The sequence below is a fragment of the Delphinapterus leucas genome, chromosome 2, assembly GCF_059928025.1.
Source record: "Delphinapterus leucas isolate spDelLeu-1000000601 "Yukka" chromosome 2, BTC_Dleu_Yukka2, whole genome shotgun sequence".
NCBI lineage: Eukaryota > Metazoa > Chordata > Mammalia > Artiodactyla > Monodontidae > Delphinapterus > Delphinapterus leucas.
Window position 1 is genome coordinate 93,092,269 of NC_143130.1, and position 114,898 is coordinate 93,207,166.

The 114,898-nt window shown below is 39.9% G+C and overlaps 2 protein-coding genes and 1 pseudogene across 3 annotated transcripts; 2 read left to right on the top strand and 1 right to left on the bottom strand.

Moving 5' to 3' along the window:
- Positions 1-15,071: 15,071 nt before the first annotated feature.
- BLOC1S6 (biogenesis of lysosomal organelles complex 1 subunit 6) lies at positions 15,072-68,291 on the bottom strand. The gene is made up of 9 exons (XM_022587187.2): positions 68,092-68,291; positions 66,136-66,403; positions 64,429-64,587; positions 56,038-56,236; positions 31,021-31,658; positions 25,255-25,396; positions 20,877-20,964; positions 18,547-18,633; positions 15,072-17,848 (listed from the first exon to the last, which is right to left on the bottom strand). Exons 5-9 carry the CDS (start codon positions 31,283-31,285, stop codon positions 17,729-17,731), a joined length of 702 nt encoding a protein of 233 aa, XP_022442895.2. The 5' UTR covers positions 31,286-31,658; positions 56,038-56,236; positions 64,429-64,587; positions 66,136-66,403; positions 68,092-68,291; the 3' UTR covers positions 15,072-17,728.
- LOC111181633 (large ribosomal subunit protein uL3m pseudogene) lies at positions 50,169-51,351 on the top strand (annotated as a pseudogene).
- Positions 68,146-103,268, top strand: SLC30A4 (solute carrier family 30 member 4). Of its 2 annotated transcripts, XM_022587186.3 has the most exons (8): positions 68,146-68,526; positions 68,637-69,141; positions 77,083-77,229; positions 89,763-89,916; positions 91,385-91,586; positions 92,302-92,407; positions 93,190-93,324; positions 93,941-103,268. In XM_022587186.3, the coding sequence occupies exons 2-8, from the start codon at positions 68,751-68,753 to the stop codon at positions 94,093-94,095; spliced, it is 1,290 nt and encodes a 429-aa protein (XP_022442894.1). In that variant the 5' UTR covers positions 68,146-68,526; positions 68,637-68,750; the 3' UTR covers positions 94,096-103,268. The 2 variants fall into 2 exon arrangements, with proteins under 2 accessions (XP_022442894.1, XP_089763395.1); XM_089907269.1 differs by having other exon boundaries at positions 68,146-69,141.
- Positions 103,269-114,898: the final 11,630 nt, after the last annotated feature.

The following is a 114,898-nucleotide window of genomic DNA, read 5'->3' on the forward strand; positions in this document are numbered from 1 at the left end:
AAATAAATTCTCTGCTCCCTTCTCACTTTCTTCCTTCTGGGATACCCATTACCCTAATGTCACCCTTCCTAAAAGAGATAACTCTCATAGAATTTCCTCATTTTTTTAATATCTCATTTCTCTTTCCTCTTCTAGTTGCATCATTTCTAGATTTCTATCTTCAAGCTCACTAATTATCTCTTCCATATGGTCTGCTCCATTTTCAATGCTTTCTAATGCATTCTTCATCTCATTTACTGACTTATTCAGCTCCAGAATTTGTTTGGCTCTTTTTTAGAGTTTCAACATCTTTGGTAAAGTATTCCTTCTGTTCACTAATTTTATTCCTGAGCTCACTGAACTGCCTTTTTGAGTTTTCTTGTAGCTCATTGAGTTTCTTCATGAGAGCTATTTTGAATTCTCTTACCAGTGAGATCGCAATATTCTGTGACTTTAAGTTGGTTCCTGGATAATTGTCATCTTCTTTTTGTGGTATGGTGTTACTGTGGTTCTTCATGGTGTTTGATGAATTGTTCCTCTGCCGGTGCATTTGAAGTAGCCAACAACTTTCTGCGTGATTCTAACAATTCAACAGCTTAGAAATTAGAGGCTTTTCTTTTGTTTTTCCAGTAGGTGGCACTATCGGACAAGTTTTGAGTTTCTCTTACCTGCGCTGCCTCTGATAAATTATGTTTGAGAATCAGTACTTTCCACCCTCTACCACCTCTGTCACAGGGGTGACCCCTTGCCCTCCTTATCATTTCTGTTCCTCTGGGGGTCAGTGTTGCTGATGTGGCTGCTTTGTGCACCAGGATGGTGGGCTCTTCTGTTGCGTCCAAGATCCCCTGAGTCACAGGCTCCATTACCACTGGGAGGGAGGGTGGAGGCCGGCTGGGGTCATGCAGGTGCCTGTGCCGTGTCCAGTGTTGTCAGGTTTGCAAGGTCCACCACTGCAGGTGGTAGACCACGGGGCACCTCAGCAGCTGGTGGGCCGGTATCCTAGGTACCACTGCCACTGCTGCCCAGCTACTTGTGGCTGCAGGCACTGCTGTGGCCAGGAAGCCAGAGTCATGTGTACTGCCTCCCCTGCTACTCCTGGGTTCTCTGGGGCTGCAGGCTCAGCTGCCATGGTGGGGAAGGCCGGGATTACAGGCACCACCTCCACTGTTCCCTTGGTTCTGCCTCTTCTCTGTGTTCCAATCAACCCACGTGTTTTTCTTTCTTTTTTTATACTTAAATGTTGGGGCAAGAGGGGGCACCAGAAATCATGCAGGACTCAGGACAATTAATTGTGTATGGCACTATCCACAGAGTACAGGATGTTGGTATTCCCTGTTCCCACCTTCTAAGTGCCAATAGATCGTGTCCTAATCACCTTGACAAATAAAAATGCCCCTGTGTATTTCCAAAATGCCCCACCTCACCTCCCAGTTCCACCACCTGAATGAAATTAGAACATTTTCTAACACCATACACAAAAATAAAATGTATTAAAGACCTAAATGTAAGGCCAGACACTATAAAACTCTTAGAGGAAAACAGAGGCAGAACACTCTCTGACATAAATCGCAGCAATATCTTTTTGGATCCACCTCCTAGAGTAATGAAAAATAACAAACAAATTGACCTAATTAAACGTAAAAGCTTTTGCATAGCAAAGGAAACCATAAACAAAACAAAAATACAACCCACAAAATGGGAGAAAATATTTGCAAACGAAGTGACCAAGGGATTAATCTCCAAAATATACAAACAGCTCATGGCGCTCGATATAAAAAAAACAAACAACCCAATTAAAAAAATGGGCAGAAGAGCTAAATAGACATTTCTCCAAAGAAGACATACAGATGGCCAAAAAGCACATGAAAAGATGTTCAACATCACTAATTATTAGAGAAATACAAATCAACACTACAATGAGGTATCACCTCACACTGGTCAGAATGGCCATCATCAAAAAAGTCTACAAACAATAAATGCTGGAGAGGGTGTGGAGAAAACAGAACCCTCCTACACTGTTGGTGGGAATGTAAATTGGTACAACCACTATGCATAAGAGTATGGAGGTTCCTTAAAAAACTAAAAACAGAACTACCAAATGATCCAGCAATCCCACTCGTGGACATATATCCAGAGAAAATCCTAATTCAAAAAGATACGTGCACCCCAATGTTCAATGCAGCACTATTTACAATAGCCAAGGCATGGAAGTAACCTAAATGTCCACTGACAGAGGAATGGATAAAGAAGATGTGGTACATACATACAATGGAATAGTACTCAGCCATAAGAAAGAATGGCTTATGTTCTTTGCAGCAACGTGGATAGACCTAGAGATTATTATACTAAGTGAAGTAAGTCAGAGAAAGACAAATATCATATGATATCACTTATATGTAGAATCTAAAAAAATTATACAGATGAACTTATTTATAAAACAGAAACAGACTCACAGACTTTGAAAACAAACTTATGGTTACCAAAGGGGAAACGTGGTGGGGAGGGATAAATTAGGAGTTTGGGATTGGTATATACACTACTATATATAAGATACATAGTCAACAAGGACCTACTGTATAGCACAGGGAACTCTACTCGATATTCTGTAATGAGCTATATGGGAAGGGAATCTGAGAAAAAAATGGATATATGTATATGTAAGACTGAATCACTTAGCTGTACACCTGAAACTAACACAACATTGTAAATCAACTGTACTCCAATAATAAAAATAATACTCCAATAATAAAAATAAAAATTTTAAAAAAAAGCATCAGCAGTCCTGGTTTTAACAACAACAAAAAAAAAAGCAGCAGCAGCAGCCCTGGTTTAGATGGGAAGGGTGCAGGCAGGAAAGAATCACAAGAGATGTGCTGCTTGCTGGGTGGTTTGAGGTTGGTGGTGTGAAATCAGATTCAGAGTTAAGAAAGGTGTCCTGAGCAGATCCCACATGCTGGGGGCTTCTACCTGTATTCATCCTACTATCTCACCTAAGCCCTCTCTTAAGCCCTTGAAGAAGAGCTGGGACTGTAACATGAGACAGCCAGGAAGAGGGGGAGCTGAGAGTTCACTCATTCGCTCGCTCACTTACACAGTCGTTCTTCCATATGATGCATGATCCCTGGGTCCCTGCCTGCTATGCATCAAGCAAGCCCTGTTCCCACTGCCTGGCCATACACTGTTGAAAAACTCAGACTCCGTTCCTACCCATGTGGGACCTGCCAAGTAGGGCAAGTGCACCTGGGGAGAGGGGAAACTAGGAGACGCACTGTTAGAGTGGGAAGAGGAAGTGATAGGCGGGGCGGACACGAAGAGGAACAGACCCCAATTCAAGAAGATCCAGGAGACAGAGTAGTAAACTGGCAGGGCTCTGGGAAGACACGCAGGCTAGTGAGCAGGAAGGGCTGGCAACAGGAATGGGTGGGCACGGGGAACGGAACACAGGAAAGTGCTCTCTGGAGAACAGGAAAAGGAAGGCGCAGGAGGAAGCATTGTGAAGAGGCTGTTCCTGCAGGCATGCAGCTTTAAATAGTACCCCCTGCTTTAGCCGGATCAGCACGCCCCACCCTTGTCCCTTCCCCGTAGCAAATCCTCCCCTCCCTGAGTAGCTAGAGAAGCAGCCTCAGCCCCTGGCCCCAGCTAACCCTCCCTAGCTGAGAGAGCAGCGCAGCTGACAAAAAGCTTCTGAGGAGCTGCAGCGAGATGTGTGTGAGCTAGGGTGAGTTCCTAGTGCAGGGACCCGCCAGCACACAGTGTTCATCCTGCCCGACCACCAGGCACTCTCAGAAGCGGAAGGGGGTGGGCAGACAGAGCATGATTGTGTGTATTATGCCAGGTGTTTTTTGAAGGCAGCCCCAGCACCTCCTGAATGTACTGTTTTCATCACAGTCATTCTGCATGTCAAATAAAAACTAGAATTGCTATCAGGCTACAGGGTGGCTGGAGTTTTCTCATCTGTTACATAGAAGATGAAGCTGTTTTTCAGACCGGAAGCACTAATGCATATGGAGGTGCTTCACAAACTACAAAGAGCTCTAACTCAATCAGCACTCTTAGTTGAAGGCAAGAAAGCAGCTCTGGATAACTTATACAGAAAAGGAATGTATTAAGGCTTTCAGGGGTTCACACTACCCTCAAAATGACAAAGTAATGATGGCAGGAAAAGTGCACAGGAATCAGCAGCTCTGCAAAATCAAAAAGCAGAAAACACAACACCATCTTTCAGTAGGAACAGCCTGACAGCCCTCAGAATACTCCCCCTGCCTTGGCAAATGACTCCAGAGTAAGTGACACAAATATAAAGGGAACGAGAATTCAAGTCCTCATGGAAGTGTCCACTGACCAAACTGATGACAAAGGCCAGCGCCACAGCTGTCAGAGGAAGGAGAGAGTGTACATGGCCCCTCTGACTTCCACCAGGATTCTTATGATGAGTATTTCCCCCAAATTGGGAAAGGGACTGAATACTAGGCGGCCAAGAGAAAAAAAGGAAGATGGCAACTATAGGCTCCGTACATATTAGATCTTATTATATATTTTTTTCTACTTATATAAGCAAGGTGGTATGACAGTGAAAACCCTCAGCCCTAGAACAACAAAGACTTCTGCTAAATGCACGTGCAGTAGAGGGACTCCCCTGGTGGTCCAGTGGTTAAGAATCTGCCTTCCAATGCAGGGGATGCAGGTTCGATCCCTGGTCAGGGAACTAAGATCACACATGCTGCAAGGCAACTAAGCCCGTGCGCCGCAACTACTGAGCACTCGAGCCACAACTAGAGAGCCCGTGTGCCACAACTACGGAGCCCACATGCTCTGGAGCCCATGCACCACAACTAGAGAGAAGCCCGTGCGCCTAAAGGAAGAGGCTGCGTGCCGCAACTAAGACCCGATGCAGTCAAAAATTTAAGGAAAAAAAATGTACATTAGGGTGCTGGAGAATGACGGTGTGGCTCAGGCAGACTCAGACTCTCCATCCAAACGGGTCTCTGAGGACATGAGTGGAATCAAGTCTTTCTCAGAAACTTAGCTTCATAAACTCAGTTTTGGGAAATTCCTTTTGCCTAAATTTCCTCATCTACATGATAGGAATAAATATGTCCTCCTACCTCAAGGATATGCTGGAGGAAAAAACACTACGACTTTTGGGCCACAAATACCTCAGAGTATGTGGGACTGTGAAGACCAAAGGTTACCTTTGTGTTCATACACCACCACTCTCAGAAAGAATGAACTGACGTGCCTCGGTTAACTGTATCGGTAAAATGGGTATTTTTATCAGTACCTACCTCATAGTATCCTTATGAAAATTAAATGAGTTAATATATACAAAGTGATTGGTACCATACCTGGCATAGAATAAGTATTCAGTAAATTGTAGTTACTAAAGTAACTATAGTATTATAGGAATTATTGTTATCCAGTGTTCAGGCAGGCGTTATACAAGGTACTGAAGAGAAAGTTCTACAGGTCTGCCCTAAGGCAAATGAAACAGTATAGTATTGAGTCTAATATAAGAATATTAGACCTCATTTCTCAAAGATGGGAGTAATCGGAAATGTACAAAACTATTTTCAGTACAGATATACTGCACTGCAAAGTGCCCCTTAGACATAAAATTGAACCTGAGAGTGGAACTGATATTCCCAAGAGATGAAGCAAAAAGTGGGGGAGGTCTCAATGTATCCTCCAGGGCAAATAAATGCTTGTGGGTGTTCCTTCTGCCTCAAGATCAAGAGCTGGTGTGTAGGAAGGGCTCCATTGTAGCGAGGGCTGGCTCCCTGTCAGCATCAGTTCCTTCAAGATGCTTCTTCCCAAACCTGCCTTCGTGCCAGCAGTGAGTCCCATCATTACCAGTTTCTGTTCCTTTGGTACTTCGTGTCATGGTTACTTATTACCCCTTTTAATAAAGTTATGCATAATGTGACAAACTGCGTCTCTCCATGAAAGACATAAAGCCACTGAGGGCAGGAACTGCGTCTTTTACATCTTCTTGTCCCCAGGACTTAGAAATGTCTTTTTCCCAACAAAAGTGTGTTGGGTTCCATGCAATGGTTCCTAGGTAGAAGTGTCAAAAGAAGCTAAAACAGGCTGCCCCAAAGGGCTGTTAAAGGCCCAGCAAACTTGTGACTCGCATTTGATAAGCACCTGGAGAATAGTAGTCAATGAAAAACTCAGGAGTTGTGGAGAGTATGAGGACCTAAGGCCTTCCTGACCCCTGGAGCAGGTAGCAAATCTTCTACTAGTTCATCTATCTCTTTTCTATGCACGTTTGAACAACGCAGGAGAAGTCCACCTATAAGGGAGCACTGGGAGGCTCTGAAGTTGTGCAGCTGAGGTTCTGGGCAGCAAGCATTTCCCTGGAGGGGCTGGGAACCATGTCTCCTGTCCCCGCAGTCACCCCTTGTGTCCTACAGATCTACTTCTCCACGCAGGTGCAGGGAGCAGCTCCTCATGGGCCCGTGGGCCTTCCCTCCTGAGGGGCAACTCAGAAGAGGGAGAAACTGGGTAAGTTACTGTCCCCTGAGATCACTAGAGTTGATCCCAAGGCCACATTTTTACTCACCGTCTCCCCTTTCCCCCCTCCCCTATCCATTCTACATCCCCTTTACCCTCAGCTCTCACGTAGGCAGGTCCTGGTGGCTTACCTGGTGGTGTGACCCAAACCTTTATTCCTGAGGGGTCTGAACACTTGCTGATCAAACCCTCCTCAGACTGGGTTGCTGCATGTGTCTATTCACAGTTGTAACGGAGCAAAGGAGTCCAGCAGATGCCCACCTGAAGCACCTGAGTCTCACACATATTCCTCCTTGCTCCCCTTGTGTAAAAGCAGCCTTCGTCCTCCCGATGACCAGGGTCAGTTACGCCTGCTACCATGGCAACTCCTCTCTTGCCTGCTGGTCCCTGGACACAAAAAGTTCAAAGTACCCTTTGAACTTTTTACCCCATAGCAGCAGCTTTACCATATAGTTCAATGGGACCTTTATTGTGCCCCTGTCAATAGTGCGTTCTCTTTGGGGGCCAGAAACTCCAACCATGCAGAGCCCAGAGTTGCAGGGAAAGGAAGCACAAAATCCCGCAGTGGGTCATTAGGAATGACAGTAAACAAGGCCATCCCTGCTTCCACCGCTTGGTTTCCAGACCCTTATATCCTTCCTACTGAGGACACAGCACCCTATAGAGGTCTCCGATTTAATAAAGACACCTTGTTCTGAATGACGGCACTCCATCCTTTCAGAGTGCTTTCTCAGAGCTGGCGCTTCAGTTGTGAGTAGAGAAGGCCCTCCCAATCCATTGGGCCAGTTACCTCTGAGTGGAGCAGTACACAACACAACCACAGGACCCCTGGTCATGACCCTCTCCAACACCCCCTCCATTTGAAAGTATATCCCCTGGTTGGATGCTCTGCTATATGAGATTCCATACCTGTGGATCAGACATTCCTTAAGCCTCCAGAGAGAAATGCTGGTTGAGGCTCTGTAGGCAGCAAAACCAGACAATATTCATTTACAGTTTGCCTCGGGGTTATGTTAACTCTCCCACCTCCTATCATATTATAGTCTGAGAACTCTGGACCTCTTAAATATCCAAGAGAACATCACACTGATCCATTACACTGATGACTTCCCTGATTGGACAGGACAAGCAAGAAGAGGCTAGAATGCTACAGTCAGTAAGATGCTTGTGCTTCAGAGGATGGGAAATAAACCCTATGGAGAGTCAGAAACAGGCCATTTCAATGACGTTTTTAGAAGTCTACTGGTCAAGGGTATTCTGGGATAGCCCTTTCTAAAGCAGAAGACAAATTGCTGCATCTTACAACCATGTCACAAAGAAGGAAGCACACTGTCTTACAGACCTCTTTGTGTTCCCCAGGGATATTTCTCTGGCCCACATACTGAGCGACACAGTGTTGAGTGGGGCCGGAGCAGGTAAGGGTGTTGCAACAGGTCCAAGCGCAGTGCAGGTAGCCCTGCCAGCTGACCCCCACTGTGTTGGAGGGGTCAGTGGTGGGAAAAGATACAGTGTGACCACTACATGGATCTGTGGATCCAGTGGGCCCGCTGTAAGCTGGACTTTATCCAGGACCTCACTCTTCATAGGCCCCCAATCCAACAGGAGAGCCAGGATGCTCCTTTGGGTCTCTAGGTATCAGTGTCAGCTCAGAACCTTTGTCCAATAGTCCTAATGTATAGTCACCCAAGTAAATGGCCATAGGTAGATTCTTTTGAGGAAAGACTGGAGGAATCGCCACAGTATATACTTGCCACAGTGTTGCAGGGTCCGTCCTCCAGCCACTTCTTCAGTCAATGGGTTCCAGATCTGAAAACTGACTCAAGTCTGAGAGCTGAGCAAGAGATCATGACTTTTTCTTAAAGTGACTGCTCTCAGCCTCTTGCTCCAATTTTGTTGTGCTTTTTTGTTTTTGTTTTTGGGGGGCACGGCTTGTGGAATCTCAGTTCCCCAACCAGGGATTGAACCTAGGCCACAGCAGTGAAAGCACCAAATCCTAATCGGTAGAACACCAGGAAACTCCCGTGTTTTGGGTTTTTTTTTAAATAGATGAAAGATCAGCAAACATGGCCCCATGGGCCAAATCGAGACAACCACCTGTTCTTGTAAACAAAGTTTTATTGAAAGACAGCTACATACATTTGTTTACATATTATTTATGGCTGCTTTTGTGCTATAACAGCTGAGTGGAGCAGCTGTGACACAGACCATGCGACCTTCAAAGCCTAAAATATTTACTCTCTGGCCGTTTACCTATAAAGTTTGCTGACCCTGTTACAGATGCTAAGCATCTTGTCAACTGTCTGCCTATTTTGCCCCTAGGTGCAAAATCGACACGGTGTCCCATTAGCCATCTCCACAACCCCCTGCTGGCAAAGCCCACTGATTGCCCTCCAGCCTTGCCTTTTGGTGAGGGAGGTAATTATGGCCTCCTGGCTTCTGGCAGCTAAGTGCCACCTCTTGGCCTCTATGAACCCCGTAGATGCTAACAAGCTCAGTTTGTAACCGTCTGTCCTTCCATCATCCCCAGCCTCCAGAACTTCTTAGTGATGTTGGTGCCCCTCTCATCAGTACACTTTGATAGCTTGGTGACTGGTGTGTCCTCTCATGGGATGCATCCTCTGGTGGGTCTTTTGGCTTACATAATAGAGCCCTTCCAGCATGTCCACTTTCCTCAGCCTCTTTATTCCTTCCTGGACTGTCTGCTGGAGTGAAGGAGAGAAGCAGAGGTTGGGGAGAAGCATCCTAAACTGCTAAGCAGAATTTCATCAAAGCCAATGGGGAGTCCCTGAGCCAAAGCTGACATCACAGAAGTCCCATGTCTCCCAGGGAGCGGACCATTGGCTGGAGGCAGCCTAGAGAAAGCGTGCCTCAGTACAAATGCAGGGGGGGCCTCAGAGCACTGTGGCCAGAGCCCTTGGTCAGCTATGGTCCACTAGTTAGAGGTGTGTGAGACATAGTCTCACGGTGACGACAGGAGCACAGAATGAAGATTAGGGTGGGTGTGTCAAAGCCTGATTTACATGCCAGTCTGCATCCTTAATAACAGGTCTAACTTCTAAGGGGGCATGAGCTGCTGCTCAGAACGACACCTCTCTTAGGAAAGGAGGGTGAATCAGGAGAATAAGAGGCTCCGGGATGGACTGCAGAGAGGCAAGGTGTCTCATGTGTGCCTCTCCTCCTCTCTCCTCGCCATTATTCTTTCAATCCAGACAGGAAAGGTACATCTGCCCTCATTCAGAAGCGATCTCTTCCCAGCTCCCTCATTGTGCGAGGGTAAATTCACGGACCTTAGGATTCTTCTGAGGCCCAGGCTGTGAGGTAGTTAAAGGCTAAAAAAATCGCATCTGAGATGAGTGCTTTTGCCTGGATGCTGCCACTGCACCAAGCAGATGGACTGGTGAAGCAACAGCCCATAAGCCAACATTCCTTGAGAGCCATGAGATACAAGGTATCTCATAATGTTAATACCGGAAGAGTCTTAGGGATCACCTCCTGTCTGCATGTTTACCCCTGAGGGAAACTGAACTGCTCAGGGGCCTCCAGTGAGGAAATCTGGCTTCTCGTCCTGTGTTCTTCCCCCAAAGCCATAAAAGTGCAAAAAGAGATGGAGCTGAGTGGTCAGCTGAAGACCCAGAAATGCAGGCCAAGCAAGGCAACATCCATGCTTTCTTGAGGCGCTGGTGGTGGTGAATGTCTCAAAACAGCTGTAATGGGAATGTCCTGGCCCTTCTGGAGTAACTCACTTCTCCCAGCAGCTCTGCCCTTCTTCCGTCTACTCCAGCAGCAGCAGCATCTCAAGGGAAGGCTCCTGAGCCGCATCTCACCCAGGTGCAGTCTCACCGTTGCTTGTTTCTATTGCAGAAATGTCGAGCTTCAGAGTCAGTCTAAAATTAAAACAGCCTTGCAGGAAAATCAAAGAAGAGTTCTGTGCATTCTTCCTACCAGGCTCTCTCCTAACAGGGAAACCCATGCTTCCTCCACTTCTTCCAATATTATCAGACTGGATTAGACAAATTAGCAGATGGTTTGTCCACATAATTCCCTATCACTGGTATAGCTGTAGAGAAAGATTTAAAGTAAAACTCCCAAGCCTATTTCTATCTCTGGTCCTAGGGTCTCTAGCCCAAGAAAATTCCCCAGCAACATGGTAGTTTTGGGTTTCTCCCAGAATCAAATTCAGCTCCACCACTTGCAGCTGTGTGATCTGGGCAGTTATCAGACTCAATGTGTCTCAGCTGTCCTCATCTGTAAAATGTCCTCATCTATAAAATGCGGATAAGGATATGGTGTTAGGGTGGTAACTGCTAAAGTTGTTGTTATGAGACGTTGTGTATAAAGCACCTGGCATATAACAGATGCTCAACAGAGCTAGGGCTCTGAACTTTAGGCTTGGGAATGAGCTGGAAGTAGATGTGGGATTAGAAATCCAGCCAGAGATGAGAACACTCTAAGAAACTGGATAATACAAGAGAAAAACCCCAGCAAGCAATGAGAGTAGGTGTGTGGCTGGCAGCAGCACTGCTCCTACCTGGGTGCTGGTCAGTGTGCTGGTCAGTGTTATCTTCTTCCTTGAACTCCTGGATTAGCAGGCATGGAAACACATAATCTCCTAAATAGCATCCTTATTATTAAATTAGATAGTGCACACTAAAACACTTTGAAAGATATAACATGCTAGGGAAACTAAAAGACAATGACAACGCTAGATGCTTAAAGTTGCAATAAATAAAGAATTGTTAAGGTTATCTCATAAATAAGGGAAGTAGGGGATGGGAGGGTGGTACTGTGGAAAACAGGAATCTTAGCCCAGTAATTAAATCCCATAGGGACCTAAGAAAAGCCCAGCACCCAGGTCACACAGAGCCTTATACAGGAAAACAGCTCGGGATCCAAGATATTTTGAGGGGTCTATGACCTTGCCCCCTTTCAGAAGTAGAAGTTCATGGATCCCTACTCCTCCCCACATAACACTCAGCTGTTCTGTCTGCTTCCGCGTGTCTTCTCATTTCTCCTTCAATTACTAGAGGGCTGATTCTCTCCAAGTATTCTAATACATATTCCCAAGACAGTAACCGACTAGGCCAATGAGATACTCTATGTCCCCATCTAGGCAGAGTTTTTCCTGCCAGGCTAATTATTCCACCACTGAGCCCATGGGTTGGCTGCCCTTGGGCCAGGTGTTAACCCCGGATCCTATCAGCAAAGGCCCAATGGGGACAGTCAGGTGAATAAAAGCACAGAACTCGAGACCTTTGCCCACAGCAAGATCTTTGGCCTGGAATGTTTTTCTTAGAACAGTATTCTGAGCATGGTGGATGATGATAGAAGATTGGAGAAGGGTGGGGGGGTGGGGGGTGCCGTCAAGCCTAACATCAAACTAAAAGACTCAAAAAGTTAGAAAAATGTAGTTTTAAACCTGATGTTTCACAGATCACTTTCAAACACCTCACTGTTTAAACAAAAGTTCAGACCATACAGAAAACCCTGACTTACCAAAAACACTATAGTTGAAAACTTAGTGGCTTAGGCCAAACTTCATCAAACTAGTTGAGACAATACAGAATTTGTTGACTAGGGGAGCAGAGTACCACAAGATGGCAGCATTGTCCCTTCTGTGCTTCATCAGGTTCTAATTTTAAGATGTGCTCATCTGTTGAGCCTGCTCTAAAACTGCCCACTTCTTCCTAGAAGCCATTTTTAAGAAAACTGAACAGCCCCTAATTAATATAGAAGGTATAAAGCTACAATTGATGTAGCATCTATTTTTCTACAGTCCCGTACACATATTATCTCTGAACTCATTTTATTCCCAAGATCTTGGGACTGGCTATCATTTTTTTTTTTTTTTAGTCTAATTGAGTATGTAATCAGGGATGGAAGCAGTGGCTCAGATTATCCAAGGATTACAGACTCCCAAGCCATGTTTCAATTTCAGGAACTTAATCTTTTTATTTTAATAGTCCCTATTTGGCATTTATGTAATCCAGATTTTTATTATAGCTATTTTTAATATCTGTTTATTTCTCTTACTAGATTCAATTCAGTGTCAATCATGATGGCTAATTTTATGTGACAACTTGGCTAGACCATGGTACCTAGATATTTGGGCAAATATCAGTCTAGATGTTGCTGTGAAGGCATTTTTTAGATGAGACTAACATTTAAATCAGCAGACTTTAAGATTACCCTCCATAATGTGAGTGGACCTCAACCAATGAATTGAAAGTCTTAAGAAAAAGACTAAGAAAATTCCCCCTGAGAAAGAGGGAATTCTGCCTCCATACTGCCTTTGAGCTCAAGCTGCAACATCAACTCTTCCCTGCGTCCCCAGCCTGCTGGCCTGCCCTGCAGATTTTGCAATTGCCAGCTCCCACGATCATATAAGCCAATTCCTTAAAATAAATATCTCTGTCTCTACTTCTACCTCTCTACCTCTCTACCTCTCTCTCTCTCTCTCTCTCTCTCTCTCTCCACACACAGACACAGACACAGACACACACACACACACACACACACACACACACACACAGATTCATTCTGTTTCTCTGGAGAGCCCTGATTAATAACTATAGGCCAGGCACTACTGCACCATGGAACAGAAATGACTAAGAAATATCCTCGAGCTTGAGAGACATGTGAACACATAACAATACTGTAAATGCTAAGGCAAATGTATTAAGTACTATAGAACACAAGAAAAAAATTCTTTGGGAAGTGGTTTGAAAAACCATAAGGAAAAGACATTTGAGTTTCAAAGAACAAATAGGTGTCTAACAGGAAGACATTAAAGAACCAAGGATCCTAGTGGAAATCCTGTGAACAAAAACAGGCATGCACAAAGGGGCAAAATAAGCACCATCCCCACATGTGAATATGTGACTTCAATATACCATGATATAACACCCAACATTTCTTGAGCTCTTCCTATTTTGTTACGGGCTTTTATATGGATATCATAAAACCTCATAACCTTATGAAGCCAGAAACACTTATCCCACCTTTACAGTTTAGGAAACTGAAAGGTACACAGGGTTTAAGCAAGTCCAAGGCCCTAAAAATCAAGCAGGAATATAAACCACAGCAGTCTGACTTCAGGTCCACAATCCCAACCACTATATTACGAAGGTTCTATATCCTTTAAAATTTAAAGGTTTATGATCAAAGCAGAGGCCAGGAAACTTCAGGTCTATATACATGTATGTTTTTATTTCTTAGTAGTTATTCTCTTGTACTAAGTGTTCAATATACTTTTTGACTCTCCTAATAAAAGTCAAACCTGGAATAGGAGTGAGCAGCACCCACACACGCTTATCCAAATTTGAGCACTGCAGGCCTCCTGAAGCACTTTAGGAATATACATTATCTAAACCAGAATGAACAGCAGGCTACCACCTTTTCTTCAGTTTATGATGAAGTGACAGTAGGGGGCAACCTTATCTTAAAACAGGTGGATATTATTAATTTATTATTCTTCACAAGCCTATAAGCCTCCTTTATTAAAGGTACGTAAAAGACACATCACCTTTCCCTTCTACCTCAGACTTGGCCTTTCCTTTTCCCTTTCTCTATTACCATCCCCAACCCACCCCAAATTTCACCGATCTTCTCTTTGACTGCCCTTCCTTCACATTGTATTTCTTTGGAATTTCTGCTTTAAGTGCTTTTTAAACTAGTCATTAGAACCATCTCCCTTGACTACTCCCCTTCACTCTCTTAATGGCTATGAAAATAAACCTAGTTTCACCCAAATGTTAACCTGAAGACTAGATGGCACCTGGCCTCATACATGCAAGCAGAGCTAAAACAGTGTGAATAAGCTATCAATAGAACAAATCTTAAATATCTGATTCATCTGTACAAGCATAATATCTGAACAAATATGTAAAATAGGAACTATCTTGATCCCAAAGGAAAGCCTAGAAACTAAGTAACTTTTAAAAATATGTGCACAGTGAGGTCTGAAGGTTTAATGATTAAGAATCATTGCTTTGGGGGCTTCCCTGGTGGCGCAGTGGGTAAGAATCCGTCTGCCTATGCAGGGGACATGAGTTCGAGCCCTGGTCCAGGAAGATTCCACATGCTGCAGAGCATCTGGGCCCATGCGCCACAGCTACTGAGCCTGCACTCTAGAGCCCGGGAACCACAACTACTGAAGCCCGCGTGCCTAGAGTCCGTGCTCCGCAACATGAGAAGCCCAAGCACCGCAACAAAGAGTAGCCCCTGCTCGCCACAACTAGAGAAAAGCCCGTGTGTAGTAACAAAGACCTAACGCAGCCAAAAATAAATAAAATAAAAATAAATTAAAAAAACAAAAGTAGTAGCTATTATTCTTATTCTCAAATAGTGAAGAACTTTATGAAGTTGGGTTATTGGTAGAATCTTTTCGTAACACTTTCAATCACCTTTCCGAAAAGGATTTCATGAGCCGACCAGTCATTTTGTGACACAACCTACAGAGAACATTAAGAGGAAGATGACAGGAGAGGAAAGCAAAGGAAAGGAATGTCTGAAATAAAGTACATAAAGGGAAGTGTACAGTGCTGTGTGCACACCAGTGCTTGATAAATGATACTGGATAATTCATAGGCCTTTCTTTTCTTTATTAAATGTGTAAAAAGGAGTCCTCATTTTACAAGCTCAAAATCAGACAAGTATATGAGGGTATATAATTGGCATATTTATAAACTGTATCCACCCAAAAATTCACTGCGGACACAATCCATACTACATTCAACGTCTGCATATTTACATGATACCTCCTACAAAGTAAATACAAAATTAACTCCCATCACTTTAGTTCAGTACATATATGATATAGTTTTAAAACAAAGGCAATCTTTTTCAACCAAAACACCATAGGCAACTTTTTTCAACTCAAGTACCAATTCATAATTTTGTGCAAAAATACAGCAAGACTAATTATAAGGGTTCTGTTCAGTTTTAGTCAGTAAGATATGTTTGTACGCTACTGAGATACAGCTAAAGTTTTAGATTTTAATTACCAAAGTAACAGTACTTCTGATTTACAAGTGACCTAAAAATAGTGGATCCTAATATATATTCTTGACATTTTAAAAAATCTTCAAAATGTAAGAAATACATTTCTAAAAGTACATGTGCCTTGCCATTCATTCAATAAACATGATTTATTTAAATACAGGTCACAAAAGTTCAATTAACCAGAATTCTATACCTATTTCCGGCCTGCTATTTATTTCAGTCTTAAATCTGACTTTATATCAAAAGCAGCAGTTTAAGAATTTATTTAATAAGATTAATCCCAAGAGTTACTGGGTAGCTTTCAAACTATTTTACTCCTTATAAATATAAATCACTAGAAAGTCTAGACCAGTGGTTCCTTGCATTGGACTTATCTGGGGGGCTCTTTAAAATGTGCATGGGCCCTACCTAAGAACTAATGAGTAAAAATCTTCAAGAGTATATTTTTTTAAAGTTTCCAGGTGCTAATATGCAGCCCAGTGTGGAAACCTCTGACTAGACCAGGGGTTCTCAACTTATAAGGTACATCAGAATCACTTGAGGAAACTTTTTAAAAAGGAAAAAAAAGAGAAAAACAAACATTTGCTTCAATAGATTGAGAGTGGTGTCCAGGAACCAGCATTTTAAACAATCATTGCAGTTGGCCACCACAAAACACTCTAAGAAACAATGCACAGCCTTTGTCAGGTTATCAATGAGTACATTCAGCAGTTTAGGTGACACTGTCCTGCCAGTGCTAATGATCCTGCCCTAGGAGTTTTAGCCAGTGTTTGAGGGCAACACATAGCCTTTAAAAATAAAATATATTTATACTCTTAAACATAAGGTCAAAACCAAGAGAATTGTGAGATAATAATTCACTCACTAAAGAAGGGAAAGGTTTTCAAACAATTTTTTTAAACCTTTAAACAGACCAGTTCTTAGCACTCGACGTATATCTAATGCCTTCTCCATCATTGGTTAGCCTGATATGTGATCAGAGGTAGTGAGTGATTCCAGCTTACCAAATGTAACGTAGATTATAAAAGATACACATTCTAATCATAAGCTGTAATCTAATCTGTACAGTCTCTATGTAAGAGACTGGACATCATGGATATTAAATAATACTAAAACAGTGAATAATACACTCTCAATTTAAAACAATGAAACTTCACAATATTTCCCTCACATAATAAATTTCTACATGTAATATTGGGGGAGGGGGATCTAGAAAACACTAACGGTATCATGCTGCCTCTTTTGTGAAGAAGCTATTTACTAATTTTCCACCATTCTTGTCATTATCTATAAAATGGGTAGTTGGTATGTATCATTCTACCTTAAGAATTTTTTTTAAAAGCACAGAAAAAGTAACCACATGTTAAGACCACACAGCAAATCAGAGGATAGCTAGAACTAGCAGTAAGACTTTCCACTTGGAAAGCTGGGTTCATTATCTTATCAGCTTGACAACTGTATCACATAGTGTGTGATGACTGTTACTAAGAATTATAAATATTTAAACACATGTGAGTGTGTGAAAGCTACATCACCCCCGCCAAACTTTAGGAATAGATATAATCTACTTTGAACCCAGAAGCAGCATAAGGAAAAAACAGCAACAACAAAGCTAGGAAGCAGATATAGTATATGGTTAGTGGAATCTACATGGCATCTTGCTCACCTATCCTATGTCTAAGATGCTACTATTTCCTGTGTACACACTTTTCTATCATGTTCTTCACAAAGGCTTATACCACCTCTTTTCCAGTGGCATATGAGATTAAACAGCTGGCAATTCTTCTCAACCAAACAATGAAAAGGCAACTGCCAAAACCCAGCGCTGTATTGCCAGAAAGGCAATTCATTTCATAAAATGAGAAACTGAAACTTTCAAATCCACACTTATTAAGAAGCTAAACAATTCATACTAATTTTTAACCACTTATAGTCTAGACTATTAAACCATTTTCCAGTTTATAAGTGACTTAAGGCCAAAATAATGAATTTTAAAAAGCAAAACAAAGTTGAAAAATTACATATAAAATATCCAAACCAAGTGATATTATGTCTTCTACTTAGGAAAAAAAGCTTCTTGAATGGCTGAAATGAAGATAGAGAGACAGCAGTCATGGGAAAAGGATTCCAAAACATAACACAATGGTATAAGGCACTACCTTAACTTCAGTCTACACTGGGTCATCTTAAATCCAGAACATGAAGAGGGGAAGGAAGGACACAAACATCCAACTTCTCACATCCTTTTAGCTGGTTTGGCAGTTAACTGCTTTTCTCTTTCAAATTCCTTCTCCCGTTGCTGCTCCCTTTCCAACTCTTCTTTTTGCCTCTTCTGCTGCAGTTTAAGTGCTCTTTTCTAAGTCAAAAAAATTTAAAAACCAAGAGAGCAAAAGGCTTATAGGTTATGGCCTAATTTAAAAGTAGTAGTGGTTTTAGAGAACTAGTGGTTTATGGGGGAGTGCAATATAGGGGTGGGGGAGTGGGAGGTTCAAACTACTGGGTGTAAGACAAACTCAAGGATGTATTGTACAACATGGGGAATATAGCCAATATTTTGTAATAACTGTAACTGAAAAGTAACCTTTAAATATTAAATAAAAAATTAAAAAATTTTAAGTAATAGTGCTTTGATTTAAGGTAATCAATAAATAATAATAAATTTCATGTTTAACTTTTAAATTCATTCAGAGTAACTTTTTTTTATTGAAGTATAGTTGCTGTATAGTATGTTACAGGTGTACAATATAGTGATTCACAATTTTTAAATGTTCTGGGAAATTTAAGGTCTCCTTGATAAAAAAATTCTGTTACTCAAAACTCTTATTATTAAATGAGAAATACAGTAACATATTCAGAGAATGTGAGCTCACCAGCCCAGCTATTAGTAGAAAAGCCCAGAGTGGGGTTAATAAGAATGTGTTTTAAAAGAAAACAATGTACCATGAATTAAGTATCCTATTGTATATGAATATATAAGAAGTCAGAAAATGAATACTGAAGAAAAACAATTAAACCTCTACTTCTATAAAGACTGTGAAAGAATTTTCAACTCACCTTTAACTTTGATGTCTTTTCATGAAGCATCAGCATCTCCTTTCTTATATTCACCAACTTGGCATGATAGTGTTTAGCTTCAGTGAACTTAAGATGGAAAAGTAAATTTAAAAGTCAATTTAAAACAGACTGAAATACCAAAATGGATAAATAAATCAATACCTAAATTACAGTTCATTCTGCCTAAATTTGTCAAAATTTTTGAAGATCTAATTATCCCCATATTTTAATTCCAAGATTCAAATTTAATTTAAACCACTAGTAGGCTTTTGAGAATACTTGATTCAGTTCAGATTGATTAAAAGTTACTAAACATAAAATAGACATTTATATTCTGTACAGATAACATTTTGCCTTAAAAACATGCAATATAATTGGGAGATTGGGACTGACATATATACACTGATATGTATAAAACAGATAACTAATAAGAACCTGCTGTATAAAAAAATAAATAAAATAAAATTCAAAAAAAAAACCCAAGCAATATAATTCTAAAATTTTAGTAAGACTATCCAACAATGCTATCAGTTTCATTTAAGAAAAGTAAAACACTCTCTACTGCCTTTACAAGGGAGAGACTGAGCCAGGGTACACAGGACAGTTTAAGTGAAGTGTCTGCCCATCAGGAAAAACCAAGCTGTGGCCAGAGAGACCTGAGAAGGCTGTGGACAAGTCTGATCATATTCTTTGGGCTTCTGAAGTCAGACCAAGGAGAACAACCTCTGTAAGGACACTTTTCTTCCCAAGGAGTGATAAGTATAGACTTTCCATCTCAGCCAGAGGTGGGAGAGAAGGAAAAAGAAACACCTCATTCTTAGGACGGAAGGTAACAGAAAGAGAAGATCAGGTAAAAAAAAAAGGGAAGAAGTGTCAGTAGAGAGATTAGCAGCCTTAATGTAGGCACAAGTAAAGTCAGAGTCTGATGAGCTCTAGAGCTTACAGACCCTCTTTCTCTCTCTCTGGGCTTCTATTTTTCAGTTCCTGAATGACAATCAAAACCACTCTTGGGTGACTTCCCTGGTGGCACAGTGGTTAAGAATCCGCCTGACAATGCAGGGGACAGGGGTTCGAGCCCTGGTCCAGGAAGATCCCACATGCCGTGGAGCAACTAAGCCCATGCGCCACAACTATTGAGCTTGTGCTCTAGAGCCCGCAAGCCAAAACTACTGAGCCTGAGTGCTGCAACTAGTGAAGCCCGTGCGCCTAGAGCCCATGCTCTGCAACAAGAGGAGCCACTGCAATGAGAAGCCTGCACACCGCAATGAAGTGTAGCCCCGGCTTGCCGCAACTAGAGAAAGCCCACACACAGGAACAAAGACCCAACACAGCCAAAAATAAAATTAAAAAAACAAAAAACAACAATAAAAAAAACACCACTCATGGGCTGAGAGAAGGAAAAAGAGCAAGACTTAGTTTCTGCCCTTTCAGATGGAAGCGACAGTATTACATATGCTTGGTTCATTCATTCAACAAATATGTAGCTCTGCTGCAACATGAACTCAATGGAGAAGACAAAGACCACCTCCTTCACAAATCAAGAACTACTGAGTAGAAGACTTTGTATTTACTACCACAGGCCTCTGCCTAATACTAGAGAAGGTGGACTTGGTTTCTGATTGTTATAAAAGGAAAACATTAATAAGCCACATTTTTCCAATGAAAAGTCCATTCTTTGACGTATATAGGAAAGTCCACAAAATCATGCAAACTAAGCTATTTCTAATGTTCCGGGTAAAGAGAAAGGTAGCCACAAGTTCCTTATTTCTGTTAATTCTCCATTTCCTAAAATAAAGAGTATTAGTTCCTCTCATCAAAAAGCTATAAAGTTTCTGATGAAATTCAACTACTGTCACTTAAATTGAAAGATATAAAGGGGACGTAAAGGACCCTCAAACAGTGTATTTCAGTGTTAATTTGTTATGACATTATGAAAATGCCATACAATTAAATAAATGCTAATTTTAAAAACCATGTACTTGATAAAGAGAGAGGTGCTTTCCTTAAGGGGAAAAATAGTACCTCCAAAGTTCCTTACTTTTACTTCTCTTTTATTAGTCTTTAATTATGAGCAGATCTATTCCAGACTTTCATATATAAGTTCAATTTCCTATCACAAGTTCAACATTTGAAAGCTAATAATTCAAGACAATAGAAGGTCTAATAAAGTAAATCAAGGTTTCCTGTTAAACAACAAATTCTAAACTTTAAAAATTAGAGGAAAACATACGTAAGTATCTCAAACATACATAAGTACAAAGTTGGGAGGATAAACCTAGCTATTTCTAAAATAAGATGTCATTAAGCTATGTCAACTAAATCATACTTACCAAAGCATTAATATCCAACATAGAATGACATTCTTTAAATTTTGAAATCTCTTGTTCCAGTGTATCTAATAATACAACTTGGTTCTGTCTGAAACAAAAGCATACAGCCAAAATAAACTTTACATACTTTAAGTGATGGTTCATTAAAAGCAACCACATTCATCTTGGTTAATGTTAAAAGTAGAAATTAAGTTGGAAATTTATTGACTCTCCAAGGCTTATTTAGCTTATCATAACCTTTTTCAAAATAATATTCCAAAGCCAAAATAATATTCCAATATTCTGATAATTAAATACGTCTTTTATTCTTGCCTCAATTTCAGATGTGAATAACATCAAACCATTTAAAATTATTTTATTACTTATTCCTAACAACTCTCTGTATTATCCCCAAAAAAGTTTTTTTTATACTATCTTGCCCAAGAAACTTGATGTTTTATATATATTAAAATTGTAACATCATCATAAAGGAAGAGGAGCAGTGACTTTTTAGATTAGAGTTGGAAAAAAATGCAGTATCAAGGGATAATAATCAGTTGGTGTGATCTTGGAAATTTAGTTTCTCTGGACCTAAATTTCATTTACAAAGTAAGAAGGTCAGACCAAGTAATTTCTAAGACTCCTCAATAAAATCTGATTCAAAACTTGCTATTGAGGAAGAGAAGCCAACTTCTCTGATATTCTTCTCCAGATCAACCAATGCTAGGATCACAGGAATAAGTGACACTGTGGGGGGGGGGGGTCACTTAATTAAATATTTTAAAGAATACTACAGACAAAGAAAAATATGACATGATGTGCTTGCAGAAGTATGCTAAACAGAGAACAACAATGAAAAAAAGAAATAGCAATGAAGAGACTGAAGGGCAGTTAAAACATCTCCACCATCTAGCACTGAGTATGGCATATCCTACAGGTCATAAGTGTCCCTTCAGCTCTGACTGGAGACCACAGAAGGTGAAACCAGAATGGATGAGAGGGGAACCCAGCAAGCCAATGATCCAAGACAAGCAGGACAGCAAAAACAAACTGTTACAACTGGAAAACAATAAAAAATAAACAAAACCAAAAGTTGGTTCTTCCAAAATACTGATAAAACTCATAAACTTCTAGCTAGACTAACAAAGAAAAAGAGAGAGGAGATACAAACTACTAACATAATTTATGGAAGAGGGGTCATCACTACTTATCCCATGGACATTAAAAGGATAATAAAGGAATACTACAGGTAGCTCTATGCTCACCAATTTGATAACTTAGATGGAAATGACTAACTCCTTGAAAGACACAAAATACCAAAACTCACACAAGGAGAAACAGATAATCTAAGTAGGCCTATATCTATAAGTAGTAACCTTCCAGAAATCAAAGTACCAGGAACAGATGGCTTCATGACGATTTCTACCAAACATTTAAGGAAGAAATTATACCAATTCTCCACAATCTCTTTCAGAAAACAGAAGTAAAGGGAGCACTTCCTAACTCATTCTATGAGGCCAACATTATCCTGAAATCAAAACCAGATAAAGACATTATAAGAGGGACTTCCCTGGTGGCGCAGCGGTTAAGAATCCACCTGCCAATGCATGGGACACGGGTTTGAGCTCTTGTCCGGGAAGATCCCACATGCCACGGAGCAACTGGGCCCATGCACCACAACTACTAAGCCTGCACTCTAGAGCCCACGAGCCACAACTACTGAAGCCTGCACACCTAGAACCCATGCTCCACAACAAAGAAAAGCCACCACAAGGAGAAGCCCACACACCACAACAAAGAGCAGCCCCTGCTCACTGCAAGGAGAGAAAGCCCGTGAGCATCAACGAAGACCCAATGCAGCCAAAAATAAATAAATAAATGTATTTATTTATTTTTAAAAAGACATTACAAGAAGGAAAACTATAGATCATTATCTTTCAAGAACATAGATGCAAAACTCCTCAACAAAATATCAACAAATCAAATCCAACAATGTATAAAAAGAATTATACACCACAACCAAGCGGGATTTACTCCAAGTATGCAAAGCTGGTTCAACCTTTGAAAATCAATCAATGTAACCCACATCAACTGGTTAAAGAAGAAAAATCATACGGTCTTATCAGTGGATGAAGAAAAAGCATTTGACGAAGTCCAACACCATTCATGATTAAAAACACTCTAATCAAACTAGGAGGAGAGAGGAACTTCCCCAACTTGATAAAGAATATCTTTAAAAAAAACCATACAGCTAATATTGCACTTGTGGTAAGAAACTAGATGCTTTCCTCCTAAAGATCTGGAGCAAGGAAAGGATGTCCACTCTTACTACTCCTATTCAACATTTTACTGGAAGTCCTAGCTAATGCAATAAGACAAGAAAAGGAAATAAAAGGTATACAGATTAGAAAGGAAGAAATAAAACTGTCTTTGTTCACAGATAACATGATTGCCTATGTGGAAAATCCCAAAGAATCAACAACAAAAACCCAGGAACGAATATGTGAATATAACAAAGTTTCAGGATACAAGGTTAATATACAAAAGTCAGTTGCTTTCCTATATACCAGCAATGAACAATCAGAATTTTTAAAAATACCATTTACAATAACCCCTGTCAGATGAAATAATCTGGTATAAACCTAACAAAATATGTATAGGATCTATATGCAAAAACTATTAAACTCTAATGAAAGAAATAAGAGATATCTAAGTAATGAAGAGATATTCTGAGTACATGGAATAAAAAACTCAATAGTGCTAAGATATCAATTCTTCCCAACTTGATCTATAGGTTCAATACAATCTCAATTTAAATCCCAGAAAGTTATTTTGTAGATATCAACAAACTGACTCTAAAATTCACATGGAAAGGCAAAGACCTATAATAACTAAGACACACTGAAGAAGAACAAAGTTGGAAGACGTACATTACCAAATTTCAAGACTTACAGAAACTACAGAAATCAAGACAGCAGGATATTGGTGAAAGAACAAATACACTGATCAATGAGACAGTGTAGAAAGCTCTTAACTAGACCCATATATTTCTCTTTGTTCTTTCTCTGAAGTTTGCTCATCTTTCCTTAACCCTCAAGAAGTTTAGTAACTGCTTATTCATCATATTCAACTGTTATAAACAGTAGCTGATTTTACTATCATCATCATCATCACTGTCTAGATGCCTAGGAAGATAAATGGGGTTATTGAAACACTAAATTTTAGCCAATGTCCTCATCAATTAAACTTTCCAATTAAACCTTGATTCCTAACTTCCTATAAATAAAGTGTTACCAGATATGTTTTGTTTGCAGAGTTTCTTACCTTCCTTCAGTCTATCATATATCATCCAAACTCACCCACAAAATCTTTGACTTTTCTGCCACAAGGATTGGCTGGTGTTAAAATACAAGATATACCACACACTGGGGAATAAAAATAATCTTACTTGGAACTAGCAGAAAACTAAGAATGTTACCAGCTCCCATAACTACAGTAGGGTACTACATGTAGTAGAACACAGTACCACTTTTATATTCATTTATCATCTTCAAACCCAAGGATCATAACATTAGTTACTAATATTTAAAAAATGGACATAGTTGTTGATTATTCCTCTCCTTTTGCCCTAATAAAGGCCTCTGAGATCAGTTTTCAAAGAGTAAGTCTTAGAGCAGCAGTGGTTCATAGCCAGTTTAAAGGTAACCACCACAAAAAAGAAATAATAGGCCAGCTTGGGCAATCCAGAGAGGTCCTGACCCAAGAGGAAGAAGCAGCTCAGGCTGCTGTTTCTGGGTGACAGCTGATAAAATCCGAGTGTATATTTTTGCATATTGATTACACTTTATGGATTCCATTCTTCCTTATCCTGTTCCTCTCTTATTCTCCAATCCTTTATTTAGCTAGTAGAGTTATAAACTAAGAATGAAATGGGTCATCTCCAAAAAAGATAATTAGGGATTTCTGGCAACTCATGTGAACCAGCAATTGAAAACAAATGTGACTCTTACAGAGGCAATTTTGCAGCTCTACTCAGAAACAGGTGTATACCCATTTGCAACATCCCCAAGAGGCGAGTCTTTCCTAAAATAGTGGAGAGACACCAAAACTAATCAAAGAGTCTAGATAAGATTTAGCGGTACTTCTCAGAAGAGACCAAACACTCTAGGAGCATTCACTTCACTTTTTACATTTAGATTACTGTGTAATCTAAATTACATGTATACTATGTAATTTAGATTACTCCACTCCCATTTGCTAACACAAAAGACACAGAAATACTCCATTGTATTAAATGTTACAAAATATTATCCCTAATACAGTATATACTTTACTTATACAGTAAATTATGACTATGCCAGAGAAGAAATGAGTGCATCTATGTTTTTTTTCAGCTCACGTGAGTTCCTGGAGAGCTTGTTTTGATCTCTGCAGATCTGGCAAGTAGTGAGAAAGCAAGCCTTCTGCCAGTTGCTCCACAGCTTTGTCTTCTATGGTCAAGTCCTCTATTAACCCTTCATCTGGAGAAGTGTCACTTAAACCTGTCCCCAAGCAAAAAATCAAATTTAGGAAGCTTTTAAACTGACATAGGGGTAAGAAAGTAGCAGGGAGGGAGGAAAGGAGGCTGGCAGTGGAGTTCAGAGCACACACACAGGATACTATAGGTATCCTTTTTTTTTTTTTAACTTTTACTTCCTGAGCATCCTCTAAAAATCAAGTTATGAGCACTCAAAAAATATTTTAAAGCTACTAGTACAAGGTAAAGTCTAGCTGAAAAGAACATTAACACACGCAAAATTCCATATGTGTATGTATTTTTCAGGGAAGGGGATTTAGAGTTTTCAATGAATTATTAAAGGAGTCTGAGGCCTAAATGGAAGGAACAGTTACTGAATGGAAGCAAGAAATTCTTCTTTCCAAAAGCTTGCAGAATTTTTTTTAATTAATTATTTTGGGGTATGTTAAGTCTTTGTTGCTGTGCGTGGGCTTTATTTAGTTGCGGCAAGCGGGGGCTACTCTTCATTGTGTTGCACAGGCCTCTCACTGCGGTGGCCTCTCCCGCTGCAGAGCACGGGATCCAGGCTCACGGGCTTCAGTCATTGTGGCTCGTAGGCTCCAGAGCGCAGGCTCAGTAGCTGTGGCGCAGGGGCCTAGTTGCTCCGCAGCATGTGGGATCTTCCCAGACCAGGGCTCAAACCCGTGTCCCCTGCATTGTCAGGCAGACTTGTAACCACTGCACCACCAGGGAAGCCCCTAGAGATTATATATTTTTTAAATGCAGGGACTTCCCTGGCGGTCCAGTGGTTAAGACTTCGCCTTCCAGTGCAGGAGGTGCAGGTTTGATCCCTGGTCAAGGAGCTAAGATCCCACATGCCTCCTGGCCAAAAAAACCAGAAGGTAAAACAGAAGCAATATTGTAATAAATTCAATACAGACTTTAAAAAAATGGTCCACATTAAAAAAAAAAACTTAAAAATTTTTTAAATAAGTGCAATACCTAAAAATGTTTTTTTTCAATTCTATGGAAGTAATATGGGTCAACATTTATTTTGCATAGAGCTTGATATTTATATGTAAAGGGAGGGTTGTTTTGTCATTTGTTAGCAGGAAAGAAATTTTCTAAGAATTTCTCCTCTCTTGAAATTCAGAACCTTAATTTACCATAGAAAATAGTGTATAATAATTGTCTTCTGTGTAAATTTAGATTTGATGCCAGGAACTATTTTATTCCTACCTTTCCTTTGAATAATAACAGTGTAAGCATTGTACCAGGCATTCAAAAATGTCTAACATGAATACCCATCTATCACTACTCCTACCGAGAAAAGTACAAAACAATTTCTAAACAGGGTTCAATGAATGATTTGTAAGATTTTAGAATCACTGGTTTAGAATTAAAAACAAAAAAAGTGAAATGGCCACATTACTAAAATGGTACTCCAAAAGCATTTTTAAACTAATATTAAACTCTGAAACACCTCTTTAATCATAATCTGGTAATAATCCATAACATCAAATTAGATCATTACACAAAATACGTTCATCACAATACATTGCTTATAGTTCATTTCCAAGTATAGTTTTTACCACAGATTTAAATTTTGGCAAGATTGAGGAAAACAACATGCTGTCATATTCAAAATTAGCTTTTAGAGATCAAAATAAATTAGCATGGTTTTTATTTGGATCCTGAGAAACATATGAACAAACTTTGGAATTCTCTAAATTGCAAGGCAATATTCAAACAAGTAAGAGCTAACTAGAAACTGAAGCACTCCACAAGTGAAATAAAAATATAGTGGGAAAAGTGAAGCATTTACAGATATTGCCATTGATGTTTCATCAGATGGGAAGTGAATAAAATATATCATTAATGTTATATATATTATATTATTATGATTAATGTCATTGCTAAAGGCTTGATTACAATAACAGTGCAAACAGCAGCAACTCTCTTTAAAAAATATAGAAGGGGGCTTCCTTGGTGGCGCAGTGGTTGAGAGTCCGCCTGCCGATGCAGGGGACACGGGTTCGTGCCCCAGTCCAGGAAGATCCCACATGCCGCGGAGCGGCTGGACCCGTGAGCCATGGCCGCTGAGCCTGCGCGTCCGGAGCCTGTGCTCCGCAACAGGAAAGGCCACAGCAGTGAGAGGCCCGCATACCGCAAAAAAATAAAAATTAAAAAAAATATATATATATATAGAAGGGCTTCCCTGGCGGCGCAGTGGTTAAGAATCCACCAATGTAGGGGACACGGGTTCGAGCCCTGGTCTGAGAAGATCCCACATGCTGCGGAGCAACTAAGCCCAGGCACCACAACTACTGAACCTGCGCTCTGGAGCCCGCAAGCCACAACTACTGAGCCCACACGCCTAGGGCCCATGCTCCGCAAGAAAAAAAAGCCACCGCAATGAGAAGCCCACGCCCTGCAACAAACAGTAGGCCCCGCTCACCGCAACTAGAGAAAGCCCACACAGCAACGAAGACCTGACACAGCCAAAAATAAATTTTAAAAATAAATAAATTTAAATATATATATACTTTAAAAATATATATTTAAATATATATATACATAGATATGTATACATATATATACATATGTATATACATATATATACATAGAAAACATAAGTATTACAGACAAACAGAAACAACCAAATAAGGATATTTCAGCTTTAAGGAATAACAACCAATACACCTTCCTTAAACTATATATACATTTTAACTCACACCAACCCCCTTACCCTACCCCAGTCTTCTGGTTAAATTATTGGAAGAGTCGAAGTTTCTCATGTTTTTACACACATTTATTCACTAAGTTCAAGGTACTTTATTGTGGGAGACAAGAAACATTTGCTGCACATGCATTTTATGTACTAGTTTTTGAGGTTACAACAATAAATTAGGCAAGTCCCCATCCCTGAAAAAGCTCAATACAGGGGAATCAGAGAATGTGAGAAGTGCCATAGATTAGAGAAAGATCACTTTCATCAGGGATATCAGGGAATAATTCCTAAAGGAGGTGTGGTGGGCATCTGAGCTGAAGCTTGAAGAATGGATAGAATATTCATTCCTTTCTTTTTTCTTTTTAACTGTTACTCATTGTAAAAACTTAAAATACAAAAGAAGGGGGTATAACCTGAAAAGTAAAAATACTCCTCACTACCTTACTCCACAGAGAGTCACTCTGGAGTTTCTTACATAGCCTTCAAGAAATTGTCTTTGCATACACATGGTTAAACCCTGTTTTTATCACAAATGAAATCTTGTTTATACTGTTCTACAAGTTTTCTCATAAATATATATCTCACATATGGTCAACATGTATGAATCTACTCCATTCTTTTTAACAGAATTCTACCACATTTTGTTTAACCAGTTCCCTATCGTTATGAACTAAATGTGTCCTTCCCCCAAAATTCACATGTTGAAGCCCTAACCTCCAATGTAATGGTATCTGGAGGTGGGGGTCTTTGGGAAATAATTAAGTTTAGATGAGGTCTGAGTGTACGGTCCCCATGATGGGATTATTGACCTTAAAAGAAGAGGAAGAGAGACCAGAACTCTCTCCTTCCACCATGTGAGGACACAGTGGAAGGCAGCCATCTGCAAGATCAGAAGAGGGTCCTAACCAGGAACATATTTTGCCCACACCTAGACCTTGGGCTTCACAGCCTCCAGAACTTCAAGGAATAAATGTCTGTTGTTTAAGCCACCAGCCTATGTTATTTTATTACAGCAGCCCGAGTAGACTAAGACAAAGAAAATACTCCACTTTTTGCTTTTTCAAACAATGTTGCAGTGAGCTTCCTTGCTTGTCTTTGCATATTCATATCACTGTTTCTATAGAATAAATTCTTATAAATAGATTAATGGAACAAGGTGTTTATGCATTTTTTAATAGACATTGCAGGGACTTCCCTGGTGGCGAAGTGGTTAAGAATCTGCCTGCCAATGCAGGGGACACGGGTTCCACCCCTGGTCCGGGAGGATCCCACATGCCATGGAGCAACTAAGCCTGTGCGCCACAGCTACTGAGCCTGCACTCTAGAGCCCGTGAGCCACAACTACTGAGCCCACGTGCCACAACCAGCCCGTGTGCCTAGAGCCCGTGCTCTGCAACAAGAGAAGCCACTGCAATGAAGAAGCCCGCGCGCAGCAACGAAGACCCAACGCAGCCAAAAGTAAATAAAATAAATTTATAAAAAAAAAAATAGACATTGCAAAACTGCTTTCCTAAGAGATGTCACCAATTTACACTTCCATCAGCAACCTATGAGGGCTACTATTTCCAAATGGGTAAGAATTCTAAGGCAGGAGAGGAAGGGATGCAATATGGGTAAAGGAAGCAGCATGAGGAAAGGTGGGAATATAGGATGGCTCTGGAAAGAGAGGTTAGTTTGGGGTGTCTGGAGCATGAGACATATGCAGTAGTGAGCTCTAAGACCATGTGGCCAGCCTATGAGGACCCTTGAATGCGAAGATAATGTGTTTGGCCCTTAATTTAGTAAGGAACCATTTAAGGTTTCCAAGCAAGGAAATGGCATCATGGGAGCTTTATCTTGGGGCAGTGACGTGACAGTGGGATAGATGGAATGAATAAGAGACTGGAGGTGGACTAGCCTTACAACTGTTGTTGTAAAGGTGAAAATGCAAAGAGGAGATGGAAATTGTACAGTAGAATCCCCTGGACTAAACAGAGGTAGGAGGCAATCTGGAAGGAAAGAGACAAGAGTAATGTCAAAGTTTCAAATGATAGTGACTTGGCACCATTAATAGGATCAGACATCTACTTTTATTTATGTACATGCTGTGTGTGAGATTAGTGCAAAATAACCATGTCAGAGTACCCAGCAAGCAGATGGAAGAGGAAGCAGAGAGAGACCCAACCTGCACTTACATACAAGGAAGTGATATTTACAGAAGCAACTTAGGAAGGTGTGAAGAGAGGGAGGTCACTGAGGAAAAGCACCACCAAGAAAGGGCTGAGAGCGCTATTTTGGGGTAACTGCTATATTTCTGGAACAGAAAGTACAAGTAAAGGTACATCCGAAGTCCTGAAGCCTTTCTCACCTAGGGTTCCTCATCTGAATCGCAGAACACAGAAACTGCTTTGAGTGACTACCTTCTCAATTCTCCCTAGGATAGTACAAATATAGTATCATTATGGATGCAGAGCAAGTCATTCATTACATTCAATAGATGCCCTAGGCCATTAGGGTTTAAATCTCTCCTCGAACTCGGGCTGAGAAACTCAGACTGCTGGAAGAAGGACGCAGTAAGGTCAAAACGCAAGATAATCATTTCATGAGTGAGTGTGCAATATTACTGGATACATCAATTCTCTGAATTACAAACCAATCATCCTTCTGGTAAATTCATCCTCAACCACTAACGTGTAACAAATAGCCAACAGTGTGCTGGAGTCAATACACAAACTCAGAATGCCTTCACCATCAACCCCCACCAACAGCACCCCAAACACCGCTTCCCCCCAGATCTCGTTTCCTGCCTCCTCCTCTGGCCAGGAGAGCCGGCAAGGTTCCCTAGTTCAGCGCTGGGCACAGAGCCTCGGGGCGGCAGCTGCCGAAAGCACCTTATTCCCGCGGGGCGGCCCGGAGACCCACCCACTCGGGTCCCGCCCGCCCCGCCCCACAGCACGTACCCGGCGTCGGGCCCCCGGCCTCCAGGCCGTCGGGTGGCCCTGCCAGGACCCCATCCAGGGAAGGCGGCCCAGGGACACTCATGTCCCTCCCGCTGGGAACAGGGATGGGGCAGTAGTACAGACTGTCAGGTACAGTGAGGAAGCACCGAACGCGTACAGAGCCCAACGGGACAGAAGCGACGGTCGCACCCGGAAGTGACGGAAGCGGAAAACAGCTCGGGGCACGTGACCGAGGGTCCGCCCTCCCGCTTTTTGCCTCCTCCATCCACTCACCCGCCGCGCTTCGGGGGTTCCGGGCGGACGTCCTAGTCTGGTCGGTCGGTGTCAGTAGAGTCAGCTGGGCGGGGCTCACATCCCTGCCTCCGATGGTGGTGGGGGGATGGAAGGGGCGGTGACAGGAAGGCGCAGCTTTTCAGCTTTGTGTCCTTGTTAAGGAAACACCTTAGGAAGCACTGCGTGCTTTCCCTGAGATTTGGACCCATAAAAAATTCAGTGTTTAGCTCTCTTCAGCTTTGCTAATTGGGGGTCTGCCAGGATTCGTCTCTCCTCTTGTAGGTGAACGGTTTAAGGCCTGGGTTGCAGCATCAATCTACTGAACAAATTCAGCCAAATAACTGGAAACTGCACTTGCTGAAATCCTGTGGGATGATGTCATGAATTGTGATGAAAAACACTTAGAAATGGGCAGAAGCAACCTCAGACCAAATAAAGTGATCAGCTATGCCCTCCTTACCTTAGACCCTCTTAGACTGTAATAGTGGCCTCCTAATGTTGCACCCCAAAATTGCCTGTCCAAACGATTTTTTCTATGTTGCAGGCAAAGCTGTTTTCAAAAAAAATGAGAATTTATCTCTAACCTCAAAAACTTGCACCTGCTCCCCACTGCCCTTATCAGTGCACTTGTACCCCTTCCTCTTTTGGCCTTCTTTCCTCTCAAGATTAGCTGCTCCTCACTACCTGTGGTAAGCAAAATAATGCCCCCACCAAAGATGTCCACAGACTTCACCCCCAGACACTGTGAATAGGCTGTTTCACTGCAAAAGCGTAATTAAGGTTGCTAGGCCCATGACTGTAAAATAGATTACCCGGAGTTACTGATTGGGACTAACATAATCACAAGGGCCTTCAAACTGGGAAAGGGCGGCACAAGAAGAGTCAGGAGGGAGATGTGACTATGAAGAATGACTAGAGCAATGCAACATTGCTGGCTTCGAAAATAGAGGAAGAGGGTTACCAGTGACCTCTAGAAGCTGGAAAACACAAGGAAATGGATTCACCACTAGAGCCTCTAGAATGGAACTCAGCCCTGCCAACACCTCAATTTTATCCCAGTGAGAGCTGTATTGCACTTCTGACCTACTGAACTCGAAGATAACATACAAATTTGTATTGCTTTAAGTCTGTGGTTATTTGTTACTACTTAAATAGGAAAATAATGTACTACCCTTCAAACATCCTTTGAAAACTATGCCCTTTCATGCCTGGAATATTTTATTCTTTTCAAAGTCCTACTCATCTTTCAAGGCTCGGCCTAAATAATACCTTTACTTTGAAATCATTCACAGTCCTGCATCCCCTTTCAACTCTCAGAAAGTAATAACCTTTTCCCAACTACAAAGCATCCTCCTGCTATTTAGCACTTAATCCATTCTTGTATTCGTTACTTCTCTTCCTCTATCAAATTGCAAACTCCAAACAGAAATTCTTATTCACAGAAAACCATAATAGGTTCTCAATGAGTATTTGCTGAATGAGGTATTGATTTTCGAGCCCCAAATTCCAAATATCTATAATCTCCAAAGTCTGAATCACAGAAGATGGCACCTGGTAAACGCCTGGTAACCTTAGCTGATTGTTAGTATTATCTCCTAACTAGATACTAAGACCTTCTGGAATAGACCCTTGTTCTACAGGTGGTCTGTAACCTCTTTATCTCTTAGCACAGTATTAAGCATATAACTTGGACTTTTAAATACTGGTTATTTAAATTTAATGGATGAAATTAATTGAACATTAAAATGTTAAGCAAAAAAGAACACTTAAAAGAATGAATGTTCTTGTAAAGCATTTTAACTTTACTTAATGTGACAAAAATGAATCGGCCAAATAGACGAGGAAGACTTTCTGCCAGACCCACATTGCTTTTCTCTTTCTCCTTTTCCTTCTTTACCCCCACAGATTTCAGCTCAGTGCATCAAGTGCTTGTTGAGGGCACTCTGTATTCCAGCCTCCATTAATCAAATACTGTGCACCTAGCACTGCATGTGACACAAAGTTCAAAATCAAAAGGTTGGAATTTGATGCCAAGGAAGTAAACACAGTTTGTTGAGTTATATATTTCTTTTGAAATGCCTTTCATTTCCCCATTGGTAGTCGCCATTCTCTTTTATGCACCAAAGTTATAACCCACTTCAAATAGCTGAGTACCTAAGACGGGACTAGGCACTGTAGGGTGTTTAAAAAAAAAAAGGGGGTAAAAATGCTTGTTCCTGTCCACCAGGAATTTATATTCTACCAATTACACATAGTAGAATTAGAGAGTTTGACAGTAAAGTACTAAATTATGTGGAACAGACCTAGAAGAATATAAAATACGTAATGATGTCATATTGTTTTCCTATTGCTGCTGTAACACATGACCAAAGACTTGCTTAACACTACACAAATTTCTTACCTTACAGTTCTGGAGGTCAAATGTCCAAAATCAGTCTCTGTGGGCTAAAATCAAGGTGTCGGCAGGGCTAGTTACTTCTGGAGGCTCTGAGGAAGAATCCTCTGCCTTGCCTTGTTTAGCTTCTAGAGAGCAGCCGCATTACTTGGCTCACGGCCTCACATCACATTGCCTTTTCTCCCTCTACTACCATTGTTGCATCATCTCCTCTCCTATCCTGGCCTCTTTCTCATAGGACCCTTGTGATTACACTGAGCTCACCAGCATAACCCAGGATAATAGCCCCATCTCATAGTCCTTAATTTAACCACATCAGCAAAGTTCCTTTTGCCGTGTAAGGTAACATTCACAGATTCTGGGGAATTGAAAGTGGACACCTTTGCAGGGGGCATTATTCAACCAGCCACAGATGTGCAGTTGTGTAGTGCATGATTGGGAAGTAACTAGAGAAATTTTAAAAACCTAATAGAGGAAATTAGCTGTACCTTGAAGGACAGGTCAATGTAATATGCAGACAAAAACTAGTAAAGGCTTCCAACAGGAAAAACAAAGACACCATAAGTAGCAAAAGTATACTTCAGACTCAAGGACCTCGAGGTGCTGTCTTTTGGGGAAGACAAGAATAACACAGATTAAATGGTTAGTAAGAGAACCTAATGGAGAAAATTGTTGTATAATCTTTTAGAGCAAGAGAACTTACAATGACAAATGATAACACAAAATGTAGTCATATAGCTCTGGAGAAGTTAGTCCAAAGAAATGATAGTCAGAAAGAGCTAAATGCTGTATATATTCATAGCAAAAGGAAACTAAGTCCATTGGATTTCAAGAAACTTAAAATCCAAAAGAGGGAGAGCAAATCTTATGCAATAAATACACAAACCCTTTTATCCATTTTTCAGTTTTTTCTGTTTTCCTTAAATTTTCCTACATTATTTTTGCTAACAAAAAGGGAGTCGGTAGGTAGCAGATTCAAGTAAAGAAATAAACATGTTAATACATGAATATTTTCTATTCCTTCTGTTGATCAGGTGTCCTATATTTAGAATGTGCTAAGATTTGATTTAAAAAATCTATCCCAGTTTGACCTAATTCTCTCACAGGATTTGCTTGTCCCTTCCCTTCATCTCTCTCCATCCTTTTCCAAAAATAAAAGAAAGAATGGTGGTAGGGAGAGAAAAAGATTTGAGCAAGAAAGATGCAGGGACCAGGGGCTGCAGAGAAAAGGGATGGAAAAGGGGAAAATATACAGGAGAAAGATGTTACAGCCCATGACCTTATCCTTCTAGTGGATTAAAGTGTTGAAAATTTGAAAACATTCATATAGGGTGATGTGCTTGCAAAATAATAAAAAGGAAAGAAGGGAACTGAAGGTAGAAAACGAAAGAAGTTGGGGTATTAAAAAAAAACAGTTTACCATTTGTCTGTGGTTAACCAACCCAAAAAGGTGTCTCAGCAGTTTTAACCACTTTTCTTACATTTACATGAGAAATATTCTTTCACATTAGCAAAGTACTAAAATTCTTCCACCCTATGCAACTCTACTACATTTCCATCATTCCTTTCTTGCATTATCTAAAAAACATATCCTTCCATGGATTGTTTCACCAACACATTCTCCTACCCTTACCACCAAAAAGTTTGTAAAATATACGCAGTGGTCAAAAGCAACAGCTTTTGACATTTTAAAATAGACTTTTTTTTTCTTTTTTAGGTGTATTAGTTTCTGATTTATAACAAAGTGAATCAGCTATACATACACATATATAGAGAGAGACTTTTTATAAGAGCAGTTTTAGGTTCACAGCAAAATTAAGAGGAAGGTACAAAGACACCTTGCACTGCCATGCATTATCAGGTCGTCCCCCACCAGAGTGCTACATTTGTTACAACTGATAAACCTACATTAATACATCATTATCCCCCAAAATTGATAGTTTACATTAGGGTTCACTCTTCATGTTGTATATTCTATGAAACTGGACGAGTATAATGACATGTATCCACCACCATAGTATCATGCAGAGTAGACTCACTGCCCTAAAAATCCTCTGTGCACTGCCCATTCATCTCTCCCTCTGCTCTAATCCCAGGCAATCACTGATCTTTTTACTCTATAGTTTTGCCTTTTCCAGAATGTCATGTATTTGGAATCATATAGTATGTAGCCTTTTCAGATTGCTTTCACTTAGCAACATGCATTTAAGGTTCCTCCATGTCTTTTCGTGGATGGATGGCTCATTTTGTTTTTGGCATAGAGTAATAATCCATTGTCTGGATGTACCACAGTTTATTTATTTTTTCACTACTGAAGGACATCATAGCTGCTTCCAAGTTTTGGCAATTATGACTAAAGCTGCTGTACACATCCAGGTGCAGGTTTTTGTGCATACATAACTTTTCAATGCCTTCAGGTAAATACCAAGGAGCAGTCTCTGCATCCAGGGGGATATAGAGAGATCTGATGGGCTAGTGTGGGTCATATGTAACAGAAAGAGGCAAAGCCCCTTGATTGACAGTCCTGCTAGGAGTTACAGAAAGGCACAGGTGTAGTTCCTTAAAGGAAAATCAGAGTCATGTTACCAAAATGAGAAAGGAATTTGGCCCAACCAAAGCAATAGTTATCAACTATATCAGTTATGAGATTTTAGTCAAGTCACTTAATCTCTCTGTTTTTTTTCCCATAAGTAAAAGAGACAGGGAGATAATACCAGACCCATTACTTGACATATTTCTTGTGAGAATTAAACACTCAGTAAGACATATGAAAAGGATCTGTAAGCTGTGAAGCACTATTACAAATAATAGCGGTCCCTAAGTACGTATTACATGCCAGAAGAAACAGTATTATTTCTGTTATTAGTGCCTCGTTTATGTCAAATGACAAAACTAGAACAATTCAGTAATGAGTCTGATGTCCTTTATTTAAAGGAAAACAATCCATGGATTGGGGGAGTAAAAGCCTTTTGTACAGAGGGATTTAGAGCAAGAGTGAGTTTTATAGAACATTAGAAGAGGCAATGTTGCACAGCAAAGGAAACCATAAACAAAACGACAACCCACAAAATGGGAGGAAATATTTGCAAACGATGTGACCAACGAGGGCTTAATTTGCAATTGCAATTGACATAAACACACTACTATATATAAAATAGATAACTAATAAGGACCTACTGTATAGCACAGGGAAATCTACTCAATACTCTGTAATAGCCTATATGGGAAAAGAATCTAAAAAAGAGTGGATATATGTATATGTATAATTGATTCACTTTGCTGCACACCTGAAACTAATACAACATTGTAAATCAACTATACTCCAATAAAATTTTTTTTAAAAAAGATACATGCACCCCAATGTTCATAGTGGCCCTACTTACGTTAGACAAGACATGGAGGCAACCTAAGTGTCCATCTACAGAGGAATGGATAAAGAAGATGTGGTACATATATACAATGGAATATTACTCAACCATAAAAAAGAATGAAATAATGCCATCTGCAGCAACATGGATGGACCTAGAGACTGTCATACTCAGTGAAGTAAGTCAGAGAAAGACAAATATTATACGATATCACTTATACGTGAAATCTAAAAAACAGTACAAATGAAATTATTTACAAAACAGAAATAGACTCACAGACATAGGAAACAAACTTATGGTTACCCAAGGGGAAGGGGGAGGAGGGATAAACTGGGAGTATGGGATTAACAGATGTACAATACCATCTATAAAACAGATAAACAAGGATTTACTGTATAGTACAGGGAACTATATTTAATATCTTGTAATAAACTATAATAGAAAAGAATCAAAAAAAGAATATAGATATATATATATAAAACCAAATCACTTTGCTGTACACCTGAAACTAATACAATGTTGTAAATCAACTATACTTCAAAACAAAAAAATTTACAAATAAAAAAAATAAAGAGGCAATGTGGAAACAGGGCATGATTGGCTAGAAAGTTGGGACTTCCTTGTAAGGCCAGCAGGTCCTATTTTCTAGGGTAAGGTAAGCTACCTAAGGCTGAGTTGGAGGATCGCGAGCAGTATACGTTAGGATTCCTCGACAGGTGTTTCTGTAAGAGTAGGCTGACTTAGGTTTTGTTATGTGACATGGGCCAGGCCACTGCGGTGGCTTCTATTTTGTGGGTCCCCATATACAAATTAACTTTATCAGTTACATATATTCACCAACCTTAATTTGGTTTCTTAAATAGGTTTTAGGTTTCTGAAGTAACCCTTCAACTGTTATTTAGCTTCTTAAGTAGACTTCCATGGTGAGATAAGAGAGACTAAATGAATTAAGTGAGTATCAGAGGGTTCGGCAATTACGTTTTATTACAAACTCACTTCTTTTGTACAAGTCGATATTATACAATAAGGTAGCTTTTTAGGGGTAAATCTCCACTGGCTAAGCTGGCAACTGAAGTTCCAGACTTGCAGAGTGAGATGATTGAGTCTTGAAGTATAGAGATCACTACCAACACCCACGGCTTTCTTTACCATCAATACCACTGTCAATATTCTGCTTCTATGGGGGCGGGGCGGGGAACGAGGTGTCTTATTTTCTTCTTCTTTTTAGCATTATGATGTCTGACTCATGATGTTATTCATGAGTAAAGGAATATTCATAATATTGAGTGGTAATCATTTTAAATATCATCATTGCTTCTGGACTATTAGTAAAACTATTGGTGAAAATTTTATTCATTGAAGAACTTTACATCTTAAAATTCTCTTTTAATATGCTTATATTGGTTCAAAACACAATGATTCTTCCACTTTGGGGTTTTCACAAAATTCATTTATTATCTTAGTGTGTAGATATCAAAGTGGCCACCAACCATTACTGCTTTATTCTCTTTCTGTGTGATGCAGAAAGTGGGATTATCAGCGACTATAGGCAGCATAAATTATTCCAGTGCTCAGCTTTCTTTTTAGGGTAGATTTATTTAAATTAGCTAGGATATATTAATCTTGCTTAATTCAAAATTGCTAAAAGTAGTACATACATTAGCTTTCCAAAATAATCCTTATTTGTTACTATAAATGTTCAAGATCTTCAAAGTATTTCTGTTGCTAAACAAGAATAATTTCCAAAGATCCTTCAGACCAGATGGTGAAATGATATATAAAAATTCAATTTCTTGTAATATGAGGTCAATAATACAGAAAGTTCAGAGTCTCCAATTCCTTTTTCAATTTAAAAATTCCAGTGGATCAACTTATTTTTTAAATTATTGCTCTAGTCTTTGGGCTTCCTGTAAATTTCTTGTCAACATCTTTTGAATTACTTTATGAAAGTGCCGTCTTTACAATTAATTATTTACTTATCTTCATCCAAAGTAATTTTTCTAAACTGCTCACTTAATTTACTAATGAAAGAGCACATTTAAAAGCATTAATTTTTATTAACAGCTAAAGATTTCAAAATGTCATTTTTCCTTTTAAGATTTCATAAAAGTCTTTATTATGTGTTTCTAGGAGAAAAATACACTCATTTAATTTACTTAGAGATAAATATAATCCCTCTATATTTCATCATTAACCTAGTACAACTAATCCCTTAATGTCAGTGACTATGCAGGATTTTTCCAGCCCTGGTGGCCCTCAGACCCACTCCTCACCTTTCCCTGTTCTGCTCTGTATTGCAGGTGCCCATGTTCTCTGGCCCCTGTGTCAGCTGGCTTCCAGATGGGTTTGGCGAATGGGGGGTACTGATGGAGACTGGAGGCTGGGATACTGAGAGATTGGAAGGAGAGAGGAAAGAAGAAATCAGGGTCTTTGTCCCTCCTTCCTCTCTGCCTCAGGAGGCAACTGAAGCAGCAACTGGCTCTCCTGTCTGGTCCTAACTCCCCACTGGGGAGTCCTACCAGGATTCCAGCTTTGTCGGGTGTGCCAGTCACAGTTCAATCAGGAGAGAAAACACCAAGTAATGTGAATGGAGAAGGTTTAATATAAAGAATTATTCACTATAATAGACACTGGAGTAATGCAGGACTGGCCAGTAGGAAATGAAGAGAAATCTAAAGAACACAATAATAGCAAATATAAGGAGCAGTTACAACTCTGGGGCTCAGAGAGAGCAAGTATGATCCACGCCCGGCTCACCAAGACTAAGATCCAGATCTTGCTGGAGACAGAATAGCTATGGCTCACTGGATGGTGGAGAAGCTTGCTATGGTACCACACCAGCAGAACTTGCTGAGATACTGAGGGATGCCAGCTACAGGGAGATGCCCCACCTCGTAACTGCAAAGCCATTCTAGGGGATGCTAGAAGAAACTACCCACAGGGAGGTACTGTGTGCTACTGGCACACAGTAGCAGACAGTGCAGAAACTGCGTGCACTGCAGGAGCCGGGAGCTGTAGAAGCAGCATATACTTCAGGAGCACCAGTGAGAGAAGCACATGGGAATCAAGAAGAGAGAGGAAAAAACCCTCCTCCTGCAATGTCTCTCCAGCACCTCCTACTGACAAAGCTTAATATCATGCCAATTGACAAAGGAGAAACACTCGGAGGGAGAAATATTTACAAGGCCTGTATTACTTTGCTACAGCTGCGTAACGTATTACCACAAACTCAGTAATTTAAACAGCACAGATGTATTAGCTCACAGCTTCTGTGGGCTAGGGGTCTGGCACATTTTGTCTAGGTTCTCTGCTCAGGGTCTCATAAGGCTGAAATCAAAGTGTCAGCTGGCTGCATCCTCATCTCGAGGCTCAAGGAGGAAGTGATCACTTAGGTTGTTTCAATAATTCAGTCCCTTGCAGGTGTAGGACTTGAAGTCCTTATTTTTTTTGTTGGCTGTCGACTGAGGACCACTCTCAACAAATAGAGGCTGCTCTTGCCATGTCACCCCCTCAACAGGCTCTCTTAAACAATGGTTTTTTTCTTCCAGTTTTACTGAGATATAATTGACATACAACACTGTATAAATTTAAGATGTACGGCATGAGTTGACTTACGTGCATCATGAAGTGATTATCACAATAAGTTTAGTGAACACCATCATCTCACATAGATACAACATTAAATAAATAGAAAAAAATTTTTTCCTTCTGAGGAGAACCCCTAGGATTTGCTCTCTTAACAACTTTCATATATAACATACAGCAGTTAATTATATTCATCACATTGTAACTTACATCCCTAGTACTTACTTATCTTATAACTGGAAGTCTGTACCTTTTGACTCCCTTCCTCCAATTTCTCCCACCCCCACCTCTGGTAACCCCAAATCTGATCTCTTTTGCTATGAGTTTGCTTTTTGTTTTTGAAGTATAATTGACCAACAATACTGTATTAGTTCCTGTTACACAACATAGTGATTTGATATTACTATACATTTCAAAATTATCATGGTAAGTCTAGTTACCATGTGTCATCATACAAAGATATTACATAGTTATTGACTATATTCCACACACTATACATCTCATACCGTGACTCATTTATTTTGATCTAAAAGTCTGTACCTCTTAGTTCCCCTCACCTATTTCTATCCTGCACCCACCCCCTCCCCTCTGGCAACCACCCTTTTGTTCTCAGTGTCTATAACTCTGTTGCTGTTTTTCATTTCCAATACAGAAATCCTTAATTACTGTCAACCTCTTTTGAATAGTTTTTAGGGATGAAAAACTCATTACTTCACTAAGTGGCCTGTTACTTTTGAGGATTTGTAATTGTTAAGAGATTCTTCACTGTGATGAACTAAAATCTGTTTTGTAATTAATTGAGGTATAGTTGATTTAAAATATTATATCAGTTTCAGGTGTGCAGCATAGTGACTCAAACTTTTTATAGATTATACTCCATTTAAAATTATTATGGGGAGGGGGAAGGGTAAGCTGTGACAAAGTGAGAGAGAGGCATGGACATATATACACTACCAAACCTAAGGTAGATAGCTAGTGGGAAGCAGCCGCATAGCACAGGGAGATCAGCTCGGTGCTTTGTGACCACCTGGAGGGGTGGGATAGGGAGGGTGGGAGGGAGGGAGACGCAAGAGGGAAGAGATATGGGAACATATGTATATATATAACTGATTCATTTTGTTGTAAAACAGAAACTAACACACCATTGTAAAGCAATTATACTCCAATAAAGATGTTAAAAAATTATTATAAAATATTGGCTGTATTCTCTGTGCTGTACAATATATCCTTGTAGCTTTTTTTTAGTATTTATTTTATTTATTGATTTTATTTTTGGCTGTGTTGGGTCTTAGTTGCATCATGCGGGATCTTTGTTGTGGCATGTGGTCTTCTCTCTAGTTGTGGTGTGCGGGATTTCTCTCTCTAGTTGTGGCACGCGGGCTCCAGAGCGCGTGGGCTCTGTAGTTTGAGGCACACGGGCTCTATAGTTGAGGCGCACGGGCTTAGATGCCCTGCAGCATGTGGGATCTTAGTTCCCCGACCAGGGATCGAACCCATGTCCCCTGCATTAGAAGGCAGATTGTTTACCACTGGACCACCAGGGAAGTCCCAGCTTATTTATTTTATACATAGTAGGTTGTACCTCTTAATCCCCTATCCCAATCTTGTCCCTCTCCCCTTCCCTCTCCCCATTTGTAACCACTAGTTTGTTCCCATGTGATATCTTGCATCTCCAGGTGATCCAGGCCCCTTTGTACTATATTATATCAGAGGATGGAAGGTTAACATAGCCCTAGGACAGGAACATAAATGTATATTGCTGTGTCCATCTGTGTGCAAACTGCTTCTTATTCTCCTTACCAGGACAGAAAAAAATGAATTCATCACATCAACAGTCTGTACCTGAGATCATATTAATCTTCTCTGGCAAGGATACAGCTAATAAAGCAGACTATACCCTTTGGGCTTTGGATCTGAAAACTGACTCACATACAGAAACTCGGCACGGAATCACGACTTTTTATTTGCGTGGCGGCCCTCTGCCTCCTGATCATCCATTCTTGATTTCTTTCTATTTTACAGATTGAGCAATACTCAAAACTCTTTATTGGTTGTCCATTCATCTTGACCCTAGACACACGATCTCTTAACCTCTATAGCTCTCTGTGTCAGACTCCTCTAGGGGCCACTCTACCCTTTCTGCTTATCATTATAATTGCATCCACTTTGCTTCTGATGGGTTTGGTGCTACTACTCGGCCTATGTTACTTTAGGATCCTACCATCCCCATCACTTCTGGGCTATCACTTCTGAAGCCCTGACCTAGTTAACACTGAGATAGTTACCATTAAGTTTCTCAGTGATTCTTGTGCCCCGTTTACCAGCACATTCCTTACCACTTTAGTCAATGGAATATCATCTGGATTCTTTTTCAGAACATAGGCAGCAGCAAGGTTTTTCAGATTCATATATCTACTCTAGAATGCACATATCTCTGAGCCTTTTAATCTCTGTCTTCCAAAGCAGTGTGAATTTTCCATTTCACTTTTTCAAATCTTCCTCAAAAACCATCCTTGCAGCAAGTGGACACTATTTTCCAAGGTGTTAAAGCCTGTGTTATAGAAGGATGCTCCCATATTCATAAATTCTTCTTTATCCAATGTTATACCTTATCTCACCCCCATTAAACCAGCATCCTTAGAATCCAGTCTCATATATACTCACTCAGCTCCTGCCAATACATGTTGGCTACATCTGGTAGCTCCTTTAGCATATGGTCCATTTCCTCCCTTAGAAGCTAAGGGAAGTGCTAGGTTATATTGTTACTTGACCCTACTAATTAGTCTGGTAGCCAGGATGGGAGATGGGGGTTGACTATGGGGAGTGGGTGCATATTACCTTACAAGGGAAGGGCTTCTACACCATCTTCAAGTACAGGAGGATCACTGGCCTTTAAAAGGAAGAAAAGGCCTACTTGTTCAGGCCCAGAGGGTCCAGGTAAATCTGAGGATTAAAGATTTTTAACTTCATCAACCCAGGTGAGATATCCCCATCTCAAGTTTCAGGGTTCCACTCCTACTCATTCAAGACCATTATTTGTCGTGGCTCAGAATTCATTCTTTGATGGAGTTTTGCTGCTATTAAAAAGTCCTGGGCTTCCCTGGTGGCGCAGTGGTTGAGAGTCCGCCTGCCAATGCGGGGGACGCGGGTTCGTGCCCCGGTCCTCTGGCGCTGAGCCTGCACATCCGGAGCCTGTGCTCTGCAACGGGAGAGGCCACAGCAGTGAGAGGCCCGCGTACAGCAAAAAAAAAAAAAAAAAAAAAGTCCAGGTCCTGATCTTAAACTTTTGCTGATGTCTGGCTGCAGGATTTGAGAGTTTGCTTGTATGCTGCCAAGGAGGCTTCTGGCTTTCACATTTCATCATGAATTGGAGGTTAATTGCCCTCAATATTTCACTATTTTTTCTCCAATGTTTCAATAGCATACAGCAAGAGCCATTTAATTCTGTAGCCCTTATATTTACTACTTCTTCCAAACATCTCAGAGACCTAAGTTATTATACCTTGCAGTACATCCCTTCCACTAGAGTTCTATCCCAGCTCACCACCAGTGAAAGTTTTAACAACTGCACAGATGCAGCATGCCACGCACCATCAACATTCCATCTACTACCACTGATGGAATCCACATTGCTAGCCAGCCAATGGGTTGTCATTGCTAAGACAGCATGGGCACCAACTTTCCTAGATGGAATTCCCTCAGAAACAGATTCTGAAGCATAGATTTCCATGCAGGAGGCTTACTGGAGGGTACTTTCAGGAACAATACCTGTAAGACAGTGAAGGAAGTAGGATGGGGTGGAAGGAGATGAGTTGAACTGCTTAAGAGTTGCATCAGAGGCTTCAGGTGATCTTATGGGGAGCTCTGGAGCTACAAATGACGCTATGAGTTGCCTCAAATAGAGGCAAGGGGCTGAGCCTTTGTACCCCAGCATCAACTAATCACTGGATGCAGGCATACCCTGACAACAGGTGTGAATTCGGGCAAATTAGCACCCTTCAGCAAGGAACTCAGATGTGTGAGCCATCAGCAGTCAACGTGCCCAACAGCTAGGAGAATTAGCACCTCTGTCCTGAAGGAGGGATCCGGGCAGCACACCATAGCATCCACTATGGTTAGTTTCTGCTCATACCCTACAGATTCACAAGCCAAGAGAAAAGCAGGATGTATTGAAGCAGTCCAAAAGAATTTAGGTAACTACTGTATTCTTAAAGAGATCTGCTTCTAAGACGGGAATGCTGAGGAAACGATGGGTTAATAATGAAAGTATGATTTTGACACTACAAGGGAGTAAACTGAGGTCATTTACGACTTCCTTGATGTCCATGACCATACCTTTCCTTGAGTCTCTTCCTTCCTATCTGATCACGCTCTGGTTTCCTTCACTGACTCCTTTTCTGCCATCTTCCCCTTTCCCACACCTCAAAAGATGTGGCCTGGGGCTTCCCTCGTGGTGCAGTGCTTGACAGTCCACCTGCCGATGCAGGGGGCACGGGTTTGTGCCCCGGTCTGGGAAGATGCCACATGCCGCGGGGTGGCTGGGCCCATGAGCCATGGCCGCTGAGCCTGCGCATCTGGAGCCTGTGCTCCACAACGGGAGAGGCCACAACAGTGAGGCCCACGTACCGCAAAAAAAAAAAAAAAAGATGTGGCCTATGTTTCCTCCTCACCCTCTCCTCACTCTGCACTTTCTTCCTTGTCTATTTCACTTTGTCCCTTAGATATGGATGACACCGAGATCTACATCTCCAGTTCTCACCTCACTTCTGAGCTCCTCACTTCTGAGTTTCAGAATCTAATTTCCTGCTACCTACTGGACATTCCTTCCATTCCCACCTCCAATTCAACACATCCAAAACTAAATTCCTTAATATAACATTCACGGGCCATCACAATCTGGTCCCTATCTAATTGGGCTATTCCTCCTCTGCATTCACTGACATTCTGCCTTTTCTGCGGGTTATTTTCTATATACGTGTGCATTTTTTGTCTTTTTGCCTTTACACATACTATTCCTTCTGCCTGAGATGCCCTATTTATCCTTTTCCATTTATCAGAATTCAACTCACTGTCCAAATCCCAGGTTGCATGTCACATTATTTAAGAAGTCCTTCCTAATACCGCAACCAGAATTAATCTCTTCTACCAGGTTTTATTTATATCTCCAATCAGACAGTTACCATAGTCTACCCTTTATTATAGTTATTGAGATTTTATTTGTCTCTCTCACTAGGTTGTTAACTTTCTCAAGACTTGCACTGTCGGGCTTCCCTGGTGGCACGGTGGTTAAGAATCCGCCTGCCAATGCAGGGGACACAGGTTCGAGCCCTGGTCCGGGAAGATCCCACATGCCGTGGAGCAACTAAGCCCGTGTGCCACAACTACTGAGCCTGCGAGCCAAAACTACTGAGCCCGCGTGCCACAACTACTGAAGCCTGCATGCCTAGAGCCCATGCTCCACAACAAGAGAAGCCACCATGATAAGAAGCCCGCGCACCGCAATAAGAGTAGCCCCCGCTCGCCGCAACTAGAGAAAGCCCGCGTGCGGCAACAAAGACCCAACGCAGCCAAAAATAAATAAATTAAATAAATAAAGATTTGCACTGTCAAGTTGTTTTACTCATCTTTAGACATTCATTGCCTAGCTCAGTATTTTGCCTATGGTAGGATTTATATTAGTTAGGGTACATACATATTCAGCTGCTATAACAAAGACTAAGGTAACAGTGGCTCAAACAAGATAGAAGTCTATCTCTCACACACAGGGACACAGACTCCTCGCAGCTTGTTAACTCAGTCATCACTTGAGTGTTGGCCTCATCTGTATGACCCAGGGAACCGTTCCCACCATGTCCACATGTCAGGCAGCAGGATGGAAAGGAAGGGTTGGAGAGAGAGGACACACCCCCCTCCATGCCATGACCTGAAATTAGGTATATACTTCCACACAAATCCCATTGAATGAACTTTGCCACATGCCACACTTAGTTGTTGAGAGGCCGCAAGTGGTAGTCTTTCACAGAACAACCATGTACACAGGTAAACATTGGGAAGAAGGGGAAAGTGGATGTTGGAAAGCAACTAGCAGTCTTGCCACAGAATCAATGGATGCCTGCTTTAAAAATAACATTAAAAAGCTTTCGGGGACTTCCCTGGTGGCACAGTGGTTAAGAACTCACCTGCCAATGCAGGGGACACAGGTTCGATCCCTGGTCTGGGAAGATCCCACATGCCAGAGAGCAACTAAGCCCATGAACCACAACTACTGAGCCTGCGCTCTAGAGCCTGCAAGCCACAGCTACTGAGCCCGTGCACTGCAACTACTGAAGCCCACGCACCTAGAGCCCATGCTCCGCAACAAGAGAAGCCACTGCAATGAGAAGCCCATGCACCACAATGAAGAGTAGCTCCCACTGGCCGCAACTAGAGAAAGCCTGCGCACAGCAACAAAGACCCAATACAGCCAAAAATAAATAAAAAATTTAAAAATAAAAAAAGCTTTTGTTTCACTCACAGGAGTATGCTAGCAGACTGGGAAAAAGGGAAAAGAAAAAAGTAGGCATGACTGCAACAAGAGAGCTGCTGAGTGAGAAAGAAGAGAGAATCAGTGTACCCTCCTCCTCAGCCAGCATTAATACTAGATACCTTCTGCTGGCTGGGGTCCAGTTCTCTCTCAGTAAGATGGCCTTTCCCCCTTCAGCAAGGACTCCTTTAAAGTCACTTGGGCCTTGCAATGGGATTCACACGGACATAAGAAACAACTCAGGATTGTCACAGTCAATAATGATTCCAAGTAACTAGATATTTCATCTACTAAGAGTTATCTCTCTTTAAATACTATTTGCCCCAAATCTTCTAGAGTAGCAGTGTTTTTCCTTCTACCTGTGGGCAGTCCTGGTCTTTTGAATAGGCAGTGGTTTTCATTCCCATCCCTACTCCACCCCAAATCACACATACCTTAGCTTTTTTTATTATTATTATTGTTTCATTCCTTTGGTTCATCAAGATTTCTTCATAAAATGAAAATATCCCCAAGAGGTATTCAGGTTCCATCAATTAACATTTTAGTTACCCATTAAGCCAGTATGTGAAAGCCAAATCTTAAAGGAAATGAGGTGTGGTGGTCAGTTCTATATGCCAACTTGGCTAGACATAGTCCCCAGTTATTTAATCAAACACTAATTTAGGTGTTACAGTGAAGGTGTTTTGTAGATGTGAATTAAATCCGTAATCAGTTGACTTTAAGGAAGATTCTTTATGTAAGATAATCTGGTGGGCCTGATTCAATCAGTTGAAAGGTTTTAAGAGCAGAACTGAGGTTTCTCTGAAGAAGAAATTCCTCTGTGGATAACAGCTTCAGCTGATGCCCAAGAGTCCCAGTCTGCCCTTCCTGATGGCCTACCCTACCAGTGTGCCTTGCCAGCCACCACAATCATGTAAGCCAATTCCAGGCAGTAAATTTCTAAATATATCTCCTACTGGTTGTTTCTCTGGTTGAACCCTGACTGAGGATTGGGGGCTGGGCAAGAAGAGGGGAGAGGCCTTCACAGAGGAGTAAAGGAGGAGGAGCAGGCAGCAAAGGGAATGCTGACAGGGGAGTTCATTCGACAATTCTGCCCAAGGAAGGATTTGTTTGAGAAAATAAAAAAAAGGACAGAACACTCTCAGAGGACGCTGAGAGTTCAAAGTAAAGAAAGGTAGAAAAGGTGGGGAGACACACCCCAAACTCACTCTTCTTCAGCAGCTTTAGTTATTGGCAGCAGTGGGGTAGAGAGGGAATACTGACTTTCTAATGGAACCTAGTATCTGCAGATTGCATGAAAGCTCTTCCTCAGAACAGCACAAGCTTACTTTAGCTTCTTTGTACATTTCTATACTTTCATGTAACAGAGAGGCAAAGGCATACCTTTGCAACTAATGCTTCCAGGCTCATCTGCAAAATCAAATGCACCTGAAAAAAAAAAAAAAGAGCAGAGAGGGAATTGGTTTCCTTCTATATCTAGAGCGTTTCCCCAAATATCATGAATAATTCTGGCAAATTTTCCAGAAACTAGTACGTATTCTAAACTAAGTATGTATTTAAATAACTCAAGAACAAGAATATAATCTAAGTTGGAAAAAATAAAATGCTTGGATAAATACACACTTAAATAAGCGTGTCAGTCAGTCAGTCAGTAAAAAGATGCCAATATACACGAGCATTGAAAGGAAGAAAAAAATGGTGCAGCCTTCAAGGGACTCTAAGAAGAAAACTACATGGGCATGATAAAAAACCAGGAATAAGAGAAAAGTTAGAGATCCAAAACTAGACAGAGTTAAAACTGTACCAAAAATTAAAGGAATCGGCAATTGGATGTTGCTACCAAGAATGGTTAGTAAACCTTTTAGAAAAGACAAACAGATATTTATTGAGCACTTAGTATACGACAGGCACTGTGTTACATGGTTAATCTCATTTAGGCTCCACCAGAACCCTAATCTCATTTAGGCTCCACCAGAACCCTAAACCTAGAAGGAATATAACAGTAATATTGCCTTTATTTTACAAATGGAGTAACTAAAGCTCACAGAGGTTAGCAGCATGGTCACCCAGGTAAATACGTGATTGTACATGCCATGGTTAAAAGAAGTAAGTCTGTCTCTTTTATCTTTGGGTTTCCAATGTCTAAGCACATATTGATTATATAAATTATTACAATGATCATATAAATTGTAGTGAATGGTGGAAGACTTGACTGTCTGACCTTAGAGAACACACTATCTCTATTCTACACTAACACTAACAGCCCTATTTTCTTAATTATCACTTTTTTTTTTTTTTTTTTTGGCTGCTTTGGGTCTTTGTTGCTGTGTGTGGGCTTTCTATAGTTGCGGTGAGCGGGGCCTACTCTTCGTTGCAGTGCACGGGCTTCTTCACCTTACTTAGTTAGACTGAGTAAGGTAAAAAGAAAAGATTCGAATAAATGAAATCATAAATGGAAGAAAAGACATACAACTGATGCCGTGGAAATTAAAAGGATCATAAAAGACTACTATGAACAATTATACACCAACTGGATAAACTAGAAGAAATTAGAACTCTGGCACACTGTTGGTAGGAATGCACAATTGTACAACTGCTATAGAAAACGGTATGAAGGTTCCTCAAAAAATTCGAAACAGAACTACCATATGATCCAGCAATCCCATTTCTGGGTATTTATCTAAGAGAATTGAAATCAGGATCTCAAAGATATTAGCACTTCTATGTTCATTGCAGCACTATTCACAGTAGCAAAGATGTGGAAACAAATGTCCAATGACAGATAAATGGATAAATAAAATGTGATATACACATTCAACAGAATACTGTTCCACCTGTAAAAAAGAAAGAAATTCTACAATATGCAATAAGATACATGAATCTTGAGGACGTTATGCTAAGTGAAATAAGCGAGTCATAGAAAGGCAAATACTGCATGATTCCACTGATATCAGGTATCTAAAATAGTCAAATTCATATAATCAAAGAGTGGAGTGGTGAGGGGTTGGGGGTGAGGGAAATGGGGAGTTACAACAGGCAGAAAGTTTCCGTTAAGCAAGAGGAGTAAGTTCTAATTCACAGATGGTTGGATGAATGGCTCCCAGATATCTGACTCACAGCAGGGAAGCCCTGAAAACAGAGTGGTAGGGCGCCCAGAAGTGTCTCAGGAGGACCCCTTCCCAGCCACAGAATGCCTGGTTGGAGGCTGCTGACACAAACCAATGCCCAGGTACTGGCCTGAGGCACAGGCAGCCTGGCTGCTGCTCGGGGCTTGGGGAAGAGAAGAAACATCTGGCTTCTGCTTAGAAGTCTCCACAGCAAGAGCTGTACTTGCTAGGACAAGCACCTTTGCAAAGAAAATGTCCCATTTGTTAAGCAGTTGATCTCTGATAAAAATAAAGCCCAATTAGTAAGTAAACTGCGTCCTCTGAAAGATGAACCATGGCCTTTATATCCTTGGGAACCAGGTTTCTCTAAAGTTGGCCTTATCAAACTGAAGCTGGGCATGATGCCTTTATGGACCAAAAACGGTCAAAAGCATATGGTCACATTACTTAAGATACAAGACTATCACATCCTAAAATATACTCCAAAGGAAAACCATAATGGGAAAATGGCAGCCCTAACTGTAGGAGGAAAAACTGTAACACATGTCTATAACTCTGCATCTCTATTGGAAATTTACTGAGAACTTGGATTGCTGCCAGTATGGAAAGTTAAAACCTTTCATGTAACAGACAACGCTGTCATTAAACCAGGCACTCCTCCTTACGCTGCTCATTTTCTCCCAGACAGTATATGAATGTCACAACAAAAACGATATTGGTAAAGGTTTTCAAGGCATCATGACAACATGGGGATTTAAAGGCCAGCCTCCTACTCATGGTCAAACAAAAATCCACAGGAGACTTAGAACAATTTCAACCTGTGTTGTTGCCAGAGTCTGGCCTGGAACTAAAATGCCTGTACAAATGGGAAGCACAGATAGCACAGCATATGGACTGCAAGTATGGATACAAAGCCCAAATAAGCTATGTAAATGGCTCTGTACTTGGACATAAAAATTGCTCAGAGATTCTAAACTGCCTGCATATAAGGATTCCTATTAAAATTTATTATTTCCTATATATTTTCCTAATGGAGAAGAAGAGGAACAACCAGACCATTTATATGATAAAAACATGTAACAACACAGTATGTAACCCTATTACATTTGCCTAACCTCACTGGACATGACAGAACCTCACATGTTGAGTTTTGATGAGCCAGAACAATAAGATAGCCAGGATTTATATTCTCTTTTCTCAACCACAGCAATACCATACTTGTTATCTTTGTCAAAGGCATAAATATATCACTGGTTCTCCAACTGAATTTTGTTAGAAAAATTACTACTTAAACAAATTACTACTTAAAAAATTACTGCTTATACAAAACTTACTACTTAAGTAGACAGGATATGCCAAATTTAGATGGATTGGCAGTTTGCATATTAGCAAAATCTTTGTAATTTGAAGGATTTATTCTCTTTTACTGCATAATTCCCAAGTTGTCTTAAAGTGTTCATAAATATAACCTCTTTTAATTAAAAGAAAAATGAGGGAGTAGCCAGGATGGTAGAGTAGGAAAACCCTGAGCCAGCCCCCTCTCATGGGCACACTGCAATTACAACTACTTACAGAGAAACTATTGATGAGAAAGACCTGAAGACTAGCAGAAATAATCTCCTACAACTAAAGATATAAAGAAGGAACCACAATGAGAGGGTAGGAGGGGCAGAGACGTGGTGTAGCCAGGACTCATACCCCGGGGGTGGGTGACCCACAAATAATTACAATTGCAGAGGCTCTCCCCAAGGAAAATGAGGTCTGAGTCCCACATCAGGCTCCCCAGCCCAGGGGTTCTACACCAGGAAGATGAGTCGCCAAAACGTTTTGACTTTGAAGGGCAGTGGGGCTTACTTTCTGGAGACCCAGAGGGCTGTGGGAAACAGAGTCCACTCTTAACAGGCAGAGACAGAATCTCACACACACTGGGTCTCAGGACAGAAGCAGTAATTTAAAAGGAGCCTGGGTCAGACCCACCTACTGATCTGGGAGAGCCTCCTGGAGAAGCAGGAGGCAACTGGAGCTCACCCTGGGGACACAGACACTGGCAGCATCCATTTTGGAGAATCATCTACCAAAAGGACATTGGTGCTAGCAAGTGCCACTTTGGAGTCCTCCCTCTAGCTTGTTAGCACCAGGACTGGACCCACCCACCAGCCTGTTGGCACCAGTACTGGGATGCCTCAGGCCAAGCAGCTAGCCAGGCAGGGATTCAGCCCCAACCATGCAGTGGAATACTACTCAGCCATAAAAAGAATGAAATCTTGCCATTTGCAACAATGGGGATGGACCTAGAGGGTATTATGCTAAGTGAAATAAGTCAGACAGGAGAAAGACAAATACTGTATGATTTCACTTATATGTGGAATCTAAAAAATAAAGCAAATGAATAAACATGGTAAAACAGAAACAGAGTTATAGATACAGAGAACAAAAGGGTGGTTGCCAGAGGGGAGGGGGTGGGTGGAGGATAGAAATAGGTGAGGAAGATTAAGAGGTACAAACTCCTAGATGCAAAATAAATGAATCACGGTATGAAATGTACAGTGTGGGGAATACATTCAATAACTATGTAATATCTTTGTATGGTGACAGATGGTAACTAGACTTATTGTAGGGATAATTTTGAAATGTACAGCAATATACAATCACTACATTGTGTAACAGGACCTAACATAATGCTGTAGGTCAATTATACTTCAAAAACAAACTCATGAAAAAAGAGATCAGATTTGTGGTTCCCAGAGGTGGAGGTGGGAGGAGGGGGAACTGGATGAAGGCAGTCAAAAGGTACAAACTTCCAGTTACAAGATAAATAAGTACTAGGGATGAAATGTACAACATGATAAATAAAATTAACACTGCTATATGTTATATATGAAAGTTGTTAAGACAGTAAATCCTAAGAGTTCTCATCACAAGGAAGAACTTACTTTTCTATTTCTTTAAACTATATGAGATAATGAATGTTCACTAAACTTATTGTGGTAATCATTTCATGATGTGAGTCAAATCATTATGCTGTATACCTTAAATTTATACAATGTTGTATGTCAATTTTATCTCAATAAAACTGGAAGGAAAAATAAAATTTAAAAGATGAATAAGTTCTAGAGATAGGCTATACAACTATCATACCTATAGTCAACAATAATATATTGAATACTTAAAAATTTGTTAAGAGGGTAAATCTCATGTTAAGTGCTCTTTCCACAATAAAATAAAATACAAAAATAACTGAATTGCCAAAGGATTCTAACAAGTATTGGGGTTACTCAAGACCCCCAAGTCCAGAACTCCAAAGTGTGAGACAGATACCTTGCCACGATCATCAGATACTAGACTTGGAGATTTAAATCCCACACACTCTTGGTGACATTTGCTCAAAACCGAGCAGAGGAAGGAAATAGAACTATATAAAAAGAAACACGAATCAGACTTTTGGTCACCTCTGTGGTGACAGTAAGGCATGACAGTGGAGTGATTCAATTCACAAACTTCCCTTTGGGAACAATACTAAGGAGCAGAGAACCCGTGAATTTCCTCTCTACAGGTCAGTGTAATATCCTCACCCTCATACCTAACACAGTACCGTGACGCTTGGCTCTTCCATAGCAAAAAAGAAAAGGGACACACTCAGAATCACTTTAGCTTTGAACCTGCAGAACGTTCCATACATTCATATTCAATGCATGCTCCTTGAAAAAACAAACAGCATAACAATCTTGTAAATCAACTATACTCCAATATAAAGTAAAAAAATTTTTAAAACAGTATATAAAAGTGTAGAATATTTAAAAAGTCTTTTCTCTCCTCCCCACTTTGCCATGTATCCCCATACTTTGCTATCACTTTGATATATATCCTCCCAGCTTGGTGTGCAGGTACACTCACATGCATATGCACACACACAATATTCGAAATAAATGATATTATCCTAACCACACCACTCTGCAGTTTGTTTTTCTTACTTAAAATTTGTATAGATGGACCTTGGCTTTTCTACTGGCTGCCTAGTATTACGTATGACTAAACAACCCCTCACTGATGGGATACTTTTTATTTTATTTCATTTCTTTTTCCTATTTTTAAAATTTTTATTTAAAAGTAATACTCACCTTTAAGTCTTTAATCCATTTGGAGTTTATTTTTGTGTATGGTGTTAGGGAGTGTTCTAATTTCATTCTTTTACATGTAGCTGTCCAGTTTTCCCAGCACCACTTATTGAAGAGGCTGTCTTTTCTCCATTGTATGTTCTTGCCTCCTTTGTCGTAAATTAGGCGCCCATATGTGCGTGGGTTTACCTCTGGGCATTCTATCCTGTACCATTGATCTATATTTCTGTTTTTGTGCCAGTACCATACTGTATTGATTACTGTAGCTTTGTGGTATAGTTTGAAGTTGGGGAGCCTGATTCCTCCAGCTCTATTTTTCTTTCTCAAGGTTGCTTTGGGTATTCAGGGTCTTTTGTGTTTTCATACGAATTGTAAAATTTTTTGTTCTAATTCTGTGAAGAATGCCATTGGTTGTTTGATAGGGATTGCATTGAATCTGTAGATTGCTTTGGGTAGTATAGTCACTTTCACAACATTGATTCTTCCAATCCAAAAGGGAGGGGATATGGGGACATATGTATGCATATGACTGATTCACTTTGTTGTACAACAGAAACTACACACAGTATTGTGAAGCAATTATACTCCAATAAAGATCTATTAAAAAAAAAAGTAATACTCGCACATGTTCTAAAAACTCAGACTGTACAGATGTGCCTAAAATGCGAAACAAAAACCTCCCACCACCCATCCCCACCAACCCCACCGCTCCCACACCCATTACTCAAAGGTTTTACTAGTAGTTTCTGTCTTAAGTTCTACTGTTGATTACCACTGAAACTGTATGTAGTATATTTATACCTCTTTTTCTTGATTTATCAACTATATATATTATCTATTGACTCCTCCTGATGAAAAATTAGGAAAAAATAGTACATTCACCACATGGATGAAAATGAAATATGGCATTTGGCTACTGGAACAATCTCAGCCTGCTACTGATAATGAGTCATCTTCTATGGTAATATAACTTGGTTGCTACAAATAATATTTTAATTATAGAAATATAGTGGTTTAGTAATAAATTGGATTTAGATACAGAAAAGCTCCCCCAGGAGACAGAATACTTCACTTCACATCATGGTCCTGCTGCCAATTAACTCTGTGACTGTAAACACATTACTTAACCTCATGGTGCCCTAACTTCTTATCTCTTTAAATAGGAATAACTATCTCACAGATCTGAAAGAGGATCAAATTAAATCATGCCTGTGAAAATGCACTGTAAACCATGGGGGTAGCATTAGCGCCTCTTTAGCCACCTCTGTCACTCCTGGAGCTGGTGAAGGGCAAACAAGGCAGAGAGTTGGGCAGACAGGTCAGGCTGCAAGGCCAGGAATCCTCACCTTGCCCTTCGCTTCTCAGGTTTCAGCCCCTAAGACATCTGATGGAATGGAGCTGCCAGCAGGAACAGAAGCTGAACCAGCAGTTGAGTTAGCAGGGTCTGTCACGTATCCCAAGAATATGAGGTCTTAAAGCAAAACCAGAAGCTGGAAGCAGGAGAAACAGATCCCTGCTGCCACTGGTGGCAGCAATAGAGGCACCCACCCCCTCAGCCTGGAACAGGATTTAAGTGCCTGACATGGGGATGGGGAGTGGGATGGATGTAGACATCAGATGTCTAAGTCTTGAGACAGTCCCTGGAACTTACCTTGGGACAGAAGAGCAGAAGGGGAGACAGGAGCTCCTGGCCACAGATGGGTCAATGTCATTGCCTGAGTGACCATCACAGTCCCAGGGTACAGGGGTCAAACAGGAGAGCTCAGACCCAGAGGCCTCTGGAGCCCTCACTCTGTGCTCTTGAAGCGAGCTGTCATTCTGTAAAAATGATCTCTCTGGTGCTAATTCATCTGTAGACATGTGAGGAAAGTTCATTCTGTAATTAGTCTAAACGTCCCATAAGAATACAGCTGCTAACTCACAGATATAGAGAACAAACTAGTGGTTACCAATGGGAAGAGGGAAGGGGGGGGAGGGACAACATAAGGGTAGGGGATAGGAAAAAGAGATTATTATGGGATTCTATGAAATCACATGTGAAACTTTTGAAAATTGTAAAGCACTATAGAATTTAAAGAATCTTACATTCAATTAAAAAAGAAAAGAAAAAGAATGTTTCAGTGAAAAAAAAACAGAATACACCTGCTAGAGGTCCTTTGTGGAGGGCAGCACATCACAGCTCTGTAGTGCACCCCCTTGCCGTGAGGCTGATTTTGTCAGACTACAGGCTTGTTCCTGCTGGTCTTGAGCTGATTAGGCTTTAACTGTGATGGATAATGGACAGCTCCATCGGAGACATGGCTGGGATGGGAGGGAACAACCGTGAGGTGCCCCTCAAGACTTGAAATGAGAGACTAAGCCATCCTCACACAAAGGAGAGGATCAGTTGTCTGTTGGAGTAAAGTAGGAAGCTGTGAATGAGTAAGCAGAGAGTTCGGGGGCACTCAAAGATGCTCTGGTTGTATTCTTAGGGAGATGGGACCATACTGGAGTTGTAATTTAGTAAACAGAATTGTCTTTGGAGGAAGATGTGGAAAACAGAAAGGATGGTTCAGTCATCTCATATGGTTAACAGGGCAATCGTCTTTTGTGGTACACATTGTCATGTTACAAAAATAACAGAAATTATAGCAATATAGTAGTGAGGTGATGTTCTGGATTTAGACACAGATAGAATCCTACAAGCCAGCCAGAAGACTGAGCTTCTATCTGGCCTAGGGCAGCTCAGAGAAAGCCAGTAACTTTTCAAGCAAGTCTGAGGGATGGGAGTCCTGCCAGGGCCCCCCAGTGGGTGACTCTCCTTGGTGGAAATGACCCCAGAGCATGGAGCCGTTAGCTTGGATCCTCCAGCTAACGCCCCTTGCTAGGACTGCAGGTGTACCCAGCAGTCTTAAATCAAATTAGCTTTCCATGTTGTATTCTTGGTGAAGGTAACTTGAACATCCAGGTAGCTTATTTTACTTCTCTCTGTAAATTATTGTCATTTTCTTTATATTTTTAAATTTTATATTAAGAAAATTTCCAACACAAAGAAGCAGAAAAAATAGTATAATGAATATGTATAACATTATATAATGTATAATGAATAATGTAGAATACTCATTAACCAAGTTAAATCATTATCGAATCCTATACTTGCTTCACTTTTCTGTACTTTCTAAAACTAAAATATTTTTTAAAAAGAGAAAAAAAAAAAAAAGGGACTTCCCTGGCGGTCCAGTGGTTAAGACTTCACCTTCCAATGCAGGGGGTGTGGGTTCGAACCCTCGTCAGGGAGCTAAGATCCCACATGACTTGTGGCCAAAAAAACCAAAACATAATACAGAAGCAATATTGTAACAAATTCAATAAAGACTTTAAAAATGGTCCACTTCAAAAAAAAATCTTAAAAAAATAAAAGAAAATATTTTAAAGCAAATGCTAGACCAAAGTCATTTCATCCCCACTTACTTCAGTAAGGATCTCATAAAGGATTAGTGTTCTTATAAAGGAGAGCCCACTGAGCTCCCTAGCCCCTTCTACTATGTGAGGACACAGCCAAGAAGGGTCAGCCATGAACCAGGAAGAGGGTCCTCACCAGAACACAACCCATGCTGGTACCTTGATCTTGGACTTCTAAGCCTCCAGGAATGTGAGAAATAAAATTCTGTTGTTTATATGCCATTTGACTTGTGGTATTTTGTTATAATAGTCCAAACAGACTAAGCTAACCTGTTAAGAAATATAGGCTGGACAGATGGATGATGAGCGGTTTAAATCAAAGGGTAATACTTCAAGACCTACATGAGCTTTGATGGAACTCTAATGTGACACTGAAGGACCATTCGCCAAAATGGGTAACCAGTCGTGACAAGTGGCTGCTCCCCCAAAAGATTATATAAGTGAGAATGTTACAAACACACCTTCCCACCACCATCACCAACCACCAAGCATAAAAAGGGAGGAAAATGTCAGACTGGAAAGATGATGGACACTTGGCTGGGACAAATCTTGACTCCACCATTTCCTAGTTGTGAAGCTAATAAATTTCATTTATTCCATTATTTCATTTTTTACGTGGAATAAATTTCATTCCACGTACAAAAATGGGGATAATAGTGTCTACTATGTACAGTTGTTATAAGGATTAAATTAAATGATGTATGTAAGGTCCCTAGCACAGTGGTTGTCATGTACTGGGCTCAAAATATTGTAATTTAGATTTTGAATTTTATTTTTTTAATATTTTTATACAGCAGGTAAGATATTATAATTTTTATTACATGGTAATATTCATTATCATTGGGACTTCCCTGGTGGTCCAGTGGTTAAGACTCCATGATTCCAGTGCAGGGGGAGTGAATTTGATCTCTGGTCGGGGGAACTAAGATCCCGCATGCCACGCAGCACGACCAAAAAAAAAAAAAATTCATTATCATTAAGAAATCTTGGAGGGAACCTGGGAAGTTATGGTTTCCTTGTGAAATAGGCAGCCTAGACACTTAAAATTAACTTCAGAGAAGAATGGCAAGAAGGGTAAAACTTGACAAATTTAGTTAATTTTTAAGGAGTAAATAGCATGTGATAAAAGGGAATTGCATAATATCATCCACTTTGAGACCTTAAGAAAACCTTTGACAGGTTTCCAAAGGAGAGGCTGAAATAAAAGTCGCATGAGATTGGAATGTTTTGTGAGGCAATAAAGAACTAGCTCAGCAGCAAAAACAATGGGGGGGGGCGCTGTTGATTCCAGTAGGGGGAGGGAACTTGAGGGTCCAAGTGGCAGCTCCTGGAAAGGCAGCAGATGTGTGAAGGGTGTGGTAGTCACATTTCTAATTCTGGACTTCTCAGAGGAAACGCCTCTTCAGGAAGGTGGAGTCCTGTGCGCTTGAGGAATCTGGGCAAGAGGTAGTTAGGCGCCAGGCAACCATGGAGTTGACATCCATGAGAGGAAGTGGGGAAGGGGACTAACATTAATCTCACCATAACTGGGGCAGGCCATATGCCAGGCACATTATCTCTTTAAGTCACCACAACCTGATGATAATAGTTATTACCTCCATTTTACAGAGGAGGAAACTGAGGCTCAAAGAGATCTTGTAATTCATGCCAGTTCGCTCTGCTGGTGAGGGGGGGCGGGGGCTGTCATAGACAACAACACCCCAGCCAATAGGCTGAGGTCTACTGGGGTTCTGGCGCCTCTGTTCAACAAATGCTTGTTGAACACCTACTATGTGCCAGGCAGAGGGCCAGATGCAGGAGATACAGTAGTGAGCAAAAACAGACAGCCCCCCTCTCATAGAGCAGAGTCTAACAAGGGAGTCGGAGGCAGCTCTTAGTCAAGTAATGCCACTAATGAAAATAAAAGTACAAAGTGAGGCATTAGCTCATGTAACAGATGGACTCCTCTAGACCTGGGGTGCCATGGGGGAGAGTGGCCCCAGAGTCTACCTAGAATTGATTAGGAAAAGGAGCGGTGAAGAAAAGCATTCCAAATAAGGCAGCTGCACTTACAAGGGCTGTGGTCAAAGCCTCAAACAACACAAGTTCAGTGCAGATTCCATTTACAGAGTGACTCAACTGGGGGTGAGACAACGGTGGAGACACAGTCAGATTTCCATTCTGAAAAGTTCAATGCATTTTCACAAGAGTCACTGGGAGGCTTGGGCAGCCACAAGCAGAGCACTCTGGTGGGTTCTGGGACCCCAGCTGCACCCCACCTATATGAGGACTGTTAGGCTGCCTTAATAGAATGTTGGGAAGCAGGGATTGATGGACCCAAGTAAACAGCCTGAATCCTCCAGCACATGTGTTAGGAAGGGGCTCACTGATAACGTGTATGTGATCAAGTGGAGGGAGTATGCAGTAAAATCCCTAACAACACTTCTAACTAGCGATTGGTCTAGATCAGGGTCAGCAAACTACAGTCCAAGAGCCAAATCGAGCCAGCATCTATTTCTGTGCAGCCCACAAGCTAAGAATGGTTTTTAAATGGTTGGGAAAAATCAAAAGAAGACTAATACTTTGTGACGCATGAAAATTATACGAAATTCACATTTCAGTGTCCATAAATAAAGTTTTATGGGAACACAGCCCTGCTCATTCGTTTACTATCCTCCATGGCTGCTTTCACGACACAGCGGCAGAGCTGTGCCACCAACACTGGGGTATTGCTGCAAAGCTAAACTTATTTATTATCTGGCCCTTTACAGAATAAGTTTTCCAGTCCTTGGGCTAGTCAGAAGCGCCTATAAATATGAGCATGTGTTCAGACAAATGACAAATGAGCTTTAGTAGGAACAAGTGCAAAGTAATGTACTTTGGGATAAAAATACCCAAACTATTTATAAAATGAAGACAGGGCTCTGAGCTGTGAGGTCACAACTCAGAACTAAGCACAATGGCAAGGACTGAAGGCAGCTAGGGTAATATTGTGTGAATTTCCTGCCCCAGACTATAAGAATCAGTACACAATGGATGGAGTTGGTTATCTGACGACTTCCTGGATGGGGGCCCGGGGAATGATCTCAGTAAAACTAAACTAAAATTCAACTGAGAAGAAAGCCTATATTATTTTGCACTTTCACTTAACTGTTACATTTAGATATAGATATCAACAGTCTGCACGTAATCTCGGGAAAAATTAGTGATAAAGATTTACAATGTGTGGTGTGTATACAGGACTACTGCGGGATGGGTTATCAGCTAGACTTTGTCTTGTTCAACTTTATAGTTTAATTACTGGCATATGATAAGCATTCAAATAATATTTATTGAATAAGAGGAAAGAAGAAAAGGAAGAAGAGAAGGAGGGAGGGAGGGAGGGAGGGAGAGAAAGGAGGGAAAGAAGGAGGAAACTGGGCAAAACCTACAGGGTTTGAAGGCTGAACAGGAGTTAGCCAGCCACCGAGGATGAGGAAGAACAGCCCAGCAGGAAAACAGGAGCATTTAAGAGGCCAGAAGAGCCCAAGAGGCCTGGAAATAATATCACATAAAAGCCCCTGTCACCTTTGCTCTAGCTCTAAGGTAACTTGATTTCCCATATCACTGGTCCTGTGAAGGGGGCATCCAGGGCAACAGGAGAGGTGTATCCTTCAGGATAATTAAGTCATCAGCCACACGGTAATTTCCTCAGTCTCTCTGAGCAGTAGGGCGTACACCGATTTCTTCAGCCTGATCCTTAGGGGTAGTTTCCACAGCTGCAAAGCTTACCGAACTGACCTGGGACCTTGGAGGCTCTAACAGGGTCACTGGGGGCGCTACCTGGTGTGGCTGGCCTCCCTCTTGGACACCTCTGATCTCTTCCATTTCAATGTAACAGGAGTCACATCCACAGAGTTCCCTGAGAACACCCAGCCCAGTGTGCTGCGGGCCCAAAGGAATAAGGTGTCTTTCTCAAGTAAGATACTCTCCTGGCCCAGCAAAGACACAGCCAGCATTCAGGAATTTAAATATTCAGGGTTCCGGAATCTGTTCTCGCTGAGAGGTAAACTCATCCCGGTAAACCGAAAGCCCCATGCCCGGGGAATCCCCCCTGTCCCAAGCAAACCAGGACAGTTGGGCACTTGCCAGACGGGTTCCTCATTTACAATGGGTCTATTGGGGAGGGGGAAATTTCCCTCTCTATCCCTCTTGAATTCGTGTGGTTGGATTAATAATAAAATTAACAGAGAAAAAGGAACAAATTTTAATTCACGCCCATGGAGGACCCATAGAAATGAGACCTAAGAAGTAGCCAAAGCAGGCAGCTTTTATACTTTTTAGACAAACAAATTTGTAAGGAATTGACAGGACAAAGACACTTAGGTTCTGGGGGTCAGAGTGGAAAGATCTGACACCCAGTTAGTGAAGAATCAAAACAGAGTTTGGGCTTAGGGTAGTAAGCTAAAGAAGTAGTAAGATTTGTTTATATAGTCTTCTCAGCCCAAATTCCCTACCTTTGGCGATAAAGGTGTCCTATCTCCAGACACAGGGAGTGCCCCTTTCACATGAGAGATTTATTTTCTGCTTTCAGGAAGACAGAAGATTCAGAGTGTCCCTTCTTCTATTGGCCATAAATTTAATTCAAAATAAATAATATGCCACTGAGGTGCACTTTGGTCTACCCAACAGGCCTCTTTTTTTTTTTTGGCCTCGCCATGTGGCACATGGGATATTAGTTCCCCGACCAGGGATGGAAGACGTGCCCCCTGCATTGGGAGCTCGGAGTTTTAACCACTGGACCGCCAGGGAAGCCCCCCAACAGGCCTCTTGTCCTACTGTTCCCCAGACCTCATGGGGGCCTATTCCAGAGAATCTGCTGCCTCCAGCCCGTCAACCAGAATGTGCAGAGTGGCTCCTTCTGGGTCAGGGGAAGGGACTGCATGGGCCAGGTGGGTCACTGGGGACAAAGGAGACCAAGAAACTGAGTTAAAGGGGTTCCCAAGGAACCTCAACTGTTGGAGAATTGGATCTAGGACTCCTGTCTTTTATCTGGTGTCTGTGTTTCTGTGTAAACAATGAGGATCGAACAGTACCCGGTATCAGGGAAAATTTTCAACATTTGCAATGTTTGAAGATAGGGAGGAACTACTATAAGGGAAGGCTGCCTGAAACCCTATTTGTAAATGAGCAGAATGTGAGTTATTAAAATATAAATAACAAAGAGGACAGTAAAACTTTGTTGCTCAGTATAAAACAGCTGTAATAATTACAGTAACTAATATCTAATGACCATGTAGCATAGTGATTACAAGGCATTATTGTGTCATGTAAATCATACACCAAGATCTTTGTGATTAGCGTACTAAATTCTGCTCAGTCATGTGTGCACTGGTAGCCCGCTTAAAACCATTAAAGGTAATTTAGGTTGGCTTAGTCTGGCTTTTTGCTTCAGGGAATACAGAGAGTTAAACAGTAGGTGAACTTGTTTCATTTGATTCTAGGAGGACAATATAAAGATACTTTTAAAAAAATTAAAACCATCTTTATTTATAAAAGAATTCTGGGAAAAAGTCAAAGCATTTTGTAGATTTTAATCTAATTAATCCTCACAATAACCCGGGAGGGAGTTCTTATACAATGGCCTTCATTGTTTAAAGCCACCAGTTGTCAGAGGCCACAAAAGAGTCACTTTGTCTGCAGTTGCTTCTCTGTCCCAGCTTAATTCATAAACGTTATAATGTTCTTTGAAATAAGTCTAGTATAAACACAAACTGACTACTAGTGTATCAATAATCTCTAATCATTATGAGACACATTGACCTCACCAATAAGAATTTCTTACAAATGACTTTACACACCAGCTTAAAGAAATAGAAATGTTTGTTAGAGGGGAATTTAAAGTCATGGATGAGCTCTCTATAAGCAGAATATTTTCATCTATTAATCCACGTGTATTTACAGGGTTCCTGCTCTGAGCACGATGTTAGGTGCTATGGACACAAACAGAGCCTATGAGAGAAATAAAGGAATTTTAACAGTGAAACGTATGTGGTGGTGACCTAGAGGTCTAAGTGAGCCAAAACATGTTATTAATAAACCAAGGATGGAGTGTAGCAGTCCTTAGAAGGGACAGGCACAAGTGGAAGATATTTCATGACCAGCATTTGTCTGTACCCTTGCTTTGCAATTTGGTTCAGATGGCATGGTCTTTAATAGTTCCCACTAGTGAAGTAGGTAAGGGGACGCTTTCACATACAGAATCTCATTGCATTCTTACAGTGTCCCTATGCAATAGGTAGGACAACTATTATTTTCCACTGTTAACACACAAGAAAATAAGCTCAGCAATAGTACACTGCTAGAGATCATAGTGAATGGATGGCAAAATTAGAAGCTGAACCAGGTTCTACAAGTTCCACCCTCACCTTCAAGCTCCCTCAGCCCAGCCACCACCTCCAGATTCCAAGACTGGCGTGCGTAGTTCTCAAATTACCGTCCCAGCTGGGACCTCGTTATTCCCTCTCATTTCAGCCAGACGTGGTTAGAGAAATCCATAGGAATGTTTAATTTAAGCAATAAGCAAAGACAAAAACAAAGATATGAAAACAATGAACTTGACTAAGCGTAGGTTTTGGCTCACAGGTTGGTGACAGGGTAGATGGTCTCAAGGGCCAGAGATCTTCTCATTTATCTCCTCCCCGTCCAAGAAGGCAACTGCCTGTCCTCAGGCAATCTATTTCTGGTATTTCTTCTTCTTCCTTGGAGGAGGGGTTAAACTGAATCTCCAGCCTTTCTGTTACTAGAGTAACCCACAGAAAGAAGAAATGATTACGTTCACCGTTCACCGTAGTGGTGTATCACATCACTAACCCTTGTTCATGCCCACCCAACAGCTTTCATCCTCCTGAAAAAGATAAGGGAACACATTCCAAAAACATCCTATGGGAACCTCCTATCGCCACATACTCCAATGGAGAAAGGAGTTCTCATGATGGGGAATATGCAGCATTTGAACCTGTCAACTAGGTAGATGAAGCACCTTTTCCACATTTCAGTTTTAAAAAAACTTTTCCACTTTTTTCCCCTCCATTCCCAAGAGGGGTTTCACCGGACGATGCAGAGGTCTCCAGGTGCTGGCAAATCTTTCATATATGAAACAGGGATCTCTCCTAACATACCGCAAGAAGTCTAGATGCTTTTTTGCAGATCATTCCATTTTTATGCAGAAAGAAACCGAGAGGGACCGTGTAGAGTGATGGTTAAGAGCTTGAGCTCTGAAACCAAACTGATCGGGAACTGAGTTCCTGCTCTGTTTGCTAGCTTTACGACTGTGGCCAAGTTACTTAATCTCCCTGAGGTTCCATGTCTCCACCTACTTAAAAGAATAGTAATAGCTGGCATTGATTCAGCACTTACTATGTGCTAGGAACTAGGTATGCTAAGTTTTACATGCTTTACATCCATTAACCCTCATCACGGCCCTGTGAAGCAGGTACCCTTATCATCCCCACTTCATAGGTAAGAAAATTGAAGCACGAAGAGGTTAAATAGTTTGCCAGAAATTATAGGACCTTAAGATGTAAAGCCAGGATTCTGACACAAGCAGTCTGACTCCAAGACCCATGCTTTGAATCAATACCTTCTTCATAGTGATGTTGTAAGGATTAAATGTGCTCAGGTAAATCAGGTCCCCTGCATAGTGCCTGGCACATAAACAAGCCTTAAGTAAACGTTAGCTGTAGTATTATTTTCAGCATTGTCATTTGTTCTAAGAGATATCTAGGCCAGAAAACAGGTTTTGACATAGGGTATTTTGCATCTATTCCAGTTAACTGCCCCAAGATATGTGTCCTGCAGTTAAAATGACAGGCCTCTGCTGTTAACTAAACAATCTGTGTATTATGGGTTACCTGGTTAAGAGATAGCCTAAATCGTTGACAACTTTTTCCATTTGCCCATGCGGAAAAGCTCTTCATACTAAAAAGAAGTATTAAGTCTCTTATAAAAGAATGGCATACTGAACAAGAGCTAGCAGAATTGCAGGCAGTACTCAGCTTATAAATGGGTTGTTTCAAAAGTTGGTTTATCTACTGTTATAAACTCTGAATACATAGACATAAGTTTGAAAATGGTGGTTACATTCCAAGACTATTCACAGAAGTCTATTTATTTAGCCCATTTTAAAGTTCAATGATAGAAACCATGCCACTAGCCCAAGGCAGGCCTAGGAACAAGAGCCCACGTGTGATAAAAGACTAAGATAGGTATCTTTCCTGGTACAGAGGAAAGTTGATAATAGACTATATTAGTCATCTATTGTTGTGTAACGAACTACTCCAAAACTTACCATATTAAAACAATAAACATTTATCATCTCATAGTCTCTGTGGGTCATCTGAGAGTGGCTTATCTGGGTGATTCTGCTCAGGATCTCTCATGAGGTTTCAGTCAGCATCACCCAAGCTACAGTCACCTGAAGGCTTTACTGGGGCTGCAGGATCCACTTCCAATATGGCTCACTCATATGGCTGTTGGCAGGAGGCCTCAGTTCCTCATCATGTGAGCCTTTCCACAGGGCTGCTTGAGTTCCTCATGACATGATAGCTCTGGCTTCCCTAGGTACAAGTGATCCAAGAGTGAGAACAAGAAGGTAGCTGCAATGCCTTTTATGACCTAGTCTTATAAGCCACACACTGTCACTTCACCCATATTCTGTTCATAATGAGCCACAAGTTATACATTAAGAGCAGCCCACACTCAGTGGGAAGGGGAATTAAGCTCTACCTATTGATGGGAAGCATGTCACAGAATTTGTGGACATACCTCAAAATACCCTATAGTTTTTGTTGTCCTCCCATTACTCTCTCTAGGTACTCAGTACACAAAATAGTAAAAATAAACTGGGGTGCAGAGCTTCAGCCCTTCCCAACAAAGTTTACTGTAAATACCCCCCAAATTCCTTGCTCTTGCCTCATCTTGCTTTAAAAACATCTATGCCCATTCCTTAAATGGAATCTCATTTGCAAAATGTATACTAAAGAGTGATCACATTCGTGAAATACTTGCTCTATTCATTTGTATCTCTCATTAGTAGAATGTCAGGCAATATAACAAACTAAAAGTAAAAACAACAAATAAACTACTCCCAATCTGGGTGGATTAAGATATTTGGAATTAAGAAAGCAACCTTCAGGAAACTTTCTCCCTTCTGTTGATAATGACCTGGGTCCCCTGGTTATTGAGTATTCTGGGTCTAGGGAACTAGGGGATCTCTGACCCCCAGTTCCCTAGACCTGACCCCCATGACTGCAGCTCTGCAGGAATATTGTGGGCATTCAAAAGTGATGGACTGCCCTGGATTCCAAAAACAGTTGCTGCTCTTGCACCAGAGACATGCAAGATTCTAAAGTATCATCGGGATCTTCAGAGGAAAATGATGTTTCATATGACTCTCTATTGTATTTTTTGTAACTTGAAGTTTGGTAATTCATGTGGACTGTTGTCAAAATACATTTATAAACATTGGATAAATGGGAGTTTGCACTGTAATTCAACTCCAAGTAGAAGCTAGAGGCTTGATCTATGAGTTCTTCTAACAGTGTTGTTGTTTTAAATCTTGAGTGCCCATTTGAGAATATGATGAAAGCTAAGGGACTTACTCAAGAAAATACATATACCCACAAAATTTTGCACATAATTTTAAGGCCTCCGAATCCCCTAAGACCCATCCAGGGAATCGCTGGAGAAGCGGGAGGCGGGGCTTATTGTCACTTCATTTTGTCCTTAAAATGTAAATCTAAATTAGAAGCTACTACTAAAAACTTAATTCTTTTAAAATCTTGTTGTTAAACAAAACCAACGGCCAGTACAGATACCTCTACTAGATCTTCTGTGCTGGGGTTTAGTCCATACTGTAAGTACCTTGGAGGCAAAAGGAACCTGGCGGTGAGCACACAGAGGACAACACACATTTGCTGAAAAAAACAGTAAATATAACGCAAGACACAGAACTGCTGACAACCACAAGCCTTGCCCTCTCCAAGCTGACCTCACTGTGCAGCAGATTCTGCCAATTTGCCAGAGAGGCAGCAATTCGAGGAGACAAAAGCGGCTCAGCAACCCACTTAAAAGCAAACGCTAAATTCGTTTTCTGTCGAGCATCAGAAACCCAAATCCCAGCCCAGGATTCTCTAGGCCCTCCTTCGGTGGAGCGAACTCCCGGCAGCAACGCCCAGCCCCGGGTGGGCGGGACCGCTCGAATCTACCCACTTAACCCGCGGACTCCAGCTCCATCCGCTCATACCTCTCAGCCTCGGGAAGTGGAAGAGCCGCGCGGGAGACTGGGGCTTCGCCTGTGAGTGTCCCCGGGCAGAGGCGGGCCCGCGGGATCCGCATCCAGGAGCGGGACGAGGGGCGCCCCTGTCCCTTCCTTCGCGGGCGCCCCTGCTCAGCGCGCAGGGCCTGCGTGTCCTCGTGCCGACTCCTCCCTCGCGCGCCTCGCCCGCGGCTGCTCCGGCGCACGCGCGCGGCCTCGCGCAGGGCGGGGAGGGGCGGCGGCCGCGGGCGTCCGACCTCGAACCTGTCAGACCAGACCCGGGGAGCCGGCCTGGAGTTGTGGGCGCCGCAGGCGCGAGGACGGCCCCGCTGCCCCGCAGCTCCGGGTTGAGCTGTGCGTGCCTGCCCCGCCGAGCCGACCGGGGGCGGGGAGATGAGCGGCGGCACCGCGGCGGCTCCCCAGGTAGAGCGCTCCCCCCTTTCGGAGCCCCGGCTCCCCCGCCGCTCCGGGCTTCGGAACTTGTGGGCTTTGTTGGGGCGCTTTTAATTTATAATGAGTTTCGTTTTCTACAGTATGGGGAGGGACGCGCGGCAGTGCCATCGGGAACTGGCACTCGGGTGAAGTAGGAGCCGCCGGCTGTCCGCCTGCAGCGAGCCGTTCGGCGCCGCGGCCGCACAGCCTCTGCCATGGCCGGATCCGGCGTGTGGAAGCGCCTCAAATCTCTGCTGAGGAAGGATGATGCGCCGCTGTTTTTAAATGACACCAGCGCCTTTGACTTCTCGGACGAGGTGGGGGATGAGGGGCTTCCTCGGTTTAACAAACTTCGAGTTGTGGTGGCCGACGATGGTTCTGAAACCCCGGAAAGGCCTGTTAACGGGGCGCACCCGGCCCTCCAGGCCGACGATGATTCCTTGCTGGACCAGGACTTACCTTTGACCAACAGTCAGCTGAGTTTGAAGGTGGACCCCTGTGACAACTGCAGCAAACAGAGAGAGTTGCTGACGCAGAGAAAGGTGAAAACCAGATTGACCATTGCTGCCGTTCTTTACTTGCTTTTCATGATTGGAGAACTTGTAGGTGAGTTGTGTTGCCAACTCACTTTCCATTTACCTTGCCTTGGAGAGTCTTTGTCAAGCTGTAGTTACACATAACTTGGCGTTTAAACTTTCTTTTTAGGAAGCTTGTTATTTATCAATATACTGATGTGAAAAGGCCTCACGGTTCCAAAGTGCAGATCAACCTAGGTACAACAAACTTCCAAAGATGACTCTGACCTTTTCTTCTGATTCTCCAAACACTGTGTCATCTACTGTAAAGTTAAGGACATTATCTTCATTATATATCATGTAACTTCCTCTTTAAAAAAAAAACCTGATAAAACACAGGTTAATTTTTGCAACATTTAAAATAGTAAATGATTCTGCAATTATTTAGAATCATAAAATTTTACAGTATGAAGGGACCTTACTGAACACCTGCTCCACCTTTTTCTTTTTTAAGCGATCGGAGGACGCAGAGGTTAAATATTAATAAATTATGAGGACACTTAATTGGGTAATTGAAAAGCTACATCTACAGTCCCGTTGTCTTGATTTTTTTCCCTCTACATTTGAATTAAGTGGTCTCTTACTATTTCCTTTTGTATTTATATTCAAGAAATTTGCAAAGCTAAATAATGCTAACTGACCTCACCGTTTTTCATTATAAGGAGGATCTGAAGGCCAGAAGGCTCCCCTGGGTTTTATAGAACTTGGTTTTATTTTTCATTTTTAATTATTCAAGTAATGCAATCTTACTATAAAATACATGCTCAGTTTAGATATTAATTTCAGAGTCACATTAGTGTAACTGCTAACTTCTTTTAGTGACGATAAAGTGACATTAAAGCAGGGAGATTATTCTCCTGTGTTCTTTTTTTTTTTTTCTTTTGGCCACACTGTGTGGCTTCTGGGATCCTAGTTCCCGGATCAGGGACTGAACCCGGCCCCTCAGCAGTGAAAATGCAGAGCCCTAACCACTGAACCGCCAGGGAATTCCCTCCTGTGTTCTCTTAATGATGAACCATGACAAGAACAAAGGTGGCAGTCCAGATTTAAGATGCTGGCTGGAGGTTATGTGCAGGAAAATTATATACATTTCCTACCTCTTTTCATACCACTTCTCGCCAGTGCTCACTTCAGCCATGCTGGCCTTCTTTCTCCCTATGACTCACAAAGCTGTTTTCCTGCCCATAAGACCTTCAGACTGAGTGGTCTCTCTCCCTCTGGCTTTCAAACTTTTTTGAGTTCACTATAGTAAGAAATACACTTAACATTGTGACCCGTGTAAGCATGCATGCATATGTATGTATGTATGTACACACACATATACATTTGTATAAATATATGAATAACTAAAACAAAAATTTTACTTCATGTGCTGTGTTCTACCGTTTTTTCAATTGGGTCAAGGCCTGCATTTTGAAAAGCACTGCTTTATATGGACTGCCTTTTCCCAAATCTTCTCTTGGCTGCCTTCTTGTCATTCATGTCTCATCACAAAAGATACCTCTTAGAGACCTTTCCAACTGCCTAAAGTCAACCTCTCTTCTCCCCTGTTCCTTCCCCAGCTTTAAAAGCCCTCAGCACCTGAGATTATCTTGTTTGTATATTCACTTGTTTAATATCAGTGTCCACTGAAATATAAGCTGAATTACCAGCACCTAGCACAATGACTAGCACAGAGTAAACACTCAATAAAATTTTGTTTAATTAGTTAATGATTGCTGTTAGAGAATTATAAATGTTTAAGCTATGAAGAAATTAAAGACATAAGTGAAACAGATCAGATAAGGCATGGTCAGCAGATTAAGAGTCAATGACTTGGGGCTTTCTGGTGGCTCAGTGGTTGGGAATCCACCTGACAATGCAGGGAACATGGGTTCAAGCCCTGGTCCGGGAAGATCCCACATGCTGCGGAGCAGCTAAGCCCGTGCGCCACGACTACTGAGCCTGCGCTCTAGAGCCCGTGAGCCACAACTACTGAAGCCCGTGCGCCTAGGGCCTGTGCTCCGCAACAAGAGAAGCCACCGCAATGAGAAGCCCGCTCGCCACAACTAGAGAAAGCCCGCGTGCAGCAACGAAGACCCAATGCAGCCAAAAATAAATAAATAAATCTATTTTTTAAAAAAAAGAGTCAATGACTTGCCCAAATTCCCAGTTAGAATATTGAGTCATTCAGACTTAGTGATTCTTGAAGTTAATATTTGAAGTTAAAATCACATTAATCACAATTTCCCCCTTAAAATTAGAGTTTATACCTATAAAAATTACTAAGATATAATTGTCCTGACTTAGCATTATTTAAATCTCTTACTTGGTAAATGACTTGTGAAAGCTACAATAAGTATTTCCTTTCAAATACTAACTTTATTTTCAAATATGAAAATCTTTTGTTAAACACTGTAGAGATGCTAGTACTTAGAATAGACATTAACAATATTACTAGGAATGTTACATAGAATTAAATTGTATACAGTAGAGCATTTATTGAAGTGTGTCGAAAGCACTTAGAAATAAAGCATCTTATGTAGGAAGTATGGAGTAATTTTTAAAATGAAGTATTTTAAAGATCTGAAAGGGGAAACTTGATTTTGAATCTTGGATTTGCTCTGAGACCTTAGGCAAGGTCAATTCTTTCCATTCAGCAAGTATTTTTTAAGTACTTGCTATATACAATGGAGAACAAAACTTATGCTCCCTACTATCTAAAACACTTAATCTAATGTTTGGAGGACATTATATCTTCCTGTAGTGGAGGACACAGGTATTAATAAACACAAATAAATTTAAAATTCAAATGGCCTTAAGTACTGTGAAGAAAAAGAACAAGATACTATAAGACATAGTTTAGACATGTCCAGCAGGACATGGTATATGTATGAGCCACATACAGTTAAACCAAAAAAAAGAATATTAGGAGTTATTTGAGCAAAGGGAATGGAGGAAGATTTTTTCGACCAAAGAAATCAGCAAGTTCAAAACTCCTAAAACCTTCAATTCTTTAAGAGGATCTAAAAAGAAGACCAGTTCGGCCAGAATGTAGTAAGACAGGGGGACCAGACCAGAGAGGTCATGAGAGACCATATTAAATGAGGTTAGTCTTTAATTCTAAGTACAATGGGGAGCCAGTGACTGCTTTGGAGTGGAGATTGACATGATGGGATTTATCTTTTTAAAAGATTACTCTGACTCATATGGAGAGTAGATTGGAGGGTACAAGAGTGGAAGCAAGTATACTTTTGCAGAGGTCCAGACAAGAAATGATTATGGCTTGAACTAGAGTGGATGGAGAAAAATGTACTGATTGAGAAACATTCTAGAGGTAACAATGGCAAAATGGCTAATGGTTTGAATGTGAGAGTTGATGGGAGAGCAGTATCAGGAATGATTCTGAAATTTCTTACCTAAGCAGCTGAGCATATGGGAATGTATGTCAGTTATGAACCAGGGAGAAAATAAAGAGCAGGATTTAAGCATGGGCTCAAGGGTTGTTTTAGGCATGTTAAGTATCATATATATGTGAAATAGACAAGTAAAGACGTCTAGTTATCTGTTATATATAAGTCTGTCATTCACAAGGGAGGTCAAGGTAGAGAGAGAAACAGTATGTAATGCCATAGCAATAGAAAAAATTATCTAGAGAGCCCCAGTTTTGAGGAACTACAACTTTAGAAGTCAGGCAGAAGGCAAATGGGTATCCCAGAACTGAAGAAAAGAGTATTTCAAAATGGAATAAGCTGCTGAGAGGCCTGATAAGATGAGAACTAAAATATCCTTTGGATTTAGTAACAGTTATTGATTGTTTCAACAGCTGCATTTTATTGGGAATGAAAAAACTTAAAGAATGAATGCAAAGAATGAATGCAAATAGACTTCCAGGTAAAGATGGCAAATGAACTCATGCATCTAGTTGTACTCTCTTAAACTACAATAAAAGGATTTAAAATACACACACACACACACACACACACATATATACACATAAGCACACATATATACATATACATGTAAATATATATCAACATATATATATGGAATATATATCTCCACACAGGTGGGGAAAACTGGAGAGGAGACTGTAGCAACACAAACTAGAAAGGAATCAGGTAAAAGAGGTAACTGACTTGACCCAAGAAAGCCAACTCCTAAACAAGCAGTGGGGAAAGCCAAGAACCAATCTAGTTTACACTAATGCATCAGAAACACCTAGACAACTTATTAAAAAAACAAATTGCTGGACCAGAGTTTCTAATTAAGTAGGTCTGGGGTAGGGTAGGGCCTGAGGATTTTCTAACAAGTTCCCAGGAGATGCTGATACTGCTGACCCTGAGGACTACACTTGAGAACTACACTAGAGAATCCTAAGCAGGCCCAGAATTGGTTGTACCAGGTACCCCTATAAGTGTGGTTAAAGAGGAAGGCTAAAATAAGGAAAGTTCATTAAAACCTGTTTAAGAGCCAGTCAGATATAATAGTATAATAATACAATAAGTATCCACAGAGATAAAATAAGATCATGAATCCATGAAACTAGAATAGGCTACTTTTTAAAAGAAATTCAGAGTAGAAAATAGAGCTTTTGAATAATACAAACTTTTTTTTTTTTTTTTTTTTTTGCGGTACGCGGGCCTCTCACTGTTGTGGCCTCTCCCGTTGCGGAGCACAGGCTCCGGATGCACAGGCTCAGCGGCCGTGGCTCACGGGCCCAGCCACTCTGCAGCATGTGGGATCTTCCCGGACCGGGGCACGAACCCGTGTCCCCTGCATCGGCAGGCGGACTCTCAACCACTGGGCCACCAGGGAAGCCCTAATACAAACATTTAAAAAAATTTTTAACTCCAGACAAATTAGAAGGTGAATTAAGGTCACCTCTCACAGAATATAGCAAAAAGAGAAGATAATGGGAGAAAAAAGGCAAGAAAATTAGTATATTAGTTCAAATTCCAAATAATAGGAGTCTGGGGAATAGAGAAAGCAGAAGGAAAGAAGTTATCAACAACACAGTTTAAGAAATTTCCCCAGGGACTTCCCTGGTGGCACAGTGGTTAAGACTCCACGCTCCCAATGCAGGGCCCCAGGTTTGATCCCTGGTCAGGGAACTAGATCCCACATGCATGTTGCAACTAAGAGTTCGCATGCCACAACTAAGAAGCCCACATGCCGCAACTAAGAAGCCCACATGCCGCAACTAAGGAGTCCACCTGCCGCAACTAAGACCTAGCGCAACCAAGTATTTTTTTTAAAAAAAAGGAGAATCCTTACCGCAAAAAAAAAAAAAAAAAAAGGAGAATCCTTTCCAAATAAAAAGAAAAAGAAATTTCCCCAGAACTGAAGGGTATACAATTCCAGATAGAGTCAGTAGGGCTTCCCTGGTGGCGCAGTGGTTAAGAATCCACCTGCCAATGCCAGGGACACAGGTTTGAGCCCTGGTCTGGGAAGATCCCACATGCCACAGAGCAACAAAACCCGTGCACCACAACTGTTGAGCCTGTGCTCTAGAGCCCACAAGCCACAACTACTGAGCCTGTTCACCACAACTGAAGCCTGCACACCTAGAGCCTGTGCTCTGCATCAAGAGAAGCCACCTCAATGAGAAGCCTGTGCACTACAACGAAGCGTAGCCCCCACTCTGCATCTAGAGAAAGCCCACGTGCAGCAACGCAGACCCAATGCGGCCAAAAAATAAATAAATTTTTAAAAAAGAGTCAATAAAAGCCCAAATTGGATGAAAATAATCCCACACCAGGTACATCATTGTAAAATTTCAGAACACATGATACACACTTATTATTGCTTCAGGCAGCTGCTGTGTTAAACAATTGCCTCTGATTGTTTTTGACAAACACTGACCGAGGTTTGCACCAGGGCCAAGCTCCAAGTCAAGTCAAATAAAAAGAGCCTTGCAAGTATAGTCTCCCAGGGAACCACCAGACAGGTCAAATAATGACAATTTCCTGGCAATGGAGCTTTTTTTTTTTTGGCTGTATGCGGGCCTCTCACTGTTGTGGCCTCTCCCGTTGCGGAGCACAGGCTCTGGACGTGCAGGCTCAGTGGCCACGGCTCACGGGCCCAGCCGCTCCGCGGCATGTGGGATCTTCCCAGACCAGGGCACGAACCCATGTCCCCTGCATCAGCAGGCAGACTCTCAACCACTGCACCACCAGGGAAGCCTGCAATGGAGCTTTTAAGGAGCTCTAACGCCATCCTATTCCTTGCAGTGGCTGCCAGGCTGAGGTTTTCACTGTGGTTGCTGCTTGTTAGTTTTCAAGGCTACCATAGAACTGAAGAGGGGGAGATTGGGTATAAGGCAAGTTAAAGTGCCACAGAGCTAGTGAGCTTCTTACCAAGATTCAGCCTTTTTCCTTGAATAAATGCTACCTGTATCAGCCTTTGTTTAATTTCCATAGTTTTCAGAATGCTGATCTGGACAATTTTTGCCCATGTTCTTATGGCTTTTATGGAGGAGATGATTTTCATAGGTCCTTACTCTGCTGTTTTTGCTGGTGATCATCACATGTGGCTCTTTAGGTTAAAAAAAATTAAATAAATTCAATTCCTTAGTTGCACTAGCCGTATTTCAAATTCTCAAAAGCCACCTGTGACTAGTTGCTGTTCTATTGGCCAGCGCAGATAGAACATTTCCATCATCTCAGTTTTATTGCACAGTGTGGCTTTAGGGTATTATCCTTATTTTATAGATGAGTAAACTGAACCTCAAAAATGGTAAGTAACTTGCTCAGTCTCTGAGATTTCAAAGCCCCATGTTATTAACTGCCAAGCTGTATTTTCTGTCAGTGATTCCAGCTTTTTCATGTAAGGGAATACATAAAAAATGATATTTCTATAGAGCACACTGGCTGGAGTAAATGGATGTGACTACAGGATCACCAGCCCCAGTTCTCCTGCTGGTCTTGACTCTGCATACACATCCCAGGAATAGGGGAATCAACATCTCAGCACACTTATGTGTCACAACATCCTGATCATGAAGTTCTGCTATACATTATAACAGTATTTCTCAGTGTGGTTACAAGACCAGAAGCATCAACATCACCTGGGAACATGTTAGAAATGTAAATTCTCAGGCCCCATCTAGACCTACTGAATTAGAAATTCTGGGAGTGGGGTCAAGAAGTCTATAGTTTAACAAAACTTCCAGGTGATTCTGATATACATAAAAGTTTGAATACCCTGTATTATATTATAAAAACTTATTCTATGGTGCTAGGAAAATTGGTTGGCCATAATGGTCATAAATAAGTATATATATGTATATATGTACACATTATATATATATTATTATGTATATATATATATACACATATATACATACATATATAAAATACATATACACACCCACATATATGAAATATACACATTATTATTATGTATAATAATACATAATACTGGAAAACTAATATAAAAATTGTATTCTAAATACCATCTTTTATCCCTCTATTAGGAGACATTGCTGTTTATACCTAAGAGAATCAGTTAATTTTTATCTTTTGTTTTGAACTAATGAACATTTTGTGAATTTCTTCAGTTTATGTTCAAACCCTCCCAAACAAGTGAATACCTACCTTTTATTCAGCTTTATTGTAATATTTAGATATGGTGGTTATTAATTTCACTGTCTAATAGTAGAATTAGTAGGTTGAGTAAAAACTGTATTGCTAAAACACAAAACTTCTCTTTGTGTCAGCCCCCATTTAATGGCTCTTAAATTTTTTAAGGTCATTTACTCCTCAGAGAATCTGTTCCTGGAAATGGACATCTTCACCATTAGAAAAATATGCATAGTTAATGTTTTGCATAAAATTTCAGGATACCTTGACTTAATTGCAATAGGATAAGTATTTAGTTAACTTTAGTTAGAAGTTCATGTTTTGTAGGATGCTGCATATTTTTGGTTTGATTGCTTATGTTTATTATTTTAATTAACTTATTCCTTCTTTCCTGTCACCCTTACTCTAAGGTGGATACATTGCAAATAGCCTAGCAATCATGACAGATGCACTTCATATGTTAACTGACCTAAGTGCCATCATACTGACCCTGCTTGCTTTGTGGCTATCTTCAAAATCACCAACCAAAAGATTCACCTTTGGATTTCATCGCTTAGGTAGGTAATTGGGCGTTTCTTTGGTTTATAAAATTTTATAGTAAAACCACAATGAACAACCTTTGATTAACTGAAATCTTTCTGATGATAGTCTGTTTGAACAAAGCAAATGAAAATAGACAAATAAGATTCATTCAGATATATATCTTCCAGGGTACATTCAGTTCAGTCAGCTAAATAGTTTACACATATAAAATTATATGGTAATCAGGGACTTTCCTGGCAATCCAGCAGTTAAGACTCCACACTTCCATTGCAGGAGTCATGGGTTTGATCCCTGGTTGGGGAACTAAGACCTCACATCCCACATGCCACATAGCGTGGCCAAAAAAATAAAATTATATGGTAATCATTAATCTTCAAATGTTGTTCCTTGTGTCCTGAAGGTGTTAACAGAAAAAAAGTTTACCTTCAGTTTATCGAGCCAAGCAAAACCACATGGATCTAATTCATCAATGAGCATTAGCTTTTCTTTCTCTTAAGGTATTCCAACCAAAGCGACTTATAGCCCAGGTTTTAGGCACTACTATAATATGTATAACATACTGTATGGCTGACCTTCATTGTGGCCATTAACTGTAAATGCTAACAAAGATTCTTTGCTTGACCAAACGTTTGTCAGTCTCCTGAGCTGTCTCCCAAGCCCATCTCTGTACTTCCTTGTTAAATCTAGTTTTAGGAAGAACTCTGCCAAACCAATTTAACAGAACCTCCACTCTCAATATTTGATGGGTTATTCCCAGGTGATGTCTCATCACCCTGGCCTGTTTTCAACAAGGCTTCCCTATACCAATCTTGACAGCTTCCCCCCAACTGTATTAAAGTCTTCTTTACCATGTTTTAATAAGTGTCATTGAATTTTTTTTCTTTAACAATGCACACATATTTATATTTTCCTATTTTGAACAAATATTAATATTTAATTAAGAGAGGTTAAAATCATACATTGTTATCCACACAACTCTTCTTGCCATGTTAGTGGTTTTTTTAATTTTTACTTATTGTCAAAATACATATAAAACAATTACCTGAATTAGTATATGAAGCGCCATATGACCAATTTTTTGCTTAGAACCCAAAAATTGATTTAGGCAGCTTCAGCAAAACCTGTCTTAAAGAACCAGAATTAACATCTTGTAGTTTTATTTTGTGTAGACAATGACACTCTTGGCTAATATTTTCATTCAGTTCCTCCCCTTCTTTGTTACTTTTTAGCCTAATCTTAACTCAACATCTAGATCTCCTATAATTTAGTAGCTGGGTCTTCTAGTGTAAAACTTGACATTTTACCTGAATGGCTGTATTCCAAGTAGCTATCCAGGTCGTAAGTTTGGGAACTTATCTGGCATCCCCATTTCTCAGCACCCTCAGCTGCTGTACAAGAGCAGTAAAACCCTGAGTGAGGCCTTTCTGTTATTTGTTAAGCACCTGAATAACACATAATGCATTTGGATGTGTTCCTAAAAAAAACTCCCACTTCTAGCTGACACATTATACATCCATTTGTTTACTGATTGCCTTGGGGTTTTTAAAAAACTTCAAAATTATTCTTAAACTTTAATTTTTTGTGTGATTTAAACACCTGCAATTTAAGATCAAAACTCAAACATAGCATCGTGGAATGGGGATTTTTCCCTTCTAACACTATTTGAGAGAGTGCATTCATTTAGGTTATAGACCCCTTGGAATTCTAATGAAAACAGTGGAATTCTCCCTCAGAAACATGCAATACCAGAACATAGAAAGTTCTACAAATGATAAGAACCCATAATCATGAAAATTCTATTAAATATCAGAGAAGTACTTAGTGTTTATCTAGGTAGTCACAGATAACAAGTACTATGAAAAGATGAAAGAAAATAGAACTGACTGGTCCTATTGTATTTCTGTACATTTCTATAGAAAGTCAAATTTTTCCCTTTCCTTAAAAGTACTACTTCAAGATGGTGGACTAGAGGTCAGCATTTGAGAGTCCATTGAAATAAAAAGTACCAAATCAACACAGAGAAGCAAATGGTTGAGTCACCAATCACCAAGACATTTTCAGAAATTTCTGGAAGTTGGAAAGTAGATGGGAGTGGGTTGAAGAAAGAAACAAGCCAAGAAGCAACAGCCTGGAGAACACTAGGGTAGAACTGGACCAGCCCAACAGAACTCCAAAGAAGACTCAGGGACAGAGATGGCAGAAGTGAGAATTGGGGCTGAAAACAAGACTAACTGAATGACTGCAAATGAGAGACTGCTCCCACTAGTCCACTGTATCCCTACCTTCCTCCCACCGCCACCTCCACTCAGGCGGTCCGCATTTTCCCCCATGTAAACACCACATAGTTCTTCCAGAAGGAAATTGAATCAAATGTTTGGAGAAAGCTGAGGCTTTTAGTGTGAATGTTGATTCTCCAAAATAATTCGTTTTCATACTAGAATTCAGGGTTCTCCAGCCTTATAGTTTGGTTCCCCACATACTCACACTAAAGTAATACACTTGTCTTAGTCTTCCCTGCTCTACACCCCTTATTAGTAACCATTTTAAATAGTTATGGCTTACCCTTCCAGCATTTCCCTTTTGCAAAGGACAGTTTCCCTATCCTATTACCCTAAATGTGAATGGACACCCAAGGATCTTTCAGAAAATGGGAAAAACCAGCAGCATGAAAGAAAGTTAAAAAACAAACAAACAGACAAAAATTTGTTGTACAGGAAAGAGAGGTGACTTAGGAAACAGAAGAAAATGTTTTCAATTATCTTATTAATATACCCAGAATAATAAAACAGTAAAATGTTTTGAAAAAGAAACATACAGAAAAAGCTCTTTGAAATTGAAATATTACTAAAATTTTTTAAAAGTTTTTTTCAATAGAAGGACTAGAAAATATAATCAAGAAAGTCTCGGACTTCCCTGATGGCACAGTGGTTAAGAATTCACCTGCCAGCAGGGGACACGGGTTCGAGCCCTGGTCCAGGAAGATCCCGCGTTCCACGGAGCAACTAAGCCCGTACACCACAACTACTGAGCCTGTGCTCTAGAGCCCGTGAGCCACAACTACTGAACCCATGAGCCACAACTACTGAAGCCCATGCACTTAGAGCCTGTGTTCCATAACAAGAGAAGCCACCGCAATAAGAAGCCCGTGCACCACAATGAAGAGTAGCCCCTGCTCAACGCAATTAGAGAAAGCCCACCCACAGCAACAAAGACCCAACGCAGCCATAAATAAATAAATAAATTTATTTTAAAAAAAAGAAAGTCTCCCAGAAAGACAAATACCATATGATATCACTTATATGTGGAATCTAAAATACGATACAAATCAACATATCCATGAAACAAAAACACACCTACAGATATAGAGAACAGAGTTGTGGTTGCCAAGGGGGAGGAGGGGTAGGGGAGGGATGGAATGGGAGTTTGGGATTAGCAGAGGCAAGCTATTATATATAAGATGTATAAACAAGGTCCTACTCTATACTATGTTCAATATCCTGACAAACCATAATGGAAAAGAATATGAAAAAGAACATATAAATATGTATAACTGAGTCACTTTGCTCTACAGAAGAAATTAACACAACATTGTAAATCAACTATACTTCAATAAATTTTTTTAAATAGTTAAAAAAAAAGGTCTCCCAGAATACAGAACAAAAAAATAAAAACAGGAAGAAAAAGTTTAAAACTATAAAAGAATAATCTGGGAGGTCCAAAGTTGTATTATTAAGAACCTCAGAAAAAGAGACTTACAAAATAAAAGGGAGTGACTGCTTAAGGGGTACAGGGTTTCTTTTTGGGGGTGATGAGCGTCTTCTGGAATTAGATAGTGGTAATTGTTGCACAGCCTGTGCGTATACTAAAAGCCACTGAATTTGTCCACTTCAAAATTGTTAAAGTGGTGAATTTTGTTATTTGAATTTTATCTAAAATTTTTTAAGTCATCTAAAAAATAAAAGGAAGAGAATTGTTAAGATATAGACAGGTATTTTCCAGAGCTAGGGAGGGAATCACATCCTCACACTAGCAGGGCCTTTTTGGGATCTTCTTTTTCTTCTTTGTATTACAAAAGCTTATAAGGATATATCTAGATAAGACTTATTTCACTTATCCTGCTCTTTGAAGTAATGGAAGAAAAACTTATGATGTGGGGAGGATTAAAAAGACAACAAAGATATGTAGAATTGAATAAAGCTATAAACCAAAGCAGTGGCTGTCCTTGTGTGCTGTAAAATTCCACCACCTCACGAGTAATCTCTCTAAGTTCGTAGGGAAAGGTTTGTTTACATTGGACACATTTAGACAGTGTGCCTCTTATGACCTCTACTACCAAGACTTGGGAATTCAGGTCTTAAAGAACACTGCAGAAGGAATCCCCCCTAAGAAACTTCTGGTTTATTACTGTGTTGTTGAATTTGCCTTGTTTTAATGGCATGGGTGGTAGGACAGGAGTTGGTTTTTTCTTTGTTGATTTATTTTGTAAATATGTAAAACATGTCACAAAAGTCAAAAATTATTTTTTAAAAGAAAAGATTTACTCAGAGAAGCCTCGCTTTCATTCTGTCCCCTCCAGCCCATCCTCCTGCCCCACTCCTAATTAGCAATCATTTTAATTAGTTTCTGGCCTGTCCTTCCAGCATTTCCTTTTGAAAGTATAAGAAAATACATATATATGTTCATATCCTGCTGCCTGCCACCCTTTCTTATGTAAAGGCAGCATACTGGAGGTGTGTGTCTGTGAATGAGAGTCAGATAGTTGTAGTACCATACCCTAAATTTTCTTTTTGTTTTCTCATAACACTTTATACATGTCTAATAGCATTTATCACATTTTTATAGATATTTTTATGAAACAATGTCTCCTTCTAGACCATGAATTAAGTAGGGACAGGAACAGAAAATATTAAACTCCATGGGTCTGGCACTAATAAGTGCTGTATAAGATATCATTAATCAAATTGTTGCATATTCAAGCTGAGTAAATATGGTTATGAAAACTGAAACAGATAATCTAGTATAGCTCATGATCCACAAATCATTTGTGTTTGGGTTAAATTAAACCAATTTCTAAACTGAGAGTAGGAGTATTTTTGAAATTTTGGGACAAAAATATTTGGGACTTGAAAACATTTATCTGTAATTCTGAATCTGTTTATGCTCACAAACTATAAAAAATTATTTGATCTGTAACATAGCTGGGTTATATAGCCTGGCTTATAGGTCCTTTGGACTAATTAAGAAACTAGTCAGAAGGGAATTTCTTCTTCCTTATCTCAGTCAGGGGCTGATCCTATTTGTTTTGGTACTTAACCTCTTTTAGAGTTTTGTGGTTAAATTGTCTTTGGTTCACATCTGAGATCTGCACTTTTACTAGCTGTATGACCTTTGGAAGAATGATTTAATCTAAGTATGGGTTTTTACTGTAAAATACGGATGATAATGTATAAGTTCCTAACATGGTACCTGGCACAGAGTAAATTATCAGTAAAACTTAGTTCCAGTCTTCTTTTCCTTCCCTCTTCTACCTGCCAGTTTATCATCTTACCCAGACTTTTTATATCTCTCAAAATGCTCCATGCTCCAAAACTACCTGCCTTCCCCCCTCCCCCTAATCGGAATTCTTATCCTCTTAGCAAAACTGTCTCAGCTAGGTAGGAGGAGAACAAGATGATTCACCCTGATGATTAAATAACAATTTTTAAAGATGTGCTTTTTAACTCAGTTATTTGGTAACATTTGGGACAATATAACAAAATTTATTTTAGCAAAAATCATTCAGTCAAGGTGAGAGAAAGGTAGTTTTAGATTTGAGGGGTAAGCCAAACTCGCTGTCCCAGGAGTCAGGTCCATTCTGTTGGTACTTTCTTTCCTTCATGTGAACTCAGAGATTGTGTAAAATCATTCAAGGTTTTTCTTTTTCTTCTTTCTTTATTACACTACACTGAGCTACAATGGCAGCTCTTTTGTGGGAAGAGGAAGAGCAGGATAGGAACTATATGTGAGTTATTTTTAAATGCCTGGATTTATTTGACTTTGGGTATGTCTTCTTATTCTGGAAGCTACTAAAACTTAGAACTTCATGAAGCCACACTGTAGGAGAAATCCCACAAGTCCTTAGGAAGAATAGCCTATGTCTCAGGGGACATGCTATTCTAAAGAGAACAGCCCAATCCCTTGCTTGCTTTCTACTTTTATCTCTCTCTGTGGATTATGAGTGTAATTGACTTTATTTATATGACTATTCCAGTTCTTGGGCTGAAGAGACTGCATGGATTAGATAAAGATAGTGACCATGTGAAAGGACCGTAGTAAGCAGAGTTGTCTGTATTTGAAATAAAAAGCAAGATTTACTTTGGTAATAAAATCATCAGCCTAGGTTAATAATGAAGTGACAGTGCAGGGATCTTTAGTAGCAGTGTGTCATTCTACTGAACAAAGACCTTGGCAGATCTGACTAGATGATGGTTGTCCTGAGGTAGGTATATGGTTATAATGCTAGTTCTATGTAGTTTGTTATTTTTCTCCTGATACTTACTAAAGGAACAGAAAATATTCAGCTAAAAAATCTCTTCCGCCATACGTGCAGCAAAAAAAAGCCCCACAACGCTTCTCCCTAGTGATTCATTTTAACAACTTCCTCCCACCCCTGACAAGAGTTATTCCTATTAGTTATATTCACATCTTAGAGTTATTTCATATCACATGAACATCTATAGGAAAAGAATAGGTACATGCTAGAAATGGGAATTTTTACTGAGGCAGGAGTAAGACATGAGTGAGGTGGTCAACACTGGATAGCCAAAAGTCAACTTGAGCACACTGGGCACCTTGGGTGTGGGCTATAGGGAATGGTATGAAGGCAGGAAACAGGAGGTGATTCAGAGTAGGAGGTGAGAGGATCCAAAGACAAACTTTGCAGTGTAGCTTAGCATTCTGGTGGCAACAGTGGGCCCCTGAAATCCTACATGATGTCTTTATCCTGAGTGCATCCTCATCTGTGGATGAGGTGAAATTAAAATACTATCAATAGCTTCGAGGTCCTAGGCAAATCCAGTACAGCCCACTGATTTCCTTCTTTTCTCCTTCCTATCTGCTTTTAGAAGAATGTAGAAAAGAGAAATAGCAAAAAGAAAGTAGAAGAGAGACCATGCCTCCACTTTCCTTCCCTATTCATTTTTATAGACCTCTGAAACCTGAACTTTAGATGTTTACTATGAGGCAACAGAAAGACAAGTGTAATATAATTTAAGGGAAATATACATTATTGGCATCATAGCATTAGCAAAGATAACAGTTATGATAGGCCAGTACATCTAGGCAGCACTCGTAAGAAAGCAAATATGCTTGAGTTGAGTGTGGTTTACATAGTTGAAGCAGATTGTTACTCATTCACTGAGTAGGTGCTCAAAAGTTACCTGTTGAATGAATGAGTAATGTTATAAGGTGGGGAGACAGGCAGTAAATATGTACATAAGCACAATATAATCATAAATTGTATTAAATGCTGTGAAGAGAAAGAATAAGGTACTATGATGGAGAATAACAGGATGTCAGAGAAGGACTCAATATTCTTCATGTGAACCTTGAAAACCTCTAGTTTTGGCAATTTATAGATGTGTTAAAATGTGCAATAAACATTTTTCATATTTTATCCTATCAAAACTTGATAATCATCTGTGTTTTCTCCCATTTAATTTTTGCTCTTACTATTTATTAGCCATTCAAATCAAAACTGTTTATTCTCTATATGCGAAATTCACGGTATATTTTGGTCTTTATTATATCATTGACTATAAACATTTGTTTATATTTCAGCTGAATAAAAAGACCCAAGTGATGTTATAACAAAAAACACCTATTCATTCATCTTACTCCATCCTCCAATGCTACAGTTCAGCCAGGTGGAGTGATATAATTATTTGTGTGTAGAATAAAATAGCAAAATATGTTAGAACTACTATAATAATAGGTTTCTACAATTTCCATAAAAATCTATTTCAAGAGTTTTTCATTTAAGCTAAATTTCCATTTAGTCAAGTTTGTCCAAAATGAATAGGGTAGTAACTTTCACAGAAATCCAGCGTTTCATTTATGAAAGTTCCTGGGTCTCCTTTAGAAAATGAAAAATCCACCTGTCGTGCACTCCTTTCATCTTGAAAAATTTTACTGTATGTTGTGTGACCAGATACCAGCCCAGGGCAACAGGGCAAGAATGAGAAGACTGGAGCAAGTCATAATTTGGTTGTTGATTGAAAGCTTCCTTCTCTCTTAAATGTTGTGGGAGAAAAAAAATCCTGCCTATATTTATCTGCATTCCATCATATTTAAAATAATATGAAAAAAATTCAAACACTAATTAGTTCTACTCATGATATTTCACCAAAGTTTAATTTATTCACAGTGAAAGAGCTTTTTGTTCATTTTATCAGAATGATCATACAACTACTATTAGGAATTTTAGCTATATGGTATTACTGTGCCTTATACTTCTCAATTATAAATCTCAGCCCTAAAAATCTACTTAAAATTTTGAGTTTTTTTGCTTTTGCATTTATCAGTATTCTGTTTAGAAGACATTTTGACAGGTCATTAGAATAAAAAAATAACAGATGAATGTCTTTGCTTTTCACCAGGGAAACTAGATATGAGGCATATTCCTATTAATTGCTGAATAAGGCATATCTTTGATAACAATATCCTAATATGTCATTTTGGGAATTTCTAGGAATCAGTTGAATTCCATTACTCTTAACTATGGGCAGGCATTAGGATCCTTTGTGCTACTTACATGGGTGAAAACTGTGTGGTGGAAAACTGAGTTTTCAGCTGCAGGGACCTAGGGCCTTCAAAGAGTGGGAATCCTCCTTGTCAAGAGCTTTGTTTATGCTTTAGTTTGACTTTCATTTTACTTTATTTTGAATGTGGTTTTGCCTTATCTGAGGGTTCACAAAAAGATCATTTTCAGTGTTTAGGAAAACTATCACTGGGATGTGGGTGTTGCCAGATTTAGCTTGCTCTCTCTGTCTCTCTCTCAGGATGACAGTATGTCTGAAATATTGCAGGGGACATACTTATATGGAAAAAATTAGTTGTTTATCTGAAATGAAGATTTAACTAGGCATCCGCTATGTTATCTGGCAGACCTACTAGGGTAACAATATATCTTATCATCCAAACTAGGACACTTTTGAGAGTTAAATGGGACACTTTTAACAATTATGCCAGGATAACAGGCATAACTTGGAACTATCTGGGAAAACTGGAAAGTATGGCCAACCTAATTACAAGGGGTTTTGAAATTTTTAATTATTGGTTTTAGATTTTCATAAGCAATCACATCTCTCTGTCATTAACTTGTATAGCTGTTAATCTTTATGAAGTATATTGCTTTATAATTTCATATTAAAAATTTGATTAGGGCACCTTTAAAACTTTGGTGTCCTAACTGCTAGGTAGCTTCAAGCTTGACACAGGGTTAGAGTTCTCTTCTTTTTTTTTTCAGAAGAGTTTGAGAAGGATTGATATCTTTTACATACCAATATTAAAGAGAATTAAAGTTCTCTTTCTTCACGAGTAAAATGAGGAGCCTACCATTAGCACATGAGATTTTATAGTTCAAAATTTTTAAATTATTTCTTCTTTCTTTATATTATTTATATATGTATATGTTGCCATCAGCAGTTATAACTTAAGACAAGAAATCCATGTGTTTTCAGTCTTATATTTGGCTTCTTTTTCTTTTTAATTTATTTATGTGTTTTTTTTGGCTGCGTTGTGTCTTCGTTACTGCACACGGGCTTTCTCTATTTGCCGCAGGCGGGGGCTACTCTTGGTTGCGGTGCGCAGGCTTCTCATTGCTGTGGTTTCTCTTTGTTGCAGAGCACAGGCTCTAGGCGCACAGACTCAGTAGTTGTGGCACGTGGGCTCAGTAGTTGTGGTTCACGGGCTCTAGATCGCAGGCTCAGCAGTTGTGGCACATGGGCTTAGTCGCTCCGCGGCATTTGGGATCTTCCCTGACCAGGGCTCCAACCCGTGTCTCCTGCATTGGCAGGCGGATTCTTAACCACCACGCCAGCAGGGAAGTCCCTATTTGGTTTAATTCTTTTCTTTTAACCTAATCTTGTTTTGGGGGATTTAGTAAATAATTATTGTTCATATTTAGCTTTACCTTCTGAATTGTATATATACCCCTTTCTCTTCCCTTGCTCAGCCTAACTTAGTCTACAGATCCATCCACAAATATATGAGTACATGTTACATGCCAGCCTTTCTGCTGAATGCTACAGTAAATGTGATGTGGAATGTAACTTGGTTATATCCTTAGGGGCTTAGAGTCTAGACTTGATATGGTAGTCTCTCCACAGCTTTGTATATTTCAGTTGGGGTTTTTTCTCTGTCTTCTTCAAGCCTGTGTCTCCTATGAAGTATGATAATTAGTATGTCAGGAATACATGAATCATGGTTTTGAATAGGAGTTGTATGTTTTTTGTCTTATTCCAGTACCTGTTGATGCACAGAATTTTATTAGGGTTTTGGCTATATTAATGAAATGTCTTTGGGAAAAAACTTTTTACTGCTAGATAGTTTTTCTGTGTTGTAATTTATGAGGTGGAATAAAAATGATCATAGTCCAATATACTTGAACTGCCTTTAACCTTTGAGCAATGAGTTGACCCAGATAACAATTTTCCAGATTGTTTTAACTTTTAACACTTAAAAGTTTAATATCTGGTTTCTTTAAAGAAAAAAAATTTGTGTATTTTCTTGCTATTATTGTTTTGAGTGTCAACACTAGTTTTATATAATAATTATTTTAAAATGTACATTGCCCTATTTTTATTATTTTGAAAAGATATAAAATTATTTCTACTTCATACTCACATGGTAGAAAACTCACATGGTATAAAAGCATATATAGTGCAAAGTCATCCCTGTCTCCTAGCCACCCATTTTCCTCATAATCAGTTTGTATCAGTATTTTGTATATTCTTCCAGAGTTTGCATGTACAGATCATTATTTATATATTCTCTTTCTTCTTTTTGCACAAATGCTAACATACCATATATACTGTTGTATACTTTTCTTTTTTCACATAACACTGTATTTTGAAGATGACTCCTTATCAGAACATAAACAGCCTAATGTTTTTTTCCAAGCTGCATAGTATTCCATGTTACAAGGCCCCTACTAATCACTTTTTTAAATTGTTTTCACTTGTTTGCTATTATATACAATGTTTGATAAATAGCTTCATAACATACCTCATTTTGCACATGTGCAGCTCAGTTGGCAAGAGTGTGTATATCACTCCTGGAAAAGGAAATCCTGAGTCAAAGTGCATTCATACATGCCTTAAAATATGGGTTTGTTTTTCTTTAGTCTAAAGGTAAATGTGTTTATAGTAAAAACTTAAAACTTTTCAAGCGTTACCAAAAAGAATAAAGTGAAAAATAAATTCCCCAAACTCTTAGTCTCACTTCTCAGGTATAACATTTTCTCGTCTGTCTTTCTTGTGATTATCAATTTGCCTGATTTTTTTTCTTTTTTTTAAATATAAATGAACCAACAAGGACCTACTGTATAGCACAGGGAACTATACTCAGTATTTTGTAATAGCCTATAAGGGAAGAGAATCTGAAGAGGAATATATATATATCACTCTACTGTACACCTGAAACTAACATGATATTGTAAATCAACTATACTTTAATTTTTTAAAAAATACATATTTATATATATGACTCTATGGTATCCCATTATATGTATATACCATAATTTATCCATTAAGTTCCTCATTGGTGGGCATTTAAGATGTCTCCAGATCTTTTTTTATACTACAGACAAAGCTACAGTAAAAAACCTTGTAGATACCTTTGCATACATTTGGATGTGTTTCTACTGGGTAGATTTTTAGAATATAAGGAATATATGCATTTTAAAATTTTATTAGTTTTACTAACTGCTCTCCAAAAAGATAGTTCTGTTTTATACTTCCACCAGTATATCCTTGCTAACTATGGCTGTTATCAAACTTTTTAATCTTTGCCAATTTAGTAAGGGGCAAAAAGGAATTCTTACTTGAATTTCTTGTATTATGATTGATTTTGATAAATTGGCCATTTCTGTTTATTTTCTGTGTATTACTATTTGTGTCCTTTACCCATTTTTCTTATGGGTTGTTCACTTTTTTATTGATTTGTAAGTATACTCGTCTATGGGGAAATTAGCCTGTGGTCAAGTATGTTACAAATTTTATTCTCAGTTTTTTCATTTTTTTATCATGTGTATAGTCTGTAAATATACATAATTTGACCCTAAAGAGATGAGGAGAAGGCGGGGAGTGGTGGGAGTGAATTAGTGGAGGATCTAAAGCAAACTACTAATCACTTTTTAAGTAGGAAGAATAATGTGACAAAAATAATGTAGTGCTTTTATCTCCTTAGAGGAAAGAAGATATAAGTAAGAGATTGTACAGTATTTCGTATATATAAAGTATAATGACCATTCTGCAAATGTATTTATTTTTTATATTTTTCCCTCCAGAGGTATTGTCAGCTATGATTAGTGTGCTGTTGGTGTATATACTTATGGGATTCCTCCTATATGAAGCTGTCCAAAGAACTATCCATATGAAATATGAAATAAATGGAGATATAATGCTCATTACCGCAGCTGTTGGAGTTGCAGTTAATATGATGTAAGCTCTATTTTTAAAAAAATTTTAATAGGCTTTATTTTTTAAAGCAGTTTTAGATTCAAAGCAAACTTGTGCGGAAGGCACAGAGCTTTCCCATATATACCCTGCCCCCGCCACATGCATAGCCTCCCTGGTTATCATATCCCCCACCAGAGTGGTACAGTTGTTACAAACCATGAGCCTACACTGACTCATCATTATAGCACAGAGTCCATAGTTCACTTGAAGGTTCTCCCTTGGTGTTAAACTCATTCTATGAGTTTGGACAAATTTATAATGACATGTATCCACCATTATAGTATCATATACTCTGTATTGTTTTCACATTAATATTTTCAAGTACTGTGAACTTAGAGACTATTATGTATGCATTCAGTAGCCTGCAGTGATATTTTAATGTATTTTAAAGTTATGTAGTACATTAATTTTTCTTCTAAATGTTAATAAAACACTATTGGAATTACAAATTTCTCATGGGTTTGCTCAGGTATACTGAAGTTTGCCTAACAATCAGGAATTTAAGTAGGACAAAGTTTTTTTTAACTTTTACAATATTTTTATTTTAATAAGATTTTTTTGTAACTACCAACTTTTTTTCCTAAAAACTACAAAATCTTTAAGTTACATACCTAATCATTTGGACCAGGGGTCAGTAAACTTTTTATGTAAAGGGTCAGATAATAAATATTTTAGGCTTTGAGAGCCATACAGCCTCTTTGGCAGCTACTTAACTTTGCGGCTACAGAACAAAAGCACCCATATTCAGTATGTAAACAAATGAGCATGGCTGTGTTCCAATAATACTTTATTTACAAAAAAAAAAACTTTACTTATAAAAACAGGCAGTGAGCCAACTATGGTCTACAGACCATGGTTTGCCAATCCCTGTGCTAGTGGCCTCCATTAATACTTAGAATAAAATCAAAAGTTTTTACCATAGCCGCCCTTCCAACTCATCTCCCAACACTCTTGCTCACTTTATTCTAGCCACCATGGCTGTCTTGCTTTTTTAAGCACATACACATACAGCACATTTTCATCTTAGGGCCTTCGCCCTGGTGTTCCTTCTGCCTAGAACACTCTTCCACCACCATTTGCTTCCGGACTTCATTCAAGTCTCTACTCAGAATCTTAGTGAGGCCTTTTCTGATCACTCCCCATCACTCTCCACCTCTTTGCAATGCTTTACTTTTCTTCAAAGCATTCGCATTGCCCACCAGTACATTATGTATTTATTTGTTAATTCTCTGCCCTCTCTACTAGAACGTAAGTTCCATAGGGATAGGGATATGCCTGACTTATCACTGTTTTGACCCCAACACCTAGAACAGTACCTGATGCATAATAGGTGCTCAAAGATTTATTAAATGAATGAGTTCCATGTTGCCTCATTAGTGTCTGATTAGTAACAAATATTTCTGTCAATAATATTAGGAAGAATAATAATCTTTTCTTTTATTTTTAACAGAATGGGGTTGCTATTGAACCAATCTGGTCACCATCATGCCCATTCCCACTCCCTGCCTTCAAATTCTCCTACCACAGGTTCTAGATGTGGACAGAACCATGGGCAGGATAGCTTGGCAGTGAGAGCTGCATTTGTACATGCCTTGGGGGATCTGGTACAGAGTGTTGGTGTGCTAATAGCTGCATACATCATACGATTCAAGGTAACATGATTGCTAGTATTTTTATTTTAAAATATATATTTAATTTCAACATTAAAACTAAAGGTGACTGTCTTATCAGTATACTAGACACCTGTGCCAGTCCTATTCATTTTGCATTATGCAAGCATACTTGAACTATCAGTATATCTCTTTTATTAGCACCAAACACAATAGTATCAACCTCACGGGGTAACTTATCTGTTGGCTTTGGTGGTGCCTTCACTGAAGAACTCAATTCTAAGCCTTGTCACTCAACTGCTAGGTAGTGGAATGTGCACTGGAGTGCTCTGGAAATCCAGAGATCTGAGTTCTAGTCTTGGCTCTGCCTTTAATGCTTTGACCTTGAGCAGGTCCCTCAACTCTAAACTTGAGTTCCCTCCTCTTTAATATGAGGGGCTTAGACCAGATGGATGGCTGCTAAAACTCCTTCCAGCTCTGATAGTCTATGGTTCTGGGTGGAAGATTTAGAGAAAGCACAGAGGAAAACAGTGGAACAAATGACTAAACTTCTGGAAATACAATAGGTTTCACAAAGAAAGGCATTTAAACAGTCTAGGAAAGAGTGAAGACGTTTCTCAATTGGCATTATCCAAGTTTTAAAGATGTGCTCCAGTCCTGCTAAAGAACAGGGGACAGAGTATGCCTTACTTTGCTTTACAGACTGTTTTATGACTGTCTGTATTTAATCACGCAATTTTGATCTGTCATTTTTCAGCCAGAATACAAGATTGCTGATCCCATCTGTACATATGTGTTTTCATTACTTGTGGCTTTTACAACCTTTCGAATCGTATGGGACACAGTAGTCATAATACTAGAAGGTAAGATCTCTAGTATCCCCACTGTGGGTTTATTATTTCCCTAAATCAGATTGGGGCTGTTGGTGAGGGGCAGGAATACTCCAGGGTAGGAGCCATGTCTTTCTTTTTACTGATACTTATTAGTCTATAATACCACCTTACATGTAAAAAACATGTGGGAGTCAATGCACTCTCCCATCTATTACCCATTTGATCCTTATAATAGCCAAGAAAAGTAGGCAAGGCAGACATTATTATTCCCATTTACCAACAAGAAAATTGAGCCTCAGCGAGGTAACATAACTTCATTAAGGTCATGCTGCTAATAAACTGTGGACCTAGGACAAGAATGCAGCTCATGATTCTTAATACAGTTATGTTTAATAATTTATTTATTAAGTCTGTAATTCCCATTTAACTTGCTATTCTATTTCCAACATCCCTGCCTTACTGATATTAAGTATAAGCATTTAACTATAAGTTCTCAGAAGTAGGTTTATCTTTATTGTATGTTCGTTTTTCTTTTTTGTCTATCCTAGCTTGTTTATTAGATGAAGTCATCTGGTTTGAGTGACATTTCTTTTTAGTGAGAATGAACATTTTCTAAGTATTTATTAACCTCTTGTATATATCCTGCTATATGTGTGCATAGTTTATCTTAAAGTTTTAATATATTTTAAAGTGTTCATTTAAACTGAATTTGGTAAAGCCATTTGGTTTCTTTTTTAAAAAACTGTCCTATTAGTAATATATAAATTTTTTCTCAAAATAACCTTTACTTATAAATGATACATTCTGAATAGGTGTACCAAGCCATTTGAATGTAGACTATATCAAAGAAGCTTTGATGAAAATAGAAGATGTATATTCAGTGGAAGATTTAAATATCTGGTCTCTCACTTCAGGAAAACCTACTGCCATAGTACACATACAGCTAAGTAAGTTGCTGACGGTGAATGCTGGGGTTGGTGGACTTCTATCTTTGGAATTAAACATCTGTGCTTATGATTAAATAGGAAGACTTTTCTGATGGAAAGATATGTTTTAAGGGAAGGGTGAGGCTCTTCAGAACGTGAGTTGCAGGTCAATTTATTGTTGGCAGAGCAATAATTTTCTATCTCTTTGATGAGATATTACAAATTGATTTTTTCCCTTCAGATAAAAGGCACAAAGTATATTTACCATGTTTTTTCTATATAAGAAAAGCTAAACTCTATGTTTTTATTTCTTTAAATCATTTCACAGCTTTTTATTTTTTTATCAAAATAATACATGCATATGGTTTATTTTAAAAACTACAAAAGATGAAAGACTTGTAATTGATGTCTAGTATTTTTTCTCTACCCAAGAGTGGAATACAGAGATTGGAATAATGAGAAGTCATTCTGGCTTTGTAAACTGAAATACTTCTCTAACAGAATAGCTTCAAGAGGGTAGAAATCAAACTAATAAAAATCTGTTCACAGTATAATAAGATTGTTTTTGCCCTTTGTCTTGTTCACTAATGTGTAACTGTATACAATGAATAGTAATGATATTTTCTTGACCTTGCAGTTCCTGGAAGTTCATCTAAATGGGAGGAAGTACAGTCCAAAGCAAAGCATTTATTATTGAACACGTTTGGCATGTATAAATGTACTATTCAGCTTCAGAGTTATAGGCAAGAAGTGGACAGAACTTGTGCAAACTGTCAGAGTTCCAGTCCCTAATTGTATACATTTTGGAGACTACCGCCTTATTTATCCTGCAGTCACAGATGTAAGAGCAATAAATGCACACCTAAATGAGAAATGGAATTCCTGACAGCTGTGTCAGTATCAAGCACTGGTCTCTCAAAACAGTCACTCTAGCCTGACAGTGCTACTTTCTGTTTAATGGCAAAATGAGACTTCACCATGATTTTCAGACGAAGATGTTTCTAAAACACTGTTTACAGAATGAGACATGACTCTACAGATACCTCATAGAAGACAATCCGAGACCGTACTTCATTAATTATGACAGTACATGTCTTAAAGGAAGCATCAAGAATTCAGTATTTGCATTTAAAAATCCTTTTTAAAGGCCATTTTATATCAAGCCAGTGCTGGAAAACTGAATTTTTTTATTATGTAATCTTGAACCCAGCTTCTGGAATTTGACACCCAGCTCTCTTTTTACCAAAATTATTTCTCAGCAGATTTCAGAAAGTACTACTAATTTTCCAGAGAGTGGAATAAGCATGTATTCCTAGAGTTTCAGAAATGTTTGATTTCACAAATAAGTCTTAATCTTACTGTTAACAATTTGTAATCAACTTTTTCCAGACGTTACAGGGTTTTGAATCTCAAAGTTAGCATTTTTGGTTATTTGTAACCTTATCAGAACCAAATCTTTACATATTGTGGTCACTGTCATTAAATTGTTTAGGAAATATTTTCAATATTATTCTGAATAGCAGAAGTTAATCATAAACTCAAATTACTATATGATAATTTAAAACAAAATATGGGAGTGAGGATGGGGTGTGGAGTTTCAGATTTAAGTCTTCCCGAAATCACTTGTTGTTCATGGAATTATTTTAAGAACAGCAAGAGACTGCAAAAGGTAAACAATGATCCTCTGTCCTTTTAAGAACTGCTTTACCTTTTGTACAGAAAGTTTGCTTGGTACCTTGCTTCCTTCCTGCTTCCATACCAGTTAATCTGTGTTTTCAGGGTAAAACTCTGGGAAGCTAAGGTTCAGTGTGCCCTTCACCTCTCATGTGTAGATTAACCACATTCCTCCAGAGAATTTTGGCTGGATGATATGGATTAGGGATTCTCCATGGAATCCAGAAACCCTAGGATGTAATTTTGAAGTTTTTCCAATAATAATACCTTAACAGAAACTCCCAGAGGGATTGGGGCAAGATATTACTCTGAGAAAACAAAATTTTCAAGGGTTTTTGACCTTGTGTGTGTGTTTTTTAAAGCAGGGGAATGGGGATGGACATGAAATCTGTGTTGTAGGGAGGCTAAGCATAAAAGTTTTCAGAGCAAATGCAACTAATTGGTAACAATTGTGTTAAAGAGGCAGCTGTGAATATTCATGTTTCATTTTGCAACTGTTGGTTTTGAGATTATCTTTATGCACATTAGAAATCCATTTTCAAGAGGAACAGTTTCTTATCCCAAGAATGGATATGGTTCTTTGACTCCTCAGAACCAGAGTAGAGTGTACTAGACAAGTTGTGAACTGAAGTCCCAGGTGGGCATGCAGTTGACTTCTGATATAAATGAAGAATAGGAAACAGATTTCATCTTCCTACCAAGAAACTCACTATGTGATAAACCTAAGATAAAACCTAGATTTACCTAAACATTTATTGAGTTGATGGTATCCAATAAAAGGGTTGATGAGGATTAATGGCTCCTAATAAAACCCAGTGTCTGTTGAATTGAATTGAAAATTCACTTTATGGGATTCTTACTGTGAATCTATTTAAAATAATGCTTTGAATTTTTCAGAAATTTCAGTAGCATATAAACTGTTTAAATCAAAATAAATATAAAATTAAAATACAGAGGGCAAGGAAGAATAAATGAGAGACATTTCAGTGGACATCTGGGTATTTATGGACTTTGAGTACCTAGCAAGAGAAATGAAAAGAATATGCATTATATATGCTAATTATGCTAATGGATTTTCCCATATTTGCTAATTGTTCCTCATATCTATGGAGCTTGTTTCTTGTAAACTTTATCTTAAATAGCTATATATGACTTTTCATAATGACCCATTCCTTGGAAAGTTATTTGATGAAACAGTCTAAAATCCATTTGAGGATTGAAAGGATCCTCTTGTAAAATGCAGAAACACTGAAAACTTTTGTAAATTTTAATTATAGTGTTCTCCTTAAAGTGAGGTACACATGAAGTTTCCTGTGCTTTGCTTTTTGTAGCAAAGACTATAGACTTTGTACTTGTACTCCACTGGGTCTGTAAGATTTGAGGATTGATAGATTTAACTTTTTGTAACTTCACAAGACCCACAGAGAGGGATGTGAACTTAGCAGATACGACCAGGAACTGTACAGCTGGTCTGTCCTTCACCTGCTTAGTTACAGCCCTAAGTTACACTCCTCAGCCAGCCCTCAGAAAGGGCTTTCCATTGTCCTGGGAAAGGCAGTGGCTGTTTGTATAAATACCAAGCATTGTTAATTTTGCACGGAAAACATCACAACATAAAAACTGGGCGGTTCTTCATTGCAATGTATTTCAGTTAACATTTGCAAATAATCAGAGTTACTTGTGTATATAACCTGTGTTTCACAGCTCTGGCCAGATGCAGCATTTTGATTTATTTTAGGAAAAAGACCTATTGTTTCATTAATGACCATGCTGCTTTAGAAATATAATGTGGGGAATGCAGTTGAGTAAGGCATATTTCAGAAGGCTTTGAAATGCAGAACCAGTAGTGCTTGTAATTCCTCCATTTACATTTTCCATTAGCTATTTCTTGTGTAATGTGAGCCCAGATTTTCACAACTTGCAGCTCCCATCAGTATTATTTGCCAAATCACTGGATTTCTTATTTTACTGTTTTCAAGTTTGGGTGCTTTGTTCCCATTTTTCTAAAACTAGTTTTCTGCTCTTAGGAGTCTCAATGTTCTGGTTCTGTCTCTTGAACCCAGGTGTCCTCACCGACAGTGTTTGTCTTTAGTAGAATTTTCCCAGAATAGACTCAGGCAGGATCAGATACTTGAGCTTCCCTTTCATTTTAATGTGAGGAAAAACCATCTTTCAGAGACAAAGCACCACTTATAAATGTGTTTCTGGGTAGGGAAGAACCTTGTTTTAAACAGCTGGTTGTTCCTGATCCAGATTTCTCTGCATGCTGAGCTCTATAGAGTAAGTGTGGTAGAAGTGGATGCACTATACAACAAACAGCAAGCCAAGATCACTGCTGATAAGACTCGGGGTTGTGTTTCTCAAACCACCACTCTTACTACTTTAGAAGAGAGAAGAATTCACTTCTGAAACAAGCACAATTAGCTAAATTTATTTTCTTCTTATGTGTTTATATTAATTGGTTCACCATATTGAATAAGGCGTTCTTATGGAATTTGAGCCCCTTTGGAATAAGGTTTTAGGCACTTTTGCTGTTGCCTCTACCGTACATACAGTAAATTTAAAGTTATAGAATGTGTTCATAGATACAAGATTAGTTCATTGGGTTCAGTTTGTCTTTGAACCAAACTTCACTTTTGAGCCTGTTGGGTATTAGTCACAAATGAATAGTGGCACCTCGCTATATGCTGTGTTGAGGGGAGGCCAGCCTGATCCCCAAATTGATGATTAAGCTTAATGTCTCTATAACCAAAATACCATTTGCAAACCCTGGCTACAGATCTATCCTGTGAATCCCACCAGACAGGGCTTCAGATTTATGTTAACAGATCGCTAGCCAGGGATATTGTGATGTTGATAGGAGCACGCAAATTGGAGAGAAGAATTGTTGTGAGAGTTCCTCGGTGTTGAATTGTGTGTGTGCAACTGGGTTACACATTCGGGCCAGCCTGTCATTGAATTCTTGCTTACAAAAGGTTTAACCCGTTCTTCCAGTCATGTGGTGAGGACCAACAAACATTTTCTGAGTTTTGGTAAGATTGGAAAACATTATGGAGACTTTCCCAGTTAAACCTGTGACAGTGTCAATTTAAATATTGCAATTAAGTATATTACGAAATAACTGCAACACAAAATTGAAATGTGCCAGTATGTCAGCTTTGCACCTGAAAAATAATGTATATTTGGAAAGCTTATGCTTCTCTAAATAAATGTATGTTAATAAGTAAGCCATATCACAGTTTAAGAAATTGTATATACTTTTCCATATACACCTTCAGAAACTAGGTATTTTGCATAATGACTGATTTTAGAAAGATTTTGAAGCTGGAGTTTGTCCATGTAATTTAAGATCGAAGTACACTATATGTATATGTACTGTATTTGCAATTTTCAAATTGTAATTTCCTATACATTTATTAAATAAAGTATTGTTTTGCCATGTGGTTTATTAAAAAATGAAAGTGTACATTGCCTTAAATTTCTAGGCTTTTTAAATTGAATAAATAATCATAATAGGCCTTAAAAGATAATCTTCTTAGAAAGAAAAGCATTGGAAAATAGATTTTAACCTATCTAGTTTTATTTATTTATTTTTAATTAATTAATTTTTTGGCTGCATTGGGTCTTCATTGCTGCGCGTGGGCTTTCTCTAGTTGGGGCAAGTAGGGGCTACTCTTTGTTGCGGTGCACGGGCTTCTCATTGCGGTGGCTTCTTTTGTTGTGGAGCATGGGCTCTAGGCACGCGGGCTTCAGTAGTTCTGGCACGCGGGCTCAGTAGTTCTGGCACGCGGGCTCAGTAGTTGTGGCGCACGGGCTTGGTGGCTCCGCGGCATGTGAGATCTTCCCAGACCAGGGCTCGATCCCGTGTCCCCTACCTTGGCAGGCGGATTCTTAACCACTGCGCCACCAGGGAAGTCCCCCTATCTAGTTGCATAATCTCTGATTGTAATGCCTTTTAGATGTTTAAGAAATAACATCTTCCAGATAGGATAAAAGAGAGATTAGAAGAACCTTTACTTTTTATATCAGTCACTTTTAATGTCCCTGCAGCCCCAGCAACAGTGGCAGACAGGAAAGAAAGAGGCCCTAGCAGGAGTGAGTTTGGTGAGGACCATCAGGAAGTGTGAGCGTTGCGACCTGAGGAGCCTCCAACGGTGCAGACCAGGGGTCGGCGGCACGCCTCACAGGCCCGTCTGCCAGCCTGTTTGTATGGCCCAAAGAGCTGAGGGTGGTTTTCTCATTTTTTTAATGGTTAAAAAAATCAGAATAATAATATTTCATGAGATGAAAATTATGTAAACTTTAAATTTCAGTGTCTGTAAATAAACTCACTGAACCCATCCACACGCATTCAACCATGGCTGCTCTCTCATGCTGCAGTGGCAAAATTGAGTAGTTGTGACAAATATAAGATATTTACTATCTGTCCCTTTATAGAAAAAGTTTGCTGGCCTCTGGTGTACCCTATTGTACCATTTTAGGGCCATAACAGCATAAATGGATGCAGCAAGCTCTTGTAGAGCCCCCTTGGAAGTTTCTGTGACTGGTTGATCTGATGGCTACCCAAGTCACCAAAAGGTCTTCTCCTCCCTTTACCTTTTTTCTTTTCTTTATCCGCCTTGGAGTTTGGGGCCGAAATATAGGGAAAGAGTAGCAAGATTTCAAATATTACCTACGTACCATATGTTCTATGTAATGTTCAGCAGCAAAGCCATTTTATACCCAGAGCACCATGATCACCAGCGTCATTTAAGAATATTCTTCGGGACTTCCCCGGTGGTCCAGTGGGTAAGACTCGGAGCTCCCAATGCACGGGGCCCAGGTTCGATCCCTGGTCGGGAAACTAGATCCCACATGCATGCCGCAACTAAGACCCCATGCAGACTAAATAAATAAAGTATTTTTTAAAAAAACTATTTTTCAACGTAAAGCTTATTCACCTGAATTTTTAAATTTCTCACTTAAGTTATGACAAAAAAATGAAGGAAATAAAAATGTATATATGTTGAATACCTTATGTAGTTGGTGCCAACTGGGAGTTCACAAACAAAAAACATTTTATCTGCTAAGTAAATTGAAAATTGGCTGTCAGTCTTTTAAAAGAGTATGTTCTTTAGAGTTTTCCAGTTAGCTAGCTAGTAAAAGACAACTATTTTTGAAAACAGTAATAAATACAGTTTTAGATAAGTTATACTAGTAAATACTGATATGTTACTTTGTGATTATATACCTAGCTCTATTTGTTTTTGATGTGTTATATTTTGGGGTCCATGTCAGATGCTAAAACAAATCCTAATCTGGGCTACCAGCCATACAAACTCTTATTTATGCTAAACTTTCAGCTTTATTTAATATATTAGAATAATATTTTTTATTATAATTCAGTTCCAACTATGATCTATTATAATTGCTATAAGCTGTGAAATAAACTAAGCATAAATAGGAATTACGAAGCCTTAGGACATCTCTATGTGAATCGTGTTTAAGATTAAGATGTTTAAACCTCCTAAGATTATAAGGTTCAGTGAAATATAACCAAAGATGTCATTTTCAAGCAGCACTCTGGTTTAAGGCTCTCATGTAACTTTTACAGAATGTAAACTGTAAAGTTTGGCCTGTGGGTATTACCCAATAAACATGAAGATGATACTTTGTAAGTTACCAAATAGCTTCGATGTCTCCTGTCCTGGACTTTTCAAAGACTTATTCTGGTTTGATTTTAAATTCCTATTGTCTGTGTTTCACTTGCCCGTTTCTGCACATTGGTTTGTGGGTTGTTGTTGTGGGTTGTTTTTGTTTTTTCTTTTTTAATTTTTTTATTATTTTTAACATCTTTATTGGAGTATAATTGCTTTACATTGTTGCTGCTGTATAACAAAGTGAATCAGCTATACGTATACACATATCCCCATATCCCCTACCTCTTGTGTCTTCCTCCCTCCCTCCCTATCCCACCCTTCTAGGTGGTCACAAAGCACCGAGCTAATCTCCCTGTACTATGCAGCTGCTTCCCACTAGTTATCTATTTCACATTTGGTAGTGTATATATGTCCATGCCACTCTCTCACTTCATCCCAGCTTACCCTTCCCCCTCCCCGTGTCCTCAGGTCCACTCTCTATGTCTATGTCTTTATTCCTGTCCTGCCCCTAGGTTCTTCAGAACCATTATTTTATTTTTAGATTCCATATATATGTGTTAGCATACATTATTTGTTTTTCTCTTTCTGCCTTACTTTACTCTGTATGACAGTCTCTAGGTCCATTCACCTCACTACAAATAACTCAATTTCATTTATTTTTATGGCTGAGTAATATTCTATTGTATATATGTGTCACATCTTCTTTATCCAATCATCTGTCGATGGACACTTAGGTTGTTTCCATCTCCGGGCTATTGTAAATAGTGCTGCAATGAACATTTTGGTACATGACTCTTTTTGAATTATGGTTTTCTCAGGGTATATGCCCAGGAGTGGGATTGCTGGGTCATGTGGTAGTTCTATTTTTAGTTTTTTAAGGAACCTCCATACTGTTCTCCATAGTGGCTGTATCAATTTATATTCCCACCAGCAGTGCAAGAGGGTTCCCTTTTCTCCACCCCCTCTCCAGCATATACTGTTTGTAGGTTTTTGATGATGGCCATTCTGACCAGTGTGAGGTGATACCTCATTGTACTTTTGATTTGCATTTCTCTAATGATTAGTGATGTTGAGCATCTTTTCATGTGTTTGTTGGCAATCTGTATATCTTCTTTGGAGAAATGTCTATTTAGGTCTGCTGCCCAGTTTTGCATTGGGTTGCTTGTTGTTTTGATATTGAGCTGCATGAGCTGCTTGTATATTTTGGAGATTAATCCTTTGTCAATTGCTTCGATTGCAAATATTTTCTCCCATTCTGAGGGTTGTCTATTTGTCTTGTTTATTGTTTCCTTTACTGTGCAAAAACTTTTACGTTTCATTAGGTCCCATTTGTTTATTTTTGTTTTTATTTCCATTTCTCTAGGAGGTGGGTCAAAAAGGATCTTGCTGTGATTTATGTCATAAAGTGTTCTGCCTGTTTTTCTCTAAGAGTTTTATAGTGTCTGACCTTACATTTAGGTCTTTATTCCATTATGAGTTTATTTTTGTGTACAGTGTTAGGGAGTGTTCTAATTTCATTCTTTTACATGTAGCTGTCCAGTTTTCCCAGCACCACTTATTGAAGATGCTCTCTTTTCTCCATTTTATATTCTTCGCTCCTTTATCAAATTTAAGGTGACCATATGTGCATGAGTTTATCTCTGATTCCGCCAGCTCCATTTTTCTTTCTCAAGATTGCTTTGGCTATTCGGGGTCTTTTGTGTTTCCATACAAATTGTGACATTTTTGTTCTAATTCTGTGAAAAATGCCATTGTTAGTTTGATAGGGATTGCACTGAATCTGTAGATTGCTTTGGGTAGTAGAGTCATTTTCACAATGTTGACTCTTCCAGTCCAAGAACATGGTATATCTCTCCATCTGTTTGTATCATCTTTAATTTCTTTCATCAGTGTCTTATAGTTTTCTGCATACAGGTCTTTTGTCTCCGTAGGTAGGTTTATTCCTAGGTATTTTATTCTTTTTGTTGCAATGGTAAGTGGGAGTGTTTCCTTCATTTCTCTTTCAGATTTTTCATCATTAGTGTATAGGAATGCAAGAGATTTCTGTGCATTAAATTTGTATCCTGCTACTTTACCAGATTCATTGATTAGCTCCAGTAGTTTTCTGGTAGCATCTTTAGGATTCTCTATGTATAGTATCATGTCGTCTGCAAACTGACAGTTTTACTTCTTCTTTTCCGATTTGTATTCCTTTTATTTCTTTTTCATCTCTGATTGCTATGGCTAAAACTTCCAAAACTGTGTTGAATAATAGTGGTGAGAGTAGGCAACCTTGTCTTGTTCCTGATCTTAGTGGAAATGGTTTCAATATTTCCCATTGAGAACGATGTTGGCTGTGGGTTTGTCATATATGGCCTTTACTATGTTGAGGTAAGTTCCCTCTATGCCTGCCCTCTGGAGAGTTTTTTCATAAATGGGTGTTGAATTTTGTCAAAAGATTTTTCTGCATCTATTGAGATTATCATATGGTTTTTATCCTTCAGTTTGTTAATACGGAGTATGACATTCATTTATTTGTGTATATTGAAGAATCCTTGCATTCCTGGGATAAACCCCACTTAATCATGGTGTATGATCCTTTTAATGTGCTGCTGGATTCTGTTTGCTAGTATTTTGTTGAGGATTCTTGCATCTATGTTCATCAGTGATATTGGCCTATAGTTTTCTTTTTTTGTAACATCATTGTCTGGTTTTGGTATCAAGGTGATGGTAGCCTCATAGAATGAGTTTGGGAGTGTTCCTCCCTCTGCTGTATTTTGGAAGAGTTTGAGAATGATAGGTGTTGGCTCTTCTCTAAATGCTTGATAGAATTCGCCTGTGAAGCCATCTGGTCCTGGGCTTTTGTTTACTGGAAGATTTTTAATCACAGTCTCAATTTCAGTGCTTATGATTGGTCTGTTTATATTTTCTATTTCTTCCTGGTTCAGTCTCAGAAGTTTGTGCTTTTCTAAGAATTTGTCCATTTCTCCCAGGTTGTCCATTTTATTGGCATATAGTTGCTCGTAGTAATCTCTCATGATCCTTTGTATTTATGCAGTGTCAGTTGTTACTTCTTTTTCATTTCTAATTCTGTGGATTTGAGTCTTCTGCCTTTTTTTCTTGATGAGTCTGGCTAATGGTTTATCAATTTTGTTTATCTTCTCAAAGAACCAGCTTTTAGTTTTATTGTTCTTTGCTATTGTTTCCTTCATTTCTTTTTCATTTCTTTCTGATCTGATCTTTATGATTTCTTTCCTTCTGCTAACTTTGGGGTTTTTTTGTTCTTTCTCTGATTGCTTTAGGTGTAAGGTTAGGTTGTTTATTTGAGATGTTTCTTGTTTCTTGAGGTAGGATTGTATTGCTATGAACTTCCCTCGTAGAGCTGCTTTTGCTGCATCCCATAGGTTTGGGGTCATCGTATTTTCATTGTCATTTGTTTCTATGAATTTTTTGATTTTGTCTTTGATTTCTTCAGTGATCTCTTGGTTATTTAGTAGTGTATTGTTTAGCCTCCTTGTGTTTGTATTTTTTACAGATTTTTTTTCCTGTAATTGATATCTAGTCTCATAGCGTTGTAGTCGGAAAAGATACTTGATACGATTTCAATTTTCTTTAATTTACCAAGGCTTGATTTGTGACCCAAGATGTGCTCTGTCCTGGAGAATGTTCCATGAGCACTTGAGAAGAAAGTGTATTCTGTGGTTTTTGGATGGAATGTCCTATAAATATCAATTAAGTCCATCTTGTTTCATTTAAAGCTTGTGTTTCCTGATTTATTTTCATTTTGGATGATCTGTCCATTGGTGAAAGTGGGGTGTTAAAGTCCCCTACTATGATTGTGTTACTTTCGATTTCCCCTTTTATGGCTGTTAGCATTTGCCTTATGTATTGAGGTGCTCCTATGTTGGGTGCATAAATATTTACAATTATTATGTCTTTTTCCTGGATTGATCTCTTGATCATTATGTAGTGTCCTTCTTTGTCTCTTGTAATAGTCTTTATTTTAAAGTCTATTTTGTCTGATATGAGAATGCTACTCCAGCTTTCTTTTGGTTTCCATTTGCATGGAATATCTTTTTCTATCTTCTCACTTTTAATCTGTATGTTTCCTTAGGTCTGAAATGGGCCTCTTGTAGACAGCATATATATGGGTCTTGTTTTTGTATCCATTCAGCCAGTCTGTGTCTTTTGGGTGGAGCATTTAATCCATTTACATTTAAGTTAATTATTGATATATATGTTCCTATTATCATTTTCTTAATTGTTTTGGGTTTGTTTTTGTAGGTCTTTTCCTTCTCTTGTGTTTCCTGCCTAGAGAAGTTCCTTTAGCATTTGTTGTAATGGTAGTTTGGTGGTGCTGAATTCTCTTAACTTTTGCTTGTCTGTAAAGGTTTTAATTTCTCCGTTGAATCTGAATGAGATCCTTGCTGGGTAGAGTAATCTTGGTTGTAGGTTTTTCCCTTTCATCACTTTAAATATGTCCTGCCACTCCCTTCTGGCTTGCAGAATTTTTGCTGAAAGATCAGCTGTTAACCTTATGGGGATTCCCTTGTATGTTATTTGTTGATTTTCCCTTGCTACTTTCAATATTTTTCCTTTGTATTTAATATTTTATACTTTGATTAATATGTGTCTGGCGTGTTTCTCCTTGGATTTATCCTGTATGGGCCTCTCTGTGCTTCCTGGACTTGATTAACTATTTCCTTTCCCATATTAGGGAAGTTTTCAACTATAATCTCTTCAAATATTTTCTCAGTCCCTTTCTTTTTCTCTTCTTTTTCTGGGACCCCTGTAATTTGAATGTTTGTGCATTTAATGTTGTCCCAGAGGTCCCTGAGACTGTCCTCAATTCTTTTCATTCTTTTTTCTTTATTCTTCTCTGCGGTAGTTATTTCCACTATTTTATCTTCCAGGTCACTTATCCGTTCTTCTGCCACAGTTATTCTGCTATTGTTTCCTTCTAGAGAATTTTTAATTTCATTTATTGTGTTGTTCATCATTGTTTGTTTGCTCTTTAGTTCTTCTAGGTCCTTGTTAAATGTTTCTTGTATTTTCTCCATTCTATTTCCAAGATTTTGGATCATCTTTACTACCATTACTCTGAATTCTTTTTCAGGTAGACTGCCCATTTCCTCTTCATTTGTTTGGTCTGGTGGGTTTTTACCTTGTTCCTTCATCTGCTGCGTATTTCTCTGTCTTCTCATTTTGTTTAACTTACTGTGTTTGGAGTCTCCTTTTCACAGGTTGCAGATTCATAGTTCCCGTTGTTTTGGTGTCTGCCCCCAGTGGGTAAGGTTGATTCAGTGTAGGCTTCCTGGTGGAGGGGACTGCTGCCTGTGTTCTGGTGGATGAGGCTGGATCTTGTCTTTCTGGTGGGTAGGACCACGTCTGGTGGTGTGTTTTGGGGTGTCTGTGAACTTAGTATGGTTTTAGGCAGCCTCTCTGCTAATGGGTGGTGTTGTGTTCCTGTCTTGCTAGTTGTTTGGCATGGGGTGTCCAGCACTGTAGCTTGCTGGTTGTGGAGTGGAGCTGGGTCTTAGCGTTGAGACAGAGATATCTGGGAGAGCTTTCTCCAATTGATATTACATGGGGCCAGGAGGTCTCTGTTGGTCCAGTGTCCTGAACTTGGCTCTCCCACCTCAGAGGCTCAGGCCTGACACCCCGCCGGAGCACCAAGACCTTGTCAGCCACACAGCAGCGAATGTGGCAGTCTCCATTATGAAGTCAGATTACGAGGGTCTACAATAGCTGTTCAGCTAGAACAGGCTGACTTGGTAGCACTTTGTCTACGAGGCTGTCTCCAGCAGCTGGTGGCTAAAAGCGTAGGTCTCAGCATGTGCGGCCAGAATCTTAAACGTTTATATAGAGGTCTTCACTGGGTTCAGTCACGGATTCGGTACAGAAGGTCTCAAGAACACCTTACTCTCAAGGTTGTGTGCTTGAAACAGCTTCCAAGCCTGAGGATCTACAAGCTGCAGGAAGATGAGACAGCCGGGGGCGGCCTGAAAGCCGTGATTCTTGCCACGAACCCTGCTGCTGCCGTCGTGGAATCCGGCTTCCCCTGCCGCTCTGCAATGAGTTTTTCAGTGAAGCTTTCTCTCTGTGCTGATGAGATTCATGCTACCTGAGTTGCCCAAAGCCACAGAGCTCTTAAATGTTGGGGCGGGGGTACAAACCCAGCAAACCTGGCTCCAAGGTCAGTGTCATCTCACCCTGTCTGAAGCAAGGTCCTGGAGAAACACCCCACTGTGTGTGGCAGACAGCAGGCAGGACCAATTTTTTTTTTTAACACTTTTCTTCACTTTAACAAAATGCTGACAGTATGGGTAGGTTTTTCTCCAAAATATATTGAGGTATTTCTTGTTAAGAGAGTAGGATTTTTTTAAATAGGAAACTTTTAGAGACCTCATGAAACAAGGCTAGCCCTAGAGCAAGACAGACCACCTCTGTTCCTTTGACTTTCCTAGGATTGAGGCTCTGTCCCCACCTTCTTCTATCACCTTTCCCCTACTTCCTTTCCAGAAGAAACTTGCTAACAGCATAAAGGTAACAGCGATATTTACCTCTGAACAGTGATTGCATTGAATGATTGGCCTCAAACTTCAGAACTGGGGTGAAGATAAGAGTTTCCTGGACTTCCATTTACTAATTATCATATTCAACTGTGAAGGCTACAAGGCAAATCCTAGTTCCAACAGGTTTTAAATCAGTTACAGCTTGACCAGAGTTTCAGTATTATTAGAACATGAGCCTATTCCATCCTCTCTTTGCTTTTTTGTATAAGAATATTTTCCAAAGCCCAGAATATTTTTAAATCCCCTGAGACAAAGTATTACAGAATTTATAGTGTTTTAACCATTGATATATATTTGGTTTTAGAAGCATTCTCATCTTTAAGATACAATGATATTGAAATCAGGACATCTCAAAAAGTTGGTTCAACTGGTTGGAAATTTTTTTTTTTCTAGAGTAGATTGAGACTATTTCCAGATGCTGATTTTATAAGCATTCAACTAAGAATTGCTCTTTGAAGGTCACCTCCCTACCACTGAACATGTTACGGAATGGAACACGAAACTCCTACGTATTTTTAAAATTAAACAGGAAGTTAAACAATATTATGTTTTTGGAGAGCATGTTGAGCCATACGGTCACCCCTATAGATAGATCACGCTCCCATTAGGGATGGCTTGAGAAACTGGCCTGAAGGATAAAGCCCATCCTCTTGGTAAAAACACACAAAATCCTTCTAATTGGTGACTGCTGACTTCTCCACCCACAGTTCCATCCTCTCCATGACTGCCATCCTACTTCCCATGCATCAGCCATACCAAACCACAGTCAACTTTTGGTTAATGGGGGAAATAATTGCTAACATGTGTTGAGACCTTACTGCCCTTCAGACACTGTGCCGTGCATTTTTTATGTATTATTTAACCCTCATGATGGTACTTTGAAGAATATTATAATATTCATTTTGCAAATGAAGAAACTGAGATCAGAAAAGTTAAAGCGACTTGCCTAAAGTCCTATAGGTAGAGCAGTAATGCAGGAATAGAAGTCACAGACAACTCTTTAATATAGTTGTAGCTAGTAAACATGTAGTACAAAAGGGATGCAATGTAGACTAATGTAGTTAAAATCACAACCAAGTTTTAATAATAGATGTATTAAAGTAATAGAAGTATAATAGTTTAGGAACATTCAACCTTATATAAGTTCATGCATGACTGGCAAAAAAAGTAGCCAAAAGTTTACTCTGTTTCTTGAGTTCTTGTTTTTTGAGGTACGAGAATGGCACTTAATAGGGTCCCAGCATGTTCCCTTCATTGGCCCTTCCTGTCCTTATTCCTCAGCCCTCACAGCCATGACTGGGAAGGGTTGGGATCCAAGCCACAGGGCTTGGACTCCTCCTGGCCTTCCCTCTGTAGCCAGCCACTCCTCTAAGGCCAGGACACTGCATTTCCCAGTCCACACCTGGTCTTGTTTGTGAGGGGGGTGGGGGCAATCCATGTTACAGTCAACATACCATGGCACCCACTGGTCACAGCAGCCCCCCAAATCTTATTTCATGCATGGTTTGGGGGGAGGGAAAGAAGGCTAAATTAAGAAGGGGCTGTGCCCACCAGTCAGCCATCACCAAGACAGGACAGAGACAAACAGCTCGGAAATGCTGCATAGAGAATGTGAACCCACAGGAAACAAAACAAATGAAAACACAAGCCTCTGGTAATTCATAGAAATTTCCAGGAATACAATGAACTTCCCACAAGTCATGGAATTATGGGTTAAAGTTGATCTCATCTTGGTTGGGAGTGCACAAAATCTAGTTGATATCTGGGTTAGTTACTAGGTAGCTCCAAACCAAATAGATGCTTTCATTGTGAGCTCACACAGAGGCAGGGACTCTGGCAGGCAGCCTAGATATCCATCCTGGCTCTCTCACCCTAAGAATTGCGGAAAGTTACTAAACTTCTCTATGCCTCAGTTTCTCCATTTGCAAAATGGGGATAATAATTGTCTCTACCTAATGTGACTTTTACGAGGATTAAATGAACCACATAAAGTATTAAGAATACACAAAGCTCAAATGTCAACTATCGTCTACAAGTTAATTTCTTCACAAATGCGCTTTTATTTTTGTAAAAACACTAATTGAGCACTGCCAGTCTTGCAGCTCCCAGAACAAGACAAACTTTCTTATCCTCTGCTCCCTTGCCCCCTTCTTTACCTGAAAGATCTTTTCCCCAACTTCTTTATCTCACAGAAACCAACTCATCCTTAAAGACTCTCCTCAGGCATCACCTCCTCCAAGAAGCCTTCCTTGCCCTCCCTAAGTGAATTAGGAGCCCCTCCTCTGTGCTCACTTCCCTAATTCTGTCTCCGTCACCCTGGAGAGCCACCACTGTCTGATTACGCACAAGCCCCCTGGGGTGGAACCTAGGTCTGCTCTTTGAATTTCCAATGTTAGAGACACAGGAGGGCTGGGTGAATGTTCCCATGGTTGGAAACTATACAGTCATTAAATATCTATTTATACACAGAAAATTTTTAAGGAGCCCTAAGAACCCCCACTGTCAATGCTCTAACCTCTTCCCTGTAATGTAACTGAAACCCTATTGTAAAATTACTCTTCTGGAAAAATGTTCCAGATTGGCCATCTCCCAATGACAAATTGGTTTTTTCTACTTATGATATGTGTAATTATACTGCAGCATGCAAGTATTTATGGTTTTCTTTATCTTTTTAAGATTGCAACAGAAATTAGACACTTTTCTGAAACACCCAAGACAAGTATGCAATTAACTGCAACTAAATTGGTGTTAACAGCCAGCAGTTTTTATCACTTACAGGGCCTGATGATCTCTCTTGGAGCCCAGTGGTAGGACTGAGCTGGTTCCTATCAGTTCTAGTCTTCTTGATGACAGCTTCTTTGTTTTTATAAAAGACCCTTTCTTTTTGAAAGATGAATGAATATAGTGATTATTTTCAACATGGGGGAACAGTTCAGGCTACTTTCAAAGTATCGATGGATTTTAAATCAATAATCTTAGCGTTAAAGCGTGTAGCCAAGTATGCAAAACTGCTCTGGATTAAGAGGCCAGAGAACGGGTTCTGATCCCAGCTTTGCTATGTGTGTCTCATCGGACAAGTTACTCTGTTTTTCTGGGCCTCAGTCTGGCTCTCTGAATAATAATAATAATAATGGGGACTTCTCTGGTGGTCCAGTGGTTGGGACTCCGCACTTCCACTGCAGGGGATGGGGGTTTGATCCCTGGCTGGGGAACTAAGATCCCACATGCTATGTGGCATAGCCAATAATAACAATACTTATTATTAATAATACTTAATAATACTTATTATTATTAATAATAATTATTATATTATACTTAATAATAATACTTATTATTTTTTAAACATTGATTGAGTGCTTAGTGCTGCACACACCAGGCATTGTTCTAAAAGATTTTTCATTTGGAGTAATTAACAGTTCTAAAAGCTTTTCAGGTTTTTGAGAATCCTACCAAATAGTCCTATGAGTTATCATAACCCCAGTTTTACAGGTGAGGAAGCTGAGGCAGAGAGAGGTTAAGAAATTCGCCTAAGGTTGACTAGTAACCTTGAGCTGGGATTCAAATCCAGGTGGTCAGGCTCCAGTGTCCATGCTGTTACCCTTTATGATGTGATTAGAGCTGTGACTGGCCTCATGGGTTATCTAGTACAGTATTGTGCTATGCTCTCTGAGGGCCCTGGGTGGCTGCCCTGGCCCACAGCAAGAACCTGCCTCTGTGGGCGGCTGTGTGGGTGGGATGGATGTGGGTGAAGAGGGGCACAGCAGGAACGTACCTGCTTCATCAGTGATTGTCCAACTGGATGGACAGGTTACCTTAACTCTGCCCCCATGTCTCCCAGGATTGCCTGAGGCTTTCTAACACGTTTTGCAAATAAAGACCCCAAGGGGCTATGCTCTTACTGCCTCTTCTCTTGTATACTTTGTTGGTGAGACACTAAGGAGAGACAGCATGGTGCAGTGGAAAGGAGAGGGTTTGGATCCAGCCTGCAGTCAGTTCAAATTCAGCTCTGTGAACTTAATAGCTATGTGATCTTAGCAAGGGCCTAAAAGTCTCAGCTGTGCAAGAGGATAACACCCTGGGCCTCACAGGCTTGCTTTAGGGATGAACTAAAGCACTGTACATAAAATGTCTACATGGTGCTTGATGCTCAGTAAAATGCCATCTCTTTCTTCCACTCCCAGCTCCGGGGTTGAGAAGTTGCAAGTGTCCCTGCTGGACACATATAATCAACTTAGTCTAACTCAGGCAGATTCTCTCATCAAGGGATCAATGTAAAGATGGAAAGAAACTAACGGTTATCAGAGGTTTTATGTCAGGTCATTTCATACATACCAGCTTCTCCTAACTGGGGCAAAACTGACCCTGACTTTATATCCAGGTTCACTCAGTGAGACCTTAGGTAAATTATTTGACCTTTTCAGGCTCAGTTTTTTCATTGGTAAAGTGGTGGTCATAATATTACCTGACCTCATAGGACTGTTGTGAGAATTACATGAGATGATGCATACAAATGCTTCGTGCTCACTCAGTGGAGGCTGCAGCTGTCATTATTCCTATTTTGGTTTCCCGAGCTTCCTTGGCCCCACAGAAGCTTTCCTGACACCCTAAAAACAGGTTCAAAGTCACAGACTTAAATATGCAATTAAGGTGCAGGATCTGCTTCACAAGAAAGTCACTCATAACCATCCCAGCACAGATCACACCGTCAGGTCAAGGATGACATATCTCAGCCCCTTCCTCTTCCTTCCACCAAAATCCTGTGCTTAGGGCTGCTTCTGGGGAAAGTATCCACAGCAGACTCTGATAAGCCATGAGCACAAGGACCTAAAAGTTTTTAGGAAGCCTCTTGGTTCAATAAACACACACATTCTAACTCATGGACCAAAAATAGTTTTTCTCTAGAGGGAGACCCAAGTAGAGATGTGTGTATATCATGTCCTAGTGACAGAATGAGAGCTCAGATTATGGGGAGTCCCCCTACTCTGCCCCACCATGTCCCTCGGACAGCACAATTAGTACTAGGACAGCATGTGTCCTCATCTCTCCCCCCAACAACACATCCCCCTACCTGAAACATCAAGTTCGCCAACTATACCCCCATCCTCCAAACATACCATCTGTCCCTGTCCCTCGTTCTTATTTTCATAGTAGGACAGTAGGACTTATTTCATCAGTAAGACAGAGAGGGCCTCCATCCCACACCCTAACCCCACACCTTTCCTGGGGCCAAGTTAAGAGCATCTAAACAGACCTGAACTACTCTACTTGATCATCACATTGGATTCTTCCTCCCCTTCCTCAGTGGACTTCAATGTTGAATACACCCATAGCCCAACCAAACTGAGTCCACTAGACTGTGAGTGCCTTGAGGACAGGGTCCACATCTATCTTGCCCCATCCCATCCTTAGTGTCCAGCACGATGAGTGGCACAAAGTCGATCTCAAAAGATCTTTGCTGAATAAATGATGAATGATTAAATTCAGATTTTAGAGAAGGAGCAGAAGTCTTGAAACCAAGCAGGACCCTGTGGGACCCTCATGGGTACAGGTCCTTTCTGTGTCCCCTGTTTCTTGTTTATAGGAAATAGGCTTCATTCAGCCTCCTTGATCTTCCCTGAGTTCCAAAGGGAAAATTCAAACAGTTGCTAATCAGGGAAGGGAGGAGACGCAGAAACAAAGGAGGAGCAGTCAAGAAGTATATCAACTATTCATACACACAACAACATGGATGAGTCTCAAAATAATTATGCTGAGCAAAAGAAGTGGACAAAAATAAATATTGTATAATTCCATTTATATAAAAGTTGAACTAATCTATACTGACAGAAAGTAGGTCAGTGGTTGCCTGGGGATGGGTGGGGACAGGGAAGCATGAAGGGGAGGGATTACAAAGGCACACAAGGAAACTTTTAGGGGTGATGGATATGTTTACCATCTTGATGGTGGTGACTGTTTCACGGCATATACATATACAAATATTATAAAATTATACCCTTTAAATATGTGCAGGGTATTGTATGTCAATTGTATCTCAATCAAAAATAAGAGTAAAGGCCCTGAACCAAGATGGCGGAGAACAAGGACATCCTCTCACTCCCTCTTGTGAGAACACCAGAATCACAACTAGCTGCTGGACAATCATCAACAGGAAGACAATGGAACTCACCAAAAATGATACCCCACATCCAAAGACAAAGGTGAAGCCACAATGAGACAGTAGGAGGGGCGCAATCACAGTAAAATCAAATCCCATAAATGCTGGGTGGGTGACTCACAAACTGGAGAACACTTATACCACAGAAGTCCACTCACCGGAGTGAAGGTTCTGAGCCCCACATCAGGCTTCCCAACCTGGGGGTCCAGCAACAGGAGGAGGAATTCCTAGAGAATCAGACTTTGAAGGCTAGTGGGATTTGACTGCAGGATTTCGACAGGACTGGGGGAAACAGAGACTCCACTCTTGGAGGGCACACACAAAGTAGTGTGCGCATCGGGACCCAGGGGAAGGAGCAGTGACCCCATGGGAGACTGAACCAGACCTACCTGCTAGTATTGGAGGGTCTCCTGCAGAGGCGGGGTATGGCTGTGGCTCACCGTGGGGACAAGGACACTGGCAGCAGAAGTTCTGGGAAGTACTCCTTGGTGTGAGTCCTCCCAGAGTCTGCCATTAGCCCCACCAAAGAGCCCAGGTAGGCTCCAGTGTTGGGTTGCCTCAGGCCAAACCACCAACGGGGAGGGTACCTGGCCCTACCTATCAGCAGTCAAACGGATTAAAGTTTTACTGAGCTCTGCCCACCAGAGCAACAGTCAGCTCTACCCACCACCAGTCCCTCCCATCAGGAAATTTGCACAAACCTCTTAGATAGCCTCATCCACCAGAGGGCAGACAGCAGAAGCAAGAACTACAATCCTGCAGCCTGTGGAACAAAAAACACATTCACAGAAAGATAGACAAGATGAAAAGGCAGAGAGCTATGTACCAGTTGAAAAAACAATATAAAACCCCAGAAAAACAACTAAATGAAGTGGAGATAGGCAACCTTCCAGAAAAAGACTTCAGAATAATGATAGTGAAGATGATCCAGGACCTCCGGAAAAGAATGGAGGCAAAGAGCAACCTTCCACTAAAAGAATTCGAAATAATGATAGTGAAGATGATCCAAGACCTTGGAAAAAGAATGGAGGCAAAGATCGAGAAGACGCAAGAAATATTTAACAAAGACTTAGAAGAATTAAAGAACAAACAAACAGAGATGAACAATACAATAACTGAAATGAAAACTACACTAGAAGGAATCAATAGCAGAATAACTGAGGCAGAAGAACGGATAAGTGACCTGGAAGACAGAATGGTGGAATTCACTGCTGTGGAACAGAATAAAGAAAAAAGAATGAAAAGAAATGAAGACAGCCTAAGAGACTTCTGGGACAACATTAAATGCAACGACATTCACATTATAAGGGTCCCAGATGGAGAAGAGAGAGAGAAAGGAACCGAGAAAATATTTGAAGAGATTATAGTCGAAAACTTCCCTAACATGGCAAAGGAAATAGCCACCCAAGTCCAGGAAGCACAGCAAGTCCCATACAGGATAAACCCAAGGAGAAACACACCAACACACATAGTAATCAAATTGGAAAAGATCGAAGACAAAGAAAAATTATTGAAAGCAGCAAGAGAAAAATGACATACAAGGAACTCCCATAAGGTTAACAGCTGATTTCTCA

Bases quoted from the DNA above. Each gene is read 5' to 3' on its own strand.
- BLOC1S6 (XM_022587187.2), bottom strand. From the start codon at position 31,285: ATGGAGGAGGCAAAAAGCGGGAGGGCGGACCCTCGGTCACGTGCCCCG. The intron at 20,965-25,254 runs GTGAGCTGAAAA...CTTTTGTTTCAG, and splicing joins CAAGCTCTCCAGGAACTCAC to ACAGAACCAAGTTGTATTAT. The intron at 17,849-18,546 runs GTGAGTTGAAAA...TTTTTGACTTAG, and splicing joins AAAAGACATCAAAGTTAAAG to AAAAGAGCACTTAAACTGCA.
- SLC30A4 (XM_089907269.1), top strand. From the start codon at position 68,751: ATGGCCGGATCCGGCGTGTGGAAGCGCCTCAAATCTCTGCTGAGGAAG. The intron at 77,230-89,762 runs GTAGGTAATTGG...TTTTCCCTCCAG, and splicing joins CTTTGGATTTCATCGCTTAG to AGGTATTGTCAGCTATGATT. The intron at 92,408-93,189 runs GTAAGATCTCTA...CATTCTGAATAG, and splicing joins AGTAGTCATAATACTAGAAG to GTGTACCAAGCCATTTGAAT.